Source organism: Pseudoliparis swirei, chromosome 11 (assembly GCF_029220125.1).
Source record: "Pseudoliparis swirei isolate HS2019 ecotype Mariana Trench chromosome 11, NWPU_hadal_v1, whole genome shotgun sequence".
NCBI classification, from domain to species: Eukaryota; Metazoa; Chordata; class Actinopteri; order Perciformes; family Liparidae; genus Pseudoliparis; species Pseudoliparis swirei.
In genome coordinates this window covers 1,669,254-1,799,771 of record NC_079398.1, presented here as the reverse complement: position 1 = coordinate 1,799,771, position 130,518 = coordinate 1,669,254, and the positions used below count along the sequence as shown (strand labels likewise).

Genomic DNA, 130,518 nt, shown 5'->3' with positions numbered 1-130,518 from the left:
CAGGGGAGTGGCTGAGCGCAGGTGAAAGGAATGAGCAATCAAGACACCCTGGGGAGACGCGGAACAGGGCGTTACACTTAATGGCATCTCTATTCGGACTGGGAAGTTGTAGTTCCCCCGTTTGGCCACTAAGTCAAATTGGTTCCAGGGGGATTTGGTGAAGACCCCCTGACGGCAGTGCGACAGGAGGTCTAACCAAAACCACAATGTGTTCCTCAAACTAACCAAGCAGTTTTGTTTGTTGCCTAAATTTAACCAATTACTCCAAACATACTTTCTTTAACACCGACCACGATCTTTTCCTAAAGCTAACCAAGCTTCTTTCTTCTTTTGCCTGATCCCTGTCAGGGCTTGCGCATGCACACTTGTGTTGCTGGACATTTAGGGAACACGCATGAAAAGATAACTAACAACTTTGCATATAATATCCTATGAACCCCTGTTTGATGATATTGTAGCGACCCTGTGATTGGCGGAGTAGAGGGGAGGCGGGGTTAACCTGTTGGGAAACGGGAAGTTAAGGGGTTGACGGAGAACTGTGGTTGTTGACGTTTGGAGCTGCGGAGCTGAGAGGAACACGCTGTCTGTGTTGGAGGATGCCCCAAATAAAGAAGGAGTAATAACGCCGTCCCGTCTCCGTGTCATCAGTCCATAACGTCTGAGACGTTACATTGGTGTCAGAAGTGATTTCGGACTAACAAGATCGATAAATCCGGTGGAGAGCTAACCTAGCGTGGAGAGCTAGCGGTTAGCCGACTGTTTGCCATGGATCGTGTCGGCGGACGAAGGTAAGAGAGAAGATAGAGACATGGAGGAGGAGGGAGCTTGCGGATGGTCAGAGGACATCGCCAGAGAGTTCACGGGAGCTACAAGGGAGGCGAGGCATCGCCTGAGAGAGTCTGCAGCGAAGATGGCCAGACGCGGGTTTGAGTCCCGCAGCAACTTTTCGCGCCGTTTCTCCGCGGAATGTAGCGATACCGGAAGAGGGTTGCGGCCAACACTCAGTTGCAACGCCGACGGTAAAAACGCCGAAATACTCCGGTAAGGCGGCCTGGGAAGCCTTCCTTGCCCAATTTGAACTTCTATCGCATGCTGGGCGATGGTCCACGGAGACTAAAGCACTGCAGCTGGCGTTGTGTCTCACGGACGATGCGCTGTCCTGCCTCCTACTGCTGAGCCCGGAGGACAGGCGGAGTTATCAAGCGCTGGTGGGCGCCCTGCAGAGGCGGTTTGGACAATGTTTACAGCCGGAGCTCCTGCGAAATGAGCTAAATAACCGCTGCAGAAAACCTGGGAGCCGCTGCGTGTGTTAGCCAATGACATTGAAAGCTTATCACGGAGGGCCTATGTACACATGCCCCCCGGAGTACAAAGCGAGCTGGCACGGGACCAGTTCATCAGAGCAATCTCCCCCACTGAGTTGCGGGTCCAAGTGCAACTACAACACCCACAGTCGTTGCAGTCGGCCTTGGAGATGGCCGTGGAGAGAGAATGTGTGGGGTGTAGCGGCTGAACGCGGTCAAAGAGAGGGTCCACCTGCCGTACGGTCTGCAATGCCGAGTCACTCAGAGGGAGAGAGACCAGCATGGGTGACTGAACTGATTAGAGCCGTGTCTCTACAACCAGCACACCGACCACGCCCCGGCCCCAGACTCTGCTGGGGGTGCGGTCAGCCAGGGCACTTAGCCAGGGAGTGCCCCAAGTCAAGCGGGTCTCAGGGAAACGGCTCAGGGCTCGCATAGAGGAGGATATGCGGACCCCGACCCCAACTCCAAACCCCCATCCTCAAGTCTCGACAGCAGGAGCCCAACAGTACACCCGGGGGCACCAGACTCCACGTCCCCCAGAAGCAGACGGCGACTCAGAACTGGAGCCTGTTGTGGCAGTGGGACGTACTGGTAAGGAGACTCGTGCTATGTCCCCATCACTGTGGAAGGAGTGCCCTGTTTGGCGCTATTGGACACAGGGTCAACGGTAACCCTGGTTAGACCAGACATGGTCCCAGGCTGGATTCATTTCGACGACACCACTGTTCGACTGCGCACTGTCACCGGAGAGCTGGCACCCATGAAAGGCAGAGGTCTACTGACCATATCGGTGGGGGAAGCGACGGTCTGTCATCAGGTGTGGATAGCGGCCGTACAGGAACCATGTATTCTGGGTGTGGACATTTTGAGGGCCACAGGCTGCCAGTTAGACCTGCAACGATGCACAGTGAGTTTCCAAGGAGGGCCTGCTATCGCGATGATCCCCAGTCTCACCCCCGCACTGCCTCCCTCCGGACCTCCCGCACCATCAGCGAGTACCGTAGAGACTGTAGACAGCAACCCAGGCCCCCTCACTGTCTCCCCTGGGGCAACCCTCGCTTCATCTGACCACACGATGAGCTTCACAACTACGCCCCCGTCCGGGTTGGTCCAGGTGGAGGCGGATGGGACGTTGATTGCGGTGAGGGAGGTGTGGAGCAAGAACTGTGGCGACCTACAGCCTCAGCAGCAGGAGCAGTTGTGGCAGCTTCTGCTAGAGTTCCGAGGCAGTTTCGCAAAGAGTGAAGACGAGGTAGGTCAAACTCATCTAGTGCAGCATGAGATTGACACAGGGGACGCACGTCCTATCAAGTGCCGCCCACGCCGCCTCCCGCTGGCCCGTCAACAGGCATGTGACGAAGCGGTCGAGAGCATGCTGCAGGCGGGTGTCATCGAGCCTTCCGACAGCCCCTGGGCAGCAGCCGTTGTCATGGTTCCAAAAAAGATACGTGGCTGGCGACTCTGCGCTGACTACAGGCCTGTAAATGGGGTAACCAGGAAAGATTCATACCCACTGCCCCGCATTGATGAGTCTTTGGACCTGGTCTCTGGGTCCTCCTGGTTCTCTTCTTTGGACCTCCGCAGTGGATACTACCAGGTGCCTCTCGCTCCGGAGGCCCGGCCAAAGACTGCGTTTTGCACCGGACGGGGACTGTGGCAGTTCAAGGTCCTCAGTTTTGGACTGTGTAACGCTCCTGCCACCTTCGTCAGGTTGATGGACAAGGTATTGGAAGGAATTCCACGTCGACAATGCCTGGTTTACCTGGACGACATCCTGGTTCATGGTAACTCGTTCGAGCAAGCCCTGGCATCATTGCGGTTGGTGCTGGAAAAATCAGGCGGCAGGCCTAAAGCTACACCCAGAAAAGTGCCACTTCATGCAGAGAGGTTTCCTTCTTGGGACATCGGATAGGCGGGGAGGGCATTGGCACAATGCAGGAGAAGGTGCAGGCAGTCGCCGACTGGCCCACCCCCACCAACCAAAAACAGTTGAGTTTTTTGGGCCTGGCCTCGTACTACAGGAGGTTCGTACGAGGGTTTGCGTGTACTGCTGCGCCCCTGTTTCAATTGTTGCAGAAGGACAGCAACTTTGCCTGGACAGAGCAGTGCCAAACGGCGTTCAGCAGCCTTCGGCAAGCCCTGATTGAGGCGCCGGTGCTAGCCCCAGCCGACCCTAGCCTACCTTTCATGCTGGACACGGACGCTAGCGGATCAGGCGTCGGGGGAGTACTTTCTCAGGCAAGACCCGAAGGAGAGAGTGGTGGGGTACTTCAGCCGGGCGTTCAGCAAGGCTGAGCGGCGCTACTGCGTTACCCGCAGAGAGCTCTTGGCAGTGGTGTTGTCAATCAGGCACTTCAAGTACTATCTGTGTGGCCAGACATTCACTGTGAGGACGGACCACTCTGCTCTGCAGTGGCTCATGACCTTCAAGGAGCCGGAGGGGCAGGTGGCCAGGTGGTTGGAGCAGCTGCAGGCTTTTGACTTCATCGTGGAGCACCGGGCTGGGACGCGCCACACGAATGCCGACGCGCTCTCCCGAAGGCCATGTGCCGCAGGCGAGTGCCGCTACTGCGAGCGGAGAGAGACTCGTGAGAAGGAACTGCGTGAAGAGGAAGGAGACTGTGCTGCAGTTCGTCGGTTGGAGGAGTTTGTATGCCGAGAGCTGCAGACGGTGGACTTGGCAGAGTGGAAACAACACCAAGAACAGGATGCAGACCTACAGCCGGCACTACGGTGGTTGGAGGCACAGCGGAGGCCACCGTGGGAAGAGGTGGCCGTGTTCTCCAAAGCAACCAAAGGTCTGTGGTCTCAGTTCGGGTCTCTGCGCCTGTCGCAGGGCGTGCTGCAGCGGGCATGGAAGGAGCCAGCAACGGGAGAGGAAAAGTGGCAGATGGTGGTCCCCAAGGACTTACGGGATGCGGTGCTTGAAGCCATGCATGGAGCTGCAGGTTCTGGACATTTTGGGGTTTCTAAAACACTGCGGCGTCTCCGGAAGGGCTTCTACTGGGGCCAGTGCAGGAGGGACGTGGAAGACTTTTGCCGCCGTTGTGACCCCTGTATGGCACGGAAAGGTCCCCCAGGTCGCTCTCACGCTCCACTGCAGCAGTTTCCAGTTGGGGCACCGATGGAAAGGGTGGCCGTGGATGTGGTGGGTCCGCTGCCGTGCTCAGATGGAGGAAATCGGTATGTTCTCACCGCCATAGACTACTTCACAAAATGGCCAGAGGCGTATGCTATCCCAGACCAGGAGGCAGAGACGGTCGTAGAAGCCCTGGTTGGAGGCATGTTCAGCCGGTTCGGAGTACCGGAGACCATTCACAGTGACCAAGGGAGGAACTTTGAGTCGCGGGTGTTTGCTGCCATGTGCGAACACTTGGGCATGCACAAGACACGCACCTCCCCCCTGCGTCCTCAGAGTGACGGGTTGGTGGAAAGATTCCATCGCACCATGGGCCAGCAGCTTGCCATCCTCACTTCGCAACACCAGCGCGATTGGGACAAGCATTTGCCTTTGGTGCTCATGGCATGTCGCTCTGCAGTTCAAGAGACCTCATCCTGTACACCTGCGCTGCTCATGCTGGGGAGAGAACTCCGCACCCCAGCAGAATTGGCTTTTGGACGGCCCCCTGATTCCCCAGACGCCCCCCCAGGGCCTGAGTACGCCAGGAGACTGCAGGACCGCCTTGGAATGGTCCATGCTTTTGCTCGAAAACAGCAACTGAGTGCAGGTGTGAGACAAAAACGCAACTACGACGTGAGAGAAAAAGGCAGGCACTTTCAGGCTGGAGAACTGGTTTGGGTCTACAACCCGGTGCGCAAGAAGGGCCGGTGCCCAAAACTCGACAGTCAATGGGTCGGTCCATGCAGAGTGTTGGAGAGGGTGGGAGAGGTCGTTTACAGGCTACTGCTACCTCGTAAGACAAAGAGAGTGGTGGTTCAAAGGGACCGACCGCCCGTACAGAGGGGTTGCCGCCAATGGCATCAGTGGCACGGGAACCCCACCACAGCCTCCCCCCCCTGCTCACAGCCTGGCCAACTCTGGGGGTTTGACGGCCACCTCCGTCCCCACTGGTCCAGTAGACACAGCCCCACAAGCGGCTCAGCCGCGAAGACAGAGAAGGCCCCCGGGCCGGTTCAGAGACTTTGTGGTTTCTTAGGGGAGGAGAAATAAGTTAAAGTGAGACCGTAGGTTCCAGAAAGGGCAAGAATGCGCCCTGGTCTCACTGGAAGTGATGGTAGTCCACCCTGATCTTCTTTAAAGAAAAGAAGAAAGAAAAAAAAAAGGAAAAGTTCTTATTGTTTTCCCATTATTTTGGAGATGTATTGTTACTAATGTTGTTCCTGCTGTTGCTTATGTTGTTCCTCCTGTTACTAATGTTCCTGCTGTTGCTTATGTTGTTCCTCCTGTTACTAATGTTGTTCCTGCTGTTGTCAATGGTGTTCCTTGGGGGCAAGGAACTTTGTAAGGGGAGGGTAATGTAGCGACCCTGTGATTGGCGGAGTAGAGGGGAGGCGGGGTTAACCTGTTGGGAAACGGGAAGTTAAGGGGTTGACGGAGAACTGTGGTTGTTGACGTTTGGAGCTGCGGAGCTGAGAGGAACACGCTGTCTGTGTTGGAGGATGCCCCAAATAAAGAAGGAGTAATAACGCCGTCCCGTCTCCGTGTCATCAGTCCATAACGTCTGAGACGTTACAATATATTGCGTTGCTTGAGTGGGCGTTTTCCCGTAACAGCAGATTTTCCTATAGTTTCACCCAAATTTGAAAGGTTATTAAACAGGTTACATATTGCCGTTTCATAGAACTCAGGAAAGCATATTTCTTAACATGTCAAACTTTGTAAATATAAATGTATATAATCTAAGAAAACAGAATGATGTGTCTAGATACTCTCAGCAACAGGAGAGCCAAAAGTCTGCAGTGAAACTGCTTCAGGAATGCTGACTGTCTGTTTTCTATCCACTAAAGGACGCGATGAGGTAATGGGAATGATACGCTCTGAATAAAGGCTGAGAGGGAGCTGTGTGTCCTTCATCTCGCCGACCTCTCACTATTCTCCAGGATTTGGCTTTGGAACGAAGCAGAAGCAGCAAAAATCTGCTTTAAGTGATCAAAGATGAGGCCGATGATTCTCCTGAGTCAACACAAACTTTACTGTGTGTGTGTGTGTGTGTGTGTGTGTGTGTGTGTGTGTGTGTGTGTGTGTGTGTGTGTGTGTGTGTGTGTGTGTGTGTGTGTGTGTGTGTGTGTGTGTGTGTGTGTGTGTGTGTGTGTGAGAGAATGTGTGTGTTCAATGTATATATGTACATATGGCGATTGGACTCCATCCTCAAATAGCATAATTATAGGGTTGAGCTCTGGTAAGAAATAATCCCCCAAAAGGCATAATTTTATATGAATAAAATAAATGAATACCTTAGCTACAGCCGCAGAGATTTCTTAAGCAATATAGAAAATTAGTCATGATAGAAATTGTAAAGGTTATGGTGAGCTTGCATGATTTGATGTTAACCCAGAGTTAAGAGAGCCAAGTTAAACAAAAGGATGGCGTAAGGACAGGATACGGGGGTCTCTATCCACCGCAGAACCCGGTGGAGATCTAGATATACCACAATAACGTGTGGTGGGATTTTAACAGATCCCGGAATTGATAGCAAAACTTCCTGTGGTTCTAGGAACGGATAGCTTGGGGGTCACATTTAGACCGCAGAACAGAACAGTCAGGGGTCACGTTAGTCTGAATCTTTAAGCACACATTTTAAGAGTGAGTGAGAAACACAATGAAAGAGATCTTTGTAAAATATAATTTATATATATTATAAAACTTCGAGACATTTCAATAATTGTTATTAGTTTTGTTTCTTTGTGCTGATATGTTTATCAGACTCAGTAAAGTTAGTTGGGTTTATGATTTAATAATGAAAAATAATCATGTAAATATGTCTGGATGATGAGAAGGAGACTTTTAACCCTGTGAAGCCTGACGCATCGAATAATATTCAGAACTTTAAGATTTGTTCATATTGAAGTGTTTATTGGACAGTTAGTCCAAAAGAGTATTAATTAATTAATTAGTGTATGAATAAAGATTGTTTACTCTGAAATTCTTTTTTAATTTACATTGAACCTACAGATATCTCCTCCCATGGACTCCTCTAGTTACAGTATTTGCATCACCAAACAGAGGAGAGTAAATCCCATGACAGGTATCTGTCTGCTGCTGGTTAACCTGACAGGTCAAGCTACAAACATCCAGCATGGAGAAGCCATGGAGCATGGAGAAACTGAGTCAGCTTCATGTTCAAGATTAGGTCAAACGTTACATCTTCCGCCGGAAACTAAAAACACATCTTTTCCGACAATATCTGGATTAAAACACAGATTAGCACTTCAGTGGCACTTAAATGGCTCTTACTTATTACTTTTGGTACTTTTGTAGTTTGACTTGCTTAAAGAAATGTTACTATCTGAATTCTTGTTGTTCTGAGTTTGTACTCTTGGTTGAATGCACTTATTGTCAGTCACTTTGGATAAAAGCGTCTGCTAAATGCCATGTCATGTAATGTAATGTCACTAAGGGGAGGAAAAAGGATTTCTATCCAAGAGGCAACAAAAGAATCCTCCCATCTCCTTTCACATGCGGCTGCACTTGGGGGGATTTATAAAATAATGTCTTTGACTGCATTATGTAGGTTGTCCAGAGAGCAATATTACAGCTAGTGTTATTAATGACTATCTAATTTTCCTTTATCGACATGTTATTGTCTAACGTGTATTGGAGGATGATGGATGAGTACGGGGATGAATAAGCCCATAAGTGATTCTTCTGGTCCATTGCAGATTGCTTGCGCTGCAATAATTTATTATTTTTTTCTTTCTGCCAAATCCCTCAGCAAATACATTCCTGTTGAGATAAATTCAAGCCAAATATCTTTGGACTTGCATCTATCAGTATCTGCTTTCAGTAAAGTCATCTTTAGTTCCATAGCCCCCATTTTAAATCATTATATCTAACATCAAAGTACCAGAGCGCCCTAATAAAAAGATTAGGTCAAACGTCTAAATATTCTAGTTAAAGTTCAGGTTTACGGGTTTAAGGGTTGAAAGCCCGAGCACATGACACCGGGAGACGCCTTGATGTTTAGCTCCGCCCCCCCTCGTCTTTTGACCTATATATATGAATGTATATATACTTATGTGTGTGTATATATGTATGTACATGTATGTATACATGTACTTATGTGTGTGCATATGTATGTATGTTTATGAATATACAGTATATATATACATATACTGTGTATATGAATGTATATGCATGTATACTTATATGTATGTATGTATATATGTAGTTGTGTGTGTGCATATGCATGTATATATATATAGGAATGAACCTCCAGAGAATTAACACCAGACTGCGGAGCGACTGAGTTGCGTCGCTTCTCGCATCCTTTGGCTTCTTGCGCTGTGTGAGTTCACTCTCATCTCTCTCATCTTTTTGCTTTCCGCCGGCAAATATTTCCGATACAGAAACGACTCCAAACGCAGCAAACGGCAAACAGACAGAGTGAGCGCGCCGCTGAGGGGAACGTTGAACAGCTGAACACAGAGAACCGTTGCTCTCCGCTGAGAGCTCGTGTTGCCTCCTCACTGCCCGATGTTTCATGGACAACAGGAGGTCCTCACCAGGATAGAAAAGGAGCGCTCCTCTCACACATGGGATTCACTTCAGTTGTCACAAGGATCACTTCTCAGCCTGTAGCTGCAGAACAACTCCTGCGGCTTCGCAAATATTCAAAACATAGCCGTGGTTATCTCGTCGACACATTTTAACAGAAGGCCTTCGTTACGAACCGGGGTCGTGGAGTTCGTCTGAAAGGTGCAGATCGGATATAATAAAAGACTTTGCATCAAAGAGTCAGAGTGTTTGGTGCTTAACCGGTACGATAAACGTCTGGGTAGCTCGGCTTCTGCTGCAGGAAACTAAAGGGGTAAAAGACGACTCGGTTCCAGTGATTATAATGCGAGGCCGCAACTACTGTTGTTATGGTTACACATGGGTTTGGGAGGTGGAAGAGAAGAGAAAGATCTGAATAGTTCACAGAAAACGCGATCAACAGTTTTCATAGGTGATTGTTCTCTCCAGTAAAAGTTAAGTTATGTTTACAGGGCTCCAGACTGCGACCAAATGGTCGCATTTTGCGCCTAAAATTAGACACAGTGCGAGTAAATTTGTCATCAACTCGCGCATGCGCGACCAGTAAATTAGCAGATTTCTTTTTTTTGTTATGAAATATTTTTTTTGCTGACAAACTTGTTCTACACTTCAGCCCACTATAGTTAGCGGTAATGCCTGAATGACTGGTTTGCTAACCGACATTAACTCCAGAAGAAGAAGAAAGGAGACGAAAACAGAAGAAGAAGGCTGGCCTGTGTGTGAGCGCGCGGGGGGGGGGGGGGGGGGCTAATGGGTCCGTGTACGTTTTGTTAGTTTGTTTTTTCGTTTCATTCCAAATACGGAATACGGAAATCACGTGGTTTTTTCGTTTTCCGTTTCAAAACCAAAAACGGAAAAACGGATACCACCTCCGTATTTCGTTTCTGCTGTCTGAAACCAAAAACGACAGAACGGAAGTGCTTAAAATGAAGTCAAAATAAAAGCCAGTGATACATATTCGGATTAACCTTAGAAGAATATTAATTAATCAATATAAAGAATAAATAATTAAACGGGGATATTTTAACGATGCAAACACATAGCAGGGTAACGTTAGAAGAATATTAATTAGTCAATATAAAGAATAAAGAATTAAACCTGGATATGTTAGCGACAGTGGTGACGACGGAAGTTTAATATTCATGTAGCCTACACAGCAAGAATCACCTTCTCACTTAATCGTTGCATTGTTTGATGCAACACAGTTCCTAATATAGATTAATCAAAGTAATGTTTCTGTGCAGAGACTATATTTCCACCGCAGAGTAAACGGTTCACCTTTATACCGCTAGATGGCAGTATACCTGTTATTGATACATATGTATTTAATGCCGTTTATTTCCTCTGATATTTATGTTCATGGTTAATTTCCAGCATAGTTGTATACATCATGTATTTACTTGTTTTATTTGGGTCATTTTGGAACAAAACATTCCCACATGGAAGAGTGAGGATATGATGACCACGAGGCAATACATATTGACAATTGAAAAATAAAGAGACAGTTGATTTTTTCTTATTAAGCAGCCTTCAGTTAACACCTAGTCACAGCACCACCTGTGCTTCACCTGTAACCTTCATTACTACATCATCATTACATCAACGGTTAATGGGGACAAGTTTTTTGTTTTGTTTTTTGTTTTATGTTTATATGCATGTGTGTGTATGTATAGTGTGTGTTTATATGTATATATGTGTATATGTATGTATATGTATACGTATGTATGTGTGTATATATATATATATATATATATGATTCTTTGAAATAAGTTTTTTCGAGAAATCATAGGTTAGGGCACTTATAAGCTCGTTAGCTTCAGCCTCGACCCTTTCGGTCAGCCACTTTCTTCATTTGTTGAATTATGAGTGTTGTATATTTTGCTGATTGAAATAAACTAAATCATCATCAACATGTAACCTGTTCTGTTGTTACTCTGCAGTCTTAGCCCTCTGACTACATCACATCATCATCATGTAGTACTTTGGTCTCCAGAAGGATGGAGCTCTGTGTTGTGTGTGAACATGTTCTGAGGAGTTGACTCCATGAGTTATTGTATCAGACTGAAACATGGAGAGCAAAGCTCCTCTCACATCTCTAAGATGTCTCACATAGTTTATAGTATTGATTGTTAGGAGTTGTTGTCTGTGTTTAGCCGTATGGCTATATCTCTGCATGTACATTTAGATAAGCCATATTCAGCTCAGAGCCTTCTTTAGCTCAGAGCAACAGGCCATGGCCTTCTTTAGTTTAGAGCAGCAAGTCATGGCCTTCTTTAGTTTAGAGCAGCAAGTCATGGCCTTCTTTAGCTCAGAGCAGCAGGTCGTGGCCTTCTTTAGCTCAGAGCAGCAGGTCGTGGCCTTCTTTAGCTCGGAGCAACAAGTCATGACCTTCTTTAGTTTAGAGCAGCAAGTCATGACCTTGTTTAGCTAATAGCAACAGGTTTAGCTCAGAGCAACAGGTCATGGCCTTGTTTAGCTAATAGCAACAGGTTTAGCTCAGAGCAACAGGTCATGGCCTTGTTTAGCTAATAGCAACAGGTTTAGCTCAGAGTAGGCCTAACAGGTCATGGCCTTTAGTTTAGAGCAGCAGCTCACATGTAGCCTACTTATAGGCTATCTGATCCAATGACATCTGCACATTTCTAGATTAGTAAAGAAAGACAATCTTTGGTATTTTCTAATTCTTTATGTCAAGCACAAGTTAACTACTCCCTAAAGAGGAAGCCTTCAGAATTAGTGGTAGCATTGCATTAGGATTACATTCCTGTATTTGAATTGTATTGCTGGATCTCAATTCCTCTGATTCTTCCATCTGCAGTTAATCTGCTCGCATGATTTACATCATCAAAGTTTTGCCTTCCAAGAGCTGTTCCAAATGAAAAGTGAATGTCAGATGTATGAACCGTCCTGACTGAGCTTCACTGAAGCTTCATACCTGCTACAAGCTCAGGTCAAAATGGTGTTTAGTATTATGTGATTTATAGGTTGGCTCAGATTGTTTATCATTGATGTTTGTTCCTGCTGTTTGATTGTCGTGCTCAGACATCAGCTGTGTTCTTAGTGAAGCAATAGGTGTCAGATTGGCATCCAAACTGAGGGTGTCAGGGTCCTTAAGCTGCCCTTCATAAACAAGCGAGGTTCCCAACCACATGGGGTCCTCCTCCAGTGGGAAATCTTCACACTGGGTCCAAATCTGTGATACCCGGCTGTCGGGGAGACCGACTTATTAGCCTGAAACAAGTGATACAATGGTGGCTAATGTATGAAGTTATCATGGCTTCACCGCCCTAAACCGACTGCAACCGTCTTGTGTGTGTATATTTTGGGGTGTACGTTTGTTACCTAGGTCAGAGGTCGCTGAACAAGCCATCTTCCAGTGCCTTACAGGGCAGGGGGTCAACACACCGTGTCACTCTCAATAGTTGGTGTTACAGGTCCAGCCTTTCCCATTAGAGATTAAAAATGAAATTCGTGCCAGACTTTGAAGACATACCGGTAAGTGTTTATTCAAAAAGAACATATTTCTCCCTTTAAACCCCCAACATTTGAAGAAAAGAAAAAAACATCCCGTCAGTTGAACCAAATAAAAAGCACAGACAATAACAATTTGGACACACAAAAAAACATCAGCGTTGACAATTTCTCCTTGAGATGTCGATGAGGCCTTTGAGTCCATCTTTGAACGGTTGTGGCAGATTATTCACTGCATTGTCCAGCAGTCCACTTGTATCAGGGCACTGCAGAGCAAATTCCCTCACTGCAGCTTCCTGGTCCTGTGAACTTGGAAATGGGTTGGTGCCAAAGTCTGACACTCGTGTCAGTGAGCCCACTTCCTGGTCGTACCAGTCTGCAGCCACAGATGCATTTGGCAAAAGGTCTGTCGACAGCTTCTTTGGGCATCCATCTCTGGCCAAGTAATTTGGTATCCCCCCTCCCTGTAATAATAATTCAATGTGGCTGTCACAACCATGCCATGTATTGCAACATGCTCCTTCTAGTATTTGATTAAACATGTTTAAGAAACATTCAATAGTAAAACATTTTGAAAATAATTATTCACATTAAAAAAGGCTTGAAAGACCAACCGAAGACATACCAGGAATCCTGTGTGCATTCCATGCTTGCACAGTTCGGTTAACACCGATCTGGGCCAACTGGCATGTCAAAGATGACACACAGAACCGAGTCATCTGGTCCTCCATGTCCAGCTCCTCCTGATCCACCAGTTCGACCAATGCAGCTTTCAATGGGTAGTTAACTCGGTTGTTAATTTCTGGCCAGATTCTCTCGATTCTGTGATTCTGTCATTGCAAAATAGAGACATTTTCAGATTCTTGATAAACAAATATTTCCCCGCCCCCCCAGACTAACTTACTTTCACACATTTCAATATCTTCAGTTAACCATTCTGAATAATTAATGAAAGTGTGAAATAGTTATTTAATTACATGTTGATTAACTTTATAATCAGCAAAACCATTGTATGTCGATCACCTTTGTCGATGGTGTTTGGAGATATGGTGGCCTTTCAGTGTTGTGGCGGTGGCTGGCCAACTTCTCCTGCATGAAAAGAGTGAGGTAGAACTCCTTTCCATGATCCACTCTGACCTGGTCCCACATCCCATATTCCATTACTGCACTCCTGCAAGAAAACATAACATTGGCAGACAGCAGTATGGAGGGTAAGGCTAATGGTGTCAGATACATTTACAAAATGTGTAGTAGGTCTTGTGTTATCAGGTACTGATGAGGTGAGATGAGTTGTAACTTGCTGCTTAAAAAGGGTTTCTGTAGTTTTCAATAAGTTTAATTTAAGTCCTTTTAGACCAATATGAATGCAATTTAATACGTTGATTCAAATCCAAACTAAAAAATATACAGTATATTATGAAGGTTTTCACATCGACTAATCCCACTTAAGTTGAGCATTTTCTTTTAATACATTAACAAGCCATATTGAATTTAAATCCACTTTCGAAAATGTGCGTCTCTTCCTAATCAAGTACATTTTTCAGAGCTGACAAAATGGTATTCAAGAAATTGTAAGATATTTCATTTTAAATGCATTTTTTGTGTTTAAGGACCCACAGACACCCTGTTAAAACACCTCATAAAATGGGGATGATTTGTAATGTTTAGGGTACAAGGACAACAGTCTTTTCAATTACCTGTAAACGTCATTCTAGATGGTGAGGTTGTTCTTTACAGGCATAGTAGCTTGTCCAACAATTTTGCTGGAGAAGCCATCTATTGCCAGCACATGAGTCACGCCAAACATGACAATCTTCTCATTTTGGTCCATGTGGATTTTGTGACCCACATAGGCTGCATGGTAAGGAAGAGGTTGAGGTTCCTTGCTCCCTTAAACACAGACAAAAAAGAACATCATGACCTTATTGAATAGCACAACATATTCTAATTTGAGAAAAAAAACCAACCTGGCATCGTGCCTTATGGTAAGGTGGGTGAATGTTGCGCAAAACAGCTCCAACACGACCCTCTGATGCGAAGACACCTGCAGCTGCAAGACTCCCAGTCATCATTTTCCTGCCATAGGTAGGACCACCCTGAAGATAAAGAAAGGAATACATGTTGCATTGTAATGTTAAGCCATGAAATGTCAACTTCAACTCCAATTAAATTACTATTAATTGTTAAGTGTTTTGAATTATAGATGATTATGAAAACTAGTTGCAGTTTAAACATGTTTTACTCGTTACATTTTCATAGTTGTAAGAGACAAATTTAATTAGCAGTAGGCTACATTATTTAGTTGGATTCAGATGTTGACCTTTAATCAGATCTGTGTCTAACTTTAATGTTAAAAGATGTCGTTATCATTTGTTATTGTAATAAATACAAGCAAGTTACAGAATGACGTCACATGGATCACACTTACGGCAGGTATTTGCGGCTGGAGCTGCGTGGAGCTGCACAGTTTTCGGACCGTGTTACAATAACTATATAACTACTAAATACAATAGCTATTATGGAGTCCCCCCTCTTTGTAAATATGGGACAGTCTTTCTTACCATCTGTTTGTATGAACCATCTATATCCTGCCTGTGTGCCCGGCCATCACCCCACGAGAACCACACTTTACAAATGTTTCTCATTTCCCCCCTAAATACACCTTTATTGGACATGGGACACTAAGGTAAGGCTTTCTTTCATGTCTCTCCTAATAAATATGGTGCTCTAGTACTTCTAATCGACTGGGTGACTGAGAGTGACACACACCCTGTTCAGGGCTCTCAAGTTTTGAAGACAGGCAAGAGTGACATTTCTACAGATCCATACGACTGCACCAAGAGGATGACTATGTGCTGGCCTTTGGTCATCTTTTATAACATAATTTATGCATATCAACACTATAAATTAACATAACTAAAGTTTACTTTCAATACAAATCCTTTATGACTCATTTGGCTTGATTTTTAGTGGGCGGGTCATTATGACCCTGAACACAGGTGTCTCATCTCTATTTATCTACATCACCCCATGACATTTTTTTACTAAATGGTAATAAAATGTAGGAGAATATATATGTTATAGTAAACTAATGCAATTTAATTTAGATTTAGATTTTTTCAATGTACCTAAAAAATTGTTTGAACATGTATTTTTCATTAAATCTATGGAGGGGTGAATAACTCAATTCCACTAAAAACTGATTGGATTGTTAGTAATGGTGTTGGTGATGAGGTACAAACTATAGTTATTAGGATGTTTTTGTTTCTGACCACTTTTGGGTCAAACTGACCCGGGAGCATGACGGCTGTATGTCAGAAACGAACATAACAGGAGGGTTAAAGTATAACATACTAACCTTACACACACTTATAGTTTCGTTGTATGCATTTTTCGCGCAAATAAATTAACTGCACCCTACCTGTGTTATTGCATTGGAGACTGCAGCTTCAAGTTGTTGGTCCGTCACTCGCTGTCTTTTTAACCCGTGGTCTTTACAAAACTTCCGAATATTGGCCACGGACGTTCCTCTACGCAAGCCACATTCAAATATCAAGTGGTTTTTTATGTCCACATCACTACAGCCACTATGCATCATTTGTTGTACAATATCTAAGTAAGGTAACAGGCTGGAGTCCATCTTGCGTGCTTCAGTGCAAAAGGGTGGCAGTGGCAAACACGTCTACTGCGGGAGATAAACACAGAATAAACTCAGTTACCCAAAATGCAACCCTTTGTAGTGTCAACTACATTTAACCCTCCTGTTATGTGGCGGGTCAAATTGACCATTTGTTTCTTTGTAAATGTGGGACAGTCTTTCTGGCTCCCTCCAACCATATGTTTCAAAACACACACACACACACACACACACACACACACACACACACACACACACACACACACACACACACACACACACACACACACACACACACACACACACACACACACACACACACATTAAGTGAGAAGGTGATTCTTGCTGTGTACATGAATATTAAACTTCCCGTCGTCACCACTGTCGCTAAAATATCCAGGTTTAATTCTTTATTCTTTATATTGACTAATTAATATTCTTCTAACGTTACCCTGCTATGTGTTTGCATCGTTAAAATATCTCCGTTTAATTATTTATTCTTTATATTGATTCATTAATATTCTTCTAAGGTTAATACGAATATGTATCACTGGCTTTTATTTTGACTTCATTTTAAGCACTTCCGTTCTGTCGTTTTTGGTTTCAGACAGCAGAAACGAAATACGGAGGTGGTATTCCGTTTTTCCGTTTTTGGGTTTCAAACGGAAAAAAACCACGTGATTTCCGTATTCCGTATTTGGAATGAAACGAAAAAACAAACTAACAAAACGTACACGGACCCGGTCGTGTGAAAAGAGGCGCACCGCAGCGGAGACACAACGAGGGCGAGGGCCGCAGAGTGAGAGGTCCACGGTCCGTGTACGTTTTGTTAGTTTGTTTTTTCGTTTCATTCCAAATACGGAATACGGAAATCACGTGGTTTTTTCGTTTTCCGTTTGAAAACCAAAAACGGAAAAACGGAATACCACCTCCGTATTTCGTTTCTGCTGTCTGAAACCAAAAACGACAGAACGGAAGTGCTTTAAATAAAGTCAAAATAAAAGCCAGTGATACATATTCGTATTAACCTTAGAAGAATAGTAATGAATCAATATAAAGAATAAATAATTAAACGGAGATATTTTAACGATGCAAACACATCGCAGGGTAACGTTAGAAGAATATTAATTAGTCAATATAAAGAATAAAGAATTAAACCTGGATATTTTAGCGACAGTGGTGACGACGGGAAGTTTAATATTCATGTACACAGCAAGAATCACCTTCTCACTTAATCGTTGCATTGTTTGATGCAACACAGTTCCTAATATATTTATATTTCCACCGCAGAGTAAACGGTTCACCTTTATACCGCTAGATGGCAGTATACCTGTTATTGATACATATGTATTTAATGCCGTTTATTTCCTCTGATATTTATGTTCATGGTTAATTTCCAGCATAGTTGTATACATCATGTATTTACTTGTTTTATTTGGGTCATTTTGGAACGAAACATTCCCACATGGAAGAGTGAGGATATGATGACCACGAGGCAATACATATTGACAATTGAAAAATAAAGAGACAGTTGAGTTTTTCTTATTAAGCAGCGTTCAGTTAGCACCCAGTCACAGCACCACCTGTGCTTCACCTGTAACCTTCATTACTACATCATCATTACATCAACGGTTAATGGGGACACGTTTTTTGTTTTGTTTTTCGTTTTATGTTTATATGCATGTGTGTGTATGTATAGAGTGTGTGTTTATATGTATATATGTGTGTGTATATGTATGTATATGTATACGTATGTATGTGTGTATATATATATATATGATTCTTTGAAATAAGTTTTTTCGAGAAATCATAGGTTAGGGCACTTATAAGCTCGTTAGCTTCAGCCTCGACCCTTTCGGTCAGCCACTTTCTTCTTTTGTTGAATTATGATTGTTGTATATTTTGCTGATCGAAATAAACTAAATCATCATAAACATGTAACCTGTTCTGTTGTGACTCTGCTGTCAGTGTCTCTACTCCTCTGACTACATCACATCATCATCATGTAGTACTTTGGTCTCCAGAAGGATGGAGCTCTGTGTTGTGTGTGAACATGTTTTGAGGAGCTGACTACATGAGTTATTGTATCAGAGTGAAACATGGAGAGCACAGCTCCTCTCACATCTCTAACATGTCTCACATAGTTTATAGTAGTGATTGGCGTTGTTGCCTGTGTTTAGCCGTAGGCCCCTATGGCTATATCTCTGCATGTATATTTAGATAAGCCATATTCAGCTCAGAGCCTTGTTTAGCTTATAGAGCAACAGGTCATGACCTTCTTTAGCTCAGAGCAGCAGGTCATGACCTTGTTTAGCTAAGAGTAACAGGTTTAGCTCAGAGCAACAGGTCATGACCTTGTTTAGCTCAGAGCAGCAAGTCATGACCTTGTTTAGCTAATAGCAACAGGTTTAGCTCAGAGCAACAGGTCATGGCCTTGTTTAGCTCAGAGCAGCAGCTCACATGTACTTATATCTGATCCAATGACATCTGCACACTTCTAGATTCGTAAAGAAAGACAATCTTTGGTATTTTCTAATTCTTTATGTCAAGCACAAGTTAACTACTCCCCTAAAAGAGGGAGCCTTCAGAATTAGTGGTAGCATTGCATGAGGATTACATTCTTATATTTGAATTGTATTGCTGGATCTCAATTCCTCTGATTCTTCCATCTGCAGTTAATCTGCTCGCATGATTTACATCATCAAAGTTTTGCCTTCCAAGAGCTGTTCCAAATGAAAAGTGAATGTCAGATGTATGAACCGTCCTGACTGAGCTTCACTGAAGCTTCATACCTGCTACAAGCTCAGGTCAAAATGGTGTTTAGTATTATGTGATTTACTAGGTTGGCTCAGATTGTTTATCATTGATGTTTGTTCCTGCTGTTTGATTGTAGTGCTCAGACATCAGCTGTGTTCTTAGTGAAGCAATAGGTGTCAGATTGACATCCAAACTGAGGGTGTCAGGGTCCTTAAGCTGCCCTTCATAAACAAGCGAGGTTCCCAACCACATAGGGGTCCTCCTCCAGTGGGAAATCTTCACACTGGGTCCAAATCTGTGACATCCGGCTGTCGGGGAGACCGACTTATGAGCCTGAAACAAGTGATACAATGGTGGCTAATGTATGAAGTTATCATGGCTTCACCGCCCTAAACCGGCTGCAACCGTCTTGTGTGTGTATATTTTGGGGTGTAAGTTTGTTACCTAGGTCAGAGGTCACTGAACAAGCTATCTTCCAGTGCCTTACTCACACTGGCAGGGGGTCAACACACTGTGTCACGATCAATAGTTGGTGTTACAGGTCCAGACTTTCCCATTACAGATTAAAAATGAAATTGTGCCAGACTTTGAAGACATAAGTGTTTATTCAAAAGAACATATTTCTCCCTTTAGACCCCAACATTTGAAGAAAAGAAAAAAACATTCCGTCAGTTGAACCAATTAAAAAGCACAGACAAGAACAACTTAGACACACACAAAAACATCAGCGTTGACAATTTCTCCTTGAGATGTCGATGAGGCCTTTGAGTCCATCTTTGAACGGTTGTGGCAGATTATTCACTGCATTGTCCAGCAGGACACTTGTATCAGGGCACTGCAGAGCAAATCCCCTCACTGCAGCTTCCTGGTCCTGTGAACTTGGAAACGGGTTGGTGCCAAAGTCTGACACTCGTGTCAGTGAGCCCACTTCCTGGTCGTACCAGTCTGCAGCCACAGATGCATTTGGCAAAAGGTCTGTCGACAGCTTATTTGGGCATCCATCTCTGGCCAAGTAATTTGGTATCCCCCTCCCTGTAATAATAATTCAATGTGGCTGTCACAACCATGCCATGTATTGCAACATGCTCCTTCTAGTATTTGATAAAACATGTTTAAGAAACATTCAATAGTAAAACATTTTGAAAATAATTATTCACATTAAAAAAGGCTTGAAAGACCAACCCGAAGACATACCTGGAATCCTGTGTGCATTCCATGCTTGCACAGTTCGGTTAACACCGATCTGGGCCAACTGGCATGTCAAAGATGACACACAGAACCGAGTCATCTGGTCCTCCATGTCCAGCTCCTCCTGATCCACCAGTTCGACCAATGCAGCTTTCAACGGGTAGTTAACCCGGTTGTTGATTTCTGGCCAGATCCTCTCGATTCTGTCATTCTGTCATTGCAAAATAGAGACATTTTCAGATTCTTGATAAACAAATATTTCCCCGCCCCCCCAGACTAACTTACTTTCACACATTTCAACATCTTCAGTTAACCATTCTGAATAATTAATGAAAGTGTGAAATAGTTATTTAATTACATGTTGATTAACTTTATAATCAGCAAAACCATTGTATGTTGATCACCTTTGTCGATGGTGTTTGGAGATATGGTGGCCTTTCAGTGTTGTGGCGGTGGCTGGCCAACTTTTCCTGCATGAAAAGAGTGAGGTAGAACTCCTTTCCATGATCCACTCTGACCTGGTCCCACATCCCATATTCCATTACTGCACTCCTGCAAGAAAACATAACATTGGCAGACAGCAGTATGGAGGGTAAGGCTAATGGTGTCAGATACATTTACAAAATGTGTAGTAGGTCTTGTGTTATCAGGTACTGATGAGGTGAGTTGAGTTTTAACTTGCTGCTTAAAAAGGGTTTCTGTAGTTTTCAATAAGTTTAATTTAAGTCCTTTTTAGACCAATATGAATGCAATTTAATACGTTGATTCAAATCCAAACTAAAAAAATATATATTATGAAGGTTTTCACATTCGACTAATCCCACTTAAGTTGAGCATTTTCTTTTAATACATTAACAAGCCATATTGAATTTAAATCCACTTTCGAAAATGTGCGTCTCTTCCTAATCAAGTGCATTTTTCAGAGCTGACAAAATGGTATTCAAGAAATTGTAAGATATTTAATTTTAAATGCATTTTTTTGTTTTTAACCCTTGTGTTGCCTTAGGGTCATTTAGACCCGAATCAATATTACACCCTCCCCCCGCCTTTGGGTCATTTTGACCCGATTCAATGTTTCACCCTCCTGTTACCTTTATATTTACTAACATATTTTACCCTTTGGATTCAATTTGACGCCAGCAATTAAAACCTCCAGAAAATTATTAGAATTAATATTGTTTTCCAAGTTTAAGTGTGAGGCACTTTATGTTTGTTTGTTGACTACCGAAAGAACACCGACATTAAACATTGAATGGGGTTAAATTAATCCTAAGGCGGGGGGAGGGTGTAATATTGATTCGGGTCAAAATGACCCTAAGGCAACACAAGGGTTAAGGACCCACAGACACCCTGTTAAAACACCTCATAAAATGGGGATGATTTGTAATGTTTAGGGTACAAGGACAACAGTCTTTTCAATTACCTGTAAACGTCATTGTAGATGGTGAGGTTGTTCTTTACAGGCATAGTAGCTTGTCCAACAATTTTGCTGGAGAAGCCATCTATTGCCAGCACATGAGTCACGCCAAACATGACAATCTTCTCATTTTGGTCCATGTGGATTTTGTGACCCACATAGGCTGCATGGTAAGGAAGAGGGTTGAGGTTCCTTGCTCCCTTAAACACAGACAAAAAAGAACATCATGACCTTATTGAATAGCACAACATATTCTAATTTGAGAAGAAAAGAAAAACCTGGCATCGTGCCTTATGGTAAGGTGGGTGAATGTTGCGCAAAACAGCTCCAACACGACCCTCTGATGCGAAGACACCTGCAGCTGCAAGACTCCCAGTCATCATTTTCCTGCCATAGGTAGGACCACCCTGAAGATAAAGAAAGGAACACATGTTGCATTGTAATGTTAAGCCACGAAATGTCAACTTCAACTCCAATTAAATTACAATTAATTGTTAAGTGTTTTGAATTATATATGATTATGAAAACTAGTTGCAGTTTAAACATGTTTTACTCGATACATTTTCATAGTTGTAAGAGACAAATTTAATTAGCAGTAGGCTACATTATTTAGTTGGATTCAGATGTTGACCTTTAATCAGATCTGTGTCTAACTTTAATGTTAAAAGATGTCGTTATCATTTGTTATTGTAATAAATACAAGCAAGTTACAGAATGACGTCACATGGATCACACTTTACGGCAGGTATTTGCGGCTGGAGCTGCGTGGAGCTGCACAGTTTTCGGACCGTGTTACAATAACTATATAACTACTAAATACAATAGCTATTATGGAGTCCCCCCTCCCCTCTTTGTAAATGTGGGACAGTCTTTCTTACCATCTGTTTGTATGAACCATCTATATCCTGCCTGTGTGCCCAGCCATCACCCCACGAGAACCACACTTTACAAATGTTTCTCATTTTCCCCCTAAATACACCTTTATTGGACATGGGACACTAAGGTAAGGCTTTCTTTCATGTCTCTCCTAATAAATATGGTGCTCTAGTACTTCTAATCGACTGGGTGACTGAGAGTGACACACACCCTGTTCAGGGCTCTCAAGTTTTGAAGACAGACAAGAGTGACATTTCTGCAGATCGACTGCACCAAGAGGATGACTATGTGCTGGCCTTTGGTCATCTTTTATAACATAATTTATGCATATCAACACTATAAATGAACATAACTAAAGTTTACTTTCAATACAAATCCTTTATGACTCATTTGGCTTGATTTTTAGTGGGCGGGTCATTATGACCCTGAACACAGGTGTCTCATCTCTATTTATCTACATCACCCCATGACAATTTTTAACTAAATGCTAATAAAATGTAGGAGAATATACATGTTATAGTAAACTAATGCAATTTAATTTAGATTTAGATTTTTTCAATGTACCTAAAAAATTGTTTGAACATGTATCATTAAATCTATGGAGGGGTGAATAACTCAATTCCACTAAAAACTGATTGGATTGTTAGTAATGGTGTTGGTGATGAGGTACAAACTATAGTTATTAGGATGTTTTTGTTTCTGACCACTTTTGGGTCAAACTGACCCGGGAGCATGACGGCTGTATGTAAGAAACGAACATAACAGGAGGGTTAAAGTATAACATACTAACCTTACACACACTTATAGTTTCGTTGTATGCATTTTTCGCGCAAATAAATTAACTGCACCCTACCTGTGTTATTGCATTGGAGACTGCAGCTTCAAGTTGTTGGTCCGTCACTCGCTGTCTTTTTAACCCGTGGTCTTTACAAAACTTCCGAATATTGGCCACGGACGTTCCTCTACGCAAGCCACATTCAAATATCAAGTGTTTTTTATGTCCACATCACTACAGCCACTATGCATCATTTGTTGTACAATATCTAAGTAAGGTAACAGGCTGGAGTCCATCTTGCGTGCTTCAGTGCAAAAGGGTGGCAGTGGCAAACACGTCTACTGCGGGAGATAAACACAGAATAAACTCAGTTACCCAAAATGCAACCCTTTGTAGTGTCAACTACATTTAACCCTCCTGTTATGTGGCGGGTCAAATTGACCATTTGTTTCTTTGTAAATGTGGGACAGTCTTTCTGGCTCCCTCCAACCCAGGGCTCTCAAGTCTCACGCATTGAGCGTGAGACTCACGCATTTCGGTCTTATCTCACGCACTCCCGCCACACATTCCTCAATTCCGCTGAAAAAACCTTCACAGGAGTGCTCAATACGCCGATCGATTTGTTGTTGCTCTGCTCCGACGCTGGTCTGCGCGCATTGGGATGGAGCAAAAAAATAGTCACTAGCACCCCCCCCCCCACCCCCGTCAACAATTTCTCGGAGTAGAAATAGTCACTATTATTCTTTATATTGACTAATTAATATTCTTCTAACGTTACCCTGCTATGTGTTTGCATCGTTAAAATATCTCCGTTTAATTATTTATTCTTTATATTGATTCATTAATATTCTTCTAAGGTTAATACGAATATGTATCACTGGCTTTTATTTTGACTTCATTTAAAGCACTTCCGTTCTGTCGTTTTTGGTTTCAGACAGCAGAAACGAAATACGAAGGTGGTATTCCGTTTTTCCGTTTTTGGTTTTCAAACGGAAAACGAAAAAACCACGTGATTTCCGTATTCCGTATTTGGAATGAAACGAAAAAACAAACTAACAAAACGTACACGGACCGTCCACGAGGGGATCCTCACCACCGAGCGGCGTCCCCGTCCCCCGAGTTGAATCTTTGGGTCAACTCAGCCGACTCTCACATGTCTGAGCCCCTATACACTGTCGCTCACGGTAAACGCATTCGATCGGGAGCGCGCGAGGATTTTGATAAAGTTAGCGGAAGGATCTAAGTGACAACATCCGGTTTTGCAAAGTTAGCGGAAAGAACCACGCGAAACAACATCCGTTTATCAAAATAAGATGTCGACAAATCATACACGAACATATAAAAGTAAACAATGAACTGATGTATCTTTATAGATCATTTCTGAGATTTAGCTTAAATTATGCTAACATTAAAACATTTTTACTGGACCAAGGAAGAGTTTATAAAAATTAGTCAGACTTTTGTATGTTAAGAAAAGTCCTGTATATAGATTTCCGCAAGAGTTCCAGGAAATGAATAATGCAGATGTGTTCCATACATATCTGAAATCCTACAATAGCAATCAAACAATTTTAATGTATCAATTAGGACATTTTTCAAAGTAAAAGTCCTAAATGTTTAAAGAAATCTGTAATTTCTTTAATGTTTGAGTTGCTTTATATATGTATTTCCTCATAGTCCTAGGCAATAATGCTACACAATAAATAGAATGCTTCAATCGACTCGGTGATCGGTATTATCGGTGATCGGCAGATACTGATTTCAGTGATCGGTGATCGGCACCAAAAACCTGATCGGTGCATCTCTAATCATAACATCATCAAACCCTAGATGGTATTGAAAAGAGAACGTGCTGCATAGCAATATTTATTTTTGATTCCGTTTCCTAAAAGAAACTGCTTTCTATGAATGCATTCAATCAATGGGTGGGGGTGAGAGTGTGCTCACCCGTGTGCGCATCACGGCAGAACTTCGATGTCGGTGCGCGCATCGCTCTGTCACGCGAGCCGAGAATTGTTGACGGGGGGGGGGGGTAGACGAAAATTACAGAGTGGCGGGTGGAGATTTCACCCTGTTATAATGGTAGGGGAAACACTGGAGTTGATAAGCGTGTCTTCTTGTCTGATCAATACACAACAGTGAGGTGCGTGAATGGACAGAGCGGCCAGCTGCTGATCACTCACTCAATAGCTCGACCTGCACGAATAGACGGTGCGCGCACAGCGCGCAAACATTTTTTTTGGGGAGCACCGAAGACCCATTTTGACCCAGGAAAAACCCTGTGTGCGCCCCTAAATTTTCTGCTTGCGCCCCTAAAATTTTAAGTTAGGGGCCACTGTGCTCCTAGTAAAAAAAGTTAGTCTGGAGCCCTGTGTTTATGTTTTGTTCTTGAAGATGTTTTAAATGTAATTTTCCAATGATGTGCCACCAAAAAACAATCCCACTCATTGTTTGTTTTGTTTTTGTTGTTTAATTGTGGGTGAACCGACTCTCTAAACGTGCCTCATGTGGCAGGTTGGCTGCATACGTTGACACAATGAACAAGCAAGAACAAAGTCCTCACTCAGTCAACCCTGTCTGCCTCCATACCCACACACACACACACACACACACACACACTAGCGCTTGAATGGGTCATTAACTGGGTCGACTTAATCCTAAAGATTGATCATCCCGTACTTACTACTCACACACACACACACACACACACAATCAATACCTCTCTGTTTGAAAGTGCCTGTTTGTGTGTGTCACTTCACACTGAGGGGCTTTAAGAGAAAATAATGAGGGCAAAGTTGCTGTTTAAAGTGATCACTTTAATATTGACGGTTTAAATGGCTTTATAAGCACAACAACACGGCGCTCTAATTAATTAGTGTGCACTGACGCTCTCACTCTCAGCGCTGCTGTCCTCATGTAGGTTAATGGCTGTGATGGAAAAGCTTCATTCCATTTACGTGGACGCTAATGTGTTTCTAATGCTCTCGTGTAAACAGAGGTCAGTTGTCTGGCGCCATCACGGTTTGTTTCACCGAAACACCTCAGAGGAAGAAACTGGGTCGACTTATCGTGGGTATCGTGTGTGTTGTTTGATCGTATGATCACAATGTCTTGAGTCATGTGCCTCCAATTCATTCTTCAGCTGATTTCATGATATATATTGGAAAACAAGACATTCATTCTCACACAGAATAGCCTTTGTTCCTATCGACATAAGGCCGCTGCATGAAGATATAGTGAAACATTGAAAATATTTAAAAAATCAGTTATGGGCAATATTTTGTCCCCTTAGTTCATACAGAAAAATCATATTGCTGTGAGAATATAATTGAAAGCCAAAATAAGATTAATTAATAAAAGATCAATTGAGTGGTCTTTAAGTTTCAGTTATTAAAATGCATATATACGTGTCTTCTTTCCTTTTCTTTTTGCCTTTCATGCCGGGACACACGGCTCCTTCAGCTTCACACATCTCAGGTCCTAATGGGGAAACATGGCTCCTCGTTAGCTGGGCATTAAATATGTAACATCCCCCCAACCAGAGAGAAAGATGAGACAAGAAAGAAAGAAGGCGTGACACAAACACTTGGCATCAGCGAGTCGGTGCTGTGCTCTGACATTGCATCCAGGAGTTTGAGGGTGTGAGCGCACGCTTGAGTTAGCTTTATTGGGGAAATGAAGCATTTTACGCGTAAACGCAGATACCGATGAAAATGTTGTGTCCTCTTTCGGTCTGGTTTGTTTTAGACGTTTTATTGAATGGCCAAATGTCACGAAAACGGGGCCGCACGGCCATGACAACCAAAGGGGGATACACGCACGTGGTAGTTAACAGAAAGGGTTTTATTCAACTTTTATAGCATAACATAACTCAGTGGAATAAACAGGGGCATCAGTAGTTTCAGGGGTGGAGCCGAGAGAGAAACTCAAACGTTAACGGGCTATTGCAGACAACTGGTGACACCTTTCCACTAGAGCAGGGGTGGCCAACCAGTCAGAGACTAAGAGCCACATTTTTTACTGTGTCACCGGAAAGAGCCACATCATACACATATGTGTGCGCGCGCACACACACACACACACCTCTGATCAGCCAGATTTGTTGTAAATGTCACACACCAACATGATAATGACAGAAATGGACTCCTACAGTACTAAGACAACAGGTCTGTCATGTTCAACAATGAACATTGTGTACACTGTCTCACACACACACACACACACACAAACACACATTATCTCAGTTCAACCAAGTCCACAAACAAAAATAGAATAATTTACAATAGCGTTTTCTTTTACTATGCATGTTGCTTAGTGGGACTTATGGGATTCCTTGCCTTGAACAATCCTCTTCAAATCTGGCTTAATTCCGTTGTTGCCACTCGAAGCAATTCCTTCACATGGTGTCAATCAGAACAGGTGTCCGAAAATCGAACGGTGCACTTGCGCCATGAATGCCGCATTATGGGGGGCTGGAGTAATCAAACGCCCACCAATAAACCACTTTAGCCGAAGAGAGTGTTCGACATTCGGATGCGGTTCTCCCGCAACGCTGCTCTTACACCGTGTCCGCTGAATTGAGGGCGGCTGGAGAAAGCGTCACCGTAAACTACTTTAGCCATAGTCCGGGACATCCAGCTGCCCATAATGCGGCGTTCATGGCGTAAGAGCAGTGTTTGATTTTCGGACACTTTCATTCGCGTAACCCACCGTAGAACGGCCCGCTCGACATTCGGATGTGGTCTTTCCGTGTTTGGCCCACGAGTTTGAGACCCGTGCCCTACTGGCAGGGTTGCCAGGTCTGTGTGACAAAACCAGCCCAATGGCCAATCAAAACCAGCCCAAACCAGCCCAATGGCCAATAAAACAAGCCCAAAAAACAAGCCCAATTTCAGAACTCAAAATATGCCTGTGCCAAACCATATACACTGCTTTTAAAGTCCAACAGCATTGCTATCATTGCCAAATGTATTGTAATATCTACAAAGTAACACCAAATGGTTAGTATGCCAGCATTAAAAGCAGTTTTCCCGTAACAGTTATTTCCCCTATGTCCTAAAATGGCCTTGTGCAATTAGATACAGTATATTATCATAAATAAAATATAGCTCTGTGAAGGTGTAGACCAATTCACTGACGGACAAACTAACCTGTTGCTTTGTCTTGAGGCTTTCTCTTCCCTTTTCTCTCTTCCTCCCTGCCTGGACAACATGAATGTACTGTTTTACTTCATATGCATTTACTGTAGTTAATGCAATACCTTATTTCAACTGAAACACCTTATGTTGCTTCACTATATTTTTATCATATACTTATAGTTCAATCAATGTACGCACTCGACAACTGGAGAACGGAGCAGCATTTCGAATGTGTTTCGCCGTTTTGCTGTGGTTTTGGAGATCACTGTGGTGCGCACGAATCTCGGTTTTGCAGTACCGACAAAAAGCTTTAGTATCATCCCCAGCCACACGTTCTATCCATTCTTTAATTCCGTTTTCACTTTCCCATTCTTTTGTATATTTCTTCCCGTATTTAGCCCACTTACCGGGTGGCATGTTTCTCCAGTGTAGCTAGCTACACTAACTACCAGACCAGAGTTGGGATCGAGCGGGTCGCGGGAGACTGAGAGCGGCGAGAGCTTTAGGTGCGTGTGTGTATGTGGGCGTGTCCCATGTCCATGTGTGTACCTGCTGATCTGGAGTCAGTTTGGTAGGATTTGGATAGAAATAAATTATTTCATTTAAAATATGGATTTTTATTTAAAGATATTCATGTAATTTGCATGCAAAATAGGTCTACCCGAACCAGCGGACAACAAATTCAACCCGCGGCAACACTTCAAAAGGAGCCCAATTCCGCGGTTAAACCGCGGAATTGGCAACACTGCCTACTGGGAAACTTTGCGTTTTTTTCATCTCACGCATGCGCGTTTGACGAAAAATACCGTATTGAACTCAAGCGAAGCGAACACGCACATACAAAAAAACACAAACTTAGATATGAACGTAAGAGCCGCATGACACCAGGCAAAGAGCTGCATGCTCCTCGCGAGCCGCGGGTTGGCCACCCCTGCCCTAGAGTGACGTCCTATGCATGGACGGATTAAGAAACCACGGGCCCCTGGGCCTGGACGTGTCAAGGGCCCCCCCCCCCCCACACCCGGAAAAGAAAAAAAAACTATCGCTAACAAAACAGTCCGTATGGAACAACGATACCGGAGCTGAGCAGACAACATAGCGCGAATTATATGACCATGACATGAATGACTTAAGCCTAGCATATACCGGCTATGGCGCATCGTGTCATATCATCATATCAATACAAAGTTAATAACAGCTACTTCACGCAGAGGCTCTGGCTTAGGGGCCCCCTGAGCTCATGGGCCCCTGGTGCCGGTAGGCTCGTTCGGTAATCCATCCCTCAGTAGGACTATTGGGGCCTTGTTACTGACATGAATGACTTAAGCCCAGCATATACCGGCTACGGCGCATCGTATCATATCATCATATTCATATCAATACAATGTTAATCACAGCGACGTCACGCGCGGAGGTTCAGGCCAGGGCCCCTGAGCTCATGGGCCCCTGAGCTCATGGGCCCTGGTGCCGGTAGGCTCGTTCGGTAATCCATCCCTCAGTAGGACTATTGGGGCCCTGTTACTGACATGAATGACTTAAACCCAGCATATACCGGCTACGGCGCATCGTGTCATATCATCATATTCATATCAATACAATGTTAATAACAGCGACGTCACGCGCGGAGGCCCAGGCCCAGGGGCCCCCTGAGCTCATGGGCCCCTGGGCCTGGGCCCGGTAGGCCCGTTGGTTAATCCATCCCTGCCTCGATGGCAATAGCGGAGACGCAAATCGTCATATTAAAAGTCATTGTAGCGGCACCATTTTTTTCAAGCTGTTATTTTAAGGTACAAAAGTTACATAGTGTTGCTTTAAATGAAATAATTTATTTATACCCAAATCCTACCAAACTGACTCCAGATCAGCACGTACACACATGGACATGGAATTTAAAAGCAGTGTATATGGTTTGGCACGGGCATATAATGAGTTCTGATATTGGGCTGGGTTTTATTGGCCATTGGGCTGGTTTTTTGGGCTGGTTTTGATTGGCCATTGGGCTGGTTTTGTCACACAGACCTGGCAACCCTGCGTAACCTCACGGTTTGCTACAGTGGATGAAGAAAATTCATTTTTGGATCAGGAGTTGCCAAGGTAAGAACATACTTTTACTCTGCTTGTATTTATCGAAATATGTTGAATAGGAAAAATGTATACATTTGACACACGGTTTGCCAAGTAAAGCTTGCAGTAAATCGTTTTTAATGACATGTAAGTCCTTGTTTAGTACAACGTTTAGCTAGCAGTAGTTAGCTTTTGTAGAAAACCCTCCTGTTAAGTTTGTTTCTTCGGTACAGCAATGAGGTTCATTTTACATGTTTCATGTCACGTCAATGTCATGAAAGAGAGTGTGTGTGCGTCTAAAGGTGCATTCACACCAAAAGCGATGGGATGTTTCACGTCGCCCAGGTTTTCCCGAGGAGAACCTCATATTAGCGGTATTTTATTACGAAGAGCTTTATAAAAATTCTAAATCTAAACACGACTCAAACTGACTCCTGCTCAGTCGGAAGTGCACTTTCCTATCTCAGGGGGGCATCATGAAGGAGTTATGGGCATATTTTGAGTTCTGATATCGGGCTGCCTCTATTCGTCCCGCGGTGGGGAACTTTCATAAATCACAGCAGCGGTGCACATCAGCGCATCAATGAAAATAAATATAAACACAAAACACAATACTAAAAAACTAAATACTAAATATACAGGGGGAGCTTCCTGTGTCTCTGTCACACAGAGAGGTCTAGAGGAGCAATAGGAGGTTCTTCTGTCAAATAAAGTTTGAGTTTTTACCGGTTCCTGAGATAAATAGTACGGCTAAGGCTGCTTCTTGCAGAACGAGGTGTAGAGAATACAGGAGAGGACAGGAGAGGACAGGAGAGGACATGAGAGGACAGGAGAGGACAGGTGAGGACAGGTGAGTACAAGAGAGGACAGGAGAGGACAGGAGAGGACATGAGAGGAGAGGAGAGGACAGGTGAAGAGAGGATAGGAGAAGACAGGTGAGGACAGGTGTGTACAAGAGAGGAGAGGAGAGGAGAGGACAGGACAGGAGAGGAGAGGACAGGTGAGGACAAGAGGGGACATGAGAGGAGAGGAGAGGAGAGGACAGGTGAGTACAAGAGAGGACAGGAGAGGACATGAGAGGAGAGGACAAGAGGGGACATGAGAAGACATGAGAGGGAGGATAGGAGAGGACATGAGAGGATAGGAGAAGACAGGTGAGGACAGGTGTGTACAAGAGAGGATAGGAGAGGACATGAGAGGAGAGGACAATAGGGGACATGAGAGGAGAGGACAGGTGATACAAGAGGACATGAGAGGATAGGAGAGGACATGAGAGGATAGGAGAGGATAGGAGAGGACATGAGAGGATAGGAGAGGACATGAGAGGATAGGAGAGGACAGGTGAAGAGAGGATAGGAGAAGACAGGTGAGGACAGGTTTGGCAGAACTGAAAGATGGATCATGTGGATCATGGAGGTCTGGATCTGTGGGAAGAAGTTGGCGTCCTGGTCCATGAGCTGGAGGAGGGGTACAGGAGGGGTCACCAGCTGTGCTCAGGTACAGGTACATCAAAGACTGTTGAACTCTGGAGGGATGAGTGAGGAGGGGGCGTGAGGAGGGGAAGTGAGGAGCCTGATAGCCCGATGGCCCCATCACCTCTTCACGTCTCTCAAAGATCACAACAAGGGAACAAGTGTTCACTCGGAGCTCCTTTGTTCAAGGTCACAGAGCATCTCAGACCTCCTGAGGATCAGAAGTGGTTGAGTAGAAACGTGGTTCATGCAAACAGCAACACACACCTGTACACACACACCTGTACACACACCTGTACATCTACTCATCCACTGTGTTTGTTTCATCTCCTAAAGGCTCACAGTGCCCTGACTAAAGCCTGTTTTGATGGCTTTATTTCTCACTGTCTTGTCGTCCTCTTGGTGATGTGTCTTTTTTTGTCTCCTGTCTTACAATAAATACATTTTAAACAATTTATAAAAGCAGTGGCTCACAGAGAAGGGGGGGGGGGGGAGTGTTGGATGAGTACCCTCGTAGGAGTAGAAGAGTCAGAGGTTTTTTTATTTTTATTGAAATACTGCTGCTTGTGTTCCCAATGTGTTCATATGAACTCCTGATTTAATAAAATGCCAATTCATGTTTGTTGTGCAGAGAACTTTGAATGAAAAATCAAAACAAATATCAAATTGTTAGATTTCTTAATGTAATCGTAGAAAGTGAATAATTCAAACTCCTGTAACTCCTCCAGCCTGTGGGGTTTCTTTTGTAAATAATAATATTATTATTGTTTCTCAAAATCTCAAAAGTGTTCTTCATGTTCATTTACAATTGTTTATGAAGAGAAACCCGATGAACGTTACAATACGTTTATTTACTTTATTTTTACACCGTTTTAAGCATTTATAACATTTATTAATGACAAACACTAAAGAGCAACATAATTGACCCATTTTCATTTTGTTTCCCTCCCCGCAGCGCCTCTCTCTCCACACAGCGGTCATAGTGCGCCGCCTGCTGGTGAGTTTGTGAAACTGCACCAAATAAAAACAGGAAGTAGTAAAGCAGGAAGAACCCACATAATGTGAAGAGAGAATAGAAACAGTCCTGGTTGTTTAAAACACATTTCTGTCGTTGTGGATCCTCAACCTCTCTCTCTCTCTCTCTCTCTCTCCCCTCCTCCCGTCTCAGGAATGTGGGCGGAGCTGTGAGAGATCCTTCTGTCCTCTCGTCGGCCGCTCACCAATCCTGACCCAGTGACGTAGACGGCCTCTCCGCCTAGATTTCCCAGCAGTCTCTTGGGTTCCTCAGCAGGGCGGGCAGAACCTGAAGTGGGTCAGACCGCGTAAGACCAGGTTCTGGACCCGAGTGCAGTTCAGGGCAGCTCCCAGACCTGTGTTTCTGTGTTTCCTGCCCAGAGAGAGGGGCGTTTAAACCCGGTTGTCGGTTCCCTCACGTGGTCCCGGCTCCAGCACCCTGATAGAGGCCCTCTGCGGGTAGAAGGCCTCATATACCCCTCAGGAACATAGTATAGTTGTGTTATTTCGATAGCACATATACTAAAATTGGAACGATACAGAGAAGATTAGCATGGCCCCTGCGCAAGGATGACACGCAAATTCGTGAAGCGTTCCTTATTTATTGTTAAATTATCATTTATTTATGATTTGATGTATTTTGTTGTTGATTTCTTCATATTTGGGTGAAACAGCGCCACCGTGGCCGCTGTGGTCGCTGCCGGTACTGCAGCAGAGCAGACTGCCTGTGACGTCAAGAGGACAGTCCGCTGGAGCTCTGCTTCTCCTGTCCACAGCAAGCAGACTGTATATATGTTTATAAATGCATCACTATGCTGGAGAGCATCGTCCTCACGTTCCGTATTCCAATGTTCAAACTTTCTGTTTCCTCCACCAAACCTCGTCTGTTTCCCTGATGTGTCATGGTGCAGGCACCCCATGTGTGTGTATGTGGAAATTTCGAGAAATGTACAACGTTTTTCTACCAAATTACAATCATCTTTTCTTTCTCTCAAAGTAAATATGCTAAAGTAAACTTGTATCAACCAATTTCAACCAATGACGCAGTGACCAGGGAGTTGTGAGGAGCCAGTCCTCTGAAACTCCGTGTCACGCAACACCCCTCAACTGTCAATCTGTATTGTAACTCTACACAACTCATATATTCAGTTTCACTGGTGAATACGACTCAGTACAGAAGCTAAGGGCACTCTACCTTCTGCTTCACCTGGACCTCAACGTTACTGGGATGTCATGCAATGGCAGATATTTTTTCTTTCACCATTACAAACATCTGAAACGGTCCCCAAATGTTCCTGAAACTTAAACAACGATGACATGAAAACGGTGCTAGCTATCAAAATGTTCATTTCCACCAATGACGCAGTGACCACACACTGCCCACACACACATCTATGAATTTGCACTTATCACAGATGGCCTGCAGCTGGATGGAATGAAAAAGCTTCTTGTTAAAATAGCAGGCAGCATCCTCCGCTGGGGGCTTCACTCAGACGTGGCAGCCATCAATAGCCCCCACCACTCTGCTGAAGGCTGCCGACCCAGCTAGACGGGCGAAGCGTCAGGGGAAGGGAAGATTATATGAATATGCAAGTCATTTTATCAATAAAATGTTGTCATTGAGGTTTTGTAGTCTTTTATTGCGTTTTCTGATTTATATTAGAATTGATGCATATTTGTAACAATAATTAATATGCCTGTGTTCAATTGCTCATTGATTCCTGTATCATGTATAAAAGTGTATAGCCTATATTCTATCAGGGTAAACTTCACTACAACAGAGATGTGTATAAAAGTACAGTCAGTCAAAGTAGGCCTATGACTGAATTCAAGCAGATGATGCCGATCATTTCAGTGGATAATTCTTAAAACTAATTGGAATCTAGGGACAAGCATGTACAGATTTGTCATGTTTTATTTCCATATGGTGTGTTTGTGGATTGCAAAGAAGGCTACTTCTGACAAGATAATTGAGAATTTAGCATACCTAGCTAGGAGAATTTAATTGCAACTACTACATGAAGCTATGCTGTGAAGGTAAGGCAAAATCACACAATTAAATGTACATATACCATCTCGACTTCAGCCAGAAGGCGGAGGCTCCTGCCGCGATTGTGGAGGTATCGCAGTTTCCACATGGGGTGGAGAAGGGTAAACAAGGGACAACAAGAGGGCAAGAAGTACATTCATTTTGTCAGTTTAAGGGTTAGGCCAGGGCTATTCAACTTCAGTAGCAAGTGGGCCGAATAAGAAAATCACGGGGGGTGTGAGGGCCGCACAGGATTGTTGACGGGGGGGACGGGGGGGGGTGCTAGTGAGAGTCGCGCGGGCCAGAGTTAAACTCACTACTGAAAAACTATATGCTCTCACACACACAACTGAAAATCTCTCACACATACTAGTGAAAAGCTCTCACACACATACATGATATGAAAAGCTCTCATACACACATATAAAAATTTCACTTGAAACGGAAGGCATTTCACTTGAAACGGAAGGCATTTCACTTGCAACGGAAGGTGCAGTGTTGCCAGGTCCGCGGTTTTCCCGCGGCATTGGGCAACTTTTGAAGTGTTTCAGTAGTGTGTGTGAGAGCATTTCACTAGTGTGTGTGAGAGCATTTCAGTAGTGTGTATGAGAGCATTTCACTAGTGTGTGTGAGAGCATTTCAGTAGTGTGTGTGAGAGCATTTCACTAGTGTGTGTGAGAGCATTTCAGTAGTGTGTGTGAGAGCATTTCACAAGTGTGTGTGAGAGCATTTCACTTGTGTGCGTTAGAGCATTTCAGTAGTGTGTGAGCATTTCACTAGTGTGTGTGAGAGCATTTCAGTAGTGTGTGTGAGAGCATTTCACTAGTGTGTGTGAAAGCATTTCACTAGTGTGTGAGAGCATTTCACTAGTGAGTGTGAGAGCATTTCACTTGTGTGTGTGAGAGCATTTCAGTAGTGTGTATGAGAGCATTTCACTAGTGTGTGTGAGAGCATTTCAGTAGTGTGTGTGAGAGCATTTCACAAGTGTGTGTGAGAGCATTTCACTTGTGTGCGTGAGAGCATTTCAGTAGTGTGTGTGAGAGCATTTCAGTAGTGTGTATGAGAGCATTTCACTAGTGTGTGTGAGAGCATTTCAGTAGTGTGTGTGAGAGCATTTCACTGGTGTGTGAGAGCATTTCACTAGTGTGTGTGAGGCATTTCAACAAGTGTGTGAGCATTTCACTTGTGTGTGTGTGAGAGCATTTCGCTAGTGTGTGTGAGAGCATTTCAGTAGTGTGTGTGAGAGCATTTCACTAGTGTGTGTGTGAGAGCATTTCAGTAGTGTGTGTGAGAGCATTTCACTAGTGTGTGTGTGAGAGCATTTCAGTAGTGTGTGTGAGAGCATTTCAGTTGTGTGTGTGAGAGGGTATTCTGAATAATGTCCCTCACGGCCCCTCATAGTAAAGCGCTCTCTCTCTCTCTCTCTCTCGTCTTCAAATCTGCCATCTGAAGGCCGGCTTTGTTAGCCGGGCATCGCGAGAGCATCATGTCCCGCCTCTAATATAATCAGTTTCAGTGAATTACAAGAGCGCCTGATGGCATTAGGACCCGGTGACACTCATTTAATCCACTTAAGGCCCCGCATGCCTCTGACTGTGGAGAGCTGGAGCTGAGAGATGACAGATGTCTAAACAAACAGCATCTCTTCCCGGTGAGACAGGAGCATTACAGCGAGGATCTCTCATCTTGACTTGAGGCACGCTCTTAAAATACGATAATCTGCTTCAAGGGAATTCAAGGACTTTCAAGTTGAGCTCAATTTTGTCATATTAAATATTTAACTTATTTGTCCAGAATGCAAATCGAAAACCTCGGAGAAAGAAGAACGTTTGTTGAAACTCTGAACCAAGAAATAAAGCCCAAAGGAAGCCAGATCAGCGCCTGTCACGTCTTCATGCTCTGCATGTGATCGTGTCATTCTTCATCTTCAAAGTTCACTTCTTTTGATGTTAAAAGCAAAAAGAATACAGTTCAGGCTGATTATTTACACATATACACACAGACATGTGATATACTTGCAGAGGCGTGTAAGTAAGCAACACAGTGGTCATGAATAAGAAGCACGGCATCTCCACCTCTTCGGTCATAAGTATTTATTGTTTATAACCTTCTCAAAGGTTCCACTGTGTCTGTTTTTCTATTATCACAGAGACCTCGTTAGCCACTCTCTTGGACATGGTCCTCTATTTGTTCTAAAGGAATTCACTTCTGTTTTTTTGCATTGCAGTTTCCACTTCAAACCCTATCTACTAACACTTTGAGATCTGGGTGGAATATTTTTATTAAAATGTCCAAAAAAGAGTGGGCAGTTTTCTTTGAATCAGCATGTTCATCGTCAACTCATCTGGGAGCCGCTCTGGTGTATTCATTATTTATGACTTGACTTCATCCTTTACAACTCAAATTAAAGGACTTGATGAAGGAGCAGCAGCAGACCGAGGCAATTAAAATAGCAAAGAGTTGTTCGCTGTTATATTAAATGAATATTTAATCCAACCTCCCTCCATCCTTGAGCACTCACAACTGGCCACACACAAAATTCTGCCGATTGCTGCATCACAAACCGATGTTCAACACAACAAAGTTACTTTCTTACTTTCATCTAGTTATAGAACTTGTAAAACGATGACACAATATAAACTATGTCTGTATCATTGCAATATCACAGGCTGGTTATTTCTCCTTATTTTATATTAATAATTTTCTGATTTATTTGATATTAATTTAGGATAGGAATAGATCAGCATTTTTTGCTTCTACCTATACCGTTTCAGTCTTTCTGTTTTCTATATTCTATAGAATAATATTGTATTGTATTTGATTTGATTGACTGAATAAAATACACACACATGCTCCTTGTGTGGCGCACCACATGGATCTTTTTTTGATTCTCTCTGCATGTTTTTGACTGCAATTTCCAAGATTAGTTGAAAAACAAACTTCTAAATGTGCCGCCCATGTATTGGCTCTGATTTACATGCCTGAGAATAATTCAAAGATATTTTTATTATGGGAATAATTGCAGGCTGTTGAGACATTCCTGCTACTTGCTGATATAAAGACTAAGTACCCACTTATTTCCCAATTATGCAACATCTTTATTTGAAGGCCGACTCTCAGAGGTATTTATTTAATTTCCTCCAGATTCCTGCGGCTGAATAACACAGAGTGAATCTGTGTCTCTCAATAAGTGAAAGCAACATGTGCACAATCTGCCACATAACAAGCTCAACATCACAGCACATAATGATGCCGATTCATACAATTATTTACAGAAATTGCATGATTATTAAAAACGTCAGCCGTGCAGCTTTTATAAGTTGTATAATCATACGCACTCCTGAGAGCAACACATGTATCTCATAGTTTAATCCTCTGGATTAACTAAAACACACCACTTGAAGCACACACCCAAACACTTTCACATTATTTGTTGTCTTTCTGTCGTGTTGATTGTTGTTTGTTTGTCATGTCCAAATGTTGCACCTTCCACCAAAAAAAATTCCTCGTTTGTGTAAACATTCCTGGCAATAAAACTGTTTCTGATTCTGATTCTGATTCTGATTCTGGAGGAGTTGTCAAATAAAAATGTCCAATATACTTTTTTATTCATTATTTAATCAACGTTGCCACCTCTTTGGCAAATTTATTTAATGCCCTGGAACCTAAATGACGAGATGCCATATTTAAAGTCATTGAAATATTCTGGCACAGGCTGAGCTCCATCAGTTCTCCCCACGGAGCTCTCGTGTTTGCTTATTTTCTGCTTTAATGGATGTGACTTCTTTAACCCACAAGGACATTTAATTATAAGGATGACATCCATAATAAATTACTTGTTCCCAGTGTGGAGATGAGTAAAGTATTTAGCTTTGCCCATAACATTCAGCAGTGTGGAGGAAGCATACTGTATATGGCCTTCCAGAAATTAAGAAATTAATCGATACAAAAGAAACCCTCCATCATGTGGACATCCGTGGACGGGGCTTCATGAGATCCAGCTGTATCCTTGGATCTGAAAGAGCCACCATTACTCGTATGGAAGAGGACGTCCTCAGAGCCCATGCTGACGTGACATCAAACAAGGATGTGCTCGACATAATATGATCAAATGTACTCATTCTCACCATATCATCAATTTCATCAAACATCATGTTTATCTCATGTACGTTACACTTCTCATGTAATCTATATAAATAAATGCTTTCAGCTTTCTCCTTTTTTCCTCCCTTTTCTTATTGTTGTAACATTATGTGGCAGATTGTACACATGTTGCTGTCAATTATTAAGACACGCATACAGGAAAAATAATGATCCTACACCTCTGCACAGTGGGCGCAGCATTATCTATCAAGATCAGAGGCTTGAAAAACACTTAAACTGTCCAATCAAACCTTTTTTCTATTGCTGTCAAAATTAAGATGTTTGTTGAGAAATATGGAAACATCTTGGAAAAATATGTTTATTTTTGGGGCAATTGGGCAATTTTACAATGAAGTTAGGTCGGACTGTTTTCAGACGAGTAGACTCACGAAGAGGAAGAGGAGGGAACCATGTGACCAGTAGTACCCTCACACATACCTTTGTCTTTCACCAGCCAATCACATGCCAAGGAATTTCACTTGGAAACAATCTAGCCAATAAATCTATAGATCTTTTGTCTGAAAAATTCAAATCAGGTTGGGGCAGTTTAGCAGAGAAAAACAAAGGAGTGAATAAACAACAAGAGTCTCAGTGAAAACTTGTTAAATCCCTTTGAGTTTGGAGGTTAACCACAAAACATGTTGCTCATTTTTAAAAAGATGGACTCCACCTGTACGAGCGCAATCTGTTTTAAGTGTCTGCGAGACGTTTGTTTTTGAAGAATAGACTGATCTCCCTCCAAGAATATTTCTTAATTTGAAACTGGAAGAGTGGCGTAGAGGAGATTTTTACAGCTACAGTAAAATAATAAGGCGGCACTGAAAATTGACTTTTTAACTGGTTATGGTTATTACTCAAAACAAACTTGGAGTATTTATTATTTTTATTGTCTAAGCAGTGATATAACTTTCAACAGGTGAAGAAACTCCACAAAACGCCTTTAGCAACACGATGTGCTCTGCAAACCCAGAGTGAGTTTGACTTGGGATGTCCAGATGTTGTCTATTCTTTAAGCTGCACCGTTGCCAGTTGTTATAGACTAATGTCCGTGGTACTATAACAATTATTTTTTTCAATTATATAGCAAACCATCATGAGCAGTGGTCCCCAAACTAAGGCCCGCCTCCACATTTGGCCCGGCCCCCTGAACAATACCAGACGCATTATGATTTTTTTTTTCAGTCTGGCCACGCAAATCCTACACTTTTTTCTGTGAAGATCCCAGAAAGGGTTATTAATATTTGGTTATGTGTGGCTTTCTGGAAAACAATAAATGTTTACATTTAGGCACCCCTGAGATCGTCACACTTTTTCTGTTACAAACTGACCCCGGCCATCAGAGAAGGGACAAGTTATGTGGCCCTCACAGGAAAAAGTTAGTGGACCCCTGATCATGAGCATGAAAAGGACAGAAGAGAAAGGTCAGATGGAAATACTGCAAATCAAAAGTTTGTGGATTTTTTCTTTTCCCGCAGGAGCTTGTAGCCCTCAAATAGAAAGTTTATTTTAAAAAAAAATTTAAATCACCAAAAAGGTATTCTGGTAAATCAGAGTATTTATAATGTGTAAAAGTCAAACTAAATATTGTCCTCCTCAAGTTATATCTAAAAAAATAACAAAATCCAAGTGGAATACGATAAGTACTGGTTACATGATCAGTTCATCGCGATGTGAAGTTAATGATGAACGGATTTAACGATGGCGACAGTTAGACGCTTCAATGTGAAAACAATAGCTTCTTATGTGAAGAACTTCAGAGTGTAATCGACACCGAGGGGGAACAAAGCTCATCTCAATATTCCCTCGCGTCCCAGGCTGGATGTGGATTTAATAGTGATAAAAAAAAAAAAGACGCTCCTACAAACTCTTTTATATGGGCTATAACTCCGAGCATTGTGATTGAAGAAAAACAACAACACAGACGCTTAAAAAAAAAGCAGTTTAATTCACACGAGACACTTTCTTGGAAAGAAGAACTTGTCTTTCCTCGGAGATGCCAACAACTATCCTGGACTGTTTCACAGACACCAACTTTGGAAAAGTGCTGGTGTTACAAGGAAATTACCAATTGCCGTATTTGACTGAGTCCAACCGGCGTTGACAAACATCATGCCGAGGCCTCAGCAGCCGACGCCTTTTGGCTCTTGCTTTTGTTTGATTTGGATTCTTCCCGTTTGCTCCCTGGAAAGGTTTACGAGCTGCACTTCATTTTCATTTGGTATTTAACCTTAGGGTTGACTTGTTGTTCAGGTTTAAGTGACCTGAGAAAACCAAAATGTTAACAGACTTGCAGATTACATACACACCGACAGTCCAAGTTTAGACTTAATTATGCTTGAAGCAAAGGCCTGGCCCAATCTCTCTCAGGTTGGGCTTCCTTTAAGATAAAAGGCGAGAATCTATTAGAATTTGAATGTCTCACTTTGCGTCCTTTCTTTTCCGGCATCTTCTTTGCGCGTCTCTCTCCCTCCGTATCGTCCCTCCTCCGCTCCCTGCCGCTTTCAATCTGCTTTGCCATCCCTGCTTTCCTGCAGTTTCAGGACACTCTCCAGACGTCTCTCCCTGATTGGAGGCAGTTGCTCATACAAATCAAAGCCAGACTCCGAGTGCTGTTGTGGGAGACGGAAGAGCAGCAGGTGGCTCCTCAACACCTGGAAATGAGAGAAAGAGCATGAGAAGAGCAGCAGAGGTTGAGGTTGTGGTTGCAAGGATTTCTGTGGGAAAATGGTGGAGTAGTCCAACTTATTTTAAATATATATATATATGATTAAAACATGAATATTGACAGTTTGATTCAGGTGGAACACTAAATGAGTTAGCAAGCCAGTAGAGAGGTCCAAACAGCCACTCGTCTGACTTTTGAGCCTCTGGAGACGAGGGCCACATGTTGAGAACACTGAGCAGGAAGTGCCTGAAATGCAATGAAGAGTCAAAATAATGTCACGAGGATTGATGGCCGTAGTATTCATCATCACACCGCGGCCTCTTCGCCCCGACCGACACCTCAACGGAGAGGTGTCGGCCGACAGCCCATCAGAGGGAAAGCGGGGAAGACGGCGAGGTGAACCGGGTCACGTGAAGAGAACTCCAGTTGATGACAACCATGCTCGTTATTGTAACTGCAATAAAACCTCCACGAGTAAAAAGCCAATATCTTATCAATGTACATGCTAAACTAGAACGGGCACTCGGTAGAGCGCATACCTTCGCCGCAGCCACTTTTTGGGTACTTGGCATGAGAGTGTGGGGAGCTTGATGTCATGTGAACACTTTGGCATTAGTTGCATGCCAATTGGATAAGAATTGACCGCGCTATGGTAAAAAGAAGATTTTGACCTTTTTATGACCTTGACCTTGACCTTTGACCCGATCGATCCCAAAATCTAATCAAATGGTCCCCGGATAATAACCAATCATCCCACCAAATTTCATGCGATTCGGTTTAATAATTTTTGAGTTATGCGTATAACACACACACACACACAAATAAATAAATGAATACACAGCAATCAAAAGATAACCTTCCGCAGAATGCGAAGGCAACAAGCATCATTTAAACGTTTAACCATGTAAACAAGATATATCTTAATCTGCTCCGTTGCCAGTCTCCCGTCCTCCACCGCCATGTTTTACATGAGCAGTGCGCTCGCTTCAACAACAGAACATTGTGTTACGGTCTGCTGGCTGAGAGGAAGCGGCTCGTCTCTCTCGACCAGCAGAGGAACCGACAGATACTGATGTCTCTGTTCTTTACTCTTATTATATTAGAATGTTATTACATTATTTTACATTTGATAGTTTCAAGTGATATATTAATTGAATTGAATTATAATACGTTTGTATATAACTCAACAGCAGTTCAACGTGCTCTACATAAAACAAAAGACATTTAAACGAACAAGTCAGAGATCGGCCGGAAAACGGTTTCATTCTTTCGGTGCCAGAAAGCCTGAAATCCTGAAATCCATCTCACCAGATCTAGAAAGTGCATTTACAAAAGTCCACCATAGATTCCAGGTACTTACAGAACGAAATATCAGTTTTCTGACTGTGCAACTAAACAAGTGCCAGGCTGTGTTGGGTCTAACAGGAAGTCTGCTGCCACCAAGTGGTTCATTTCTTCCGAGCGGCTAACTTGGGAGGCAATGAGTTCGAAATACATCAGTGGATAGTGCTTTAAAGATTGAATATTCAAATTCACTATTGGCCAATTTTGACACACTTGTTGGTTATTCACTCGTAAACATAAGAATGTATTGTGGAAGATTTAAAAGAAGTGAAAAAACAGGAAGAAATAAATGTCCAGCGGCACAACAGTGGCGTGGACGGCGGTGAAGACGATGAGAAACAGACAGATCTGTCAAACAATGTGGCGAAAAAACAACATGGGAGGAGAGATGGAGCGTTGGTACGATCAATAAACACCGTGCAGCGTACACAAGACCAGAAGAGATGATTGCAAAAAATAAAGAAATACCTTATCGGTCAAGTAGTAAATCTTCCTCAGCATACTGTGTCGAGCTGCTTCAACCTCCTGGAAAAAGGATGAGAGGATCTAAGATCAAAGGCCTCATTGATGTCATAGCCTGGCAACAGTTGAAGTGTATATTTAATAAACCTGCATGCATAAATCATGCTTTGTGAATCGAGTAAATAAGTTAAAGTTGCTGAATGTGTTTCTTATTCTCTCGGTTTACCCCAAAACCTCACACACCATGATTGAAATCAATATTTTGGATCATGATCGAGCCAAGTGGGATGGCCCTTTGACAGTTAAATAATAATAATAATAATGTGAGTTTTGCAGATGCATGAAATCTGAACTATTTTGAGTCCAACGAGTTCATATTTAGTGCAAACAATGTGCATAAATCCTCATAAAAACACTCAAAACACCCAAATCCAACCTCCTATTCAGTGCAGCTGTGGCAGATTCTAGATCTGCTAAAGGTCCACATGTGTGGCAGCAGTTCTACTGTGGCTGACAGTGAAAAGGCCCAAAGCCTAATCTGTACATTAATAAATACACAGTGCTGTACCTGCGCTGCCGCGTCCTGAGAGAAGATGAAAGTGTTGACGTGAGACAAAGTGACCACGTATAAGACGGGACACCAGCGAGGCTTCAGGGTCCCCGTCACCAACGAGCGGAAGTAGAGGTGGAGGAGAGGGAGGGAGTCTTCAGGGGGGGAGGTGAACCGCTCGATAGGAATGGAGAGCTTCAAATCAAGTGACGGGAAAATAAAAACATGAATCCAAATTTATCATGAATTAATCATAGAATATTAGTCAAATGTAATCAAAACGACTCTCAAAGCACCACGAGTGAGAATAACAGCAGGAACATCTTCATCCTCACCTGAGCCAGGGTGACCCCCAGTGACCTCAGCATTCCCACGTGTTCTCCAAACACAGCCAGCCTCATGGTGGCGCTGTACCTCCTCTGCAAGGGTAAGAGCACCCAGCAGCCGAACAGCCGGTCCCCGAAGGACACGGCTTCGTACTGGGACAAGAGCGCCGTGTACAGGTCCTGGAAGGAAGCTAAACCGGGAGGAGGGACGTCTAGGTCCAGCGGGTCCAGCTTGGATCGCCTGGAAATGGAGACGATTTGGTTCAACTCGGCTCTCTGTGCTCAATTTAGCTTTTGTACGGCAAGAATCTGGATATCAAACATGTTGAGACCTGGTCAGCAGTCTGAACAGACCCCAGATCAGTTTCTGAACAGGCCTCTCCATGAACAGGTCACTGGAACACAGGAACACACAGGACAGGCGGGCCAGTTTGGCGACAGGTAGGATCACCTGCAACATGACACAAGATGCTGGAGGTTACAATAACACACACACACACACACACACACACACACACACACACACACAGAGATACACATATAATGTTATGTTGGCTGACAAAGACTCACGAGAAGAGAAGCTCGACAACCAGAGGAACAATATTAATGACTAGTATAAATTTATGAATATATTGGGCCTCATTTACCAATATCTTCTGGAGCTTGATCATAAATCTGTTCTTGAGTTAAATAGAGAGTAGAGCACATAAAGTTGATCATATTTGGTAATTGCAAATCAATAATCAAGGAAGAATGATGATAAATGATGATTAAATAAAAGTGTGTGAAAATAAATAAACCTATACAGTGGAGGTACAGGTTCTGCAGGAAGGGACTCCCAAACGAGTCATATGGATATCAAATAACGATGTAAATTACTCATTTAATGTGAGTGTAGTATTATTCTATATTAAAAGAGTATAATACTAGTTTTAAATAATGAAACTAAGTGTCTGGACACTCTGTTACTCCCTAAGAATAAATCCCAAATAAGAAAACATTGATACATTTCAGAGTCTTCATAGAGACTGCATAAGTGGGTTTTAAGCCGAATGTTTTTCTTATGAACGTTTGTTGATTGTGATAAAGGCAATAAACACAGAATGTAATGGACCCGACTTGTTTCCGTACCTTTAGTGCCTCCTCCCTCCAGACCTCCAGCAGCAGCACCCACTGCAGACAGTGGGTCACGGCCTGCAGAGCGCCATGCGGGAGGGCTTCCACCTCCAGGCCGCCGCCGTCGGACAGCCCCGTCCGCTCATACAGGCTGACAAGTGGGAGGAAAGGCCAATCGGATGGCACGGTGGGACCAGTGAGCTCCGGGAGGAGGTGGGCGCTGATCCAGGGCCCGCGGCCGAGGAGAGCGTCTCGGGACGTCAGAACGGAGGCCTCCAGGTGGGCCAGGTGAGTGAGGAAGCAGCCTCGGATGGACGGCAGCTGGACGCAGGCTTCTCTCAGGAGAGCGCCGACGGTCTGCAGGGAGGGAGAGGGCTGGTGGTGCGTTTCCTCTCGGAGTCTCAGCTCGCCCAGCTCGACAGCCTCAGGCCCTCCACTGTGGCCCTCTCTGGAAGGCGCGCGCACACGCGCACACGCACACACACACACACACACACACACACACACACACACACACACACACACACACACACACACACACACACACACACACACACACACACACACACACACACACACACACTGAGTGATACTGCCACAAAGAGGAAGCAAATAATGAGGAACATCACTGTTGGGAAAAATTGATATTTTACTGAATCCATCAAATTCCAAAGAAATGTTATTACCTTCGCATTGAAAATGCGGAAGGTTATGTTTTGATCGCCGTGTATTTATTTATTTATTTGTATGCGTGTTACTCGCATAACACAAAAAGTATTAAACCGAATCGCATGATATTTGGTGGGATGATTGGTTATTATCCAGGGAACATTTGATTAGATTTTAGGATCAATCGGGTCAAAGGTCAAGGTCATGAAAAGGTCAACATCTTCTTTTTATCATAGCACGGTCAATTTTTATCCAATTGGCATGCAACCAATGCCAACATTTTCATAATTCAATGCCCAATCTTGTGATATGCGAAGGTATGCGCTCTACCGAGTGCCCATTCTAGTTTTGAATATAATGTGATCTGTGAAATTGGATTCTATTTAGCCCCGTCAAACAAACTAAAAAGACTCGGTGTAGATTGTGTCGGCACCGACTGGCAATCCATTACAACTGGAAACGAGTAAAGTCGAGCCGACTTACGAGATGAAGTCTTTGTTGAAGATGATGGTGGAGAGCAGTTCGTGCCCCAGGTATTCACTGCCTGGTAACAACCATGGTAGCAGAACCAGCGCCACCTGGTGGTACAGTGAGGCGTGCTTGGCTACTTCTGGCTCAATGGAGACCTGAGAAAACACAACAGTGGTTGGTTCGGTGAACATTAGGATGTGTTGTTATGCAGTACTCACGAGGGGTGGATTTAGATTGTAACACGAGCTATCGCAAGCAGAAGATAGTGTTGCTGAAGGAAACAAAGCTTTAACCAGGGTTCTTACACGTTTTGACCAATGGATTTCCAGGACTTTTCCATGACTTTAAACCAAATTCCCATGAACAAACTGAAATCTCGGTCTACACATGAAAAATTTAGAACATGTTGCGTATTGCGCATTGTACGCCGGCTTATATTTTGAGCGTCTTTCTTTAAAAAACATATTCATTATTTCAAACTCGGCATAAATGAATATGTGATTCTAAAAAATGTCCATGACTTTTCCAAAACTTTTATAATTTAAGTTTTTTCCATGACTTTTCCAGGCCTGGAAATGACCATTTTAAAATTCCATGACTTTTCCAGGTTTTCCATGACCGTAGGAACCCTGTTTAACTGCATGATTTAGGTCAACACAATCATTGAATAGAATCAGAATCATGTATTGGTACATAAGTGTGTTGACATTCAAGGAACTTGAGTCGGTGAAAGGTACAGAACAATAAACATCGAATAAAACAATGAAACAACAGAATAATAACAATAACCATAGTGACATTGATCAAAGTTGGAGCGTACCAGTCTGTGTGCCAGCCGGAGAAGCAGGTAGAGGAGGTGGTGTTCATGACGGACGAGCCAGGCTCTGGTGTGAGACAGGGTGGGCGTCGCCTGACTGCAACCTCTCAGGTAACCAATCACAGGTTCTGCCAGGAGGAGGCCGTTGAACTGGGGGGGGGGGGGGGTCACACAATGCATGTATTGATGGCTCATTACTTTCTGTGCCAGTCATTGCATCGCGACAAAACCCTCGGAAGTTCTCTCTAAAGACGTACCTTGGAGCTGAGGCCTTTGTGGATGCCTGTGATGGTTTCCAGGAGAAGCCCGAGGGCTGTGAGAAGAGGGAAGGGGGAGCTCGGAGCAACCGGCCCCGGACGGCTCCTCCACCCTGGGCAGGCCAGACCAGGGAGGCTGGGAGTGGTTTCTGGGTCCTGATGACTGGCCTCGGCATTACACACCACTGAGGAAGACCTAGTGTGAAAAAGAAAATAATAACAGAAAGCGCTGTCAACAAAATTGATGTTTGAGCAAAACAAAAAGGCGAATGCCATCAGTTTTCATTATTTAGACATTATTATTCGACATGGAATAACGACAAGGACCCCACTGCTCCCACAGTCAGTCAGACATACTTTAGGTTCTTCATCAGGCCTTGAACCACATGGTGGGACAGCAGGGGGAGGAGAACCTCGGACGCCAGCCGCTCCAGTTCCTGAAGGGTCTCCACTGGCTTGAAACAGTTCTGAGGAAGAGAGTCATGTCGTTCATGGATTCAGAACTCAGTAAAGCCCAACGAGTTCAACCAGGTGAACTAGTTGAGAGATAACAATACACTTATATACTACAGGAAGTAGAACTTGATTGGTCCTAACGTGGCAGGAAGCAGTACCTGTCTGGAGAGCTGATGGTAGTACGCTTCTAGGTAGATCAAGTACGCTGGTATGACAGCCAGGCTGAGGTCTTTCTGAACTGGATTATCCAGGTTCTTCACAAAGCCCCTCAAATGTGCCAACAAGGACGGCTGCAACCCTGAGACATGACCCCAAGACACTGGAGGAGGAGGAGGGCACTCTTCCCCCTGAGAGCTGCAGTAAAACAGAGAGGGTTACGTGGATAGCAACTAACAAGCATTCTCATTGGCGATAATCTGTCAATTATTTTCTTTATTCATCGATCAGTTGTTTGGTCTTTAAAATCTCCGAAGATAGTGAGAGACGAAAGTCTTGACACCCTCAAAAGATATCACATTTGACTGTTGAAGAGGAATAAAGACACCAGAAAACATTCACGTTTAAGAAGCATGTCTGAGAGAAATTAACTTTTGTTTTCCTTTGAAAAATTACTCAAACCAATGCATCTATGATAAGTAATTGTAACTAATTGATCCATTTTTGCAGCTCTAAACTCGTCGATGAAAAAGGATCCAAATGTGTTGCGTGATGATTATTTTAAAAACCACTTTAATCCTCATCTGTACCTGACCATGCCAGCCTGGAGCTCCCGGTGGCAGCCAGCGGTGTGTGTGACCTGCGTGAGCAGAGAAAGCAGAGCCAGCACCCGCTGGAGCTGCAGAGGCCCCAGAGGATGGGAGAGGGCCACGGCCGTGTGCACCGACTGTAAGGTCTTCGCTAAGCTTGGATACAAGTCTCTGTGGAAACAGAAGAAAAAAAAACACTGTGAGAGAAGCGCAGCGCAGAGGATTACAGTGTCGAGCTAATCAGGAGAGTAATTATGAAACGGGTCTCGGGATTCGCCGTCTCTAATCGGGCTACTTAACACTCCTGAAGAGGGAGATCTCTGTCCCTGGTGGGGAGATTGAATGGGTCCACTTGCATGTATAGTGTGCAGGCCTGTCCATAGCCGGCCGCCACGGCCCACAGCCTGTAGGCCTCGGTGGTGGTCCTGAGGGCCTCGCTCGGTTCCAGCAGCAGCTCACCGGGCTCAGTGCTCAGCAGGCAAGGCAGACGCTCCTTCACGCCCAGAGAGTTTAACTGGAGACGGGGAGGCAAAGAATAATCTGTACAATAATATTACACCGAGCACAACTTTTCATATCGGCTGCATCCGTGTGGACACAGCTCATCTAGTTAGTATTAAATAAACCTCTCGACGCGGTCATTCTAATACATGTTAAAGCAATTAAACACAGAGGGCCATGACCCATTTTACCAGTCTGGCACAGGTGTGTCTGCCAGAGGTGGCCAACACCCTCAACAGCTTCATGGCGCTGGCCAGTGGGAGTCCGTAAACAGACTGAGGACTGGAGGAAGATGGCGCCGTCCAGGAAGCCGGAAGGAACTCCGACAACACCGTCTCCATCAAGCGAGGACATTCGAGCACCTGGGAGAGAAATGGAGTCAAACTAAATTCACAGGATAACAATAGAGGCAAACTGAACTAATTGGACTACAAGCATGTTTGACAAATTGTTGATTCAGTTGATGTCGTCGTCGTCACCTGGGTGGCAGATGAGGAAGAGTGCCTCGCGATGCGGGTCAAGATCTGCAGGACGTCCTGGACGACTCGGGGAGAAGGTCGGAACACCTCGAGGATGTAACGCAGCCTGGGGAGCAGTTTCATCTTCAACAGACCCTGAAACAGACACAATAAGCATTCAATCGTTATTTTAGTTTTTTCCAGAACTAAATGAATGACATAAAAACATTTAATGGAAGTCTCTCTGTTTGTATGGCCTCGATTTCCTTGACAATCGTTCATCGTATCGACTTGGCACTTGGTGTATTTCGGAGAACCGAAGGAAGTGAGGTTCTGAGTGGGAGCACCTGAGAACTACAGGACATATGTATTAGTCGTGAGTAACGGGAAGACTGGAGTGTATTAAGAGGGTCCTCTGTTAAACCGCCCAGCGGCATACTGGGTACAGCTTGTTAGCCGTTGCGCGATATATTAAATAAGGTGTTAATACCCATACTACCATACTATTTAGTATGCCAGAAAAAAAGATTGAGTATTGCCCAATAATAAATGCCAAAAACAACCATGATGTCCTCTGCATTCAGGAAACCAAGTAAACATGTTTACCTTGATCACATCCTGCCTGGCCACATCATGATCACTCTTCCTCTCCTCCTTCTCCTTCGCCGTAAACTTCATATTTTCGGGCAGCCCAGCATCCTCCTCTTCTTCCTCTTCCTCCTGAGCGGACGGCAGCAGCGGGAAGGAGGCAAGGCCGCGAAACCAAGAGAAGGTGCAGTCCAAACACTCCTGAGAGGGCACACAATGTATATTTGAACATGAGGGACAACACATTGGGATTTAGATACTCTTATAGATAAACATTAAACCAAAGTGTATTATTTCTTCTACAAATCAAGTTGTTTTCGGTTCCGAGACATATTTTGTGATAACTGGTCAATGTTACTGGGATTCTTTTGCCAACTTTATTATTCTTTCCAGATCAAATGGCAATTTTATGGATCGTCTTACTTCATCTTCTTCACACACAAGGAGGGCTTTCAGTGCATGCACAGCGGCAGACATGACTCCCTCCACGCCGTCGTCCAGTGCGAAGCGGAGCAGGAAGAGCAGGCCGGCGTCGAGCAGAGTGGACACCACCCTGCCCTTCAGGGCTGACGAGTACTCCCCAACACGTGCCTACAGGGGATGGAAATCCACCACTGGAGTGAATATAGACATGTGCCTCTGCAGCGACACTGTGTGTGTGTGTGTGGGTGTGTGTGTGTTTGTTTATGTACCTTTGAGAGGATGTTGGACAGAGTGCCGAGAGCCAGACTCCTCTGCTGGATGAGCTGACTCCGAGACAGCAGGAATAGTTCCTGCAGGGAGTAACCTGCCCGCTGCAGAGCAATCATCAATGTTAGGAGTAAAATCATCTTAACGCTAAAGACCTGGAGCCTCGTCTAAAACGCTAACTTTGAGATCTATCTGGTTTTTAGCCTCGCAATGATGCTTCACTTTTTTTTTACCGCTGTCATAGAAAGTAGCATAACAATCTGTCAAGAAGTTTAGTGAAAAGGACTTTTTTGGGATCCATTTACAAAAACAGATCCAAGCTAAACACTGACAGGAAATGAAAGAGACTGTTCCGGGATGGGCCACCATCATGATATTTCAAATTACAGGTAATGTTTAGAATTAATCAAAAATGTGACTTTGTCATCAGCTGGTGCTGCTCCTGTGCTAATTGCAAAGAACTCGTGAAGAATGTGTGGGCAGATCCTCAGTGGAAGGAACCACGGTCCCCGCAAAGTCAAACCGAGCCTGCATGGCCTGTCAGTACACAGAACCACAGTCGACTCAATGCAGAAATACTAAATGTAATGGAAGCTTTAGGTTGAAATTGATTTTTTTTAAAGTCCTCTGCTGGTGTCATAAGAACCAGGGAGGTGTCCTTACCTCCTTGGTTCCTTTCCTTTTGGGTGCAGGCAAGTCTCTCATCCACTCCAGCTTCTCTGGCTCCAGCTTATCCATGTGGACCCACTCTTTCTGAGGCTTCAGCAGCAGGTCCATCTCTGAATTCACACACACATGAGGGTAAAAGCGAGAGTCGTAACTATGTATGATTTCATCTAATAATTGGTACAACTGCTGTCTGTCTGCCAGCACAGATACGGTCCCAACTCCATGTGTCACAGGTCACAGCGGCAAACACAAAGTACTCCTGCACTCACTGGCCTCAGCACCGCTCCTTCCCACGGCAATGATTAATGATGCTTTGGAAGGAGCTGAGGCAACATCTTGCTATTTATTCTCAACCCTAGAACAAGGGTTATTTTCTCTAAAAAGGGAGGTAGACAAGGCAATAAATCATCTCCGCGAAGAAAAAAGTAAATCGCCTTGACATGCGTCTTCAGAAAGGTCCTTGAGACCAGAACAACAACGCTTTTAAAATAAATCGATGCAGTTGTTGAGTGGTGTGCATGTTGCCTTCTACTCATCTAATACATCATCTTTGACCAAAATAACAGAATGACCAAACCAGCTCGCTTCAGAACACATTTTGGGAAATTGTTGGTATCCAGATGTGCAAAAATCTGTCTTCATACGATCCATTAGCAAAACTCTCATCAGGGCGGTGAGTTCACGTTGAATGGTCTGCAGTAACTTAATTGCAGAGTGGCTACTTCTGGCTCAGTCTGTTCCTCCTGCTAATCAATAAAAGTGAAGTCAGTGTTCAGCATTATGTCGGGGCTTTAGCCTTGTGGCAGAAGCGTTGCACATTGATTATACGATTTAGAGAATGGAGAGAAGAGAGTGAAGGGAAGAGAAGTGAGTGAGGAACATTAACCCTTTTATATTTACTAATTTACCCTTGAGGTCAATATGACCTTTACTATTAAAATCTCCAGAAAATATTTATAATTAATATTGTTTTCAAAAGTTTTAAGCTTTATGTTTTTGTGTTTGTGTTTTCCCGAGAGTTAAAAAGAATTAAACATTGAATTTGAAAATTGAAATTGACCCGAAGGCGACAGGAGGGTTAAATATTGAATCGGGTCAAAATGACCCGAAGGCAACACAAGGGTTAAGAGAGGGATGAAGGCAGGGATGGAGGCAGACACACAGGTGGGATGACCACTGATCAAAATATTTTGGATAATCTCAGCAACAAGGTTACAATTAAAGATGGTGAAAGAATAATTCAGGTCCTTAATTTAAAATACTCCACGACAAGTAACATGTTTATAATTAATTAAAGGTATTATCAGCTAAATTTGCTGAAAAGTATCCAAAGTTAAAAGTACTCATGCTGAAAAACTGTCGCTGTCAGTGTTTTATAATTTATTATATAAGATGCGTCTGTATTCATGTTACGGCTGCATCGTGTGTACGGTGCATTTTCCTGCTGCAGACGTTTACGGTTGTGAAACTTCAACTTCCTATATATATACACTGATGTTCGGTAGTTTAATCTACAGCGATGCATCATTGTCTACAACATCCTCATGTATTTGTAGCGACGCCGTTCTCCGAGAACCACGTATCCCTAATGAGCTCAGACAAACAGCCCTGTTTAGCCATGCAAGAGGGTTATGTAATATATATATATATATATATATATATAATATATATATATCCATATACAAGTATATATGTATATAAACGAGGGCTGTCAATCGATAAAAAAAATGTAACTAATTAATCGCACATTTTGAAATTCATTAATCGCGATTAAAAGGTTTTTTTTCTTCTTTTTAAAGACAAAACTTCACACAGAGCTGTGTTTTCAAAGAGGCTCCTACATATAAAGTGCCAGCGAGGTATTTAATATTGTGGATGATAAATTGTTTCTTCAGTGAAACATCCAGATTAGTAAGAAGAAGTATATTGAGACCCCATTGGTCCTGTCATCTTTAACACTGAACAGCAGAACCAGTGGCCTTGGTAACTGACTGACATTCACATATGTCACGTTAACCCTCTGGAGGCTGGGGGCATTTTACATCCTAAGGGGCATTTTATACATTTTACAAAAAATGTAAATTCACCTTTTAATGGCGTTTTCACATGACACATCCCCACGTGTTCTACATCAAACATTCCAGAACAATCTTAGCTCTATTCAATGAGCCTCATTGTCCTCGCGCCGTGTTCTCTGGTTCTTTGACTGACAGGCTGCTATAGAGCCTACCCTGAGGTGGGAGGTCCTTTGTGATTTACTGAGTGTTCATTGGTTGTTTTTTCCCCAAAATGTTGACAGACAAACGGATTGACCAATCACGGTGAAGGTTTCGTGTGTCGAGTTCTTTCCGCGCCGCGTCCCCCGACATGTCGCCCCTCCGTTCCTCTGTGTATCAGAGGGGGAGACGGGAGGAAGGAGGAGCAGGAGGAAACCCGACTGATTCATCCACGAGTTAAACTGATTTATGCTCCTTATTTTCGCGGAGAAATAATTGTTTTAAAAACGGAAACAGTGTTAAACCGTACTGCCGCGGTTTGACACTCAGAGTGTAAAAACTTCAACGAACACTGGAAGTAAACAAAGTTGCGTTAATTGCGTTAAAATATTTTAGTGCGTTAACGCGGCCAAATTAATCGCATAGATTAACGCGTTAATGCTGACAGCCCTAATATATATATATATATTTTCAACCCATATAAGGACACTTCAGACTATCATAAGCATCCACATTCTAAGTCGATATATTTGGAGGTACATGGTTTCCAGTGGAGAACAATATTGTGAGAAATTGTAATCTGAAAAGTAACTACAGCTGTCAGATGTATGCAGTGGAGTCAAAAGTACAATATTTACCTCTGAGATGTAGTTGAGTAGAAGTATACACTTGCATAATATGTAAATATTCAAATAAAGTACCTCAAATTTGTCATTTAATTCAGTACTTGAGTAAATGTACTTTGTTACATTCCACATCTGAAATGTAAACAAGTCTAAGGAGGCAAGAAGCATAGTCATCACCAGAACTGTGATGCTATGGATGTCTTTATATCTCCAGCAGAGACCAGGAACAACGGACAAGGTAGAGCTGATGAAGAGGTTGCTATTAAATCCATCGTACCTGTCGCTGCAGGTGGCGGTGGCTGCTCCTCCTCTCTTTCCATCTCTACTTCTCGGGGTTTCTGAGAAGGCACAGCAGCACCAGAGGAGACCGACTGTCCGCTCATATTTTCAAGAGGAAAATCCTCCTGGCTGCTTTTGCCCCGGGGTTGTTTGGCTGCGGAGGCGGAGGACGGGACACTCTGGGCTTTGCGAGATCGAACAAAGTCCACTAGTCTAGGATCTGGGAAGAAGAAATAATTGTGTTATATACAGTGGGACCAAAACTATGTACTTTACTAGTTTTAATTCAAGCTCAACACATATCATCAGGTCTTCATGTCAATATATATTAAATATGAATTCACCTCCATGTGAACAACATGATTGCCTACCGAGCTGACATAAGAGCTTCTTCTGCTCCTGTAGTATCTCAGACTGAGACATGGCCTGCAGCTTGGCTTGGTTCTCCCTGTGGATCCTCATCGGTTCTCCTGAGCTACCTGAGGCCCCGAGCCCCTGACCAGACAGCCGGCTGAGACATGAAACTGCAGTTGGCTCTGGTGAGTGGAGAGGAGAGGGAGAGAAAGACAAAGGGAGATACAACAGAATGTGAAGAGGGGGGGTCTGTGGAGCAAAATACCACAGACCAATTCCCAAATACAAAAGTTGTGAAATAATGACTCACGATCATCTGTATCCATGTTGGTCTCAGGTGGCAGGTTCTGCTCTCTGTGCTCAGGTGTGTGAGCAGCTTCAGGTGCACAATGTAACGGTGTCTTTCCTTCCTTTAGTCTCTGAGCTGCTATCTGACGTGCAAAGATACTCCTCTTTCCAACAGTGGAAGACGGTGGCGCCTGGACGTAAAGATGAATGGACTTAAAAATCCAGTTGAATGACATTTATTGTTGCGATACAATGAGAGTATGGACACACAGCTTGAATATAGAATGTTCGTAAGTTTAAAGTATTTTTAAATAATAACGTTTCTTACCTGACTGCTGGTCTCTGAACGGTGCATTGCTTTAGGGAAAGCCATGCCTGTAAAATCTGGTAGAGATATTGGAGTAGAGCTGATGTCCCTCTCCTTAAAATAAGAGAGATGTTACAGCTCCACTGATGAAATAATAAATACAAACTGTCAATGATGTCAAGCGTAACAAGATGCCACCAAACTTGGAAAAAGTCTGCTCAACACACTAGATGCATGTATACTTGGAGAGGTTCTTACAACAGGTACTTACAACTATTCTGGAGAGAACAGCGCTGACATGCATGTCGTGCTGGTCCAGCCTCTCCCCAGCATCCTCATCCTCGAAAGTAACATGACCGGCTTTGAATCGAGACTTCTTAGGAGGGGCTGGCGTCAGAGACGGGAGTTGGTCAGGAAGATCTGGAGGAAACATAAAAGATATGAAATAATCTTACATATATATGATCGATTGTGTACATCATGCTTTTTTAGGTACCAGCGTAAACTCACAACATGTCAACTGTCGATGCGTTTTTAATCTCAATAAATAAAAGAACAAAACAGACACATCTCTTACCTTCTATTGTGACGACATCCCTCTGTCTTCCTTCAGTCTCTCTGTTATGTTCCCCTCCTTCTTCTCCTCCAGCCTCGCCTCTCCTCTTGTCAGGTCTGCGGATCACATTGGCAGCGGCAGGTTCACCGGAGGCCAGAAACTTCTCCTGCTCTCTCAGGAGGTCTGCCTCACAGTCTGATGGTTTGGGACGCTGCAACATCCCTCTGAAAGGACACAAGAACATATGAAATGCATCGCCACTGTTGGGTCTAGATCCACACCACCCATCCTCAGCCCTGACTTCACGGAGAAACGTTAGACAACAGACTATTGAAGTGAAAGGTGCTGATTCAAGAAACCCAAAGCTGGAGTTTTCCCTCAGAAACAACTGCGAGCCCCTGTTGACAGATTTAAATAATATGGGTTTTTTTCTGAACAGAAAGAAGGCCATTTTAATTTAATAAAATAAAATAATGTAAACGTTAACTCTTGAGTAATGTTGATTCAGTTAGATGCTGCACTTCAGTTAGCTTTGCTAAGCTTAAGGCGAACAAACGTTATCTGTGAGTGTAAGAAAGGGCAGACAGCAACACGCGGTCACTAATAAACCAAATAAATGTCACATGTCTAACGTCCACTATGAACACATTAGCTGTTTCTTTAACATCAGATAAGTTTACATTCGACCCGATGGACTAGTTCAACCCAGTTAGTTAGCTGTCGTTAGCTTAACGTTAGCTTGAAACGTCAAACCCTATTCAGCTGAAGGTAAAATTACCCAACATAAAACCAAACTGTGTCGTTACAATGTGGCCGTATGTGTTGTTTTAAAATATGTCACAACTGTGTTGTCTAACCTTCAGTTAACACTAAGTGTTGGGTCCGTGTTTCCAGCGTGATACACAACTCTCGGATGACCACACGGAAGATTTTTAATGTGACACCAAACTCCTCCTTCATAATAAAAGCACCCGAAAAAAACAGAAAGGAACGCGCAGCGACTTCGTTTTTCTCTACATCCGACGATTTCTGCTAAATGTTCTGAGAATAATTAGAGGCTTAGAAAGCAGACGCAATGCATCTGAGTTGTTGACAAATATGCAAATATATTTGAATGCATCCTCGCTGATTTTTTTACCGTGTAACAGGGTTTCCCCCACAAACCTCAGCGAGATCTCGCGTTATTCTCCTCCCTTCTTCTGGACACTGGACAGCGCACCCGCACCTGAATCATCCGGATCAACATTGCGCGGTGACCTTTTTTTCTTACGTATTAGACACACTGGTTTATTCGATCATTTAAACTGGATTTTAAAAAAATTCTCGTTTACTGCACAATGGTCAACCTCTGCTGCCTTTGCTGCGGTGAAATCCCTCAACCCCGCCTCCCTCCGTCGGGCCAGGCGGGATCACCGCGGGAGCCCCGCTCCGTGCAGCAGCCCGTTGGCTCCGGCCCAGACGGCGTGGGGCTGAAGGGGACTAGGAAAAGGGGGAGCAGACCGGAGGGACCAAGTGAATAAGAGGGAGTGAGTTTATTATCTCTCTCTCTGTCATGCGAAAAGTGCAGCATGCTGTCCTCCGATCCGGACACTGCGGAGGACACGGCGGCCAGTGCTCTCAATGATGCTGAGGGAGAGGAGCAGCAGCAGGAGGAGGAGGAGGAGGGCTCGCCAGCTGAGAGTGATGTCCTAGAGGAGGTAGGGGAAGCCATTCATTTGTTATAAACACAAATATTAAAAACTACACATACCAAAATGGCAGCAGTTATCAATTTAAATTGCCTCTTTACGATAACATTATTAGAAATGACAAACCAAAACAGTATTGTTGTGCAATACACAAATAAATAGCTTAAGTGAGAGTTCTTTGAGCTTAGTGTGTTGAATTAATTCCTTAAACAAAATGCATACAGATATTTTTTATTTATAACACATTAGTTATCGGATCACAAATGAATACTGTTGACATCCTCTCTGTGTCATCAGAGTGCCAATGCTTCCACCTGCTGACAGCCTCTCTGCTTGATCAAATGTCATAGTCCATAGTGGCAGTAGAATTTATGTGAATTGACGTGGAAAGATACTCTCACAAGTGCATGCATAATATTTCGAAAGAGAGTTGTTAAGCAGCAAAGCCATGCAGACTATAATTTAAAGTTTTGATAAAGTGCATGCGTGTGCCTGTGTTTGCTGCCTGTGTTTTCTATTGGCTGTGTGCAGCCAGCCATGCACAGATAGTAGAGAGCACGAGTTGTCTTACTTCAGAGCCATTGTCCATATAACTACCAGGTCCTATTAATACTGCAGTCGATTATTTAGTCACAAATTGTGTCTTTTTCACAAGCGTCCTATTTATCTTCAGCCAACAGATTTAGTTTAATCGGGATTATATTGTTGTATTGGTATAACCTTAAATTGACTAAACATCTAAACTGTATATTCTGTAATGTCTGCAGTATAGAGGCCTGAACTACTGAATGCCATATACACAAGAATCGCATCCCTGTTGCTCCATAAATAACTGAGGTGGAATCCGCAAAGTGACATCCTGTGTCAGCGCAGTGACGGGTGGGCTGGTTGTCAGCATGAGTTGTTTCACTCCATAAACACCAGAGCTATAGTCTACAAGAACACCGGATCTCACAGGGACGATTGTCACCACAAGAACCCAAAATATAAATAAAGAGCCATGAAGTCATTTAGAAATTATGATAAATGTGACCAACAAGGTGTGAAACTTCCAAACCGAAGCACACATTAAACATGTCAGTCCTGATTTGCTCTTTTTGAACACAAAGGGTTACACGCAGCTTATTCTACTGTTAGTGTTACTGATGAAATAGCTTGAGGCCGGTGTGTCTTTGCTGAATGTCAGCACTTTCAGTTTCTGTGTCTGCCCGAGCGAACCAGCAATACTCAGCAGATAAGTGTAGATCAGATGTGTCAGGTCTGTGTGTGTGTGTGTGTGTGTGTGTGTGTATGTGTGACACATTTAAGTGCAACAGAATGGCCCTTGTAAGTGTCCGATTATTATAATAACGTCATTATATTTACAGATGGGTTACCATATCAGCATAATTTTACCTGGTGAAGCTCATTTGAATTATATTACATACATGTGGGTCATATTTCACTATATTCATTTTATACTGTATAAAATACCAATTTTCATGAAAGTAACGGCACTAGATTTATTTAGTCCTATTCACACACTGTTTAAGTGCGTGAACGCATACATGAGCCTTACTGCGTCATGCCCGGCTGCATCTAACAAGAAGTATTTGTGTTATCATTTCCCTTATCAATGACTAGCTCATTAGTTTCTTTCACTTACTATCTATACATATCAGAAAGTAGTAAAAGTAGTTCCCAGAGTCCAAGTTGACATCTTAAGATTTTCTGTTTTTACCAACAGTCCAAAACGTAAAGGTATTTCCTAAAAAACAAGTAAAAGCAATAAATACTTACATTTGGTACCACAACTATTTACGATTAATCCTTGATGAATGAGGTAAATGTTGAATTATTTTTCATTTTCTGTTATGTATTCTGTGGCTAGAGCATACTTTATATTCAAGGTGCCTAGGCTCTATTAAAAGACACGCTTATAAGTAAGACGTTGACACCCAGAAACGTGTGTGTTGCTGATCAGGCTCTATTTCTACAATTCATTTTAAATCCTCAAGGTTTTTAGGAACATTGTCTACACACTGTATACCCAAGTGCCAACGTGTGATATTAATGTGACAACTTTAGCCAGTGCATTTGCCCGTGTGCAATATAAATTAAATTAATTTGAAAGATGTGCTAAATCATCTCGGTTAATATTAATATATGTCAGCTGCTTTGACTCACAGCGCTTTAATTCATTTCCTGCCAGCTTTCTTTCGTTTGATTTACTTTGTGCTTGGTATGGGAACGCCTGGCAGTCTATAGTGGAGCCACATTCATTTGCATTTCTACTGCATGTCACTGCCATGTTTCGGGGGCGGCTGTAGCTCAGTGGGGTAAGAGGGCCGTCCTGCAACCCCAAGGTTGTAGGTTCGATCCCGGCTCTCCCCATTAGTTGCAAGTCGAAGTGTCCTTGAGCAAGGCACTGAACCCCCAGTTGCTTCCCGGGCGCATCACTGCAGCCCACTGCTCCTTAACAACTAAGGATGGGTTAAATGCAGAGAACTAATTTCCCCTTGGGGATTAATAAAGTATATATCTTATCTTATCTTATGGCCTCATTGATTTAATACCTTCTTCTCATTACTCTCTCTCTCTCTCTGCAGCAGCGTCCAGTGAAGCAGTCCCTTGGTTCTTGCATCTGCCGGGAGTCCCAATGGCGCTGCCTGCTGCTCTCTCTGCTCATGTACGGCTGCCTGGGCGCGGTGGCCTGGTGTCGGCTGACCCGGGTCACCAAGATCAGCTTCAACTCAGCCCTGACCTCCTCCTTCACGGCCTCCTTCACCTCCTCCATGCGGGGGTCCTCGATGATCTACCACGACAGCCCTTGCTCCGGCGGCTACATCTACATCCCTCTGGCCTTCCTGCTCGCGCTGTATGTCCTCTCCATGGTGGAGTGCTGGCACTGCAGAGCCCGGAGCGAGCTGCAGAGCAACGCCGACGTGGACAGCGTGTATGAGCGCGCGCTGCGGATGAGACAGGCCCAGCCTTGCATCTGGTGGAAGGCCATCAGCTACCACTTTGTGCGACGGACTCGGCAAGTCACTCGATACCGTAACGGGGACGCGTACACCACCGCTCAGGTGTACCACGAGAGAGTGAACACCCACGTGGCTGAAGGTGAGTTTGACTTCAGCCGCTGTGGGATGAAAGATGTGTCGCGCGACCTCGTCGGCCTGGAGGGACACCCGGCAACTCGCCTGCGCTTCACCAAATGCTTCAGATTCACAGAGGCCGGTGCAGAAAATGATTACCTCAACCAGAGAGCCAGGTTCTTCTCTGAAATCGAGGGTTTGGATGATTACATGGAGGCCAGGGAGGGGATGCAGCTGAAGAACGTGGACTTCAGAGAACACCTGGTAGCTTATGTCGATCCAGATCGGATGCCTTGGTACACTTCCCAAGTTGCCTTCTGGCTGGCAGCTCTGCTGATGTTGTCCTGGCCTCTGAGAGTGCTGGTCGAGTACCGCACTGCCTCTGTGCACTACCGCATCGATAAACTGTTTGGGTTGGAGTACCGACCGTCTCCTCAAGATGAAGACAGGCCTTCGGGGAATAATACCGTGTGTGTTATTCCAAGAGTCGACACACTGGACAGCACTGAGATGGAGTGGCACATACGCTGTAACCGCCAGGTGATTCCCAGCTACTCAGAGGCCATGCTGATCAACCTGAGATCAGCGGACTCATTACAAGACACGGCGTCCTCAAACCGCTTCCTTCTGGACGGCGGCCAGGCGGCTCGGAGTTACGGCGCTCTGCAGAGCCAGGAGGACTGCGAGCGATGCAGGGAGCCCGACGGAGGAGGCGACGGAGGAGGCGACGGAGGAGGCAGGAGGAGGACCGTCACCAGCTCCAGCTGCTCCTCCATCTTCTCCCGCCGGGGGGCGCTGCTCCACTCGCACCTCTCGTCGGACACGTCGCGATTCTCCCTGTGCCGCATGTACGGCTCCCATCGCACCGTGTCGCTGTGGAGGAGCCACAGCAGCAGCCTGACGGAGCCCTGCTGCGCCGAGGAGCGATGCTGCCGGTCCGACTCCAGCCGGCTGGCTCTCAGCGACAGTCCGCCGACTTACGGGGACGCCCGGTTCTTCCCAGTTCTCATCGTGCACCGGTCTGAGTGCTGCGGCAGCGAGGACGGGAGGGAGGCGAGGCGATATTACGGACGCAGAGAGTCTTCCTGCGTGGAGACGGATCTGTGAAGGACACGGAGACACTTGAGTCAGGATAGATTCAGTATCGATGGATGGTGTTGGTATAATTACATTATAATCAGAATCAGAAACATGTATTAGACACACGAAGAATTTGACTTGGCGGCTAGTGTGTACATATTAGACAGAGAAACAAAACAACAACAATTAAAAACAATCAACAGTCAACATATAAGATAAAATAAAGTGGGTCAGTGGGGGAATTAATGAATATTTATGGAACTCTTTCAAACTATTCCACTGAAGTGAAGGAATATTCACTTCTACTTTTTTGATACAGTCAGAAAAAGGTGAAACAGTCCTCATATTGAATGGCACATGTCTATATTATTACAATTGAATTGTCTCTGAAACAGACGCAGGTGTGGTCGTAGTTAGTCTTAAGCATCACCTCAGAAGTGTCGTACCCTCCTTGTGTTGCGGTGTGTGTAATGACGATACTAATCTGATCATGGTGCAGACATGAACACTGCACGACGTCAGCATCCGAATGTTTTCATCCTTCAGATTTCTCAAAAATTACAGGATGCAAAACTTCACCGGTTCTTACTTTTACCTTGTACTTGTTATTTTATGTGTGAAGATTGTGCTTCTTATAATAAAAGTTGCATGTCATAAGTTGTTGTCTTTTTAGCTGATTAATTGTGTTCCTAGTTTGTTTGTTTCGCTTTTATTCATGAGGAATACGATGAGAAGGAACCTGAACTGAAAGCCAAAAGGAAAGCAATGAAAGTATTCCTGATGAATTAATGAAGAAGAAGAAGAAGAAGAAGAAGAAGAAGAAGAAGAAGAAGAAGAAGAAGTGGCCCATTGAAAGTGCCAGAAAACGCTAGTAAGTGGACCGTGAGTAAAGGGTTTTTGTCAAACCTCTAATGGTTGCTTTATGATTAGCAAAACAACTATCAGCTAATAATGTGGACTGGGTGTCTTTGTTCTCAAATGTGACTGAATAAGAAGATATTAAATTGTAATTTTTAAAACTACCACATAAGATCTCAGAAGTAGCAATGCAACAGTGGGAATACATGTTTGCATGTAAAAGTCTTGCATTCAAAATGTGGCTAAGTATCTTAGCATCAACATCCAGCTCTGAGCTGCTTGAAGTACCGAACCAACACGTGTCATATTCATTATGTCGAAGGCCCATTGCAGATTAATGTATAGCCTATTAATGGATTAAAGTGATGCATTAAATGGAGGTTATTACATAATAATACACACACACACACCATATTTATGTGTTGATTATATTTTGTATTATTAATCTGAATGTGAAAATGTATTCGTAACTAAAGTTAGCAAATAAATGTTCATTAAAAGTAGGCTACACTATTTGTATAAAGTTACAAAACATGGACGTGATCACGTGATTCAGCACAGCGATCGAGTTCATGTACTTTCCACTTTGATCGTTTATTAAAAAGCAATAGTGTATAGTTGTCTGTCTCTGGACGGACGCGGGTCTGTCCCGCTCCTCTTAAGCGCGCGCCCCGCGCCGAGCGCTTCCATGACGTCACTTCCCACGCGCGGGATATCGTGCTAACGGCAGCTAACCAGAGCGACCGCACGGACGCCTCTCCGGGGGCCTTTCAGCGACTGTCAAGACACCGCCGAGCTCCACGCGGTTGCCCGCTGACGGCTCGCTTGCCTCGCGGTGTGTAGAGCCTCCGACGGCCAGGCTCAGCGGCAGCTGCCCCTCGGCGGACCCGGCCCCCGGTGTCCCGGTTGTTGACATCCATGACGAGGACGTGTGCAGCAGCGCTGTGCCCGTAGCTGCAGCGGGTCGCTGCGGTGCCTCTCCGCGCACGTTTCTTCTCTCCTTCCCCCGGTATGCGTTTCAACCCTCGGCTGGTTCCGACTCGTTCTTAAGCTGGACCCCGGGTGTGTGTGTGTGTGTTGTCCTCCGCCGGGATGAAGCTGCAGTGTGACGTCGAGGTGGTGAATCGGATGCTCCCCTCGTTCGGGATGAAGAGTCGCGGGAAGGGGATAAGAGCGGTGCTGTCCATCGGGAAGCACCTGGACAAGACGAGCCAACGCTGCAACATCTACATGATGGTCTGCACCGCGAAGGACCGAGCAGGCTGCAAGTACAAGGTCACTGGCTGTTGTTGTTGTTTGCATGCTCTGTATATGTAGGATCTGTTTATACTTCAGTCCATCCTCCAGTCGTGACTCCTTTGCAGCATCATTTTCAAGATGAATTCACTTGAATCAGCCCAGTGGTTGACTTTAGTTGCAAAGTTTCTATTTAAAAAGTCTTAGAAAGGAGAAGAAAAGTATAAATCCTGTCATATTGTGACTGACCTCAAGAGAACGAAGAGAGATTTAAAAAAAATCCCCCTCCTTTCTTTCATTGGTGTTGTATGTTTGCGGCGCTATATTATTTATGTTAACCCTCCTGTTATGTTCGTTTCTTACAAACAACCGTGATGTTCCCGGGTCAATTTGACCCGGTTCATGTTGAATCACCCAAAAGTGGTCAGAAACCAAAAGATCCTAAAAACTATAGTTTGTACCTCATCAGCAACAACATTACTAACAATTAAATCAGTTTTTAGTGGAATTGAGTTATTCACCCCTTCATAGAGCAGAGTTCAATCAGGAGACCTCACTCGTTTTAATGCACCTTGTTGTCGTTGTTCCTGTTATTCATCTCCTTACATTTAATATCTAGATGCACTAAGGGCTAAATAAACAATTGTTGAATGTAATTTAATATGTTGACACACAACATGCTACACCCAGTGTTCAGGTCACATTATAACGCAGCATGTTCATGCTTTCTCATCAAGTATAATTTAATAAGACAATAAAAGCGTTCAGGTTTCTACTGTAACTTTTTTTTTAATAGACTATATCAAACATTGCATTAGCAACATTTTCCAGCGACTTTGACTGTTTTTGGTTTTCAGTCAACTCCAACCCTTGCCATTTGACACCATTGTTATTTATCTATTTATTACTCATCAAATGCTGCCTTCAGGAGCTTCTGATTTCAAATGGCCATTTAAATAGCTCAGTAAAAACATCCACCTGCATGTTGAGGAAAAGGCTCCACGGCTTCCTGTCTCTACTTGTTGACACCGTGAATCACTCTCGGTTGGACGGCAGCGTGTTCCCGCCCTGCTGTGGCGTCGTGTGGTTTTCCATCACTGACATTTGCCAACTTTGTCTTGCAGCTTAAAGACAACATCGAGAAGTTCTTTACTTGGTTTGTGGAGGAAGGCAAAGCCACTGTGAGGTTGAAGGAACCTGCTATTGACATTTGTTTGAGCAAGGTACGACTTCCAACACGGTGTAATTTCAGTGTTTATAAGTTGTTGTTGTTGTTGTTGTTTTCTTTACCTGATTTTCAGGTTCACGATGAAGCAACTTTAAATCTTATTTCCTTGAATGAAACGTCCCAGAGGACTCGACCTACTCGTTCATCGGCTAGACCGACACAGGCCGTTGTTTTGACTGCGGCTGATGGGTCGCCATAGCAACCTCATTGTTTCCAGTTGTTGCTGTAAAGCCCTCCTCGCTGTTGTGAGGGCCGCGGTGACCTTTCACTTATATTCTAACATGGTTCAACCTGCCGTGTTGAAAGGCACACAGGGGGAACACAATGTCCTACATTGTGGGAAATGTGGAACACAAACTATAAACAACCTACAGGGAATATACATGAATAAATTGATCATTTAAATGAACACCCTGATTCGTCTTTAGGTGCTTTTTTTGGTTTGACGGTCTATTGTTGTGGACTGCATTAGTTCATACATGTATTCACCAAAACCTTCATCATGTTTATTCAAACAAAGTGTCAAGATATTCCAGGCCAGTAAATTAAGATATTTCAAGGAATCTAGTCAGACATATTTTAGCAATCAGATGTGTGAGCATGAATCGTGACACCCTCCTCAGTGATTGGGTGTATGTTTCTTGCTTTTTATGATGTTTTTGAAATTTATTTTTAATGATTTTATAATGAGGCCTATATTTGATCGCAACCAGTATGTTTATTGCTTTTTATGATGTTTTTGTGATAACCATTTTCACAGGGACTCCGGTTGAAATGTAGCCTAAGCTAAGACTGACACATTCTCCCCTGGGTCGATTGATGTGTACGGCCCCTGTTCAAATAAAGAATGAAATGAAATGAAATACACAACCACCTGAGACTGCCTTTTCCTCTGATGTACGAATCTATTAATCCACCTGTATCTTCATCGATTAATTTATTTGTAGGCGGATGCAAACAGCTTGAAGAACTTCCTCTCGGCGGCTCGTTTGGCGGACCGAGGAAGCGACGCCAGTAGCCTTCCCCTCTCCACGCTCACTCCCGTCCGCTCCAGAGACGTAGAGCAACCCAAGAAGAAGCTCACCATCGTCTCCAAGAGGGACTACCCCCTCACCTCCAACTTCCCCTACTCCCTGGAGCAGCTGCAGGTCTCCTACTGCAAACTGTCCCGGGTGGACATGCGGATGCTGTCGCTGAAAGGTAGAATGGGTCGACGCGGGGCCGTTTGCTGAACTTCGGCTGCCTTTTTGTTTTTTGTAGAGAAGATTAGAGAGCATTAATAAATCAACGGTTTAATGTTGTGCAATAGTTTGGATTAAGTTGTGATATCTTTACCTTCGCATTGAAAATGCGGAAGGTTATGTTTTGATCGCCGTGTATTTATTTATTTATTTGTATGCGTGTTACTTGCATAACTCAAAAAGTATTAAACCGAATCCCATGAAATTTGGTGGGATGATTGGTTATTATCCGGGGACCATTTGATTAGATTTTGGGATTGATCGGGTCAAAGGTCAAGATCAAGGTCATGAAAAGGTCAACATCTTCTTGAATCGCATGACATTTGGTGGGATGAGTGGTTATTATCCGGGGACCATTTGATTAGATTTTGGGATCGATCGGGTCAAGGTCATGAAACGGTCAAAATCTTCTTTTTACCATAGCGCGGTCAATTTCTATCCAATTGGCATGCAACTAATGCCAACATATTCATAATTCAATGCCCAATCTTGTGATATGCGAAGGTATGCGCTCTACCGAGTGCCCGTTCTAGTTCTTTTTGTTTTTCTGCAGCACTCCGCAAGCTAGACCTCAGTAACAACCACATCAAGAAACTCCCCGCCACCATCGGGGACCTGGGCTGCCTCTCTGAGCTCGTCCTCCACAACAACCACCTGGAGGCCTTCAGCGAGGCCCTCTGCCTGTCCACCCTGCAGCGGACCCTCCAGCTCCTGGACCTCAGCCAGAACCGACTGCAGTCCCTCCCCGCTCAGTTCTGCCAGCTCAAGGAGCTGGTGAACCTCAAGCTGGACGACAACCAGCTCGTCGGCTTGCCGTTCCACGTGGGCCGACTCTCCAAGCTGCGCTTCCTGTCGGCGGCGCATAACCAGCTCGCCGTGTTGCCCTTTGACTTCCGGAAGCTCAGTCTGGAGAACCTGGACCTGTTTGGGAATCCGTTTGTCCAAACCAACCCTCTGAACCACAAGATGAATCTTACATTCCCGCTTCCGCTCCAAGAGCTGGCTTCCAGAGCCGTGGCCAACCTCAGGTGAGAATGAAATGCGCCCGGCACGTCACACGGCGGCGGCCCTGTTTTTTGTTTTTTTAACGGCGACCTCCTCATTGTGTCCTTTCTGATTCCCCTCGCAGGTTACCGTACGGACCTCACCTCATCCCGGCCCACTTGTGCCGGGACCTAGAAGTTGCCAAGTTGTGCGACTGCGGCGCGTCTGCGTCAACTTCTACATCAAGACGGCGGTCAGCATGAACCTGCACCAAGTGTCTCACACGGTGGTCCTGGTGGACGACATGGGGGGCACGGACGCTCCGGTGCAGCAGCACTTCTGCTCCCTGTCCTGCTACTCTGAGTTCCTGGACAACTCGCTCCAGAGAGGAATCAGATGAGGAAGAACAAACTCTTTAGTTTGAAAGCAAACGGACAAAACTGCTGGAAATTGCTGTGGATTTCTTTGTGAAGAGACACGCCTTTAAACGAAAAGAGGATGTTGACTTTTTTTAAAAGCTCTTTAAAAGTGATCGAAGCAGCCGCTTTTACACTTGCGTTCGACTTGTATTGCACTTCTGCTCCATCTGTACCTGAATAGCACTGACGTTATGTAACGACTGTAAACGTCGCGCATCGTCTTTCCGGTTCCTCCCGCCTACCGACATCCTTCCGGGCGGGGGAATAAAAGGATTAGATTGATTGGAGTTTCTTCCTAACGCACACAGTCCATCAGGGTCTGCGAGCGTTGGTGGAAAGGAATTTTTTTTTTTTATCGTGCTAATGACCTACACGTTGTTTTTTCATGTGAAAAATGCAATGAAATAAAGTATTTACATTGTTGTCCCAAGTATTTTATGATATGATATTCCTTTATTCGTCCCAGTGGGGAACATTTAAAAAATCACAGCAGCGGTGCACCTCAAACGCATCAATGAAAAAATAAATATAGAACACAAAACTAAATAATAATACTAAATATACAGGGGGAATATATTCGGAATATATTTATATATATCTATAATATTCAGAATATATTCGGAATATATAATATACATATAATATATTCGCCGCCATTTAAATTATTTATACATTGTGTACTTTAATTGAGTGATTGAAGAGAATGTTTTGAGAATAAGAACATTTAATAGTATTTAATTAAACGGTAACTCTTTCACACTGGCTCTGAAGCTCCGCCTCAGTCGAGCTCGTAGATCAGAGAGTTCTGGAAGATGAACCCGGCCGATGTGGAATGGTCACTGATGATCGTTTCGTTTCCATCTTTATCGATTTCCCTTAGCAACACAGGCGGTGGCTTGTCGCGCTCTGGTTTGTGAAGGATTTGCACCTTTGGCGGGTCGTCTGGGCCGGTGCTCCTCCTCTCGACCCGCTTCGTGTCGTTCTGGCCGTGAGGTTCAGCCGCTGTGGAAGTTTGCGATTCCTCACTCGATTTGTGATTCATGAACGCAGCGTCCGTTTCCACCTAGGACAGAAAAATATGAACGGCTTAGTTTGACCACACATTATCGTCTCCGCGGTTTATGACCTTTCGCGACCTCTCACCTCCCCTCTGGTGCCGGACGTCTTCGTTTTGGGTGGTGACTCCAAACAAGAGTTGGCATTGACTCCTCCCCCTTTTTCTGTGCAGCTTAAATGTTCAGCAGGGATTAAACCAAACTGGTGATCTGTTTCAGGAGTGGCCTCAAGCCTCTCGTGACCATCCGGCGAGGAGGTTTCATCGACAGAAACATCGCCAGCACCACCAGAGTCCTCGTCGTCTTCCAGTTGCGGCCTTTCCTGTTGCTTAGCGTTTCCAAACTCTATGTCATGTTCCTGTTTCTGCTCTTTCAAAATCTCATCCTCGACTTCTCTGCCTTTTATTTTCGGCTTTGTCCATTTTTCTGCGTCTTCCCCCAAACCAATGTTCTCTTCTTCTTCACTATTTGCTCCTTCCTCTTTTCCTTCCAGTGTTTCCTCCTCCTCCATCATCTGCTCCTCTCCTTTCTCGTGGCCTCTTTCGCCCTCTTCGTCAACTTCCTCTCCCCTCGTCTGCTGCCTGAAATCCTCCTCGACAGCTCTTTGCTTCTCACTGTTCTTGCTTTCCCTCTCCTCCTCCCGCACCTCTCCTTCCTCCTCCTGACTCTCGTCGTCGCCAACGCGAGCCAGAGCGGCGAAATGCGACGCTTCGTCCGAAGGGAGAACCGACAGCGTGACCGTGAGCCGTCCTGTCTGCTTGTCGAACTTGGCCTCTCCTTTCTCCTCGTCCACGGGGTAGGCGAGGGGCAGCTCCAGTCTGTAGGCCGGTTTCTCGGACGTCAGCAGCAGCTGCTTCTCTTTCACCTCGAGGCTGGCGTCTGAGGCGGCCTTCAGGAGCGGCAAGGCGACGGTCACCACGATCTCTTTGGGCCTGGGGCTTCGGGCCGAGTCCCTCGAGTATCTGAAGTCCTGGAGATCCACGAAAGATCGATATTTGACTGTGTAGCGTGGCTCGGTGGGCTCGCTGCCTTTCCTTGCAGATGGTTCTTCGGGCTTCGTTTGCAGGGACGCGGAAGGTTTTTTTTCACCCGGGTACGGGAACGCAAGAGGGTCCGGCTCCTCCGAGGGCCCCTCGGACTTGTATCCGGGGATGGGCGTTCGGAGGACACACGGCTGAGGGGCACCCTTGTATTTAGTGCTCATCTCCCTCACATTGTTTTTATCCAGAGTCACTTTGAAGGCGCTCTGGATTCCCTCTATGGCGGTGCTGACCACCAAGTCCATAAACCTTTTGTTTTTGCTCGCCATGTGGACGGTGTCAGGGTGGAAGATGACGTCATGGATCTGGATCTTGTTCCCTTTGGGGTCTGTGTCCTGTCTCCCTGGGGGCAGACTGTGAGGCAGGGACCAGCGCTGTCCTCTGCGGCCGCCCTCCGACACCCCGCGCTGACACGCGGGCTTTCCGATGTGCTCGCTGACGCAGATGTTGATGAAACACTTCTGCTTGCCGTTCACACTCGTCCTCAGAGACCGAAATGGTTTCGGGTGGATGAAGTCAATCGTGTTTCCTCTCCTGCTCCAGGAGTTTGATCTCCTCTTCATACCTTCTCTTATTCTCCGGGTCCGACAGCTCGCGCGCGTAGTCACGCAGCATTTCCCCGAATTTCTCGTCCTTGAGCGCTTTAGTGAGTCGGTCCACTTCCTCCGCCGTCATGTTGAGTTCTTTCAGCTTTTCTCCGACCTCCATGCTGAAGACGACGAGGAAAAGAAAAACGTCTCAAACGGTGTAGAAGTGAGTCCGGGCGCGAAGTGAGCTCCTTCTAGAATGATACGAGCTGTTTTGGTGCCCTGTGTTTCTGACCTTCGGCAAACGGTCCTAGTTGAGTTGATGTAACCATAGCAACGCTAAAGTCTTTGTTTGGTGCAACAGGGAAAGTCTTCCCTGTGGAAACTTCTTTGTTTAGAAACCACAGGATTTAATAATGAAAATATTTAACTGAATAAATATATTTTTTTAAAGTATGTATGTATACATACATATATATTTACATATATATGTAAATATATATTATATATATATAATTTAATTAAAAAATAATAGTTAGACCAAAATTAAATAGTGTTATTGCTGATACAATCACACATGCAGTGTGTTGTTGTGTTATGATTGATCAATTCATTAAATTGATGTATTTGTATTACCTATTGGTACTTTGAATTATAAGACCTACAGGTTTGCACGTTTCTAAAGAGGCAATTTGACTTAAACGGAAACATATTGCTCTCAATACCCTTTCAGATATTTTTATATCTCGTTTATTAGTGCCAACACCCGTTAAAATGAGTTGAATGGGTTATTAATGAAGAATAGCCTGAATAAAAGTAGGCTGCATTATGTATCGAGACCACTTTCGTATGTCTAGTAGTCTATTTGAAAACCACGTCTTCCTATTGCCAATTTGCCAATAATAAGATAAACATGTCGGTTGTCATGTATTGACATTAATATTATCATCATTATGTCGTTGATTTGCCTAAAGTGATATGCACAAAAAAACATGAAGGAAATAAGAAAATAAAACTCCAAATTCACAATGTAATGTTGAATGCAACGCCATTTAAATGTTGATTGTATAAAGCTGTTTAGTTCATATGCCTTTTTCATTCATACTGTTTGTACACAACTACATTGTGTCTATTATAGTATATGCAAACTAAATGTCTTTGGGTTTACGTTCTTAATACAACAACATTAATAAATATACAGAAACCAGTAAACATGTTTTGCAATTAGCACTAAATGTGAAATGCATTATGATCACCTGTGCTATTTAACTATTTTAACCATGTAAAACGACCATGTTCTGGTGTAAATAGTGAAATGACATAAATCGGCCTCAAGATGTCGCTGTAGATCACTGCTCAAGTGGCAGAGAGCCAGTGGATAAGTCGGTCAGTAAGGCAAAGGGGCGGATATTTAGGAAAGAGAAGTGATTGGTCGCACCCCCAACAGTTCATATTTCTCACTGATTGGGGCGTGCTGTCACTGATGGAGGCTGCACACAACCACTGTTTTCTTTCTATTAACTTTTTAACTTTCCCACTTGCATCCTGCCAACTTCTCCAGGTGAAAATATCTTCTATGTTAAAAATTATAGGAGAACATGGTGTATGTTCTCGAGGCCATCCTTGGTCATATGACCAAGGATGGCCTCGAGAACATACACCATGTTCTCCTATAGTTTGTTTATTTCATATACATGTACTGCATTAATGCTCAACCTGTTTACATTGCAATCTATACATTAAACTACACCTGTTCACCTGGCTACCAGTGTTATATATGGTTATAGTTTATTCCTGCATTCTAACTTCTGCACATCTAAAAAAAAATGACATTTGTATCAGTGTTGTTGGAGGAAACCTGAAAACTAAGAATTGCATTTCCAACAAGTGCTTCACTGCAATTGTTGCGCATATCACATTGTGACCACTAACGACAAAAACAAAAGATGTTTTCCAAATTATATGGAAAAAATCCAATGATTTTTCACTGAATAAAACTCAGTGGTTTATTATGCTAGAGTCACATAGCCCCGCCACCTCCTTGTCCTCATGTGAGTGCTGGTTAGGCTCAAGTGATCAGTTAATAAACTCTAAAATAAGGCAAACAAACAACAATCTCTCTCTGAACTAACAAACAGGACAATGTCCTTCGATGGTCGAACCAAACAGCTTCTATAACACCTAATTTCATTCAGCCAGTTGACCAAAAGAGGCCGGTAGTGGGAGGAGTCGGCGTCACACAGGATGTGGGCCGGCACTACTCTGGGAAAGATTGCTGACTCTACCTAGATCCCACACTTAGGGTTTCCGGATAGGTCACCAGAAAGGTCACAAAATGCACAAAGACTGACTCACTTAATCTTTTTTTATTACAAATATGTATTAAATAATATGAAAAGTTAGACAGGGAGATATAATCAAGGTATAATCATAGTACTGATGGTTAATATTCATATCATGTTCACATGTTTTCCCAAAAATGACAAATATAAGCATTTTCGTAGGACAACATACAATACATTCCCAGACAAATATATATCAATATATATATCAGTATCAACACAAACAAAGAGGAAGTGTTGTAGATGGGGTGGAAGGTGAAATGTATAAGACAAACTTCATACAAAGGCTTTGGCAAGAGTGCATTGATATTATCAAAGATATCAAAGTAAACAAAATAATCCTTTAAAGAAAAATACATGTACAAATGAGCAGTAGAGAGGAATAAAAGAGTCCAGTGCATGTTTTTCTGTCATTCCCATGAGTGAAATAGCAGCAGCCGTGTGTGCTTGGCTGCTCCCGGTGTCCCTGTGGTATCTTGGGAGTGGGTACGATGGCAGTGTTCATTGTCTACTTTGAGCCGGCAGGTACCAGCATGCTCAGAGTGGCAAGGCCAGCTTTTGGAGGAGGTGTCTTGCCAGCAGCCATTTTGTTCAGGCTCCGGACATCAGCCTGCCAGGAGGGCATTTTCTTCGTGGTCATGTGGCGGCGGGCGTGTTTGGTGAGGTGATCGCTGCGCATGAATCGCCGGTCGCACACGGGACACACAAACTTCTTCTCGCCCGTGTGCGTCCGCCGGTGACGGGAGAGCTCGTCGGAGCGGGCGAACCTCTTTTCACAGCCGTCCCAGCTGCAGCTGAAAGGCTTCTCACCTTAAGGGAAGCAGACGAGGAGAGGAGGGAGTCAGTAAGTGAGTCAAACTGCAGTCATAAACACTGGACCCCCATCGTGTCTGAGATGTAACAATGAGCTCACTTTCTTCCCGTCAACAATGACGAGGAATGAATGTGTTCACAAACAGGATGCGACACTCATCTGCGCTCCTAATTTTTTCCCCCCCACATCCTCACGAGTATCAACCAAACCAAGCAGTTCACCCCTCACCTGTGTGTGTTCTCAGGTGAGCCTTGAGGTGCGAGCTCTTGAAGTACGTCTTCCTGCAGCCCGGGAAGGTGCAGACGTAGTTCCTCCTGCGGGAAAAGTCCATCTTTGTTGCTGCCATACCGCAACTGGGCCCCGCGGGCACATACATCGGGGCCGGGGCCAGAGGTAGCAGCTTGGTGTTGCCCAGAGTCATGACGGCCTGAGGGCAGTGAGGGGCCTGAGAGAGGGAGGACTGAGGGAGGACCAGCATCACCGTTCCCTGGGGCATCGCCGAGCCCATGATGAGGGACTGCTGGACGGGGGCGGCGTTCGCTGAGGCCAGCTGGGGGAGGATGGGCGTGGCGGTGGTCCGAATCCCAGTGTTGGATGTCTGAACCGCACTCGGGATGAAGGCTGAGATTATACCCGATTGGCTGGTGACAGGGAACATCTGGCAGATGATTTGAGGGCTGGGGATTGAGGGCGGGGACAGGGCTAGGGGAGCAGAGGGAGTGGGCGGGCTGCTCCGCGGCTGCACATGGACAGGAGTGGGGGTGGAGAAGCTGTTCAAACACCGTGAGGGACTGGCGTAGTGCTCTGTTCTCGAGGCGAATAATGTGGCTGTGAAAGGAGCGGGAGTAGATGGAGGTCTGGGTATCTGCTCAGTCTTTGTAATACGCTGCTGCTGGCAGAGCGCTGCGGCCGCCGCTGCGTCTCCGGTGCTCTTCGGACTGGGGGCCGCTGGAATGCGTTGTTGGCAGGGGGCGCTGTCTGCGGTGTGGCGGATGACGCTGGTCGCCATAGCTCTGCAGGGCTGTGGCGGAGGAGGGAGGGAGGGCGTCTTTTCGGCAACGGGTGCCAGGACAGGCTGACGGAGGCCGGAGCCACGGTGCTGCGAGGACACGGCCGGCGGGCCAGATGCCGACTGGAGCGCGGCGCCGGACGCCTCCACAGAGCTGGGGCTGTGAGGGGGAGTCATGCACTGCGGAGAGAGGGGAGAACACGAGGAGAGCCATTAGTGCGACATGGCGGCGTGGTGACGAGGAGAGTGTCTCGAGGTGTACAGGGGGACGTGTTTGCAGAGAGAAGTATCACAATGTGAGTGATAAAGAGCTATAAACTGGGATTTTTATGACACTGTCTTAAGGTCAAACCCGCTTACAGCATCAAAAAGCCGTGTGGCTTGTTGGAATGATTGACTCTCAACAGACAGCAGCAATCTAATGTTTCACGGATGTGTGATATCGGTGTCTGCTGTTATTAAGATGCGGGCAGAACTTTATGTTGCAAATCTGACATGTTTATTGTGAAATAGTTTGACACCCGCACAGCATAAAAAGCCCCTTACCAGGGAGGAGAGGGACACAAAGTCCTTCGGGGGCTCTGGGAGTTCTGACGGCATGGGGGAGTCACACGAGTCCGAAGCTGGGGTGAGGGGTCTGGGCTTGCAAGAGTTTGGCCTGCTGCTGCCGAGGAAGTGGCCCTGGCCCCAAGAGCTCATGCACACCAGCGCTTCAGCCGCCTCCAGGTCGGTGTACTCCAGTCCACAGGTTGCACTCGGGACAGACTGTTCGCTGTCGTGCCTTCTTCTCTTTGAATACGACCCGCAACGATCCATATACTCAGCCTGAAAGGAACAGTAAATACACTTCAGACAAAGGAAGCAAAACGAAAGTACTTCAGGATTAAGTCATCGGGGTTATTGCCAACTAAATGATTTGCTTTTGGCATAGATGCAAACAAAGCTTTCTAGGCCAATGATAACAATGGGGGGGGGGGGGGGACATCTCTGTTTCCAGTTATCACATGCTCTGTCACTGCTCCTCACTCTAAAGGTCCCATCCCAACTGCACGATGCTGCCAATAAGGGAGAGGGGGTGTTGATGACTACACCCCAGCCCAGCACGCACCGCCTTTGGCTCAGAGCCAGGAACCCTCCCATTGCCAAATATAGACCTAATAGTGACGTGCTGCTGAGATGAGCAACGTGAAATCCCCATAAAGCGGGTTCGCATCAGGAAGTAACTTGTTATTATACGTTATAACTTTATTACACATTTTTTACAGTGAAATAAGCAGATTACTGATCCTCCACGAGCACACAACCAGATGCAATTATGTGTCAACAATGACAGGCTACTTGTTTAAATTTAATTTGATATAGGTAATTAATGTTTAAAGAGAAAAATGGTGGGTTAATTATGACAAACAAGGGTTTATGTTTACATTGAATGTGGTTGATGTGGTTTATTATATAGGTATAGATATGTTTTATTAGCTTGTGACTTGTCTTTCAAGCTGAAATATAAAATATGTAAACAAGTGAAGGTTACTGGACGGCGGAATAAATGTCGCGCCCAAATTAAAGTAACGTAAACAGTTAAATTAATTAATCTTACCCCGTTTGAGTCCATTTCTGTAAATGTTCGCGATGGCATTGAAGAATACAAAGTCTAAATATCACTTTGTGGTCGTCAAAGCCCGGACAGAACAAAGAGACGGCGGTTGCCAGAGCTGCTGCCTGTGCTGGGGTAGGGTTGAGGTCTCTTTTTTCTCTGACTGACTCCCTTTTCTCTCAGCTGTGTGTGTAAAACACGGGGAGGAGAGAAAAAAAGAAAAACAAAACTCACAACGCGCACGGGCGGGTAGCAACACTGAGCCAATCACAATTGAGTGTGTGAGGAGCTGCAGCCAATGGGTGAGCAGAGAGCGCGTGAACAGTGCGTGCTCGCCGGACGGTTGGAGGAAATAGGGTGCGTGGCCGTTGGTGGGCGTGGCCGTGAGAGTCAGCAGTGTCAGTGTAAACCCGATGAACTGCCATCCACGAACTAGGCGAAAGGTCGATCCAGTCTATGCTGCGTTTACGGGCTGTAGGAATAATATGAAAAATCAGCCAAGAAAGGACATTGTTTTGTTAAGATATCTAAAACCTGAGCATAATTTTTCTTGATGTATTTTGATAAAGATCAAATGCAAATACAGCCAAAGTGCCAGGACTACAACGCAGTTCACAACAAATATTTAACACACAATCGTCCGTTCTATACATGGGCATATGTAAATTCGCAAAAAAACGTTATTATTCCCTTGCATTTTAAAGCATTAAACAAGAGTGTGCATATTTGTTTGATCCTGTCTGTTAAGTGGCTGCTCAGGTGTGGATTACATATCATGACGTTGATACGTTCCCTAACCCAGGTAATAATATCCCTATCTACATTTTTAATTTAAGATGACAACATATTCTCAACCAGCCGTTGAAGAAGTAAGTGAGTTTATAGTTAACACTCTCGGGGAATAATTGATAAGGTGTTTCCACTTTATAAACTCAGGATTTTATTTTAGGTTATTATAAATGTACATATTGCACTTGACTTTATTGCATATCATTTCTACTTGCCAGTGGAAAAATGTCGAGCTCTATTGTCTTCTTGAAAGCGAGGCGGCAAGGTGAATTTATTTGGACCACGTTTCTCACAATACCTGAACGCAACACCAGTGTCTCGATGAAGCGCGGGTTTCTGTCTTGTTTTTCTGAGCTGTTTGTGCAGCTTTCTCACAGAAGAAGCAGATAAACAAGCGCTTAAATGTACAAACTGCACAAACACATAGTCACTAAGCTTTATAGTGAGCAAAATCTTGTTTTTGTCCATGTTATTACTGTAGCCCCAAACCATCTTACCAGTGTAATAGTGTATCACTGTCACTTCAAAAGTACATGTTTCAATGTGATTTTGCAGCAAATCAGGTCACCCAGGAGAGGCCACCAATTAAACGCTATAAATGATATATGGCAAAAATTTAGCTATTCTTTGCATGATTTTCACATTTGTTTTTTTCTGTGGGTGTAGTAGACACTGGGATTATGGGGTGGAGCCAACCTCTGTGCTCCATATACATTTGGACTAGTGTTACATTTGCAGAGAAATACATTTCATGGAAAATCAAGTGTAGGCCTACTGATGCAATACACTGATACTCTTTCATCAGAAAAAGATAATGTGCTTTGTTCTACTGTTAATTATTTTCTTTAAACATTATGTAAAGGTAATGTACGTTGGCCTGTTTTTCCTGTGGCCTATTGTCTGACCATTTCTATGAGATCATTCTCACAAGCACATGTAGGAGAACTGAAATTGGTCTTGACCTAAATATGCTGTTATATAAACTATATTAACTGTGATTGGACAAAGAGAAAATGTGTCAGAGCTCCTAATGAACTTCTGAAAGCCCTGATATAAAAAGAAAGGTCCACAAGAATTTGTAAATATTACCAATTGGTAAAAACAATATAAGTGTACCTTTGGTAAAAAAAACAATAGTAGACCCATTGTCCTTTTCATGAGCATCAGACTCATGATATTTTAGTTTCTGCTTCTCAAAGCTTCAAAAATCATATGACATCACTTTCACAACCTGCATAACATTGTTAAATAGTTATGCAAGTTGCAATTGCAGCAGACGGTAGTATCGCAGGTGTGCTAGCCCTGGCAGCGCCTGGCTGGCGGAGGCCGTGCCTCAGTTTGACTCACGTAAGCATGACCTGAGGGAGCAATGAGGGCTTGGAACTGTAGTTTAGCAGCAGTGCCAGCAGTTAGTGAGAAGAGAGGGGAAGAGGGAGGAGTTACGAGGAAAACGTGTTCGCATGCAGGCATGACAGGCAGAGCCCGGCCTCAGCACGGCAGTCTGTTTGTGATATAAGTGGGGCAGGCCGCTTCAACTCAGTTATGGAATCTGGAGGAAAGGTTACACTGGCCCTATCTGGGCCTCATGCTCACCTCCCCTGTCCGGCCAACTCCCCCAACTCAAGAACTCCAAGAGGGGGAAGTTGCCCCAGCAGGGTTAAATATATCACCCGTGGGCTATATTTCACTAAAAGCCCCAGAGCTCTGACAGGCAGCCATAGACAAGAGTGTTATTTCCACACAAAGTATATCCACATGAAATGTAAGATGTTGTCATATTTGGCATTACACGTTTGAGCATAGGGTTCATAAATACCAATTTACATTGTTTTACCATCATGTAAGAGCACACACTTACGTCTCAGTCAATTGTGACCGTCCTAACTCACACTGAGGACTGCACATGCATGACATGAAGAGAGCTGTCAAAGCGGTAATACTTTCATTAGATCACAGAAGAGCCACAAAAGTCACTTGATTATTCCCTTTTTATTTATTTATTTATAATTTCATACATTCATTAGGAAGGAAAACTGGAGAGAACCAAATGACCACCTTAGGCTTCGTGCTTATGACAAGTTGTGAAATCCCTTCATTGCGCTCTTGTCAATGGGTTTATATTTGTGTTGATGGAATGCCTCCAAACTGGATTGTTCTGATTATTATTGAAGATAATCTCGTCGCACTTGGCTCTTATGCCTCTGAAATGCATTTTTTTAAATTCTAACTTTTCAAGGTGTCGTGATGATTTTGGATTCACAGAAGCTAACGCCAAAGTTATAGACATGTTGAGAATGGCAGCTCCTCCCCGCCATTGCTTCAAGCTGGCATCTGAGGAAAGGACACAGGAAGAAGGATCCTTCATCTTCGCTTCCTTCTGACCCTCTTTTTGTAGCCTTCACTGATTGCTTTTTTAATTTATGATAAATGCAAATACTGGACAAAGGCAGAACAAACTAGCTTCTGCTCTGTGTATAAGTAGGAACAATGGGACGGAGAAACACAAAGAAAATACATTCCTTTACTATATGAGTAAAGTTCATGGTAAAGCATTTTAAAGGAAACATTCAGCTTCAAATGGAAATTTCCTTCTTTAATTACTGACTTTAATATTAAAACCCAAGTCAGCTTTCACTTCAGCTCCTTCTAAAGATACAAAATGGTCATCAAATGTATCACAAATGCATATTTATTCCAGTATCTCCTACATTTTATAGTAAGGTCATGTGTGTGCATTCTACAAAACGATCACAAATAATTTTTGAGGTAAATGTTGGACTTTTAGAGCACAATTCCATAGCTGGCTATAAACATGTGGATAATGCTGCAAAAGATGTGTGGAAGGATTTAATGTCAGGGTAATCTGAAACAATCAGTTGAGATCGTCATTTTCATTTTGCAGAGCAATAACTTTATAGCCTCATTTCCTGATACAATTGTTGGCCTTTTATATTTTTGTGATTATTTTATGTCTTAAATTGATTACAAAATACGCCATGATCAGTTATTGCTGGAACGGAGCTAACACAGATATTTTTGATAACATTGTGTGTGTGTGTGTGTGTGTGTGTGTGTGTGTTTGTGTGTGTTATATTGTAAAAATGGCCTAACAACAACTCACAGCTGGCCTGTTGTTGAAGCCGCATCTCTGATGTCAACAGGATGCTTTGTGTACCAAACACAACACACATGGCCCCGCCCTCTCTCTTCCTTCACATCAGAATGGAGGGGCAACAGGGATTCCTCTACAAGCACCTTGCTCCTGATTGGTGGGAACGGGATTCTAATCTGTTGCTATGAGACACTGACTAGTGTTCTGTTGTCCTGGCAACATGAGGAACAGGAGGCAGGATTGCGGGCTCCCTGGAGGAGCTCCCCTACAGACGGTCTGAGCATGTGTGCTGCCTAATGATGAAGGCTTGGAAAGCTGGGAAATTATGGAAATATTACACTTGATCTGTCTGGTTGTCTGCCTGCAAGGGAGATACAGTGCATCCGGAAAGTATTCACAGCGCTTCACTTTTTCCACATTTTGTTATGTTACAGCCTTATTCCAAAATGGATTAAATTCATTATTTTCCTCAACATTCTACACACAACAACCCATAATGACAAAGTGAAAACTGTTTTTTGCAAATTTTTGCACATTTATTAAAAATAAAGAACGAAAACATAACATGTACATAAGTATTCACAGCCTTTGCCATGACACTCAAAATGTAGCTCAGGTGCATCCTGTTTCCACTGATCATCCTTGAGATGTTTGATTAGAGTCCACCTGTGCTAAATTCAGTTGATTGGACATGATTGAGAAAGGCACACACCTGTCTATATAAGGTATCACAGTTGACAGTGCATATCAGAGCATAAACCAAGCCATGAAGTTCAAGGAATTATCTATAGACCTCCGAGACAGAATTGTATCGAGGCACAGATCTGGTGAAGGGTACAGAAAGATTTCTGCAGCATTGAAAGTCCCAATGAGCACAGTGGCCTCCATCATCCGGACATGGAAGAAGTTTGGAACCACCAGGACTCTTCCTAGAGCCGCCCAGCCAGACTGAGCGATCGGGGGAGAAGGGCCTTAGTCAGGGAGGTGACCAGGAACCCGATGGTCACTCTGACAGAGCTCCAGCGTTGTTCTATGAAGAGAGGAGAACCTTCCAGAAGGACAACCATCTCTGCAGCACTCCACAAATCAGGCCTGTTTGGTCGAGTGGCCAGACAGAAGCCACTCCTCAGTAAAAAGCACATGACAGCCCGCCTAGAGTTTGCAAAAAAGCACCTGAAGGACTCTCAGACCATGAGAAACAAAATTCTCTGGTTTGATGAAACAAAGATTGAACTCTTTGGCCTGAATGCCAGCGTCATGTCTGGAGGAAACCAGACACTGCTCATCACCTGGCCAATACCATCCCTACAGTGAAGCATGGTGGTGGCAGCATCATGCTGTGGGGATGTTTTTCAGCGGGAGGAACTGGGAGACTAGTCAGGCTTGAGGGAAAGATGAATGCAGCAATGTACAGAGACATCCTCGATGAAAACATGCTCCAAAGCGCTCTGGACCTCAGACTGGGGCGACGGTTCATCTTTCAACAGGACAACGACCCGAAGCACACAGCCCAGATAACAAAGGAGTGGCTTCGGGACAACTCTGTGAATGTCCTGGAGAGGCCCAGCCAGAGCCCTGACTTGAACCCGATTGAACATCTCTGGAGAGATCTGAAAATGGCTGTGCACCGACGCTCCCCATCCAACCTGATGGAGCTTGAGAGGTTCTGCAAAGAAGAATGGGAGAAACTGCCCAGAAATAGGTGTGCCACGCTTGTGGCATCAGACCCAAGAAGACTTGAGGCTGTAATTGCTGCCAAAGGTGCTTCAACAAAGTATTGAGCAAAGGCTGTGAATACTTATGTACATGTTATGTTTTCGTTCTTTATTTTTAATAAATGTGCAAAAATTTGCAAAAAACAGTTTTCACTTTGTCATGATGGGTTTTTGTGTGTAGAATGTTGAGGAAAATAATGAATTTAATCCATTTTGGAATAAGGCTGTAACATAACACAATGTGGAAAAAATGAAGCGCTGTGAATACTTTCCGGATGCACTCTATGTTATTATTCTGCAATGCCTCGCCATATAATGCTTTATGACTTTATGAAACAAGTACATTGTTCTTTCGTCATCTCTTTTCAGAGACCGACAGTATAGATTATTGAACTGAAGTCCATTTGAAGTCTGCAAATTATTTCGTTTTGGTCATATTTCAATAAATGCTTTTAATGTTACGCATACCTTTATTCACTCCTGTTGTGCAGCGATGGCGACTGGAGACCCGTTGAGCTCTTTTCAGTGCACTTTATGTTTGTTGTTTGTTTGTATTTTTTATTCAGTCAATCAAATCAAATACAATACAATATGTCTTCCAGTTAATTCATTAAAAAAAGATCACAACATGCATTGTAAATGATACTTACAACCAACCTCGCAAGGGAAAGTATACAACATAAAACCAATTGGAATTGGTCAAATTAAATAATGTTGTTCACCTTTTACACACTAAAACAAAGAGGCAAACTACAATGGAGCAAAGGGATTAAGCTGAGCCAAAAAAAGAGCACCTCATTTTTTCTGACAGCAGATGATTCCACAAGCAAAATTAAAACATGTTTTTTAATTTTTATTCAATTTAGTATTTTTCTATTTTGTTTGTTTCTATCGTTTGTTTTTTAATGTTCTTATTTGAAATGTTGGAAGAAACACTGAGCCGTCGTGTTTTTATTATGTTCGGCTTGAAATATGGGAGGACACCGAATGACCCGGAGGAAACTCAAGGACGAGGGGAGGATGGGGATTTGGCAGCCGCCCCGGATGTAGCGCTTGAAAGGCTTGATGAAACTTTTTCCCATCGCTGAAAAACACCTGGCAACTGTGCACGTCTTTGGCCGTGGCCTGAGGAGGGCAGTCAGGTGGTGGATCTTCATATTCTGCAAACCCCAGTCGCTTTCTTTGAGAGCCAAACTCCTTTTCAAAGTCTTTCATAGCGGCCTTGTTGATTTGACTCATGCTGTAAATGATATTTTATGACAGCAGAGCCTGGCACGTTCATTTCCCTTCCGCACCTTGTATGACAGGTGTTCGATGACGTCGTTGACGTCTGTGTTCAACACGTGACAGCTGGCTGTGCGAGAGGCTTTTGTGATGAGCCTCATGGCCGCAGCAGTGAGGAGGTTGTTGTTAACCTCTCTGTTAGGGGATGAGGTATCATTACCTTCGCATTGAAAATGCCGGAAGGTTATGTTTTGATCGCCGTGTATTTATTTATTTATTTATTTGTATGCGTGTTATTCGCAAAACTCAAAAAGTATTGAACCGAATCGCATGAAATTTGGTGGGATGATTGTTTATTATCCGGGGACCAGTTGATGAGATTTTGGGATCGATCGGGTCAAAGGTCAAAGGTCAAAGGTCATGAACAGGTCAAAATCTTTCACAGAACTCAAAAAGTATTGAACCGAATCACATGAAATTTGGTGGGATGATTTTTTATTATCCGGGGACCAGTTGATTAGATTTTGGGATCGATCGGGTCAAAGGTCAAAGGTCATGAACAGGTCAAAATCTTTCGCAGAACTCAAAAAGTATTGAACCGAATCGCATGACATTTGGTGGGATGATTGTTTATTATCCGGGGACCAGTTGATTAGATTTTGGGATCGATCGGGTCAAAGGTCAAAGGTCATGAACAGGTCAAAATGTTCTTGAATCGCATGAAATTTGGTGGGATGATTGGTTATTATCCGGGGACCATTTGATTAGATTTTGGGATCAATCGGGTCAAAGGTCAAGGTCAAGGTCATGGAAAGGTCAAACTCTTTTTTTTACCATAGCACGATACATTTTTGTCCAATTGGCATGCAACTAATGCCAAAATGTTCATAATTCAATGCCCAATCTTGTGATATGCGAAGGTATGCGCTCTACCGAGTGCCCATTCTAGTTTGACTCTGTGGAGACTCCTTTTTTTGGCTCTAGTCTGGGCTGCGGCGCTGTGGGGAGTTGGAAACAGACCGTTAAAGGCTCAACAGATTCAGAAGACAGCCACTTCAAAAATCTAACTCCATGGTACCTGACATTGAAGCTGATCATGGCAGGTGCACTCACGAATCACGATGTCTTGGATTTTCGGTGAAGCGCACCAGAAACATTGTCTCTGTGACTTTCTTTTTTCTGAAGGCTCCTTCTCCAACCAGAGCAGCACCTGCTGCGAGAACGTTCCCACCGTGTCCTCCGTCACGGCATCGAGAACTTCAGGAGAAGACTTAGTGGCATCCACCTTCCTGAGCTCAGAGATGACAGTGGCACAGAGATATTTTACAGTTTGAAATATGGGAATCTGATATGCCGGGCCGGCCAGCTGCCAGCTTCTTCGCGAACGTCCTGATTTTGCCACCGGACATGATGGTTCCAGTGTTATGCTTCAGGTTTCCCTCTCACGTTTACGTTATTTAAGTCTTTTTTCATGGTCTCAAAATCGACTTGAGAAGACAGCTGCCTTCTCACACTGATTGATGTTGCCACTCAGAAAGCTCGCTGCAGGTTTGGGCCTCGGAGGATCTGGACCAGCTCCTCGGAGAATGCCAGCTTCATCTTCTACGAGTCTTTGCTGTTTCCCACTCGCAAGGATGTTGGGCTCTTTCGTTGTAAACACACTCTTCAGCTCTGCCTTAAAATGTATTTTGAACACACTTGAAAAAAATGTTTCAACATTCTGAGGTTAAAATGTTTTTTACATTCTTTAGTATTCCGCCCATGTTAAAATGAGCCACATTATTCATTGTCGTGCAGGTCAGGGATGATGCTGTAGACAATTTCAGACGTTGTAAAATATGCATTCAATGATATGCTGGGAGGCAGGAGAGCTGCTTCAGTCTCCGGTTTGATTTCTGGCTCGCTGTACCATTTCACGAGGACCTCTCTCACAGCTTTCGTTGCCAAGGGGACAGAGATCACAGATTTTTGCTCTGAGATGATTCACATTTTTCTGGTTCTCCTGTTTCCAGGATTTGTGGTGGAGAAATCTTTAAATGCTTTATGTGCCAACACAATGTCAGCTTACCTAAATATCTTCTCAGTCTTTTAAAGAGAAGAGACACAGATTAGCACTTCAGTGGCACTTAGATAGCTCTTATTATGGTACTTTTGTAGTTCGACTATGTTGAGGAAATGTTACTTTCTGTATTCTTGTTGTTCTTAGTTTGTACTCTAGATTGAATGCACTTATTGTAAGTCGCTCTGGATAAAAGTGTCTGCTAAATGACATGTAATGTAATGTAAAAAGAGAAGTCGTGTTGGAAAGAAAGAGTTTATTTTCGAGATAGGTTACACATTGTGCACACACACTCGCAACCATTGCTGCTGTGCACACACACGGAGCACTCAAATACTTCACTGTGTCGATGTGCTACTGAACATGGACTTAGGAAGTACCAACACCATTGTGTTTGAGAGTGAGTGTGTGCGTGATAATAGATGAGAGATGACATTATTTTCTGATCCTCATTAGATTTCTTTCTGTTTTCAGCTTCCTCTTGAATAACATATTTTTAATAAATATTTTCTCAATTCAATCTGCCGAAACTGATTGGAAAATTAAGTTTCTGTAAAAGGTCACGGTTTAACTGGACAGTAGGTGTGTATATTCTCAGAGCTAGATTGACATGATCACAGGAGGCAAAATAAAATTACACTTCCTGTTATGTCACCAAGTTCACGCTTGGCAAGTAAATAACTTCAAAGCAGAAGATATTTCTTGCTTTGAAGAGTGGTTTTATTAAAAATAAAAAAGTAGGTGAGAAGGTGAAACAAACTGTCTCAAACAGTGAAGAGAATACAGTTGTTGTTCACTATCTGTTTAATAATATTAGAGGTCCTTGTTGCTGTAATTGCTCATAAAATAAAATAAAAAACATTCGGGACGGAGAAGATGATTGTTAAGAACACTTTCCAAAATAAGTTGTTTATTTCTTAACTGAGTACTCCTGTATGAGAAACCAGTCTATCGTTATGAACTTAGAAAGAGATATTACTATATTTATCTGGACTCCAGTCTGATACCAGATATGGAACAAGATAAATCACTGTCAACTTGAGAAGGATTACAGTGTTGAAGAAGGAATTAGTGTGAAACTAGAGCTGCACTCGGGATGTTTGAACAGCATCAAATGACCAGACCACTTTTAAACACCTATTCTCATGGAACATTTCAACGATGAATCAAATTATTACATGGTACATGTAATGTAATGTATTTGCTCACTGTTCAACTCGGTGGCAAAGCAGAGAAGGGTTCTAAAAAGTCAGTTGTGAAATTGCAAACATAAAAGCATTATAAACATGGACAAAATGAAACAAAATATGTACATTTGAATGACATCCAAGCTTCCAGTCCTAAATCATCTTAGAGAGCCACGGCAAACTAAACCGAAACACTTTATCCCAATTTACCACCACAGTGCAAATCATCCGCGTAATCCTGCGTTCAGCAGCATCGGCTGTCCAACAACTAATTCACACGCAGCAGAAAACATTCGCATGAAACACAAGTAGCACAATGAGATCATCCGATCCCCCTCAACCCACATTGTTTATTTGACAACGTGAACAATGGCACATGAGTTGTACTTCAAACCAAGATCCCACTCAAGAGTTTTGTCGTCTTATGACACGGTGACGAAACAAATGGATGACTTTGGATGCGATATGAGGAAAAAGGAACGACGTTTAAATATTACAAACAATTGCAATGCTGTATTAACAATAATGCATTGAAAAACAAAACACCAAATCCTTTCTTACCTTAAAAATAACTCCATTCACTTTGTAAGTCGCAATAAAAAACACAAATTCATCCAGAAAAAAAAAGCAAACAAGGGTCAGTGGATATTCAATGTGTGGTCGATACCCATATTATTCTTTTTCTTCTCTGATGTTGATGTAACATTTGACATTTGACTGTTGATGTGATGGAAAACGAGGAGCACATGGCAGTTTCCTGACCTCATCTATTGTGTACAGAGGACAGGAGCTTCATCTGGACACCAACTGGTGGGTTTAAACAAGGACAACTCAGGAGAGAATGAGAGAGACAAAGAAAGAACGACCGGCCAGAGCCAGTGACTAAATGTCTTTAAACGTATACAAATCATATGGCATAGCTTATATGGGGTCATATTTCTTCTCATAGGTTATTTCATGAATGTATATAGATTAAAGTGGGCGCTGTGCTTTGATCTAAATGCTAAAACAGCATACCACTCAAGTCATGAGGATGTCTGTATCAACTATTTGAACCTGAGGGTGCATGCAGGAATTGGAGGCAAGGTTTCCGACTGCATACAGACTGAGGGTCGATGCCCAGACATCTGCTCCTGTGGACGCACACACACACACACACACATACTGGCATGGCAAAGTTAATCTTTGCAGCTCAACACATGAACTAGATAGATCTAAGGTAACATATTTAAAACCATTTCCTATTCATAGACGGTTGTAAAAATGGACTATTTTCGTTACATGGAGGCATGTTTGAAAATGTATGGAGACAGTAGATAAAACAAAGAAGAGAAGGTCTAAGACAGAAGCTGCTAGAGAACTTTTATTGGGCACTTTGTGCATCAAATCCATTACAACAAAAAAACACATTGATAACTTTTTGTCCCTTGACATAGAATAACTTCATATAAAAAGGAAAAAAAACATTATATTAATAGGAATAATAGAAATTTGGATACATATAGTAAATTTAAAAAAACAATGACCCACATCCATCTCTTAATAAATATATACACAATAAGTACTGAAATACAAAAGAAGGGATCAGATAGATCAATTTTTTCAGTGGTATATACAACAATATTTCCATTTTAAAAAAGTCTGCTTATCAGATAATATGTATCATATATCATAGTTATGGCAATAGAGGAGAGGTTATTTTTCCGAATGTGTCTGAACATAAATGTACTTATTGCACTTCCAGAACAGCCTGACTGTACTCAACATTCATTGACCTATTTCATCAACATTCAGAAAACTACTCTACAGGGGAACGGTAGCTGTGTTTTAGCATCGTTATCGATAAATATTTAGTGACTATTTAATACTTACAAAGAGGCTATTTTTATATTGATCGAACAAAAAACATATTTTAAGTCATTTCATTCACAAACAACATGTATCCTCTACTAAAAAAAACATTTACATTATTCTACCCTAATTGTATGATGGTTGAAGAGTTTTGCACACTAAATACTGCCACGTTGTTTTGTATTAATACGCTGAACCACTTGGGCTCCGTCAACAATTTGCTGTCTTACTTTTGGGCACAAAATCACCATATTTACAGATCGCGATCATCAGTGCTATGGCTTCAGGAAGCAGAAGACAAGCCGTTCCCCTCGTAAAAAGAAACACTGCTGCTTGCATAGCATGAGGTAGCAGCACCACAAATGCTCTGCACACACATTGACACATGTAGGCATTATTATCTGAGGTGCAACTTACTGAATACAAAATAGAGGTGTCACAACAATGAAACCTGTACTAGCTTGTTGATTCTTATGCACTATTCTACATTTTGAGATGTCATTTTTAAAAAAAAATTATGTATAACTTACATATCTAATCAGCATTGGGGTTTTTTTAAGAGCTAAGGCTTATTTAAATACCTTTTGTGGGACTTTTAAAATTAGTTTGATGATAATACAGCACAGAGACAACATGATTTAAGTTTTAAATCAAGTCCATAATCACTGCATAGCTAGACGTGTAAACCACTACTCCTGACGGCTCCATTTCATTCGTCCTCCATCCCTCTGGTTCTGGGTGATGTCACCATCTCCCGTCCAATCAGATCTCAGTGAGGGTAAGTTTGTACATGCCGCCCATCTCCTCCATGGTGATCTGGAAGGTGTCTTCGTTTGAGTAGTGTTTGATGATGTTGTCATCCATGTGCACTAGGATCCTGTTATAAATCAGATATGGATGTTAGTGACCAGTTCATTTCATCAAGACTAATGTCCTCTATGAAACAACACACAAACAAATGGAGAAATCACTCTACTGGATGCATGTATAACTGTAAAATAAAGGATTTAATAAAGAAATAAGCATATTTCCACAAATTTCAAACATTCCTTTCAGGTTTTGCCCAAGACCATGGCTCCATCTTCAATATGCAAATTGATTACTTTAATCGAGTGTGATTGCTGATGTTTAATAAACTCACAAATTTCCAAATAAATATCCATTAGAAAGAAGTTTTGAAGTAAAGTCAGGCAACATGTGTCAGTGTGGTTTGGTGCTGGTGTGAAGGAGTGTTGGCCTCGTGTCAAAGGGATATGACATAAATCAGCCAATGATGAATCTGGGAAAGCCAAGGCCTTGATAGACACTCATTATAACCCTTTTGACGAAGAACTACATTGAGCTTAATTTGCTTATTAAAAGTTAAAAAAATTATTTGAGAGAGCCCTTGAGGAAAATACTACTGAGGGAAGAATACAACTAATGTATCTTGTTATTAATTAATGTCATGTCTGGTCCTTCACAATGTGTAACACATATTGTAGTGCAGTGATAATAAAGCATACTAACCCTTTCTTGCACTTCTTATAGACTTTTTCAACCTTTTCCAAAGGTAATTCATACTTCTCTGAAATCTGGTTGAAAAAACAAACACAAATCAATGTTAGATTATTGAAAGAAACATAACAGTTTGATCAAAGACAATTATAATCCTAAACAGACATCTGGATCACCTGTTAGAGCAATCTATTCCACTGTTGGTTCTCCAACAGTAGCCTCACAGCACAACTTTTTTCCTCAACCTTTTTCCCAGCCCCCCCTCCTACATTACTTCTTTTAGCGTCGCCCTCTGTCCCTTTTTAACTGTCTCTCTCTCTCTCTCTTTCTCCCCCAATCCATACTTTATTTCCCCAAAGAGTCAGTGTCCTCTTACAGGTCAGTTAACCTGCCGTTGTGTCTTCGACACACAGCGGGAACTGGATCTCAAGTGCATTGGCCCGAGTCCTCCGATATAAAACTAAATCATGAAGCGCAGTACCAGCCACGACCAGTACGGTGACCTGAAGTCAACTTACAGCTTCCACCAGGCCTTTCAGCGTGGGATTCTTCAGCATGAGGGCATCGAACACCTCCTCCGTCTCCTTGCGCACGTACAGCAGCACTGTGTGGGGAGAAAGAGAAAGAAGAGATGAGAATAAGTCAAAGCCAAGTATCAAAAGCAAACCTCAAATCTGGCCTCAGACAAAAGTCACTGGCAGGAGTGAAGCGTGCGTCAGTCACAACTCGACTGCTGCTTTGGTTAATTTGTGTGGGTTTGAGGATTTGTGGCGTTACTGCTTCCATGTCTCCATTTTGAAACGGCGAAGCACATATGTGTAATCCATTTGTGAATTTGAAGATGTATTATATAAACTAAATACTCCCCTGCCAGACTTTTCAGGCTCTCGTCAAAGTAGTGGCAGTGTGCCCAGACAAAGCACACCTAGAAAGCACATTCATTATACATGGGCAGACCCACCGCTCAGTCTCCTCTAAATAGATCATGCCCGAAATAGAATTTCTCAAATTGTTTTTCAACTTGTTTTGGCCCCATAATTCAACAATTATTCAAAGACGCAACTATGTGTACAGGATTTTTTTTTTTTTTTAACTCGTGTGAGCAAAACCAGATTTGAAAGAAGTAAGACCGTATGGTTAGAGACCGTGGTGCGGTTTCATAATGCGACAACTTATATAGGCCACAGTTCACTGTGGTCTGGAGCTGCCATGGTTAACCTTTTTTGGGATGGATGTCATGTCATGTTCAACAAATGGGCGGTTCTCCTTGCAGCACTCACACTCTTCTTACTGGAAAACACAACAGCTATTGGGGAAAGATTATCGAAAACTTCCCCAAAACCTTTAACTCTATTTAGTTAGGTTCTGGTGATTAACAGGCCATGCTTTTTGCTGAATAACGCTCCATTTGAGATTTATTTTATGGCATAGTGTTTCATGAGTTATGAGCAGTTTTATTTCACAAGAAAATATATAAATTAGAGAAAATCTGAAATGTACATGAACTTGACCCCCGGAGACTCTTGGTGTGGTTCACCGATTGGTCGGTTTACATGTGATCCGGTCTATTGGTTCTCTGGAGAAAACGTATCTTGCAAGATGTAGTCAGGCTCTGAGAAGCTATCGATCCTAAGTATGCAGGTATATTAAATGATCAAGTTGAAGCCTATAACGTTCCTCTTCGAGATAATACACATCTTAAAGCATGTATTTACACATCTAATTATCGTAAAGAGCTTGCTGCTTGCCTATGAATAGTATATAGAGGAAAGGGCATGGGCTTGTTTGCAAGTGTGTGCACATAGTTATCAGTGGTATTTTGTTGGTTCAGTGGAGGCCTTGGACACGTGTCTGTGTTTTGACAGACCTGGAATCCCATGGAGGGAGGGAGAGAGAGAGAGAGAGAGAGAGAGAGAGAAAGAGAGAAAGAGAGAGAGAGAAGGGCAGAAAGGAAAGTGACAAAGAGTCAGACACAGTGCATGCATGCATGTGTGTGTGTGAGTATTCCTAATACGAGGCCTCCTGGTGTAGAGGTAGTGTGTGTGTGTGTGTGTGTGTTGCCCCTCTGGGCCAACCACAGAAATACACACTTTAACACACTAATTTGTCCTCTGAAAAGAGCACAACTCCCCTAATCAGCACATCAAAGCATTACATTACATGACAGCAACACACACAAACACAGTACCTTTCTTTGGTTCCCCTCCTCTCGCCATCTTGTTTGGAGTCGAACCAAACTCCTCATCGCTGAAGGGTCTCTTCATGCCCAAACTGCAGTGGACACACGAATCAAAGATCACAGACTGAAATGCAAACAACCAGCTAACAGGCGATAAAACTGACACGTATGCACACAATGCCAACGGTCATGTATCTCTGTATTCATTTTACTTGGGAGGAACCGAAAGGTTGTCTCACTTCAAAACGACTTTAAAAGCAATTGTGAATCGAGCGAGAGTAATATCAGGGCCTGTGTGAACATACCTGTCCTCTGCGTCGTCGGTTGGGAAAGTCTGCAGAGAAAAGAGAAATGGAGAAATTAACTCTCATGGAAAAAATGGATAAAAAACAACTACCAACTATCGATAGTATCAAAGACGACTTTGAATTGTAAATAGTATCAGCTGTAAATATCTGAGAGTCGGGTACCTAATATTCATGCTAAAATGATTATACTGTATATCCTGCAATGCATTTTTTGTTCAGCGACTGAATTGATTGCAGACATTGTTGTTAATAGTATTATATTCTGAGAGGGAACCCTGTAAACCCAGTTTATCAGAAACTGATAGCAGTTCAGTCAGGTTCATGTCGTGGTCACATCAAAAGGCCTCACTAGTGCAAGGTAGACTTAGTTACTCAGCTGGGACAGATCACAATGTGGCCAGCAGGGGGCGCTCAAAGGTCAGTAGTAGTGCTCAAATCATTTGTTTCCTTCATTTACTACAAATATATCAGCTCATCCTAAATGTCAAAGAAAACATGAAAAGTGCCTGAAATAATGTGTACAGGGCAGGGCTTAACACACACTCACTCACACACACTCACACACACGCGTGATGTGACGTGTTCATCCTGACTGGAAGAAGCAAAGCTCAGAGTCCAGTCAGAGGAAGATTAAAACCTGAGAAACCAGGGTCGGTAAAATCTGCCACATACAGCATCTCCACATCATCAACACTGCAGTCTGCGGACGTCTCTCCGTCCCTAAATATATATCCTTATTTTCCTCTGAGCATATGGTAGAAGAACAGGTAGTATCTTCTTCGTTTCGGGGTTCATTTTGAGTCACTGGTAAATGATTCATCCGGTGAGTAAGCAGTCTGAAACACCGCCATCAGTACGTTGGACTCAAAGCTCTAAACAGGAACTCAATGTTCCTGCCAACCGGCCGGCATGTCACCTCGACCCAATTGCCTGATAAGTGGGAGGAGGCAGAAACTAAAGTGTTTATGGCCCATCGAGGATGCCGCGAATGTTGCAAGACATGTTGTTTCTCGGTGGATTGGTGTGCGTCTGTCTGGCACTCACATGGCGCTGGAAGGTGGAGAGGTGGATGTCAGGAATGAAAAGGACGGGCTGGGTCTCGTGGTCAGTCAACATCTTGAAGATGGTCATGTCGTTGCGCTTCTGGAGGATGGGGACTTTGGCATCTACAACTGGGAGGAGAAGACGCAACAGGGAGCCGCTCAGTCTTTCATCAGGTTTCCACCGAGTGTCTTTAAAGTCTGCGTTAATGTCACGGCCTCTCGGGAGCAGCACAATAAGCTGTAAACATCGACATGGAATCCCTTTAGAACGTCATTTACACACTCCACAAACACAGAGCAACTCAAGCATTTACGGTCGTGTGTCTGGGCTCTTTAACCCTCCTGTTACCTTGAGGGTCAATTTGACCCCATTCAATGTTTAACGTCGGTGTTCTTTGGGGTCAATTTGACCCCAGGCTGTTTTTCACTGTCAAACATATAAGAAATATCAACTTTTTTATATATTTTAAGGGCTATTTAGGTAGTCAACAAACAAACATAAAGTACCTCACACTTAAACTTGGGAAACAATATTAATTCTAATAATTTTCTGGAGGTTTTAATTGCTGGGGTCAAATTGACCCCGAGGGTAAAATATGTTAGTAAATGTGAAGGTAACAGGAGGGTTAAGGACAATATTCACTCTATTTTAGCTTTGGTTTTGGTTTCTACAGGTCTATCTTCGTCTGTCTGAGCTTTCAGTGGCTTGATCAGCAGGCTGATATTGACAGGAGTGATGCGAGTGGTTCATCACTGCCAGCGTCCACTTTCACAGGAAACATGTCATAACATGTCATTTACTTACAAATTATGATGACTGCAGCTTTAAGACCAACACCCACAGGTGATTTAAGGTGAGAAAGAGCCCAGGTGTTGTATTTCTTCATCTGTTATGGAGTGTAACCGACACTAATACACTTAAACTCTGGGATTAGGTGGGGGAAATAATCTAAATCAAATAATAGCAGTTTCACGCCCCCGCTCATGCTTGTTCTACGAGGTGAAGTGCCGAGTGACTCACAGGCGAGGCCAGGGTTAAGCTCGGCGACCTTCCCTTTTCGGCGGGACTGCTTCCTCTCCTCGTCTCGGATCTTCCTCTCGGCCCCCTTGTCGCAGAAGACTTTGATCTGGCAGAATGCGCGGTGGATGGGCTTGTTGCTGCGGTTGTTGTAGCTGTAGGTGTCAATCTGCAGGTTCAGAGGAAGCCCCTTCACGCCCTTCTGGGAGGAGAAGTCGGTGCTCAGGCAGTTGACGGAGATGAAGATCTGTGGAAGGAGGAACCGTTGTGTTTAAAGCATGGAGAAAAATGTCCAACTTCACCCGTACAAAGTTATAGAAACAAACACAAACAAAGTGTCTACAAGCATCGTCTTCTATTTCTATAATAGCTGCTTCTTCATCATGAATTTTTTTCATGAATCATTCACATTATCATGATAGTAGAACACTGGGGGCTCTGCAGCTCCTCGGGTACATTCAGAGTTCTGTGTTGCCCTCCGTTGGTTAACTACAGTCATCACAGGCTCGTCTGTCTTCCTCTCGTGAAGATGCTCCCTTGTCCTCCCGGTGCTTGTATTGGAAACAGGTTATCATTGTGTCAACAAAACACACTATCATAACAGAACGAACAGAAAGGAGCCGAGGGGTCAACAGCAAACATCACAGATAATATAGATATTATAAAAAAACTTAGTGAATGTATTTATGCATAGATTGTGCATTAATCGCTAAATACACTGAGCATTATATTTATATAAATAAATATATACATATGTATAAATATATACATATATTTATGTATATATATATACATATTGATATGTATATATAAATAAATATATACATACATTTATGTATATATATACATATATTGATGTATATATATATACATATTGATATTTATATACATATACATATCTAGTTGATATCTGTCAAGTTGGAATAAAATCCCTTTACAAGTAAAAAGACTGTATTATCGTTGTATTTATTAAATTGTTCAACTGTGTTTGTGTGTGCCATATTTTCTCCAACCTTGAATTGTTCTATAATAATATTCGGGGTTATGTGTAAGTTTTTCGATGTGCCTGAATATTCTTCCTTGTATTTGGGGTTTGTGGCTTCTTTGTACTGTATTAAATGCATTGAAGAAATAATTGTCATCATTTTTGAGAACATCAGTTAAATGCCCCAGAGCAGGTAAACATAAGGGAGGCCTTTTGCAAACACAGCACAATGCATATACGCTGCGGAGCAATCACCCTTGGGGGGGGGAAAGCCACACACCTGCTCACACACAGAGAGGACATGCGAAAGAGAGGTAAATACACACACACACACACACTTTTTCATCCTTCATCCAACATCTCATCTAATTGATGAGATGCTCAAACAACGCGGCAGGGTGGTGCTTCAAAAAAGACACACAAGGATGAACATCCTATGGACACAGGCCTCGAGTCATGAGACAGTTAGAGACACATCCTGGTGTGTGTCTGTGTCTGTGTCTGTGTGTGTGTGTGTGTGACTATGTAAGTTGAAAGCCAAAGGAGATGAGCGGTGGCTCCATGTTGTCAGTTTAGCTTGTCGGCGGCCCTCCACCTCGGGCTGCCAGTGGATCGGCTCCAGGGAGCTCCGACACGAGGGTCAACAACAAGTGCAACAAATGGAAGTGGAAGAGAGGACAGGAGCTCCTCTTTTCAGTCGTCTCTCCTACCCGTTGAATAAGATTTTATTTGTTAACTGTGTGATCCAGTCTCCGTCCCCCCCTGCTGAGTTTCCTCATTCCTACACCCTTTGTTGCAGCCGTTTGGTGTGCAGGAAAAAACCTTAACACCCAGCATCACAATGGGCCGAGTCAAGAAAACGCTCACCGCACACCTCCATGTCTCCGCGCAACAAGATTAAACACACAAGAGGAGGGGAGGGACGCCATGACGGCATCCTTCACGCCTCTATTTAGGCCCCAATGTTCTTTAACGACTATTTTGGAGGATCACAATGAACAAAGCTGCTGATGATCACACACATGTTAACACCTGAAACCTAAACTCTGGTCTTTGGCAAAAAACACACAAGACCTTAAACAAAAAAGGAGGAGTCGTCTATTTTTGGCTTAAGGTTTTAGGAGTGTTGATGTGAAAAGGTCAAGGCTGGTTTTAAGAGTTCAAGACAAGGAAGTTTATGAAAACCCTGAGGACCAAACACTGTTATTGTTCTTACAAAAATGATGTCAGAAGCAGCCTTGTGGTTTGAATATGATGTCATTCAGGCGTATAGTGTGTCTCTATTTGTTGGTCTTACTTTGGCCTCATCATTGGTGTCCCAGGTGAAGGAAATGGCGTTATAGGAAATCTCCTCGATGTTACCGATGGTGTTGAAGCTCTCCTTGTAGTCAGCTGTCACAATAAAACAACAGTTTCGTGAATTTTATAGCAGTTTGAAAAAGTGTCGGGAAACTTTATCTTTATTTATGAAATGCTGAGTTCTTAAAGGCTGCAGAATTAATCCATTGCAACACATGTTTTCCTCTTAACTCAACTGCTCCACTGCTAATTTGACAAATTATTGCAGCACCCTTGTTAATAATAATAATGGATTCCATTTGTAAGGCACTCTTCATCCAAGAATCTCAGAGCGCCACATAGTTAAAACTGTAATAAAAAAGGAATATTTGAAACAGTCAACTAAAAGTGATGAATGCCTTTCTGAATAAAAAGGTTTTGAAGCCTTAAAGTCTTAACCCTCCTGTTACCTTTAGGGTCAATTTGACCCCATTCAATGTTTAATGTCGGTTTTCTTTGGGGTCAATTTGACTCCAGGCTGTTTTTCACTGTGTCAAACATATAAGAAATATCAACTTTTTTATATATTTAAAGGTCTATTTAGGTAGTCAACAAACAAACATAAAGTACCTCACACTTAAACTTGGGAAACAATATAAATTAAAATAATTTTCTGGAGGTTTTAATTGCTGGGGTCAAATTGACCCCGATGGTAAAATATGTTAGTAAATGTGAAGGTAACAGGAGGGTTAAAAGAGTCCAGTGTCTGTGTTGCCCTTTGGTGGTCAGGGAGACTGTTCTATATTTTGTTCCGCCAAATAGTATTTTACGTGATTGAAATACAAATAATGGTTCTTACCAATATCCAGACACCTCTGTTTGGCGGTGTGCTGTCTGGAGTGCCAATACTTCCAGTGCTTCAGCTGGTCATCTCTGCACTTCTCCTCTCCGAACACCACCATCACGACACTCTGGCAATGCATGAGCACAGACAATGACAACGCTTCCAAAAGGTTCAAATGATAATTTAGCATTTGATTAACGTGATTCATCCTATGTCGTCGAGTTTTCGGTGTATTTCTTATTCTTACCCTGACTTTGGTAATGGGTTGCTGCATTCCTTTGTTGTCAACCTCCCTGAGGGTGATGGGGTAAAACTGGCCCTTGTTGAGGTACGTCATCGTCCCGTCGCCCGTCTTCTGACGCAGAGACTTGGACGCCTCAAGGGTGGACTCAAAGTTATTCCTAAAAGACGGTAAAAAAAAAAGCCGCAGAATTAAGTAAACGTCAGGAATAAAACCTGTAGAAAAGGCTTTTATTTTCTGTAAAACTAGGTGACAATGGAACAATAGCATTCAAAAACCAAAGCATAAAGGGGCACGCGTCATTTATCAATTGCATCTGAAACGTGGCTTTAACATCCGTGTGCCAGATAACGCCCGTGTGTGCCGACTCTTGTCTTTCACGGAGGGTAGTCTGGTGTCTCCCTTGTGACTCCCATCAATGGGGCCATTCTGCAGTGTTGTGTTGAAATGCTGAATGGCGGAGGAAGTCTGACGGTGGGCAGGCGGCAGAGCGACTTACCCCGGCAAGGTGTTAAAATGAGTGTAGTCCTCAGGCGTCATGGACGCCATACGTAACTGGATATCCCCAGGGAAGGAATACACCTGCAACAGATAAAGAGCGAAGGCCCAGCAAAAAGAGGATATTAAACAGCGACTTCGCTATGATTTTATATTATTTATTTTAATTTGAATGGTCTTCCTTTAATCCCCCACCTCCCTTTCACATTGGTCTGTACAGGCGTTTTGTTGGGTTACTCTATTCTCAAGTAATTCGCCTCCAGGTAAAATGGAAAAAGAGGAGAGAGAAAGGGCTTTGGCTATTGTAGGAGAAGAGTACAGCGCTTTATTGTGTTGGTGAGACAATGGCATAATAACACACTAGCCGCTATTTTGGCATGTTCAAATAAAACCAGGGAAGGCTGAGCCCACCGCTGGCTCCATGGGATCAGGTGAATATCCCATTGTGTGATGGGAGAGATCTGAGAGCGGAGAAGAGAGGAAGGAGGGTTTTCTTTTTTTAGGGAGAGCATTAGCGGGGTTTTAGAAAGAGGGGGATCGAAACACACACCTCCTGGGAACCGTCCTTGTAACTCTCGGAGAAGGTGGAGTCGGGGGGCGTACGGGAATGGGTGCTGGGACTGAACTGCACCGTGTTGTGGGTGAGCTGGCGGTCATAGACGCCCACATGGGCGTCGGTTTCGGCACAGTTGTTCGGCACGGTCACCGAGAAGCCGTGCGTGGGCATCTCTGTCTTGACGGACGGGTAGTTTGGCACGGCGGCGAGGGAAACGGTGACGGTCGTGTCTGAAAAGACAAAATCAGCAAAATTGATGATCAGATTTACAGTTTTTAAGCTGCTCGCGTCTGTTTATGCGAATTGGATGGGAACAGACCCGGTGTGGGGAACTGGGCCCTCTTGTCCTGGGTCAGCTGAAGAATATTAAAGGGCCCCTTGAGGACCTGAATCCTGTTCTCCATACCGCCCTCCTGATGTTGAGCTATGGGGTGGTGTCCGGCCTGGATCTGGTGTCTGCAGCAAACAAAAACAGCACATATAGCACTGAATGTTTGGTGTTATCTGGTTTATTGTGGATCTCATTAACCAAAACTCACATTAAAAACTTGTTCTCATATGAGCACATCATTTCAGGACCTTTATTATAATTTAACTCATATTTTAACTGATACGTAGCTGTTATTTTACTGGTTTTTTTTCTTTGTGTGCATGTGCTCATGAGATATGTGGTTTTTATTCTTTGTTTTCACTGCTGTGCAGCCAATTTAGGGACAAAAGGTATATCGATTACCCGTAGACAACCAATATGAAGACACTGACATTGGATTCAGCTACTACACACCATTAAGAGCTCTCGAGCCTAATTATGTTATTCTGCTTTGAGAATTAAAAGCTCTATGTGGTTTTTTTATGACCCTTAACATTGTCAATTGTTTTTGTGCGACTGTCTGACTTCGACTGTTTTATACTCTCAGGATTCTCCTAAGAAATAAGTCGTGATGTCATTGACATCACCTGATGAATAAAGGTAATATAACCTTGTGTTTTAATTTGAAATAGAAAGCAAATATAGTGAGTTAGACTCCTAAATTGTGCTAAAAATGAGCTAAAAACAAGGTTGTTTTTGGTCCTGAAGAGAGGTTTTGGATAAACAAAGTGCTCCTTCACAAATGAATATGTGCCGTTTTAATGTAATTAGTGAGCAGCTAAGGCTGCACTCTGTGCCGCTCATTTGCATATATACAAATGCACACATGATTTAGAATGTGAAAGGGCTCGAATCCCTCTGTTCCCTTGATGCCGTGGTTCCCCCTGCTTTCTGTGCTGTTGCTTACCTTTTGTTGGGATCCACATCACAGACCAGGGCTTCTGGCTTGCTTTGGGTTATTGTTCTCTTTTCCCTGGGCACCTGTATGGAAAGGTAAACACAGCCGCTCAGCGTCTGACCACATCACATCCAACAAGCTGGGTCATCCTGCTGTCTATAGATCAGTTACAAGACCTAAGCTCTGCCTCACAGATGCTGCTTAGTGGTCAGATGTCAGTACGGAGAAAGATCATATACACTACCGTTCAAAAGTTTGGGGTCACTTAGAAATGTCTTTATTTTTCAAAGAAAAGCACAGTTTTTTCAATAAAGATAACATTAAATCAATCAGAAATACACTCTCTACATTGTTAATGTAGTAAATGACTATTCTAGGTGGAAACGTCTGGTTTCTAATGGAATATCTCCATAGGTGTATAGAGGCCCTTTTCCATCAACTATCACTCCAGTGTTCTAATGGTACATTGTGTTTGCTAATCGCCTTAGAAGACTAATATCTGATTAGAAAACCCTTGTGCAATTATGCTAGCACAGCTGAAAACAGTTATGCTGGTGATATAAGCTATACAACTGGCCTTCCTTTGAGCTTGAAGAACAAAATTAATACTTCAAATATTAATCATTATTTCTAACCTTGTCAATGTCTTGACTATATGTTCTATGAAATGTTCAATTCATTTGATAAATAAAAGTGTGAGTTTTCATGGAAGACACGAAATTGTCTGGGTGACCCCAAACTTTTGAACGGTAGTGTAGGTAAAGCCCGTCCGGATTTGGTAACTAACCCCCACCCCCGATACAACACTTTGCACTTTTGATTGCTTCCACATCTCCTGGTGAGGTTTTCCCGTTACCTTATAGTAGTCGTACAGCAGCCCGAGAGCTGCGGCGCTGTCCTCGTCCCCGTTGATGCTCATCATGGCCTTGGTGGCAGCCGTCAGCGGGTTCTCCAAGAAGGATTTCCAGGCTTCGTCTTCTGTGGTGAAGGAGCGACGCTGGCCGCCATAGCCCGGCTCGTTCTGGAGAACCAGGACCGCCCGCTTACTGGGAAAAGACAAAGTTTCATCAGCGACATATACAAATTAATTATTAAGATGTTACAGCTTTTTTTTAAATGTATTCCCATTTTAAAAGTTTCTTATCACAAAATTTAAATTCAAACTAAACACTGTAACACGACACCTACAGCGAATATAGACTCCGGGATTAATATCTCCTCATATGAGTTAATTCTCAAGCATTCGACATCATCCGAGCTTTGTGAGCAAATCATTGTGGGTAGTGATGGTGGTGTGAGCAAAGCATTGTGGGTAGTGATGGTGGTGTGAGCAAAGCATTGTGGGTAGTCAGAGTTCACAAAGCCAAGACCTACAATCACAACAACCTCTTTCAGAACAGACAAACAGGTTATAAACGTGAGCGATCCACCATGTCGCTGTTCTTTATAAGTCAGACCTGTTGTTCAAGCTTCTCAAGGATTGTGTAACAAATCTCAGCCGTCAAACCATTAAGGTGTCTCCAGCTAAAGATGCTCTACAGGCTCGTCCGGTGTGACGACTCAGACGCTTCTCATTGGCTGAGAGGCTGACCGCAAGTGACGTAACTGACCCTGTCACATTCCAGCGCCGTGCCACTGTTTTCAGAAAAGAATCACGAGTTTTTATTCAAAGTCAGTGGCAGCGTATTTCTCCTTCTCTTCGCCCTCCATCTTGTGAGGCCTTCGTTGCTTTGTCAACAGAGTGAACCCGATAAGAACATCCCAGCTTGTGTTTTGATGCGTCTCACCTGCTGGTTAATTTAAGCTCATTGAATTTAAGTAAACATCTTAAATTTAAAAAGAAATGACTACATCATTTCAAGAAGTGAGAAACGATGATGATCTCAATACTGAACTCTGAGTAAACTGTAATGTTTGCTCAGCTTATATTTACTCAGACGTGGTGAACCAACAAAGTTAAGTAATTAGTCGAGTAAATAAAGTTTCATCATTAGCTTTCCTTGTGAAGCTTTGGAAGCTGCTCACACTCATAATACACCTTCAATCATCTGACCCCTAAACCCAACTGCCTGATTTTCTGCCACTGCAAAGTGATTATGACGGCTCAGTTTCCATGTTGAGTATCTACAACAAATAAAGCTTTTTTTCCTCTCAATGGTCAAAGCTAAGTGCTAATTAGTAATCCTATATGTAATTGTGCTATTCATAAAAGGGAACCTGATAAGATCCATTATTTACTGGCAATAAAACTCGAAGGACATGTAATCTATTACTAAAACAAAAAAAGGAGTTTGATTGTTTTTCAGAGAGAGAGATTACAATGAGATTTTACTTGTAGTCAGTAATGCAGCATTATTTTGCTTTTGTCTCGAGCACTTGGAGAACTGTTTAAAGCATTTGGTATCAGATGTTTGACACCTAAAACATTGTCGATCTTCTCTCCTCATGTGGCCCTGTGCTTGCTTAGACTGTCTGTTAGTAAAGTCGAGCCAACGCCTAGCAGGTGTACAATTTCACTCCCCTCAAAACATCCCTCGTTATTGCCCTCAAATACCAAACAGAATATAGGTAAAGCATTTTTGACCAATATTCATATTATATAAAGTAAAGTACATGTAAATAGTTTTTAGTGAAGCTAAAACATGAATGAACCATCTGCAGAGTCCGTTTCTTTAGCTGACATCTCGCTGCTGAGGTTCATGTTTATTCCTAAACAAACATTATCGAGACTATCCACATAACTGTTAGAGCTTAAAGCGAAATCAAACAATAAACCGCCCATCTCTAACACGGGACAGTTTTTTTATTCTAACAGGCGCCTGGGCTCGCACGACAGGTGGAGATACACCTGTACAGGCTTGAACATGACAGGTGAAATCAGCGGAGTTACACCATGGGAAACTATGAGATACAATCGCCTTCCAGCTTGGCAGTCAAGTCTTAAAGTAAACTCACCCTCAAAAAAAAAAAGTTGATAAATAAAAGAATACTTAAATATCACAACACTTTTTTTTTTAAACATCACACAGCAGCTGCAGGTCAGAGGTGGACCGTGCTTTAAAGAATCCAGCAGTACCATAAACTCACAAAAGCAGTGTAAAAAAATGTCCCACAATAGTATTTTCAAGCTTATAATGTCTCGTGGTAGTTGTGCATGCTGTAAATGCAGAGTCAGGACACTTACTTGTCATGCTCCTGTGACATTTCGGTCGGTCGAACTGGACTTTCTAGTTGGTACTGAAAATCCGATCCGTCTTCTTTGCCGTGGAAAACTCCGCCGCTAACTCTGGATGAGGGCTGCGGCAACAAGCACGGTGTCCCCTTCTGAGAGAACGGGTTTTGTCGGCTTTTCTCGCTTTTTTGGGGGCTATGCTGAGACATTAAGGCCGGTTTTACCTGTGACAGGCGCGCGGATTGGATTACAGGAGGACGGGAGGGCGGGGCCATACTGTCAATTACCCTCTCCGAGGTTGTGATTGGCTCACCTGCTGGCCTACCTGAGTAGACTAGAGCCAGAGGAGGAGCAGGGTTCAACAACTGGGATTTTTATCGGATTGGGTTATTAATTGGGAAAGAGATGTGTTTTTAAATACTACATTATTTTTGAAAAGTTGAGGTGATTAAAGAGTTGCATGTTAAAAAAAAAAAGAGGAAAAAAAAGAAGGTGAGTAAAAGATAAAACAAGGATGCACCAGTATTACAACTGAATCACAACTGATGCATTACATAAGCCTGTGGTTGGTGCTCATTGAAGGACCGGAGGAGCAAGGAACACCGTCTGGTGGCATTGCCGCTGCAGCATTATAATAATGGTGGTCTTTTTGGTTGAGTTATAATAATCTCATGGGTTTCTGCAGGTTTGATCAGATTCCTACCTCTCTTTTCCCAAAATGTAAAATCTGTAAACATCACTGCATGGAGCTCATGGAACTCATTGATAGTCATTAATACAAGTTAACATAAGGCTACACATTTACATGGATAAAGTCGCGTTTTTTAAGTGGTATGTTCAACATTTGTAGGTTGAAATGAACATTAAAAAAGGTTTTGTTGTGGATGAATAAAACTGGTTTCCAACATAAAAGATGGGGGAACAAAATGCAGAGGGCTCGATCACTACAAATTGTGTTCAGAAGTTCATTTTTATATAATATGAGACTTCAAGTGATTATATTCTTACTGCAGTCTTCTTCCAAGTCAGAGACAGATTTGAAAAGCTGTGTATCCTTTAACGTCATGGCTGATACTCGCTTAAAATATCAGAATCAGCACCGATATCAGTCCGTTTGATTGGATAGGTGCATTTAAAAGGTTTATTATTCTACTTAAGGCCATTTAATATATTTGATACAGTTGTAGAGATGTTAAGTGTGTGTGGTCATACTGTACTTTCTAATGACTTTAGTACAATTAATTGCAAGAAAAAATAGAAATCTGATCATCTCTAACAACTGTGCAAACTACATCTCCTGAGACAGATTCTGTGATATGGTCGAAAGCTCCAGAATAGAGAATAGTCTTTTATTTTAATCTGATTAATAGTTTTAAAACATGTTGCAGGATCACTTGAGTTTAATTATCATGAGAATAAATTGATTATTTAGATGATTTTAGAAGTGTTTATCTTTTTTTTTTTAAGGCTGTAGATCTGTCAGTTTACATCTTACATTTTCTGAGCCAGGACATTTGTAAGAATATATTTAAAATAAAAGATAAAATGAAATAAAATATAATATCCAAGGAGGTAAATTGAGTTCACGTGACCAAATGTAATCTATAACTTTCTCCATGTGGCTGTCAGTTACAGTTTGCCATCTTCCTTAACTGTAAGTCAACCTTTTTCCTCATTTCACTCCCACCTGTGTCACCGTTACTGGATGACAGCACAGAGAGATGTTTACGTTCTCCTGGAGATTAGCATCAACCTGCAGATAAGAAACAGGCAAATTAATCCCAACACCTGCAGAATCATCCAGGAGAGCAAATTAAACGATGAATGAGCATGAAACCAAATCAGGGGTTCACTCTTAACGGTGAACATCTCATTTACAGCATCCTGCAGCAAGCAGCAGGAAACAGTCGCATGTATGTCAATGGGGCTTCATAAAGCGAGGAGTTCAATGGAAGTCGAGAAGATTTAAACAATTAGTGTTCAATTTAACACATTTATATTAATGATATATTGTAAGGTGCTCCCTATATGTTACATACTATATTTGCATTGGCTCTACTTTTCTTAATCATCGACAACTAGCTGTGATGACTACGATAAGAAAAGATTAAAAGAATAAACACTTTCAAAAACATGAACCCCCAAACGGGCGATGAAAGAATCCCCCCAGTGAAAACAAACAGGCTTGTTAGAGACACGGGGAGCTTAAAAGATGCTATCAGCGATATTCAAAGTTTCTCTCAAACAACACACACTGAGACAGAAACTAACTGTAATCCCCCTCCCCCACGTTCACTCATTCTATCTCTCTCACTCGCTCTCTGTCACTCAGACGCACACACACACACACACACACACACACACACACAGACTCAACCTCCTGCTCCTGGATCCTGGTTTACTGTTTATTTATCCCAGTGGAAAGACACCTGATTCTCCTGGAGCTTGTTTGTGTTTGCACTGAGGACATGGGATAATACAGTGAGGGAGGGATACGAGGATGTGTGTGTGTGTCTGTGTGTGTGTGTGTGTGTGTGTGTGTGTGTGTGTAATTGTGAGGCTGGGAATATGTACCTGGGCTGCTGATGGTGGGACAGACTTGATGCTGACTTGACAAAGAGCTGAGAGGCCATACCATGAGGGAAACACACACACACACACACAAAGCGTTGGATCAAAGTGTGGGATCAAACCTGAGAAAAGAACGACTGAGCGATTCTCCAGAAGTAGAAGAAGTAGATTTGGACAGATCTTTAAGTAAAAAATACAACTATGATGCAAAAATACCCCATTACATAACAGTAATACAGACATGAAAGTCCAGCATTCAAATTCAAACATTCAGAATAATCAGGAAAATCCAGTGAACATGTCAAAATAAAAACTACTCTTATAATATATGCTATTACAGTAATACAAATGCAGCAATGAGAATCCCAGAGTTGTAGCGGTGAAGCTATTTTATTGTCCGTTCGGTACATCCAGTGGTCCTCACCCTAAAGGTCCGGCCCAGCCAAAGGGTCCAAAGATAAATCTGAAGGATTGAGAGATTATTAATGGGAGAGGAACGAAGTGACTCACCTTTGTAAACACCTCTTCAACTTTTTTATAATATTTTCTTTATTGCGAAATATTTTTAATTTCACCTCCCTGGGCCTCAAACAGTTCCATGATTAAATCATCTGGGTAGTTTCCTGGGGAAATGTCTCTTTGGTGGAACTGATGACAATACATCGACATCTTAAACAGATCCCAGGGCCAAGGACGAGCTCACAGCCCCAGATTAACTCTTCAACAATGCATTGAATCTAATAAACGTATCATGTATTTTTTGTTAATCTGTAACTAATAACTATTGTCATATGAACGTAATGACGTAAATACTAGTGAAGTACCTCTCAACAACAGTATTTAAAGGTACTTGGATATGTTCCACCTTTAGGTTTGGAACCCAAAGTTCTGGTAGCTTCAAAGTCAAAACTATTTATTTAGATGAATGTGATATTATTGCTAAGTAGCTCTCTAATAAGATTTTTTCATCCTTAAATATGTCCGTCCTTTGGTGTGTTCTCGGTCCAATCTCCTATGCTTTGTACACATAATAAGAGATATTATCAAGCAAAACTTATAACAAATGTAATTGTCGTGACATGGTCTGATGGAGAGGAACAGTAGAGCAAGGCATTGTAAGACTTACTATGATGATCAATTCTAAAAGTAAAGTAATGCATCAGGTGTTGATCACTGCGATGCAGATGAGTATATATATATGTGTGTGTGTGTGTGTGTGTGTGTGTGTGTGTGTGTGTGTGTGTGTGTGTGTGTGAAGTGGATGTTTTCTGTTCCAGATGAGGAGTTTTGCTCAATTTAACCCATAAACTGAGACGATTATTTATGCTTCAATTTCATCCCATCTGGCCGACTGTAATTCTCTCTTTGCCTTCCTTGTGTTAGCATGACTTCAATATCATGTATAAGAGGTCCAGAGTGCTGCTGCAAGACTTTAGCCCAGTCCCCCGGTGACAACGTAGAGATGTGGTCACATGACCGCATTGCACATCTATTCTAGCCTCGTCACTGGTCCATCTGTAAGATCCTCTGTTCAGATTTAATTTATTTTGACCCTGTTTCAAACTCAAAGTCACAGCTTCTAAACTTTGCAACTCTCTAAGGTATCTGCACACCTTCTGGAAGCAGCTAACATCTTTCAGTTGTTTCATAGAAAGGTGAAAAATACCAAACTCCCTTCATTCAATGACTTAAAAACGGGACTAAAACGCCTGAACATGTGCCAAATGAGGATGAAAATACAGCTTGATCCTGTTTACTGTTGCTTGAATTGAAGTCTGCTCTCCAGCAGTAGGTAACCCAGGCGTGCAGTAGTTGCTGTTGTTCAATAGCCCAAAGCAAAGAGATGATCTCATGACTGTTTGGGAGAGAGACACAAACACACTTTGAGAAATGAAAGCTGCTGCAATAAACCAAAGACAAATGGACATCCAAGCATGTGTGAGCACACCCTGGATGCAACATGAAGCCGATCTCAACAGTTCCCAACGACTCAAACCCTCCAGTATGCTTTGGGACATCTTTGTCAATTTGTTTTGTGGGCTTGAGCCCCCCCTCCCCCGAGCTCTATCCCATCCCTCCTTTCCACCTCCCTCTTCCTCGAAGACAGTTGGTTTTAAGTGCCGTCCCGCCCCCTTTTCAGGCATCAAACCGGGATGGAAATAAGATGCAAATCCATCCCACTTTTCTAGCATGTGTGCGCTTGTCTGAGCCGAAAGCGCCTGTAACCGTATTGTGGTCTGTTTGAGTCACGCAGGACCGTGAGTTTAGGTTTGAAGCCTGGGAGCTCACCGTGAAGCTTGCTGTTGTTGGGTAAATAGCTGAGGAGCTCACATGAATAATGAAAGTGTTGTAATGTGTTTTAAGATCAGTATCATGCTGCCGGCCGTGAGCAAAATCAATGTTAACAGGCATTGTTGAGGCTTGAAATGATGAAGTGTTGGATTATTATTTACGTCTGATCAACTCTTCCTGAACCACAGATGAGTCCGACCCATAAATATTACTTTATAAGGATTGCCGTTGCTCCAGTGTAACGTATACTTTGGTGTTTTCTTCTTCACTGACAGCCTCATCACACTCTCTCCATGGTAATGATGTGTTCAGGGAATTGCTGAGGCCGGGGTTAGATGGTATCATACGGTCCCCACTGATGACAGTAGAAACAAACGCTGAGGGCACAGCAGACCCGCATGCTGCAAAGCAACTCCTAAAAAACATGAGATGATGCACACACACACACACACACACACACACTCACACACACAGACACACACACTCACACACACAGACACACGCACACACACAGGGGAGGAAACAGGTCAGTACTTTCTCCAGGTGTTATGGGATTTTGGGATTCTTGATCCCGAAATGTTTTGGAGTGTTTTGCTGATGTTTTAAGCCTTGAGCTGAGGATGTGACTGACTATTGAGTCCGATTAAAGATTCAGATTCAACTTTATTGTCATTGCACAGAGAACAAGTCGTAGGACAAGGAAATGCAGTTTTAGCATCTAATCAAGAGTGCAAAAAGAAGCAGTACAAGTGCAATGCGCTCGATAAAGTGAACGGCATTATTCGATTATTATTATGCAAGTAACTTAGTTACCAAACAGAATATTAAATGGAAACTATTTTGATAATTAATTGATTGATTACAGTTTTTGCAAATGCAAAGACACAGAGAAGGGTAATTGTGGCACAATTATTTAAACCACTAACTTTTGATGTAACTCATCTGTTGGCCAGGTATAAAAGCATATTGTCCACTTTACACCAAGTTAATAACATTTTGAAACATACTTTTTGCAAATAACTACACACGGTTATCTACATTAGACAAATCATTTAAAACAAAAAGCATGTGTGTTGTTTGCTAAACACTACCATTGAAATAAAACACTGGATCATTAATCACCTGAGCTCAAAATGCATGTTTAAAAACATGTGTAATAAATTAAATCACTTAGAAATCAGAGCTTGAACACTCGAAACAAAATTCAAGTTTTCTCTTTGGTGTTAACAACAATGGGCTGTCATTGTAATTGTGTGAGCAGGACAATCCAGTAACGATGACATCATCAGTTCATCCAGTATTGAGAGTAAACAAATGTGTTTGTTTCCCCGATGCATATGTGTAAATACATTACGTTATTTACATCATGCTACAAATGGAAATGCAAACACTTTAGCACATCAGTGTGTCCGCGGTTTACATCTGGAAGGAGCGATTTAATTTTGTGTTTGTGTGTGAAATTGTGATGTGTTTGTTTTCATAAGAGATTGTATACAAATTTAAATTTGATATTTTGTGTATATGTTTTTGGTAAGTAGGGAACTAGTTTCACAAGTTCTGATTTCTCACTCTTCTCACTCTTCCGGTAAGCTTTGGTTGCCAGCTCAACAGCGAGCATGACTTCTTCTTCTCTCCCTCCCGCTCCCTCTTGCTCAGTGTGTCTCATGTATAGTTATCCCCCTGCCTCCCTTAATGATAACGATACATGCAACAAGTGTAGTTTATTTGCTAGGTTGGAGGCAGGTCTAAGTGGGTTAGATGCACGGCTCCGCGCTATCGAAGCTCAGACAGCTATGCTAGTTAGCCCGCCCTCTCCCGTAGTCGGCGCGGAGCTACAGTCAGCTGTTAGCTGTGCCCGCGGTAACCGTGCAGCCGGATGGTTGGGTAACTGTTCGCAGGAGTAGTAAGTCTACACAGAAGCCCGCTGTGCACCAACCACTTCACGTTTCGAACCAGTTTTCCTGCTCAGCGACACACCCGCTGAGGAACACACCCTGGTTATCGGGAGCTCTATAGTCAGGAACGTGAAAATAGCGAAGCCACGGACCAGAGTCGTGTGCCTCCCGGGGCCAGAGCGGGCGACGTGGAGTCTTGTTTGAAGCTGCTGGCTAAGGATAAGCGGAGATACAGTCAGATTGTAATACACGACGGTGGTAATGACGCCGAGCCCGCCGCCGGAACTCACTAAAATTAATGTGGAATCGGTGTGTGCTTATGCCAAGACGTTGTCGGACACCGTAATTTTCTCTGGCCCTCTCCCAAATTTGCAGACAGACGAATTGTATAGCCGAATGTCGTCTTTCAACCGCTGGCTGTCGAGGTGGTGCCCAGCGAATAATGTGGGCTACGTAGACAACTGGAAGACTTTCTGGGAAAACCTGATCTGATGAGGAGAGACGGCATTCATCCCACGTTGGACGGAGCGTCTCATTTCTGCGAATATGACCAAGTTGATCACCGGACTTAATCTATGACAACCCAGGGTTCAGATCAGGAACCGGGAGCAGAGTTGTAGTTTAACACCCTTCTCTGCTCTTCCATTCGAGCAGTTACCCACCCTTGACTTTAGAGTAGAGACTGTGTCTGTCCCACGGCCACTTCAATTAAATAAATCAAAAGTAAGCAGAAGAGGAGTCGTACACAATAACCTTATACAAGTTAATACAATTATTTCAGCAGTGCAACAAAATAGGTCTATTAAATGTGGTCTCCTAAATATTCGATCTCTGTCATCTAAAGCTGTGTTACTGAATGATTTAATATCAGATAATCACATTGATTTATGTTGCCTAACTGAAACCTGGCTGAGCCATGAAGAATATGTCTGCCTGAATGAATCGACTCTCCAAGTCATATTAATACTCACATTCCTCGAGGCACCGGTCGAGGAGGTGGAGTAGCAGCCATCTTTGAATCGAGCCTATTAATTAATCCTCAACCAAAATTACACTACACCTCATTTGAAAGCCTTGTTCTTAGTCTTTCACATCCAACCTGGAAAACACTACAGCCAATTAGATTTGTGATTCTGTACCGGCCACCAGGTCCATATTCAGAGTTTATATCTGAATTCTCAGAATTTATATCAAGTTTGGTTCTTAAAACCGATAAAGTTATTATTGTTGGAGATTTTAATATCCATGTGGATGTTGATAATGATTGCCTTAGTGCTGCATTCATCTCCTTGTTGGACTCGATTGGCTTCTGTCAGAGAGTACAGAAACCCACTCACAGCTTTGGCCACACGCTTGATCTTGTTCTTACTTATGGCGTTGACATTGAGCATTTGAACGGCTTCCCACAGAATCCTCTTCTGTCAGACCACAACCTCATAACTTTTGAATTTATACTACCGGAGTGTACTCCGTTAGTCAAAAGTTTTTACACTAGATGTCTAACTGATAGTGCTGTAGCTAAATTTAAAGAAGCGATTCCTTCTGTATTTGATTCGATACCACGTCTCAATATAACAGAGGACTCCTGGTCTAACTTTAGTCCGTCCCAGATTGATCATCTTGTTGACAGTGCCATAGGCTCTCTGAGAATGACACTGGACTCGATAGCCCCTCTGAAGAAGAAGACAGTGAGGAAGAGGAGGTTTGCTCCCTGGTATAACCCTCAGACCCGCAAACTGAAGCAAATGTCACGAAAGCTTGAACGCATATGGCGTTCAACTAATCTCGAAGAATCCCGCTTAGTTTGGCGAGATAGTCTTAAAACATATAAGAAGGCCCTCCGTAATGCCAGAGCAGCCTATTACTCATCAATAATAGAAAAAATAAAACAACCCCAGGTTTCTCTTCAGCACTGTAGCCAGGCTGACAGAGAGTCACAGCTCTGTGGAGCCGAGCATTCCTATAAACCTTAGTGGTAATGACTTTATGAACTTCTTTAATGAAAAGATTTTAACTATTAGGGACAAGATTAATAATCTCTGCCCATAACCAGTGCCAATCTGTCCTCAAGTGGAATGGCCTTGGAAACCGCTGTATGCCCTGGTGTATATTTGAGGATTTTCTCCTATCAACCGTGACCAATTATTTTTAACGGTTTCTACTTCAACACGCCTACCTGTCTCTTGGACCCCATCCCGACGAGGCTGCTTAAAGACGTTTTGCCTTTAATTGGCGGCTCTCTATTAGATATTATCAATGTGTCTCTGCTAACAGGCCACGTACCACACTCCTTCAAGGTGGCTGTTATTAAACCTCTCCTGAAGAAGCCCACTCTGGATCCAGAGGTATTGGCTAACTACAGACCGATCTCTAACCTCCTCTTCCTCTCCAAGATCCTTGAGAAAGTGGTCGCAAATCAGTTGTGCGACTTTCTACATCATAATAGTTTATTTGAGAAATTTCAATCAGGATTTAGAAAACACCACAGCACCGAGACGGCACTGGTGAAAATTACAAATGACCTCTTAATGGCAGCAGATAAAGGACTCCTCTCTGTCCTGGTCTTGTTAGACCTTAGTGCTGCATTCGACACCATTGACCATGACATCCTGTTACAGAGACTGGAGCAGTCGATTGGCATTTCAGGCACGGCACTAATTTGGTTTAAATCCTATTTATCAGATCGATCTCAGTTTGTATTTGTAAACGATGACGCCTCGATAACCACCAACGTTAATCACGGAGTTCCACAAGGTTCTGTGCTTGGACCAATTTTATTTACCTTATACATGCTTCCTTTGGGCAATATTATCAGGAAACACTCCATAAACTTTCATTGTTATGCAGATGACACTCAACTATATTTATCGATAAAACCAGAGGAGAGCAACCAACTCTGTAAAATTCAAGCATGTCTTAAAGACATAAAACATGGATGACCTGCAACTTCTTGATGTTAAACTCAGACAAAACCAAGTAATTTTAATCGGCCCTGAGCACCTCAGAGATCAATTATCTGGTGATGTGGATTCTGTAGACGGCATTGCCCTGGCATCCAACACCACTGTAAAGAATCTTGGCGTTATCTTTGATCGGGACTTGTCCTTTAACTCCCACGTAAAGCAAATCTCAAGGACTGCATTCTTTCATCTACGTAATATTTCAAAAATCAGGCACATCTTGTCTCAAAAAGATGCAGAAAATTGGTTCACGCGTTCGTTACTTCGAGACTGGATTACTGCAACTCCTTATTAGCAGGCTGCTCTAATAAATCTCTTAGGTCCCTCCAGTTGATCCAGAATGCTGCAGCTCGTGTTCTCACTAAAACTAAGAAAAGAGATCACATCACTCCTGCACTAGCTGCTCTGCACTGGCTCCCAGTAAAATCAAGAATCACTTTTAAAATTCTTCTCTTAACCTACAAAGCCTTGATTGGTGATGCTCCATCATATCTTAAGGAGCTTGTAGTACCATATTGCCCCACTAGAGAGCTACGCTCACTAAATGCGGGACTACTTGTAGTTCCTAGAGTCTTAAAAGTAGAATGGGAGCCAGAGCCTTTAGTTATCAAGCTCCTCTTTTATGGAACCAGCTTCCAATTTCAGTCCGGGAGGCAGACACAGTCACCTCGTTTAAGAGTAGACTTAAGACCTTCCTCTTTGACAGAGTTTATAGTTAGGGCTGAATCAGGTTTGCCCTGGTCCAGCCCCTTGATATGCTGCTATAGGCTTATAGCTGCCGGGGGACGTTTTAGGATGCACTGAGTACCTATCTCCTCTTTTTCTCTCCTTAAGGATGAATTTTCATCTCTCAATCACACGTTACTAACTCTGCTTTCTCCCCTGAAGTCCTTTTGACTTTACGTCTCATGGGGTCATCGGACCCTATGAGACGGCATAGATCCTATCTGCCTGATGGATCGTCTGGGTCGTGGAATTCCTGCTCATGACTACGCCACTGTCCTGTTGAGACTCCGCCCACTCCTCCTCCCCACCGCCATCTGCCTGATGGATCGTGGAGGTCTCCATCGTGGAATATGCCTACTATGAACTATTCATACACTCTGTCATATTCATTGAATGTATTTTAACTCTAAATCTGTCCTTCTGTACACATTACATCTATTGCATCTGTCCATCCTAGGAGAGGGATCCTCCTCTGTTGCTCTCCTCCAGGTTTCTTCCCTTTTTTTCCCCCTGAAGGGTTATTTGGGAGTTTTTCCTGGTCCGATGTGAGGTTTTGGGGCAGGGATGTCTATGTGTACAGATTGTAAAGCACTCCGAGACAAATTTGTAATTTGTGAAATTGGGCTATACAAATAAACTGAATTGAATTGAAACTGAATTTATGATTAATTGTAGCTGAATTCAATTATTGTTATTTTCAATTTCATTAATTTGTCATCAAGGGCCGGCCAAAGCCGGCCAAATAGTTCAGTATCAGATCAATATAATGTTACCGTTACATCTCTTTCATTTCCTCATCAATTCATCTTATTCTTAGAAAAATCTCAAACCACAAAAACAAAAAATATGTTACTGTAGAATTTCAGATATAATTAATTATTTTCGTTATCATCCTTGCAGAGAAATGTCTCCTGGATAAGGAGCAGCAGTCCCCTCCCCTCTGTGGAGGGATTATAAAAAGTATAAAGCTGTTCGTTTACAGCGGTTTAACTGACATAAAAGGTGATGTGAGATGCTCCATCCAAAAAAATACATTTGTATTATAAATCCTTCCATCAAACAAAGCAAACCCCTCCAATGTATTTAATTCGGTACCTTTTGTAATTTTCACATATCAATAAACCTGCTTTGAAATTAGGATCAGAATTGTACAAGTGAAAGAAAGAAAGCACCTTCAGGATCTGATCAATCTTGTGGGAAGTCTTTAGGTTTAGGTTTACGAAACAACCCGACTGGGGTTTGATGTATTGGTACAGTAGCTGCTGTGTGATGTTATATACAACCTCATAGATACATACTCAAACTAGAATGGGCACTCGGTAGAGCGCATACCTTCGCATATCACAAGATTGGGCATTGAATTATGAACATTTTGGCATTAGTTGCATGCCAATTGGATGAAAATTATGTAAAAACAAGATGTTGACCTTTTCATGACCTTGACCTTTGACCCGATTGATCCCAAAATCTAATCAAATGGTCCCCGGATAATAACCAATCATCCCACCAAATTTCATGCGATTCAAGAAGATGTCGACCGTTTCATGACCTTGACCTTTGACCCGATTGATCCCAAAATCGAATCAAATGGTCCCCGGATAATAACCAATCATCCTACCAAATTTCATGCGATTCGGTTTAATACTTTTTGTGTTATGCGAGTAACACGCATACAAATAAATAAATAAATACACGGCGATCGGTTATGTTTTGATCAACAACTGCAGCAAATCCTTGATTCACTTACACATTTAAAAACACTGTCAAGTAAACATCCCACCAAACACAGGGGGTCGAGAACTTAACACATTTTCTCACATTGCAGAACAGACTCATCTGCAACTGTATTGCTGTAAATCAAATGAATATTGACGTTCCTCTTGTGTCAGCTTCAGTTCCCCAGAGTTTAATTAGGAGCTGAGATAAAGATCTGTGAACTGTCCGGGGTTCAGTCACATGATTGATAGCTGAAGAGCAGCTCCACAGGCGTTTCCATGGAGCAATGGAGAGGGAGGTTTTACCCAAATTATACTCCAACATATTCTATTAACAACTTCTTCTCTGCATTTGAGCCATCCTTAGTTATTAAGGAGCAGTGAAGCACCCAGGGAGCAACTCGGGGTTCAGTGTCTTGCTCAATGGCACTTCAACATGCAACGACTGGAAGAGCGGGGATCGAACCGGCTACCTTGTGGTAACGGGGCGACCGCTCTCCCCCGTGAGCTGCAGCCGAGCAAAAATAACTGAGCTTCCTTTATCTTCCCACTACTGTTGGGCTAAGTCTCTATTTTGATACGCGGTTGATGCCATAGATAAGTGACGCCGTACCAACTGTTGTATTTACAGTTAGCTCGAGGTGTGAGGGGAGTGAGGTGTTGAGGAATGCCGGGGAACCGAACACACAGCATTCCTGCGTGATCGTCGTCGCTTCGACGCACTATTTTAAGACTGGCGTCCCTGGAGAAAAAAAACCCATCCCTCCTTATTTTAAACACACATAGAGACAAACTTGTTGAACCACGATGAGAGAAAACCTTGAATATATAAACAGTTTGGATCCCGCTCCCCAGGTCAGATATCAGACGCAACACCATTCCACTATGTTTGGTGGTGAGCGAGCGGGATTGTGCGAGACAACCTCCGCCGCTGGAAGATCCCGATAAGATGACTTTTCATCAGTTGAAATCCCTCATCGGGCCTCAGACACAAGTGCTGGTTTAAATAAAGACGTCTTACTCGCGGTGTTCCGCCTCTTTCTGAGTTGACAATGCATTCAAACTTTTGTATAATCAAACGAAATCCTCTTTCTGCATTTGTCTTCTCTTTCTCAACCTTTACCCATTGCGGTGTTGTGACTTCAGACCACACGGACAACAATGCGGGCCTTATCTACACGTCACATGGGCGCTCCATAGAGCGGTGGAGGTGTATGGATGGAACCAGTGAGGTGACTTGTCACTAAAGGCGGTTATTGTTGAAGAAAGCGTGGGAGACTGCCAAACGAGCTCTTCCACTCGTCACCTGGTTCAGCCTCTCCGTCTGGCCAGGTTCCTTTGTGCGGTGGACTCTCAATCACAGCCTCTTCACTACGTATCACGCTGAAGACTTAGTCCAATTCTAAAGATGCATTTACTTTATTTTATTGTATAGAGAATGAAAGAAAATTAATTAACAAGGATTCAAAAAATCTGGATAAAGAAAATATATACATGTATATATAAAATAAAAGATTGTACCAATTCAACTCCAATATATAAATGTATGGGCAGTGCAAAGAGAATAATGTGCTAAGCTTTATTCATAGTTGTGTTGATTCAATGCAATTAAAATCTTATTAAAGGTTGGTCTGCAAAGTAATGTGTGGCTTCAGTTGTTTTATAAATGTAGAGGAGCGAAAATAACTCTGAAATAGTGAAGTGGAAGTAGAGTGTTGGATGAAATGGAAATATTCAGTTGAAATAGGAGTAACTCATAGTCCTTTAGTACTTGTAAATGCGCTGTGCTACTTTCCTGGATGGACTATAGGACACACATGTTGTTTCACCACAAGCTGAACGAATCAAAGTCATCGAAAAGTAGATCAGAGAAAGAAATGGCCGGACTCCATGACTCCTTCCTCAGCCTCACACAAACACACTTGTGTGACACACTCAGAGTCACGCCACTCAGCAGGGAGGAATCCTTCCTGTACAGATTTGCTGTCAAACCTGAAATGTGTCTTCAGGAGGAAACAGGAAACAAAAACAAAATCTTACATGTTTCGTAAAGTTATTAAACAACAGGTCGGCAGTCGCAGTCAATTTGAACTGGCTGAATGTTTGTTTGTAGCTTCAGTTTAATATCTCTGAAATAAATCATATGTATTGTCTTTTTTTATTTACTTTTGACAAATCTCAAAATGTGGTGATGTATTAACGCCATATTACATGTTAGGTTTAGGTTTACTGAGGGGATCTTTGTTCAGGCATGATGCCGTTCCTTTTTCAGCCGGTTCGCAGGAACGTTTCTGGTCAAAGCGTCATCCGGCCTTTCTGTATGTTTCACTGTTTCCAATGAACACATCCCACAGAGGACACCACTACAGCCAGTATGTGTGTCTTTACACAGCTTTTTTTATTTCATATTGTGCAATATATGGTTGTAGGCCTATGTTGTTTTTAATCCATGGTTTTATTAAATGGTTATTTATTATATGTATTAGTACGGTTATCTGATGTAATCTGTGTTGTTTGATTGGGATGGGAGAATTGTAATTTTGAATCTGGAAGTCTTTTATTTTGTACATTTTAGAAGTCAAGTCCTCCTATTGATTATAATGCAGAAGCAACTTTTCTCTGTTTTCACACAGGAAATAACAAATACTTTAACACAAGCAGAGACTTTACACATAAAGAAACAACAATCAAACACATGTTTCTTAATCAGTGCGGAGAACTTCACATTTTACAAAAGTAGGTGTAAATATGTACGTTACGGTGATGGCGTTTACAGGTTATGCTTGCGCATGCGCGATCGTGACATCACAGATGGTGCGCAGACCGCGGCAGGGAAAAGGAAGGGCTTGCAGGCGCTGGTCAAGAGCGTCTCTCCTAACGCGCAATGGACACACTGTGTATACAGAGAAGCGCTAGATGTGTCTTGAACTACACGAGGGTTTGAACGATGCTATCAGCGTGGTCAGTTTCATAAAAACAAGGTCCCTGAAGGCACCACTGTGTCCAGTCTGTGAGGAGATGGAGCCTGCAGCTGCTTCACATGGAGCTCGGTGGCTCTCAGGAGGAAACGTGGTGTCCTTGAGCTCAGAGACTTTAAACATCCGTCACATGATGACATGGCATACAGGACAGTATAATACAATTCAAATTGTACACATATTATCCATACACATATTGTTATGCAAAGAGGAAGTTTATCATTTATTGTATCTTTGTAACGTTACACATGTAGGCTATATACTTGTTGGAGTTAAATGTATTAATTAAATTATAATTATTAAGTTGGCTGAATATTTTCTGATGAAATTCTCCTATCTCTGTGAGATATTTGGAAAGCTCAATGAATCAAATCTTCATCTTCAAGGCAGAGAGCAGCATCTTCCTCAGCTGCAGACCAGATCAGGTTTCACTGAGGCGGAGATGTGGGACTGGAGACTCGATCAATATTGATTCCTTCGAGAATCTGAGTGAATTTGAAATAATACTGATACAACTTGATGGCTCACACATATCTGCACTAATTTTGTTTTGCACGTTTTTGTTTTGAAAAGATATTTAGTGTAAAACTCTTTATTGCCAAATATTTGAACTTGTTTTGTTCACTTTTTTACAGGTTGCACTTTATAGTTATTATCTTGAACAGATATACAGTGCAAAACATGTTAACTGCAGCCACAATAAGCTATTTGCCAAATATTATTTATTATTTGCACAACTTTATTTCCATTGTTTTTGTCTGATGGAGCAATCTGGTTTAATTAAAAGTGATTGCAATTTTCTTTATTCTATTATTTGAAAAAGCAAAGATGGAGGAGTCACACAAAGAACAATTCTGTGTGGACCATTGAGTTACAATTTGGTTTGTGCGGTTCCTCCGAAGTGGGGCGCGACAGAAAACGTTTGAGAACCACTGATTTAATGTATCACAACACACAAACACACAAACACACGCACACACACACACACACACACTCAGTCTCAGTCTTAGATTTTATTTCTCTGTGGCGATACAGTCAGCAGGATCTCAGAGGGCATGTATGAACCTGCAGGAGTTTCTGTTGTCTTCCAGCCAACCTTTGCTTTTTGGGATCTTCATACTGGCTGCTGTAGTGAAACCCATCCCCCCCCCCCCCCCCTCACCTGTTTCCCCGTAGCATACAGCAAATCACTGAGTATGGTGCAACACCAAATGGGGCCCTACCTCATCCTGACCGGGAAGGTTTTGAGGGAATCCTTGAGAAGCCCCAGAAGAGAGGTTGGAGTCATGAGACAGCCAAGCCCATGTTGATGTCAGGCACTGAGGAGTTTCACTTGAACTAGAGCCAGAGCTCTGAGCCTGAGGGGGTGAGCAGCAGGGTGGGCTGCGATGACATTTACATTGCATTTACAAACAAACATAAAGTGGATTAGTGGTAGTATAATAAAGTCATGAAAGACGGTAGGAAATCAGTCATTAGAACTGTTATGATGAATAATAATAAAGGAATATCATAAAATCTGACCGAATCCACGGCACTGAGGTTGTGTCCAATAAGTATATTGTCAGGAAATGTAGGGGCTTTAGTAGGAAGTTAAATTTAAATCATTTTAGCCCAACCAATTTCATTATTTTAAACTTCAGTCTTTTTTTAAACATCTTTTGCCGTCAAGGGGTTGAGAAACAGTTTGATTGCATCAGTAAAATTGCTCTCATCTTGACTTGTTTCTTCGGTGTTGAGCTTTAAAGTGAGACGAGACCGCAGAGGTCACAGGGAGTGTGGAACTGCTGCTAAGACAACTTCTTTTCATGGATGTCTTTTGTTTGCTGATCCTCAGACCAGTCAAACCAGCAATGCCTTGGTCCTTGGTCCATCCCAGGGTGGAGCAGAGAAATCACTGCAGTTGACAATCTGGGTGAGGCTAACTGCCACCGTTGCTCTTCATGCAGGACAGAGTTTCAATCTGTGCGCTGTGGAGATGTGGCACATGTATGACAACACATGCAAACACACGCACACACACGTGCACAGAAAGTCTCAACTGTGTGTTCTCACAGATTATCTTGATGGTTTGAGGCTTGTTTAATCGATTGAAGCGATCATGTCTGTTGTAGTTGCTCTTTATAAACTGAAATGGAGAACTGCTCTAGACAGCTGGAGTGGGTTTTCATTGGTCACCAGTTATCACTTCTCAGTTTAAAGGCATTTTCAGAGAGCTGGGCTATGAATGCACTGCAAAAAGTCAGTAAAAAAGACTTGAGAGGTCTAGTGAGTGTACTAGGAAACATGGAAGTCATATCCTCTTATTTTGAAAGATGTAGGACATTTTCCCACATACAAATTTGTAATTTATAGGGAAATACATCAGGATTATGATCACTGACGACATAATTGAACATGTTTAAATAGTCCTCTCGCACAGGTTAAGCTAAACGTATTGATCCAGACTCTTATGAAGTCCACCTCTGAGACAACTGACACTTTAGTTGGCTGTTTTTTAAGAAGAAACAAATAAATCCCCCACGTGATCACTCCTTCTCTGCACTCTGAAATGTCACGTCACCAGCACCATCTTCGTCGGGGCAGCAGTGTCCGCTAAAGGACAGAAGAGGGCAGCCTATGATCACATGTGTGTGACACCAACGCAGCAATCCACCTCATTCCTCCCGCTCTGTTTCTAAAACAGCTGCCTCCATCTGCCTGATGGATCATGGAGGTCTGCATCGTGGAATATGCCGACTACCAACTATTCATACACTCTGTCGTATTCATTGATTGTGTTGTTACTGTGTTTTCATTTGTGTATAATGATTCCTTCTGTACACCTGGCATCTATTGCACCTGTCCATCCTGGAGAGGGATCCTCCTCTGTTGCTCTCCTGAAGGTTTCTTCCATTTTCTTCCCCGTGATGGGTTGTTTGGGAGTTTTTTCTGATCCGATGTGAGGTTCTGGGACAGGGATGTCTATGTGTACAGATTGTAAAGCACTCTGAGACACATTTGTAATTTGTGAAAATGGGCTATACAAATAAACTGAATTGAATTGAATTAAAAAGAGATTGCATAACATTGATCTGTTTCACATATCTGTTCCGTCAAGCCCGCTGTTCTGGTGAGCTTTAAGGAGTGGGACACTCACGTGCACTGCGTCCCGCGACACACAGCTTCACACAGCTAAAGAGGCTTTATGTGCTCTCAGCCTTTCCTGACCCCTCGATTTGTATGCAAATGTCTTCCTGTAGGGACGGCGGCCGGACCTCTCGTCTATGGAGATTCAAAGTGGACTGTAACTGACGCTGCAGATACAAGACCATGTTTGATATATAAAGCATATGCACCTCTTATTAAGGATAATACTCACTCACGCACGCATGCAACGTGTCTGACTCTTTGTCTCTTTCCTTTCTGCCCTCCTCTCTCTCTCTCTCTCCCCCGTCCATCTTCCCCTCTCTCTCCCTCTCCATCTCCCACCGCCCTCTCTCTCTCTCTCCCTCCCTCATGCATATTTCACCATTTTCATTCCCCTGTTGAGTTTTGCTGGTACTGCTTCTCCCTTTAAAACCCCTCTTCCTCTCTCATCTTATTCTCACCTCCTTTTCCTCTTCCTTTTCTTTCATCCTAATGAGTGCAATGAGGGGGTTTGATATTGATCTGTTTGTGTCCCGATCAAAGCAACAACCAAATTATTTATTATCACAGATTACGATATAGGCGAACAGGAGGGCAAAGAAAGCTGACTAAACACCCAGACCTCTGTAGCGTGACGCCTCGCTATGATATCTGAAAAGGATTTCTGCCACATTGAAGCATCTATTTAAGGGGAAATCCACTCTGTGCTGCATGAAGCAGTATGATACGACAGATGGAGGATGTAGTGTTGTCCCACTCCCCACAAGAGACAGGATATCAAGACAGGAAGTGCGGCAACAACATTATCCCTCCTCTGCTGTTCCTCTCCTCCGCCTTCCTCCCCCCTCCTTGCTCCGCCTCCTCCTCCTCCTCCTCCTCCTCCTCACAACACACTCACACACAGATGTTCCAATGTACCTCCTCTCCCTCCCAATCCCCCGCACTTGTAAAACGTTGGTGTGCCGATGGTAACCATGGAAACAGTTGTGTGCTGGGCCCTCTTGAAAATGTATTCATAAGAATCAAAAGCTGTGATAAAAAAAAAAAAGAGGCACTATCGGACCCGCTGGAGGGAAAGAGGCTGCATTCATCACCATGACGATGGCAGTAGAGTGTTGATGTGGTGGGCTTTACTGGACACAAAAAAGTTGCGTCCAAGAATAACATGTCCTCTTGTGTCTTTTGTTTTTTGTACAATAAGAGTTTTCCAGAAATATTGCAGGCTTTAACAACAAGAAAGATGTGCCGTGAGCATTTTAAAGAAAGTTAGACCTTTATTTTAGGAAGGTGACGATATTGAAGCTAATAATAATGAAAACCTTCTCCTCCTGCCTGTCTACAGAAAACCTAGACTGAATCCACGGTAGTTTCACAAAGAACTCAAGGTCACTTACTAGCTTTTTCTGGAGGTTCACATCTCATGGTTTTCTTCTGTGGATGGAGTTTTTTTCAACGTGGACAACCTCCATTACAACTGAACTAAGAAAGACTGTAAGACCAAGAGTTAAGATTGAAAGCGAGCAAGTTGACCACTTGTGAAAAGTTTAATTTCTTATTTCGTTCTCAAAATCTATTTTTAAATTAAACATTCCCATGGCATTTTTTTTGCAAGCCATCTCTCATCAGATCTACTATTTGTATCTACTAAACTGTAAAACATTAATTGTATTGCAGGTCCACCAGATGTTGTCCCGATCCTCCAACCAGGACACACCTGTGACCCATAGTGACCTCCTGCTTTCAATCAGACCTGTGAAACTGGATGTTTTTTAAATTATTTCCAGAACATGCCAATAAACTCCACATCACTCCGCCTGGAGTTTTTTTTCTACTGTTTGAAAATATATGTTATCAAAACATAAAGTATCTGTTTGTCATTTAGTGCAATTGTTTTTAAAGATCTGTATAGTTTACTGTCTCACTTTATGTTCTCTCTATTTGTTTGTACTATAATTTGTTGAGATTTCTGTAACTTTATACTAGATAATATTATCCAACATTGTGCTCCGGCCCAATGGTCAACACACGCCCGTCTGGTTTCTCTCATGTGACGATACCGACACACTTATCAGCCCAGTGAGCGCCCTGGGACAGCTGTCACAGTGCAATGTAAAACGCAGTGATGAGTCACATCTAGACTCACAGAGAGAGAGAAACTAATCTTTATGTGAACACTAGAAGCCACAGTGAGCCACGGACTCTCCCATTATTCTACCATTCTCCCTTTGTGTATGTGTGGAGCACGAGGTGTCGGCCAGATTACTGACCAGTCTGTGGTGACACACTCTTCTGGCATCCTCCCTCTGTCTGCCCCCCCCCCCCCCCCCAAAAATCCTCTCTCTCTCTGTCTCATATGCACCACATGACCTCACTGCCAAGAGATCACACAGGATTCCAGTGAGCATGTCAATCTGTTTTTCTTACTGCTCTTGGTCTCCATGGCAACAGTCAAAGTCAGGGAGTGTGTGAGAGAGAAAGAGACACTGAGAGCTGCAGGTTCATGGAGATGAATCATAGCAGGATGCCGACATTTGAAGCTGTGAGTGTGAATGGATGAGCTACTGACTCCGCAGAAATGGATATGCACTTCATTACCAGTTTATTAGGTACGCTTAGCTAAAACTAATGCAGTCTTAAAAAGCCATATCTGTCACACCGTGGTGAAGCTTGTCTTGTCTTGGGTTTTTGTCTCGTAACTTCCTGTTTTATTTTGCTCCTCTCTCAGGTCACTTGCCCTTCCTCATGTGTCACCGGTCTGATTGTCTCCCCTGATCCCTGATTGTTTCCACCTGTTCCCCATTACCCTCATGTGCTTATAGTCTGCGTCTTCCCTCTGTCCTGTGACAAAGTGTTTCGTCTCATGGTCGTTCACCAAGGCCACCTTCATAGCCACCGAGCCTTTTTGGAAACTTATTACCAACCTCTTAGGAGAGTTTTTGTTTTGATTACTAAACTGCTCACTGACGCCTCAGCATTTGAGTCCTGATCGGAATCTCGGCCTGACAATATCATAGGTTGTAATGTTTTTAGATGAAGAGAAGTGTTGTTTTAGTTAGAGGGAGCTGGCAGGAGACCAGGAGACAGTTAATTAACAAACATTAATAATATTAACAGCTAAAAGGAAGAAAAATTAAAAGACCCATAACACTTTTTTGTATTCTTTATTTTACCAAATTAACTTATGAACTACATTTGCTTGTCACAAGGATATCCATACACTAGATAATCTCTGACATCAAACAACGAGCTCTATTAGGATATTTTGCTGCTATTTTCGGCACTGGCATCTGATTTACATTAAAAGTACAAAAGGTTCCCATTGTGAATCAATTAGTGTGAAAATGGTCAGTGGGTCATTTGAGATGTGTTTCTATCGTACATTCATTGATATAAATGGGTTAGACAATGTAAAATATCTCTTGTATAATCTAAAATGGTGTCAAGAAAATATTCTATTTTGAGGGGAATACCTTCAAGGGGAAACAAGATTTTAAAAAGGGGATTAAAAAAAGGACTTCGTTCCTTCATGATGTTTTTTAAAATTGCATTTCTAGATATGTAATTTCTAGAAATACTTAATATATTACAATAATAATCAGTATGTAGAACACAGAGTAAAACATGGTTTATAATGGACAGCAGAAATACAGATGACAGAGGAGAGGAACTCAGTGCTAATTAGCCCTTTTTCTAAAGCTCTCTGCTGCATCATCACAGACGAGGGTCACCTTGGGTGAGGAGAAGAGGAGGAGGAGAAGAGGAGGAGGAGAGGAGGTGGAGTAAATAGAAAGGAGAGCAGATTGCTCGTCATCGGAGCGGAACGTGACCTGAGGCCGGGATGCAGATAGAAACCTCTCTCTGTCTCTCTCGCCTTTTAGCCAGATTGCCTCGGTGAAACAAAGCCGCTGCGCCGACAATTTTGTGCTCGTGGAAGAAAATCATTCATCACAAGTGTAAACGCTGAAGACCATGCAGCTCTCCATCTGTGGGAGTCTGCTGGTGTTGCATAATCAGCACGGACGCGACAGTATAGTCTCAAGTGAAAAATAAATGAAGTAACAGGTACGCCTGTCAAACACCACAGTGCTGTTGTTGCAATGCTGTATATATGTTTTTAGAAAAAAGAATGATTAGAACATCTAAACTGATGAAAAGATAGAAACTGATGCAACATATGCAATAACAGAGCCAAACATCTGATCAGATTTTCCATAAATCACTTCCTGTTGAAGCATAGTGTCTGGAAGATAATATGCAGTACTTCCTCCGGGGTATCCTTTGTGTGTTTATGGCCACAGGATATTTGTGCCAGTTTTGGCTCCATGCTTGTTCCTAATATAGTGTAGTTTAATAGTAAAGTGTCGTAATAGTGAATGATAAGAACATTTATCTAATTTTTTGTTTACTAATTCATCATCAAATATCTTCTAATAGATTTTTTAAATCTAATCACAGTGAAAGAGTTTTAAAGTTTACTTTAGATGCCCAGGATATCATCTCTATTTCCAATTATTATCTACACGCGTGGGCAGACAGCTCACATTGCTATGGTGACAAGACCACAGCAGAAGGTATAAGAGAAGCAAGAAGGAGGAATCTGTAACGAGAGAAATGAGAGAGCAGATCAATTCATAGAGTGATAATAAACCATGTTGGAAATAAAAAGCAAAGACAAAGAGATAAAGGGTCTCATCGGCATAGTGCCTCTCATATCGTCTGTAATGGAAGTGGAATGTTGGTGGAAATGTCAGCGACTCAATGGTATTTACAGCAAACACTTGAGCTGTATGGAGGACTCAAAATGACTTAAGTATAAATAAATAAATGCATGAATAAATATAGGAATAAATAAATAAATGCTGAAATAAATGTATAAATAAATAAATAAATGCTTAAATAAATGTATAAATAAATAAATAGAGGAATTAATAAATAGAAGTTATAAATCAACAGGACATCATAAAATAAATATATCTCTACATTTCTGTATTTCTTCATTTATTTATTTCTCTATTTGTGTGTCCACACGTATTTCTTCATTTATTCATGTGTGACATTTACGTGTCCGTATATTCAAATGAACTGGGGCGGTCCGAACCTCTATCTGAAGCATGATTGGTCACAGGAGTGTGATGCACCTGGTGTCAGTGTTGCCAGGTCCGCGGTTTTCCCGCGGAATTGGGCTACTTTTGAAGTGTTGCCGTGGGTTGAATTTTTTGTCCGCTCGTTCGGGTAGACCTATTTTGCATGCAAATTACATGAATATCTTTAAATAAAAATCCATATTTTAAATGAAATAATTTATTTATACCCAAATCCTACCAAACTGACTCCAGATCAGCACGTACACGCCGACACATCCGCGCAGTGCCTTGGATATCCGCGACCTTGTCCGTCACCATGGAAACATTGTCACGTGACATCTAAGCGCTTTGGTGCTAGTGACGTCACGGAGCCCCGAACCAGAGTCTGTAAGTAGAAGTGATTTCCAGCAAAGCAGCAGGGATTTGTGAATCTCACAGGAGCGGTGGGCGATAGGCGGTTCAGAATCGCCTACACGGGATGAGCGATTCATAGGCGAGTATGATTATGAATCGCGACCTCCCCAACGGGATGGGACGGTTTGGCGAGAATCACCTCGTGTGATTACTCCTACACCCCATCCCGGGGTGGGTTTGGTTCTGTGGGATTCACAAATGGGGCCCTTTTAACCCCTTAATTTAATTTAATTTAATTTAATTTAGTTTAGTTTAGTTTAGTTCGATCAGCAAAATATACAACAATCAGAATTCAACAAAAGCAGAAAGTGGCTGACCGAAAGGGTCGAGGCTGAAGCTATCCAGCTTATAAGTGCCCTAACCTATGATTTCTCAAAAAAACTTATTTCAAAGAACCATATATATATATATATTAGTGCTGTGAAAAATAACGCGTTAACGCGTAATGATTAAATTACAGGATTAATGAGTTAATTTTTTTTAACGCATTTAACGCATGTGCAGAATGAGCTTCCAATACGTCTGTTGTTGGTCGTCTCTACAGCAGCATGTCATTCTGTCTCTACGTGTCGCGTTAACACTACTCCGATCTCTGTCTCGCGCGCGCCGCAGAGCTCCGATGCCGGCGCCTGACGGTGTGCTGTGTTGCGCTGTTTTTGTTGTTTTAATTAATACTGTTTTCTGTTTGATTCCCAGTTTTCACCAGAGAAGAGCTCATGAACATCAGGGAACAACTCCAGCCGGATTCCAGCGTTTAACGTTAAACTTTGTGTGGAGTTACTGGACATTTTGTAAAGGTGCTCACCGCCGACGCGGTGAAACGCATCGGAGAGGGAAACGCTCAGGGCGTGCTTTGTACGGCCGGAAATCGGGATCTCAGGCGCTGCGGCATATTTCTCCAACGTCGCCGGCACTGTGCAACAAACTGGACGAACTCCAGCTGCTGGTGGGAGACAGAGACTTCTCCTCATCCTCCGTGTGTTGGTTTACGGAATCATGGCTATGGATCGATACCAGATTCTGCGCTCCAGCTCGCTGGCTTCCAGCTGTTCCGAGCGGACCGGGTCACGGAGCTCTCCGGAAAAGCAAAGGGTGGAGGAATCTGCTTTTATCTCAACAACGGCTGGTGCAACGACGTAACGGTGATCCTACAGCACTGTTCGCCGGACCTGGAATCTTTTATCATTCACTGCAAACCCTTCTACTCCCCACGTGAGTTCGCTTCATTCATCCTGGCGGAGTTTACATGCCGCAGGGAAACGTGCACGAGGCACAGCAGACCTCGCTGAACAGATACGGTGTGTGGAGCGGACCTTCCCGGACTCTTTAGTTATTGTACTGGGATTTTAACAAAGGAAACCTCAGCCACGAACTCCTAAATATAGACAGTTAATTAAATGCCCTACCAGAGAGAAGAGCATTCTGGACCACTGCTACACAACAATCAGCAGGGCCTATCACGCCGTCCTCGAGCTGCACTGGGAAACTCTGACCACGTCATGGTTCATCTGATTCCTCATACAGGCAGAGACTAAAGCTCTGCAAACCTGTAGTGAGGAAGTTCAAGAAGTGGACCAGTGAGGCTCTGGAGGATCTGGCGTGCTTGGACTGTACTGACTGGGATGTCTTCAGGACTGCTACCAACAGCCTGGATGAGTACACAGAGGCTGTAACTTCCTACATCAGCTTCTGTGAGGACAGCTGTATTCCATCCAGCTCCAGGGTGAGTTATAACAACGACAAACCCTGGTTCTGGCGGAGCTCAGGAAGCTAAGACTGCAGAAGGACCAGGCATTCAGGAGTGGGGACAAGGACCTGTACACAGAGTCCAAATACAGGTTTAGCAAGGCGGTGAGAGATGCTAAACGACTGTACTCTGAGAAACTGCAACAGCAGCTCTCAGCAAACGACTCTGCTTCTGTCTGGAGAGGGCTCAGGCAGATCACCAACTACAAGCCCAAATCACCCCACTCCATGAACAATGTGCTTCTGGCAGGCGAGCTAAATGAGTTCTCCTGCGCCTTTGAGAGACAATGGGGCAGTCCTGAGACCCACCCCCACAGCCCCATCAACAAGCCACAGACCAACAGCCCACCCTGACGGAGCCCATCAGGGGCTCACACCTCTGGAGCACCCGCCATCAACTCAGCGACGACCCTCGTCATCCTGGAGAGACGTCAACAGGCTGTTCAAAAGCAGAACCCCATAGCAGCGGGCCCGGACTCCGTCTCCCCTCCACCCTGAAGCACTGTGCTGACCAGCTGTCTCCGTGTTCACCGACATCTTCAACACCTCTCTGGAGACATGCCACGTTCCAGCCTGCTTCAAGGCCTCCACCATCATCCCGTCCCAAAACCCAAGATCACAGGATTCAATGACGACAGGCCCGTCGCCCTGACCTCTGTGGTCATGAAGTCCTTTGAACGCAGGTCCTGTCACACCTCAAGACCATCACCGACCCACTCCTGGACCCCTGCAGTTCGCCCACAGAGCCAACAGGTCTGTAGGCGATGCAGTCAACATGGCCCTTCACTACATCCTCCAGCATCTGGACTCCCGAGGAACCTACGCCAGGATCCTGTTTGTGGACTTCAGCTCTGCTTTCAATACAATCATCCCGTCCCTGCTGCAGGACAAGCTCTCCCAGCTGCACGTGCCCGACTCCACCTGCAGGTGGATCACAGACTCCTGACCGACAGAAAGCAGCACGTGAGGCTGGGGAAACACGTCTCAGGCTCCCGGACCACCAGCACGGGTTCCCCAAGGCTGTGTTCTCTCCCTCTGCTGTTCTCCTGTACACCAACAGCTGCACCTCCAGTCACCAGTCCGTCAAGCTCCTAAAGTTCGCGGATGACACCACCTCATTGGACTCATCTCTGGTGGGACGAGACCGCCTACAGGTGGGAGACTGACCACCTGGTGACCTGGTGCAGCCAGAACAACCTGGAGCTCAACGCCTAAAGACAGTGGAGATGGTTGTGGATTTCAGGAGGAATGCAGCCCACCCGCCCCTCTCATCCTGTGTGACTCCCCGTCGACGCTGTGAGTCCTACCGCTTCCTGGGCTCCATCATCTCCCAGGACCTCAAGTGGGAGCTGAACATCCGCTCCATCACCAAGAAGGCCCAGCAGAGGATGTTCTTCCTGAGGCAGCTGAGGAAATTCAACCTGCCAGGAGAATGATGGTACAATTCTACACGGCCATCGTTGAGTCCATCATCTGCTCCTCCATCACCGTCTGGCACCCTGCAGCCACAGCCAAAGACAAGTGCAGGCTGCAGAGCATCATCCGCTCGGCCGAGAGGGTTATCGGCTGCAATCTGCCT

The 130,518-nt window shown here is 43.3% G+C and overlaps 7 protein-coding genes, 2 long non-coding RNA genes and 1 other non-coding gene across 13 annotated transcripts; 4 read left to right on the top strand and 6 right to left on the bottom strand.

The window, feature by feature from the left end:
• Positions 1–13,111: 13,111 nt before the first annotated feature.
• On the bottom strand, positions 13,112–16,328 carry LOC130201531 (uncharacterized). 4 transcript variants are annotated; one of them, XR_008833205.1, is made up of 5 exons: positions 15,914–16,328; positions 14,460–14,588; positions 14,190–14,346; positions 13,516–13,663; positions 13,112–13,322 (listed from the first exon to the last, which is right to left on the bottom strand). It is a non-coding gene; the product is annotated as an uncharacterized LOC130201531 (long non-coding RNA). The 4 variants fall into 4 exon arrangements; XR_008833204.1 differs by lacking the exon at positions 15,914–16,328 and having other exon boundaries at positions 14,460–14,886; XR_008833206.1 differs by lacking the exons at positions 14,190–14,346; positions 15,914–16,328 and having other exon boundaries at positions 14,460–14,870.
• A 3,200-nt stretch (positions 16,329–19,528) lies between these two features.
• LOC130201494 (uncharacterized) lies at positions 19,529–23,361 on the bottom strand. The gene is made up of 6 exons (XM_056426535.1): positions 23,221–23,361; positions 21,770–21,898; positions 21,498–21,691; positions 20,479–20,626; positions 20,069–20,285; positions 19,529–19,918 (listed from the first exon to the last, which is right to left on the bottom strand). The coding sequence occupies exons 2-6, from the start codon at positions 21,872–21,874 to the stop codon at positions 19,611–19,613; spliced, it is 972 nt and encodes a 323-aa protein (XP_056282510.1). The 5' UTR covers positions 21,875–21,898; positions 23,221–23,361; the 3' UTR covers positions 19,529–19,610.
• An 8,390-nt stretch (positions 23,362–31,751) lies between these two features.
• Positions 31,752–34,454, top strand: LOC130201758 (uncharacterized). The gene is made up of 3 exons (XR_008833250.1): positions 31,752–31,841; positions 32,772–32,813; positions 32,985–34,454. It is a non-coding gene; the product is annotated as an uncharacterized LOC130201758 (long non-coding RNA).
• On the top strand, positions 33,330–33,435 carry LOC130202067 (U6 spliceosomal RNA). The gene has a single exon (XR_008833293.1). It is a non-coding gene; the product is annotated as a U6 spliceosomal RNA (small nuclear RNA).
• Positions 34,455–40,922: 6,468 nt separating the features above from the next.
• rpap1 (RNA polymerase II associated protein 1) lies at positions 40,923–57,354 on the bottom strand. Its single transcript, XM_056426445.1, has 27 exons — positions 57,271–57,354; positions 56,435–56,637; positions 56,129–56,277; positions 55,879–55,971; positions 55,573–55,741; positions 55,280–55,444; positions 54,907–55,128; positions 51,782–51,897; positions 51,581–51,655; positions 51,121–51,222; positions 50,852–51,019; positions 50,447–50,629; positions 49,862–49,996; positions 49,574–49,744; positions 49,238–49,395; positions 48,882–49,052; positions 48,294–48,489; positions 48,037–48,146; positions 47,680–47,875; positions 47,426–47,572; positions 46,618–46,760; positions 45,481–45,913; positions 44,682–44,800; positions 44,359–44,590; positions 44,042–44,218; positions 43,480–43,536; positions 40,923–41,653 (listed from the first exon to the last, which is right to left on the bottom strand). Exons 2-27 carry the CDS (start codon positions 56,631–56,633, stop codon positions 41,504–41,506), a joined length of 4,236 nt encoding a protein of 1,411 aa, XP_056282420.1. The 5' UTR covers positions 56,634–56,637; positions 57,271–57,354; the 3' UTR covers positions 40,923–41,503.
• A 412-nt stretch (positions 57,355–57,766) lies between these two features.
• On the top strand, positions 57,767–62,917 carry si:dkey-13p1.4 (transmembrane protein 151B). Its single transcript, XM_056426444.1, has 2 exons — positions 57,767–58,110; positions 60,690–62,917. Exons 1-2 carry the CDS (start codon positions 57,982–57,984, stop codon positions 62,283–62,285), a joined length of 1,725 nt encoding a protein of 574 aa, XP_056282419.1. The 5' UTR covers positions 57,767–57,981; the 3' UTR covers positions 62,286–62,917.
• An 844-nt stretch (positions 62,918–63,761) lies between these two features.
• LOC130201403 (leucine-rich repeat protein 1-like) lies at positions 63,762–68,647 on the top strand. Its single transcript, XM_056426405.1, is given in 6 exon segments — positions 63,762–64,391; positions 65,477–65,575; positions 66,528–66,780; positions 67,375–67,849; positions 67,951–68,024; positions 68,027–68,647. Coding segments are annotated over 6 exon segments (1,263 nt in total). The 5' UTR covers positions 63,762–64,208; the 3' UTR covers positions 68,206–68,647.
• A 263-nt stretch (positions 68,648–68,910) lies between these two features.
• On the bottom strand, positions 68,911–71,103 carry LOC130201941 (protein kintoun-like). Its single transcript, XM_056427158.1, is given in 3 exon segments — positions 68,911–69,287; positions 69,368–70,853; positions 70,855–71,103. Coding segments are annotated over 3 exon segments (1,944 nt in total). The 5' UTR covers positions 71,028–71,103; the 3' UTR covers positions 68,911–69,002.
• A 2,094-nt stretch (positions 71,104–73,197) lies between these two features.
• On the bottom strand, positions 73,198–76,780 carry LOC130201942 (Krueppel-like factor 11). Its single transcript, XM_056427159.1, has 4 exons — positions 76,609–76,780; positions 75,558–75,836; positions 74,231–75,191; positions 73,198–73,998 (listed from the first exon to the last, which is right to left on the bottom strand). The coding sequence occupies exons 1-4, from the start codon at positions 76,645–76,647 to the stop codon at positions 73,697–73,699; spliced, it is 1,581 nt and encodes a 526-aa protein (XP_056283134.1). The 5' UTR covers positions 76,648–76,780; the 3' UTR covers positions 73,198–73,696.
• Positions 76,781–88,036: 11,256 nt separating this feature from the next.
• On the bottom strand, positions 88,037–103,558 carry grhl1 (grainyhead-like transcription factor 1). The gene is made up of 16 exons (XM_056426404.1): positions 103,442–103,558; positions 101,114–101,303; positions 100,267–100,340; positions 99,309–99,445; positions 98,984–99,219; positions 98,435–98,517; positions 97,942–98,095; positions 97,710–97,821; positions 96,870–96,964; positions 94,591–94,834; positions 93,571–93,698; positions 92,524–92,552; positions 92,228–92,310; positions 90,558–90,643; positions 90,052–90,116; positions 88,037–89,419 (listed from the first exon to the last, which is right to left on the bottom strand). Exons 1-16 carry the CDS (start codon positions 103,459–103,461, stop codon positions 89,305–89,307), a joined length of 1,851 nt encoding a protein of 616 aa, XP_056282379.1. The 5' UTR covers positions 103,462–103,558; the 3' UTR covers positions 88,037–89,304.
• Positions 103,559–130,518: the final 26,960 nt, after the last annotated feature.

Coding starts and splice junctions, on each gene's coding strand:
- LOC130201494 (XM_056426535.1), bottom strand. CDS start 21,874: ATGATGACTGGGAGTCTTGCAGCTGCAGGTGTCTTCGCATCAGAGGGT. Junction 21,692..21,769: donor ACCATAAGGCACGATGCCAG/GTTTTTCTTTTC, acceptor TCTGTGTTTAAG/GGAGCAAGGAACCTCAACCC. Junction 19,919..20,068: donor GATTCCAGGTATGTCTTCGG/GTTGGTCTTTCA, acceptor TTATTATTACAG/GGAGGGGGATACCAAATTAC.
- rpap1 (XM_056426445.1), bottom strand. CDS start 56,633: ATGTTGCAGCGTCCCAAACCATCAGACTGTGAGGCAGACCTCCTGAGA. Junction 49,053..49,237: donor CAGGCCTGCACACTATACAT/GCAAGTGGACCC, acceptor CTGTTTCCACAG/AGACTTGTATCCAAGCTTAG. Junction 45,914..46,617: donor TTCAACAAAGACTTCATCTC/GTAAGTCGGCTC, acceptor CGCGCCTTCCAG/AGAGGGCCACAGTGGAGGGC.
- si:dkey-13p1.4 (XM_056426444.1), top strand. CDS start 57,982: ATGCTGTCCTCCGATCCGGACACTGCGGAGGACACGGCGGCCAGTGCT. Junction 58,111..60,689: donor AGAGTGATGTCCTAGAGGAG/GTAGGGGAAGCC, acceptor CTCTCTCTGCAG/CAGCGTCCAGTGAAGCAGTC.
- LOC130201942 (XM_056427159.1), bottom strand. CDS start 76,647: ATGCCATCGCGAACATTTACAGAAATGGACTCAAACGGG. Junction 75,837..76,608: donor CAGAAATGGACTCAAACGGG/GTAAGATTAATT, acceptor TGTTCCTTTCAG/GCTGAGTATATGGATCGTTG. Junction 73,999..74,230: donor TCACCTGAGAACACACACAG/GTGAGGGGTGAA, acceptor GCTTCCCTTAAG/GTGAGAAGCCTTTCAGCTGC.
- grhl1 (XM_056426404.1), bottom strand. CDS start 103,461: ATGTCACAGGAGCATGACAA. Junction 99,446..100,266: donor GATGTGGATCCCAACAAAAG/GTAAGCAACAGC, acceptor TGTTTGCTGCAG/ACACCAGATCCAGGCCGGAC. Junction 90,117..90,557: donor TGAAAGGCCTGGTGGAAGCT/GTAAGTTGACTT, acceptor TTTTTCAACCAG/ATTTCAGAGAAGTATGAATT.